The sequence below is a fragment of the Talpa europaea genome, assembly GCF_964194135.1.
Source record: "Talpa europaea genome assembly, chromosome: 2".
In the NCBI taxonomy this organism is placed as follows: domain Eukaryota; kingdom Metazoa; phylum Chordata; class Mammalia; order Eulipotyphla; family Talpidae; genus Talpa; species Talpa europaea.
The window spans coordinates 45810319-45954497 of NC_140068.1; the positions used below are offsets into that span (position 1 = coordinate 45810319).

The 144179-nt window shown below is 40.4% G+C and overlaps 1 protein-coding gene across 1 annotated transcript; it reads left to right on the plus strand.

Moving 5' to 3' along the window:
* Positions 1–4756: 4756 nt before the first annotated feature.
* PREP (prolyl endopeptidase) lies at positions 4757–103440 on the plus strand (the record flags this gene model as incomplete). Its single annotated transcript, XM_084228310.1, has 15 exons — positions 4757–4801; positions 10645–10719; positions 29238–29371; positions 30504–30634; positions 33121–33330; positions 35554–35675; positions 52141–52246; positions 63794–63985; positions 66347–66544; positions 72591–72694; positions 93213–93349; positions 95409–95503; positions 97941–98072; positions 100246–100402; positions 103146–103440. 15 exons carry the CDS (start codon positions 4757–4759, stop codon positions 103438–103440), a joined length of 2133 nt encoding a protein of 710 aa, XP_084084436.1.
* Positions 103441–144179: the final 40739 nt, after the last annotated feature.

Below are 144179 nucleotides of genomic sequence, written 5' to 3' on the forward strand. Positions count from 1 at the left end.
ATAAGGAACAGAACAGGCAGACTGACTGAAATACACTGCTGAGGGGAGCAGCAGGTGAGTCAGGAGAGGTCTGCTGTGCCATGTGGGTATCTCCCTGGTGGGGGATCGAATTTGTGCTGCAGTAGCTGCGAATAGCTTCATAGGTTGCCTCTTAAGCCCTTGCGCCACCAGGGAAGCCCCAAATTTCTAATATTCTTAAAGTCATAGATGAGCATTCCATGAGCACTCTCCGTGTCCAACTCTGATTTTCTGCATGGATTGTCATGTGTTGTCCATCTCCACACTTTGTGCATATCTTTGTCTTTCTTTCTTGAAAGAAAGAAATTAGCAAATCTGGGATGCTTTCTTTTCATCTTGCTTTCTCTCTCTCTCTTTCTCTCTCTCTCCCTCCCTCCCTCCCCCTTCCTAATCTCCTACCTCTCTAATTTCATGGCGGGTAATTTTGAACTGACACATTTTTCTATTACATTGTATTAAGTGAGACATTTTAAGTCCTCAGTTCTAAATTTAAAATGAATGGATAGATCATGTCATCTTTCTCTGCTAAATTAATCAAATTCCCTTTACATTAATGAGCCACACCTGATTTTTTTTTTCTCCTAATAGACTAGGAAAGAAGATTCCTCTCTCTGATCTAGAACTTCTAACTTGGGAACTTTAGAAATGGTACAAATAAATTCCATGAACTGAGCTAGAAAAATAATTCAGATTCAGTAGATTCTTGATCTACTTTCTCTGCCCACATTTTACAATCTGCATTGAATTCAGCCCTGTCCTTTCAGTATTTAATTCAGTCAGGCATCAAGTTGAAAAGGGGAGGAAGAGGTGAAGACCTAGATTTCACGGTTGTTATTCTAGATGCCTCATATATCCTTACCACCACATGCCTAAATGGAGAGAAGGGTATTAGCAAGAGCAGCTACACTTCTTGAAAAGGTCAGATCTGTGAATGTAGTCCTGGCAGCAGGCCCAGCAATGGTCTCTGATTCATCCCTTGTAGATGGTTTGAAAACCAGAAAAGCCCCACTTCCCCACTCTCAGACCGCCTTAAGACATGGACAGTACTCCCTCGGGGCTATTTCATTCTTAATTCCAGAGTTAGTTTTGAGGCTCCCACATCTCCATTTTTGTGCTCACCTAGAACCAAAGAATCTTAGAATTCCTTTAAACATCTGATTTCCAATTCTGTCATTGTAGATTAAAATACTGATGATGTAAGGACTTTCCAAGGCAGTGAAACAGGTAGCGGCAGGGCCAGGAAGACAATCTCTCATGTTATGTGTTATTTCATATTCCATGATGTCTTACAGAAATTAGATATATAGGATTATATAAGAATTGGATGGCATTTTTTTTTTGAAGATTGATTTATTTATACAAGAACTGGGGTACAGGCCAGAAGTGAGGGAGGGTGAGAGAATTCACCAGAGACAGAGTGGGGAGCAGAACAGGCAGACTGAGTAAAACACTACTGAAGGGAGCAGTGGGCGCGACAGGAGAGGTCTGCTGCACCATGTAGGTTTCTCCCTGGCTGGCTGGGAATAGAACTTGCGCTGCAGATAGCTTCACAGTGCTGCGCTCAACCTGTGTTCAACCAGGGAGGCCCAAGAATTGGATGTCTTAATCCTACTTTGGGTAGGGGTAAAAGTCACACTGCAAAAAGTCACACAAATCTTTGGGGGAAAATAGTTGGAAATTGTTGTGCTTCCCCAGTCAGGAGGTTACCAAGCTACCTGGAAACCAGAATCAAATTAAAGGATGGATAATCTGGAGCACCTGAGGCATCAATCATTAAGGGGTGCTAACAAGACATGAGTCTTGTGTGAATTAAAGAAATACATTTCCCCTGGGGAGATTCAACTCCTTGCCAATAGACCTTCGTGAGACTATGAAAACACCCCTTTCTCCAGGTGAATGCAGTCAGTGCCCATGTCTGTGTGGCAAGTGAAGAGTGACATGGGTTTCAGTCCATACTAACCGTCCTTATGTATTTACTAGGAGTCCTCTCCCTTGGAGAATAATATGTGTGGTTGGAAGGAATGCTTGGAGAAGAACCCAAAGTAGGGTAAAGTCAGCCAATGATCACTAACCTGCCTTCTTAGAATTGACTCTGAAATTGAGTGGGGCACAAAGTTTGAGATCAGACAATAGAGGGAAGGCTGCAGGCTGCCCTGGATGCCCTGTGTGTCTCTGCTAGCCCCCACCCCTAGGGCCTGGTGTTATGGAAACAGGTTCTAGGTTAGAGCATGAGTCCTAGCCATATTTCTATCATTCCCCTGGAAATACATACAGAGATCAAAGAGTACTTTAGTATTTATTCTGGAAATAGTACATTCATTTCTGAGATGAATTAGATACTTCCTTTCTTTTCATTTTCTATGGACAAAGTAGAGCATATACTTTGCAGTCAACCAATGAATTTGAATCTGGGCTCAGTCTTTGCTATGTGTTGATTTCAGACAAAAGCCTTTAAAGGTGTGAAGATTCCTTTTCCTGGTCGGTAAAAAGGGCTTTGTTGGAAAATTAAAGGAGACGGAGATAACACATATGTGCATGACAAATGTATGTGCCTCTCCACTCCACCTCACTCCAGTTGCAGACAATTTACTATTGGTAGATTTTCCTCAGCTATAAAACTGGAATTGAATTCTCATAAAGCTTAGGTAAGATAATTTCCTGGTTTATAAGCAGCACTCAATAAGCATTAACTAATTTTACTGTTTTATTATAAGGTGGTCTGCTGGGTCAAAGAGGCAGAAGCATAGGACAGTGCAAAGCAGGGGGAGGTAACTGGGTCAGCATTGCTGGGCTGCAGCCTGCTATGTCTTTGCATTTGTTTGCACTAAGATTGGCATCAACACTATGAGCTCTCCTAGAACTGAGAATTCTAGGGAACGCCCAACAAGGGAGTTCTGAGAACAAATGCAAAACATGATTATCAAATATCCCACTGTGAACAAAAAACACTGAACTATGGGTGAGGCATGGAATTGGGATGATAATACAAACAAAATAGCAAAATAATCACTGCTATGTACACTTGGAATTCAGGTTGTGAAGCACTTTTTCCTCACACCCAGGCCCTCCTCCTAGGACTTTTAAGAAGCCAAATACAAAATACATGGGTCACACACTGTAGCTCTGATAACTGGGGCTATAAAGACTTTTCCCAATGATCCAAAAAGAAGACCAGAACATGTATCATCACCAGCCTGAGGATGAAGAAATATATGTTACATTTTCATGGGTTTGAAGTCAAGCAGCCTAATACCTTCCTTCCCTGCACCACCACCCCCAGGAGTGATAATAGGTGCTCAATAAATAAACAGGTTGGCAGGCGAGGAATAAAGGAAGAGCAGAATGAATCAGAGACCCTAGATGATTTCCAGTGCTCCCATTTTGGTCTCTTCTCTACTGGTAAATCTCAAATGAAGAGTCTTCCGTTGTCCTAACAACCATCCATAGTCTCCCCATAATCGGATGCTGAAAAACTCAGTATCAGGCATGTTGGAGTGAAAAGAAATGAGTTTTCTTCATGGTCATCATGAGCCATTATTCTTTTCCTTCCAAGTTCAGGACACCAGGCAGTGGAAACCAGGCTACCTCAAGCCCTCTGCTTTCAAGGCAAGGGAGCGGCAAGGTCTTTCCATATTACAGGAAGTTGGGAGATTAAGGATCAGCCTCCGCCAAAATATCCCAAAAGGTTATTTCCAATACATGTCACCTGGGCAGAAGGAACTAAGGTCAATTGAAACCCTGCAGGTCTTAAGCAAAATGGTTACTTATTAGTTTAGAATACAGATTACCCAGTGGTAATTTAGGGTCTATCTCCAGAAATGACTTATTTTATGGTAGAAACCCATTTTAAAGTAGGGCAAACTTTGAGAAGCAGAGTTTTGTCATAGGAAGTCACCCTCTCCTCATGTAAGACACCCGCCCTTGACGCCCCAGACGTCCTATCCCATTCCTTAACTCGATATAGATATATGTATACGTATGTACACATACACACACACATATATATACACACATATATTCATATACCCTCAGTCTGTCCTATTTAATCTAGAATTTACAACCATGTAAATTCTCCACACATATGCAATTACATTTAGTCTTTTTATCCCACGAATATGTCTGATGTTAATTTGCTTGACCCATCGGAGAAGAAACCAGAGGGGTAAAGAAATTCCCACTGCCCCTACATAAGCAAATCCCGATAGTCATGCTCAGTAAGGGAGGCTCCAGGAGCTAGCAAGGCCACGGCGGGCGGCGAGAACAGCAGAGGGACTCAGGAGAGGGAGCAGGCGTGGTGGCTCCCCCAGGTTGCCCGGACCGGTGCGCCCCGGCCCGAGGCTGCAGGGCGCGCGGGACGGGGCTGGGGCGCGCGGGACGGGGCTGGGGCGCGCCGCCCGAGCGGTCCTCCAGACTTGCTGCGCCGCCGCGCTGCCAGAGAGGGGTGCTGTGCGGCTGGGTAGCCGCTCTCTGCGGCGAGGTAGCCGCTCTCTGCAGCCCAACAGCTCCCTCTTGGTGCCGCTGCGGCTGGACCCGCCTGTCTAGGAGGGGCTCCCGGCCTCGCGACAGCCGCTTCCTGCTTTGCCCTGCTCGCTCCGGCGCTGCCCGTGCGCTCGCGCCAGCCCTGGCGGAGAGCCCTGCGCCCGCTGCCGCCGCCCGCTCGGCCCCTGCCCGCGCCCCGGCCGCGCCCCGCCGTGCGCCCTGCCCGCTCGCGCCCGCCCCCGGAGCCCGCGCCCCCACCATGCTGTCCTCCCAGTACCCCGACGTGTTCCGCGACGAGACCGCCGTGAGTACCCCGCCCGCGCCCACGCGGCTCCCCGCGGCCCGTGCCGCGCCCGCGGCCGCCTGCGGCTCGGCGCCCCGAAGCCCCCTCCCCGGCAGCCCTCCCCTCCCCCGCGGCCTTTGTTTGCGAGAGACGGGCTGGGGGCGCGGGGCTCCTCCCCGGCTGCGGGGATCCCGGCGGCGGTCGCTGTCTGGCTGCTGGCGGCGGAGCCTGGGGCCGGTCCCGGCGGGGCCGCTTCTTGCCATCAGTGGGGTCAAGGGCAGACCCCGGGGGAGGCGTGGGTGTCTTAAGGGAGGGCGTGGGAAGACGGAACGTGCCGCTGCGTTTTGACTGGGGGGAGCGCGTGCTTAAATGTGGTGGGGGAGAGATCGAGATGATGGGGAATTTAAAAACAGAAGCAAAGTTTTTAAACTTCCAAATTGAAAGTCCTTGGAGCAGAAGTTCATTCATTCGATTCTAAAAGGAGGAGTGAGCGCCTGCCCTACCCCACCCAGATCTGATCTGGGTTTAGGCGCTGAGGATGCAGAGGCGAGGGAGGACTGGCAACTTACCCAAGTTTTCCTAAACAAGAAAAGGAGTTGATGGGGTTGAAAGGAGACCTAGAAGGGTGAGGTGATGACCTTTCCAGAATTTAACTTTTGCCTAGTGGAGGGATTAGCCACCATTTTCCTAAGCTTCCGAGGAACTCGGGGTAATCGTGCAGATCCAGTGGGGAGAAACCAGTGGGGAGATCCAGCGGCACCAGGAGGAGGCTGTTCGGCTGCAGAGAGGGGCTACCTAGCCGCACAGCACCGCGCTCTCTGTGCAGACACCTTTTTTTGTGTAAAAATTAATTTGGCATTTTAAGCACTGAAGGGAATCCAAATGTTGTGGGCAGGATTCTCCTAGCAATAGCCAAATTGCTCAGCTTGCTGAAAATAGAATCAAAGTATTTTTGTATAATGAAGCTCTAGTGTTTTTCTTTTTTCTTGCTTTGACCCAGAGTATGCCAGAAAGTGTGTACTTGAAAGCACACCTCACTTTTGGGTAAAGGATAGTGAGGTTTTATAGGATGTACTGTTTTAAAGTAAGACTTCCAAATGCACTGATGCATTCATGGTCTCTGACCAGTGGCCATCTGGGAACCATGTTTTCTCAATCTGTTCAGCTGCCTGCTTATTAAATTTGCTCTTAACAGCCTAAGAAGCTCTATTCCTTTGGTTCAAAGGATTGTTTCCTTTGAACAAAGTGATCCTGCCAGAATAGAAGGGAGACAGACTACCAAAGAAGACCATACCCAACTCGCCTCCACGCCTCTCAATATGAAATGTTAGGACTGGCTTGGCTAACCACAGGGCCTACTTCTGTGGTAACAATACAATCGTTCATTCATAGCTCTGCAGAGTCCCAGACTTTCATAGTAAAAGATGTAAATAGTTTTTGAAGATATTTGAGCTTTCAGGATGAAAATATAAGGAACTACCCATGATGTGGTTTGCTATGTGCAATTTAAAATTTTTCTTTCCTTTTTCCCTACTCTGGTACCAAAATCCTGTAGTTCATTTATTTTTGCTTAATAATAGTTCCTGAAAGGGTTAAGTGAGGATTTTATGAAGATATCAATTGTAAACAATTAATTTGAAAGGGTATACTGTAGATTTTAACGCTCCAATTCCTTCTCACCAAAGAACTGTAATAACCGTAAACCTCTTGGCCAAGGGCTGTAGCTCTGGTCCATCCTAGACCCTGCTCTGTGGATCTCACAGTGTATTATCACAGCTCTGACTGTCTACATAGGCTTTTTCCTGGGCCAGAGCCTTGATTAAGAAAGAAGTCGTGGTCTTGCTTTTTGCATTTGCTCTCATTGTAGCCTTGATTTCTAGAATGGACTTCTTTCTCTACACAGGTGCTGGAGATTGCTGTAGCTCTCTGTCTCTCTTGCTTGAGCATCTTTCAGCAATATACTGGACAGTCTCTGAACTGTGGGGTGGGAGCATGAAACCCATTTTGGTGGATTTCTGGCTTATTGAGCAGAAGTTTGGAAACCCTGACACTCCCTGTGTAATTGCTTGACCATCCCCCAAGAGTGCTGCTGTTAGGAAATTTAGTCCTGCTACAGGGGTTGGAAGAGTATGTAGGGTGAGGGGAGAACACAGGGAAGAATATAGGATTACCATCGGAGGAGATAGTATGTGAATTGAGCTTGGAAGTTGGCCAGTTGGATAAGGTTGAAAGGACATTCCTGGCTGTGTGACTAAAATAAAGTCACAGTTAGGCAGACCTGGATGGTTGTGGAATTGCATTTGTTTGCAAGATGTCAGGAAGGCCAATGTGATCAGAGCATTCATAGGTTGATGAGGGGGGGCAGGTTGGGGAGTGGGGAGCACTGGAAAATCAAAAAAGGGAGAGGGAAAAAGCAGGGCCAGGTTTGGTGGGCCCTGCCTGCTGTGTGTATGAGTGTGCACTTGATCTTTAGGGCAGCAGCGAGCTGTTGAACAGTACAAGTGAAATATTGAATAGTAACAGTACCTTATCAGAGCTCTATTTTTAAAGCTTCTTGGGAGAGATGAAGAATGGTTTGCAGGTTTAAATCAGATGGGAAAGTCAGGTACTATTAAGTTGAGTTCAGAAGATGTGGTTAGGAGGCTTTCGTGAAAGAAAAAATGTTGGGAGGGTTCTTGTCTCCTCAGATTGTGAGATTATCTTGAATCAGTGTCTTATCCTGCTTAAAAATGGTCAGTTATGGGCCTCCCCGGTGGCGCAGCGGTTGAGTGCTGGGTTGCAAAGCTACCCGCAGCCTCTGCAGCGCCGGTTCAATCCCCGGCTGTTCCCCGGCCACCGGAGGAGGGTCCCGCATGGCACGCAGACCTCTCCTGCCGCCCACTGCTCCCCTCAGCAGTGTACTTCGGTCCTTCTGCCTGCTCTGCTCCCCGCTCTGGCTCTGGTGAATTCTCTCACCCTCCCGCACTTCTGACTGTACCCAGTGCATGTATAAACAAACAAACAAATAAATAAAACATGCCTCTATATATTAAAAAAAAAATGGTCAGTTACTGATCTCCATGTGGTTCAGGTGGTCACTGTTGGTTCTAGGAAGATGGGGATGTTTCCTTGGTGTAAACACCTTCGGGAGGTAGCACATGGAGGACGCGCTGAGTCAGCGTCAGCTCTGCACCTGCCAATTTAAACCTGGCCCAGCTTAACCAAGAGGTAAAGTCCAAAGATCTTGTGGTTGGCTCAAAGTGGGTCATAGCCCTTCTGATTATTAACCATCAGACTTTTGTCAGTTGTTCTCTTCAACTTCAGTTTGCGCATCTGGAAAATGAGTTAGTAATAACCTAGAGAGGATCCGCTGAGTTGTCTGAAGTCTATGGCACTCTATCTACGGTGGTTTCTGAGTCAGTAGTAAACCTGTTTTCTTTCCCCTTACTAACCTCTCTGAATTGCATTCATGAAAGGTAAAATAGGAATTTCATTGACTCTCTTGTCTGTTTCTTTAAAACATCAAGCTTAACAATATTCAATGGGTCTTCATTGCTTTAGGTGTAGTACTTGGCAACACCTTCATTGCTTTAGGTGTAGTACTTGGCAACACCTTCACTTCATTAAACACATCCAGTGAATTGTTTCCATTTCCTTATAAAAAGTTAAGTCTCTGGGCATGTCTGAGATTTAGTAACTTTATAATCAGGGAACGTTTTAAAGTGTCTGGTCTGTCTCCTCCAGGGTATATTTGGGCAGTCTCTGATGGCAGATTGTCTTCAGTTCCAGCCTGGTTCTCAGCTAAGCGTAGCCCTGGGCTTGTTGCCATCTTGTGCCTGTATTGCTCCTAAAACTATTGGATTGGAAGATCCTTTACAACTGGATTTTTTTTTTTTGTTATTGTCAGGGGAAAATTGCTTATTTTAGGTATATTTTCTAACGCCCTAAAGGTGTGCAAGATGTAAAAGACTTGTGAGAAGAAAAGATAAAAGCTTTCCTTCATTGGGACAATCAGCTAAACTTTAGAGAAGCTTTAGGTAAAGATTGAACATTGGTTATTTTGTGTTGCCTCCTTAGGAGAGATTTCAGGCTGGTTTTATATCCCTGCGCTTGTTGGTTAGTGTTCCACCTGAGCTGCTCTTCTTCCAGGCATGCATTTCTGCTGGTGTCCTTTCCCCAGGGACACCGTGAGGACAGATGCAGACCCTTTGTGGAAAGCCTTATAATTTTAGGCACCGGGAAATCTTCTCTATTGGACAATAGCCACGCTGGAACTTTGACCAGCAATAAAAACAGCATTCAGGTTTTCCTTTTCCAAGAGAGTGTTTGCTTTCCTTGGGGAACGGCCCTTACCACCTGGTAGAGAGCAAGAAGGAGACAGTAAAAGTTTACTGGTGACGCAGTCCTCCCAACAGCCCTGTATGAGAAGCCTTACCCAGAATATTAGTGTTGTTCAGAAACTTGATTGGAAAGATGTGGTTTCAATTAATTAGATTAATCTTGATCATCTTGGGAGATCATCTCATACCCCTCTTGGTTCCTCTAGACTAGCAAATAATCAAGCATCATGGTAACTAATGAGAAAAAAGCCAAAAAAGAAATTGAATATAGAACATGTATACCTCCTGTTGCATGGGAGAGACCCAGCAAAGCTGAGTAACTTGCCACATAGCCTCAGATGCCATCTTAATAGCTCAGCTAGGACACAGGTGTTGGGGGGCAAGAAGGTGGGATCAGTTAAGGAGGCTACCACGGAAGAAGTATTTCTGCCTTTTCCATAGAAAGGAGATAGAAGATTAGGTTTTCACAGTACAGTGAGGGAGACATGCTTACAGAGAGCAGTTTACATATTAATGTCTTTTTCAAAGGCAGCTGCCACCCAGCTTTTAGATCCTTCCCATGCTATCAACTTTTTGCCAAAAAGCCATTTTGAGTGGCAGATTTTTGCTCCTCTGTAATAGTAGGAAATGGAGAGGTCTTGTAATAATGATCTTTAACGGATAATTTCTTCAGGCATAATCACCTGGGGAGCAGTGGCTTCCAGTTGCTCTTTTAGACTCAGTCTCAGAGCCCAGGCCCAGGCCCAGGCATTTATGCTACTCAGAAATTCCCAGGTGGTTCTGCTGATCAGCCCCCTTGGGAGCTCCAGAACAATTCTCCTCAGCCAGGCCCTGCTCACCCAGCAGTTTTATTCCTGCGAATTTCGGGATAGTGTGAGTGGGTGATGCCTTCGTACTACTGCATTTTAGAAACTGAAAGAAACTATTTCATGACAGTGCACCAAAGGGAAGAAGGCAGGCTTCAGTTTCAGAAATGAGCTTTCATTGTATTTAAGTCCACTTTTTCAACTGATAACAATTGGAATCATGTTACTACCTATTAACAACTTGCTTGTTGACAGTTTAAACTTAAGTGCAAAACAGATCCTCTTGTATATCTCAGGCAGATTTTCTACTCATGGGTAAGCTTAGCAAGAGCAAGAAAATAACCCTGTCAAGTGGTTCCTTCACAAACATGCCCTTTGAGCTCTAGCGCTTTGTGTGATTCTCTGCTTTGCCCCTGACAATACATTTTCAAGTTTCTTTAGCACAGCAGCAGGCCTTTGTTTTGTGTTGTACAGATTGCTTTCCTATTCTGACTTTCTTTCATCTTTCTTGTCTCTCCAGCTTAAACATTCTTTTCAGGAAGGGTGGCTTGACACCTTTGAGAACCTGCCAGCTTTGGTTCATGTGACAATTTGGGCAGACATGTTGCCAGTGAGCCAAATGGGGTATTTTTTTGTGTGACCCTTTCCTGTTTCTCCATCACATTCAGAAAATTATAATTTATTTGGGTTAGACAGTAATTATCTAATGGCACTTTCTGTCTTTTTTTTTTTCTTGCAGGTACAGGATTATCATGGGCATAAAATTTGCGACCCTTACGCTTGGCTTGAAGACCCAGACAGTGAGCAGACAAAGGTAATGAGGACTTAAGAACTGACGAGAAGGCAGCCCTAGGAGCTAGCCCCTAACTCTAGATGTCAGTAACTGACTTTTCCTTCTTGGTCTTGTCCTGTGTTTCTGCTGTGGGGTGTGAATATACCCATGGGTACTAACATTTTTTTTTGTCAAATGACTCATGAGAAAAAGATGAAAGCATTTTTTGTCCCACAGCATATCAAATAATTGCCTTCTTCATGGCTTAGTGACACTGGTGAACCCATTGTTTATAGTAAAAATACTAGAAAGAAACTGATTTTTACTAGAGAAAAATAATGTGAAGGGAAAAAATTGCCTGGTATATGTTTTGCAAAGGAAAGAAAATTGAACAAGTATAGGTTTGGAAAATTAAATGCTGGTCTTAGACTTCTTATTGATGTTAATGCAACAACTGTGAAACAAAAACTAGATTACAAATATGGTGACATTCTTATATTTTCTAGAAGTAGGGGAAAATTTTTAGCTCTTCTAAACACAGAAAGCTTTCCTAGTCTTTTGGAGAAACACATTGTATCTTAGCGGATATCTTATTTTGTTAGTGGAGCTGTTCCTAAAGGCTGTATTTCTTGGACAAATTCTACTTCCTTGGAGTGTCCAGGACTTGTCATATATATGTACTGTATGTGGTTAGCTAAGTTTGTGTGGATGAGCGGACAGTGTTTCTTCATTCCATCTTAATTTCTTTGACTCTTAGTTAGAACTTTATTTACATGTTATGGATAGTTTTCTGGTTCAGCCCCCCAAAACCTATGTAGATCTTAGCTCCTTCTGTGTCTTGTGGTCCCATATATATCAGAGTTCTCTGGAGAACTGAACTCAGATTTCCATGGCAGTGCAGATTTGCCAGAAAAGCATTCCCTCCTGATGTGAACCTGGCTGGTAGAGATGGAATTCTTGCTTTCCCATCTTGCCACCTATCTCCCCTCTTGATAGGGATGCAAATTCCACCATTTTCACATCCTTGAGAAAGATCCTGATAAGGAGTGGTGTGAGGTCAAGGGCATAGCTGGACATGATGATCTATGGAAGAGGAGAAACTAGAGGCAGGCAGAGGCTCCTGCTTGAATAAACTCCATGCCATCTTTCTTCGTCCTTACTTGCATTCATTGGCTCGTCTGCTTTCCTTTCTACCTCCCTCACCTGTTCTAGCTTTTCTCTCCCCTGCCCACTGAGAAGCTCTTACAACTTCTTGCATATCCTTTGAAGTGAGCATGCCATTATTTTGAGATTTTTCTGGTGGTTTTTCTCTTAGTTTCTCTCCATTTCCTAATTCCCTGCAAGAGCTACAAAGGTTTCACAGGTGGGTAAGGATGATCAGCATTTTGGGTTTTCACTTTTCAAGGAACTTTAGAGTATAGAGAGGTAGAGATTGTGAAGTGAGAATCAGTTGGGTATTTTAGGAACAGATAAAAACCGTGGATCTTCAGGTAAGGCTAGGAGGAGCAGGGAGCAGGTGTTGAATAGGTGCCTGAATAGGCAGGTGTGGGGCTGCCTCTGACCTCGATTCTGTCATGGATGACTTTGATCATCTAGAATTGGGCTGAGCTGTGGCAGGGAGGGACCCACAGACAGTTGTATAACCTGTAATAGATGAAAACACCAGGGGAGGGATTGAACTTCCTGTGCATCTCTTGGAAGACTGTCCCCAAGGACTATCTCTGCGATAATTACTTTGTGTGAGTTATTGGGTTCAAGCTGGATTTCTTCAGATGGGGATTGTCTGAGTGATTCAGCAATGTCAAGATGACCCAGTTTTTCTGTTAATGAATGTACTCTTTGCTGTCTCTTAATTGATGATGCCTGGGCCCAAGGATGATAGGTTACTTAGTAGATGAAACTTTGCTAATTAGTGATCTTGCAGTCAGCGTTTGATCATAGTTCATGGCATTGGAGGATACATTTATTACTGGAAAGCTTCTGTTGATTACTTAGCTCTGTGTTAGGCACTTTACTGGTAACTTTTCATACCCTGTGTTATTCTCAAATTCCGAAATAGATCTTTTTCATTTTTCCTATTTAACAGATCAAGAAATTGAGACCCTGAGTGATTAAGTAACATGTGTAAGGTCACTCAATTAGTATGTGTGGAGCCAGGAGTATAACCTAGGTAGCTCGGGTAGTTACCAACTTCACATTATAAAATAAAAAGTAGAAACTCTGGGTGTAATAGCTTTGGGAATGTAAGCTGAAGGAATACATTCATGTCTGTGCTTGCAGGGAGATTTTGTGGATCCCCATCCATGGATCCTAGACTGTCCCTCCACTCCCATGCTAACCTGTTTAGATGCTCAGGTGTCCCAAGAGGTTGTGCAACTTATGCCTCTCCTCTGCATCATCCGTGCACACCTTCTTTAATCCTCTCTAAACAAACTTACTACTGAAAAGGCTAGTCTGTCATCTGGCATCTGATAAGTTAAATTTTGGTCTCAGACCCAAAGGGTAGGGTATGTTTTTCTAATGAACAGAAGAGCAGCACAAACATTTTCTACTAAGCATATGCACAGGGTGTGTTAGCCATACTTTGGTGTAAAAAGGAGAATCTTAACATGTAGCCTTCAAAACAAAAGGCTGCTTGTTACATTTCCAGTAAAAATCAGTCAGGAAGTATGGGGCTTTTGTGACTCCTTTACACTAAGTCTGAAATGCTGTCAATAGTTGTTTGATTTAATATAGATTATCCATTTCTGATAGTATCTGGCATCTAAGGATTTAGCCTTCATTAAAGAATATCAGAGCAGACTTGTAACTTAGAGCTTGGGGGGACTTGAATCTGGGTGAATCCTTTTACGCTGTCAAGGCTCATGTCACTCTATTTGATAGTAGACGTTACAGAATGTATGAGATCCCATATAACTCAGTTGATGCTGAGATAAATCCAACCTTGATATGAACAAAGGTACTCAACAGAGATGCTTTGCACAGAGGAAACAGTACACACAAAATGCAAGCCACATAGGTGGATCCCATCTTTCTGGTAGCGATATTTAAGAAAGTAAAAAGAAACAGATGAAATTAATTGTAATAATAGCTTTAAGTGAGTATACTCAAAACACCAATATTGCAACATGTATTCAGTATCAAATATTGTTAAAATATTTTGCATTCTTGTTTTCAAACAAGTGTTTGAAACCCTATGTATATTTTACACTTATAGCTTGTAGCAGTTCAGGTCGGCAACATTTCAGGTGCTCAGTAGCCACAGGAAGATACAGACTAACCTTGTTTGTTAATATAGATAGATAGACTATAAATTCATCTTAGCAGATTTTTTTTCTTTTATAGAGGCATGTTTTATTTATTTATTTATTTATTTGTTCGTTTGTTTTGTTTATACATGCACTGGGTACAGTCAGAAGCGCGGGAGGGTGAGAGAATTCATCAGAGCCAGAGCGGGGAGCAGAGCAGGCAGAAGGACCGAAGTACACTGCTGAGGGGAGCAGCGGGCGGCAGAAGAGGTCTGCGTGCCATGTGGGACCCTCCTCTGGTGGCCGGGGAGCAGCCGGGAATCGAACCAGCACTACAGAGGCTGCGGGCAGCTTCGCAACCCAGCGCTCAACCGCTGCGCCACTGGGGAGGCCCCATCTTAGCAGATTTTTAAAATGCAGTTTGTCACAAGAATTCAAAAACAGTTTAATATTAGTACATGAACCAATTGAATAAAGCGATGTAATTATCCTAATTCATATTACAAAGAAATTAAAGAAAATCCAGAACTAAAAGTAGAAACTCTGCTTTAATAAGATGAGAAATATTATTCAAAACATCTTACAAGCTAGGCTAGACTGTCTCTGTCAACTATTTTTGTATATTGCAAAGCTTTGACCAGTACAATAAAACATGAACTAAAATTTGTACATAAATTTTAGTTTGAATTTGAAAATAAAATTATCGTTAATTTTAGATTATATGATTATCTGGAAAACCTAAGGGAACAAGCCAAAAACTTATTAGAATTAATGAGTTCAGTAAAGCTAGGTGGGATGTACAAAATAAATATAAAATCAGTATTATTCATATATACTGTCACTAATGAAAAATTAACTCATGTGATAGTTACAACAAAGAGCAAATACTTGAGCATGAGGAGGAGATTTCAAGCCTACAGGGAAAATAATGTCATTTCAGAAATATGGAGATCTAGCAAGGGGCCAGTTTGGTGCATTTATTTATAATAGTGCAAAATTGGAAACAATCTGCATTTCCAACAATAGAGCAGTGTTTAAGCCAGATGTGGTGAATCTGCTTGTTGAAGTAGTCTGTTAAAATATGGAACGCTAAAGACTGCTTACTAACATGAAAACATTTTAATGGTAGATATTAAGGATATTGAGGAGGTTATGAGAATGCAGCTCTCTATGTGGTTAGAACTTTAAAACTATGTTTGTAAAAGCCATTCCAGGAAGATCTCTATGGAAATGCAAACTAAAAAAAAAAATCAAAAAACAAGATAAAGGGCAAGCTCTGGGTTAAAAGCAATGTAGATGTCTCCTAAGTCCTAAGTAGGGTATGCTTGTGACATGTCTGAGCTGTGGTGAAATCTCACCTACATGTGCGAGTCACCGGGGCACCACGGGAGTTTTCAGCGTGAGTGCCAGAGAAGGAGTTTGCAGTCAGTAAAAATGATTTGAAGACTAGATAAGCAGGTCCCAACAGGCAGGTAGCTTTAACTTTCCATTCAGCAGGAATTTCCAGCTTTTCTTTTGTAGATGGGAGGAAGTTTATAGTAGTCTTGTTGCAACTCAATACTTTGATATTGAGGTCATTTGAAGCTATAGTCTGGCCCCGTTCACTGACACTACCGTGTATATGGTTGACTTCCAAGTTTTTAACTTCCTAAATTTCCCTCTAGTACTCACACCTGTATCCTATGACAAGTGAACCCCAGTCACTCACCTCTGCCTTTGCAACCTGCTGCTTCTCGGTTGATCTCCTGGTCTCTTCGCATGTGCTCTGTTCAGCTCTTACTTCAGATCTTACATTCCCCTCTTCTTTGCATACGGTGGACTTTGATGTACCTGGAACTCCCACTTCCTTTGTCACCGTATTTCCTGTTGCTATAAACCGTTCTCAGCAATTGCCAAATCCATTAACTTTAAAACGTCATGTGTCCTTGACTGGGGAGATGAACACATGTCTGGGAGGCTTGTAGAGACTGACAGGTACACCGGCCTGAAGCTGCTCTGCTCCTCAACCCCACATGGACTCTTAGGCCCTTGGAATTTGCTGACATTGCATTCATCCCAGAGGCACCCACCAGCCTGCTTTCAGGTCATTGTAAGAGTACAGAGTACCAGCTGAATCTTTTTCCTGATCTCTCTGTGGGCCTCACACCGCACTGTCAGCTCCCCTTCCTGATAGTGATAATTCTCTTTACGCCACTGGGCTTGGTCTCACACCCTCAAGGTCCAGATGGAAGCAAGTCCTTACAACTTCTTGAGGAGTCTTCCTATCGTACTCTAATTGTGGCTTCAGTCTCTTAGTTGACTATTCCAGAAGTCATTACTAAGGGAATGTACACTAAGAAAGGAAGAATTCACACCTTTCATGGAATGTCTTAATTGTACCTAATTGTCAAATCTGGCTTCCAAGGAAACTGTCCTAGGGCTTTGATACATCAGCTGCCTTTATCTGGTGACTGATTTTCTTTTTCCTTCCTGAATACTGTCCTGGACAAAATGAGAATAACAACAACTCCATTTCCTTTGGAAAATGGAAAAATGGAAATGGAGGTGTTCTGGATCAATGAGAAACAGCCAAAAGAATGGTTTTATGCTTGCTCCTTTTAAAAAAAAAAAAAAGTAAAGTTACCATTTGTTGCCGAGAAGATCAAAGGGATATGCGACATACCTCATCTATTCTAGGACATGATTTGTTTTGCTATTGTTCTCCCTTTGGCTGACGAGCTAGAGGTGCCCCATCACGCCTGCTGAAAGGGATTGTGAAAAGGAGAAAAGAGACAGAAGTCCTTCAGCACAGTGTAAGACATCTGGAAATGTCACCTTTCTTTTCCTGTCTCGGCTCTCGTTCCTTCCTTGGCAGGAAGATTTAAATCTTAAAATCTTATCTTCTCTAGGATATTTAAGTAGCCTCGGACTTCTCTATAGGTATTTTAATGTCACAGGGGTCAGCAGAGAGCAGAGTTTAGGGAGGGCCACACACCTGCTTTACCCAACCTCCTTCTTGTCTATCCCGACATTTGTTTTTCACGTTTGCTTTTGTTCTTTAATATTAACTCTAGAATTATGTACCTTGAGTTTTCTGCTCTGTCGGTCTGGGCTAGGTCTTTCCCCAGCAACGAACCATAGCCAACATGTGAAGCACCAGTGGGGAGCTGGGTGAGCAGGGAGGCATTTGTCCAGTTGCATTTCTGCATCTAGCCACAGAGCTAACAGTGGGAGCTTGTCCCAGTACTTCCAGTACCATGAGGGCCTGGTTCAGTGTCTCTAAGCCAAAAGAGAGCAGGTAAAGCTTACAGTGTCACTGGGGAATACTGGAAATTAGTGGAAGGCATAAAAGATTGGTTTTGGTTTTCTGATTCTTTGAAGATTTTCAGACCAACTATAAAGATCCTCATTGCAGATAACCTCCTTCATCCTGTGAGCTCGCAGGCATTTCTGATGTTGCTTCTGTTAGGAGATGATATAGAGGAACAGAGTATTTACCAGCTGGGACTAGAAGTCAGGACACATATTATAGCCCTTGGTCTTCCATTTCATTTCCAGTGATCATAGCAAAGTACCTAATCTGAGATTAATTTTTTTTTCAATCCAGAAAATGAATAGTCATCTTCAATTGATGTAGCCCTAAGGTTTTGATGATACCAAACTGAAAAATGCTTGTAAGAATTCATTTTCCAACACAACAAAGCTCTATACAAAGATGGTACAGCTTGGGCACTGCTGCTTAGATGTACCGTCATATACATTTTCTACATTAGTCCTCTAATTGCTTCTTTTATTTATTTACAATGTTGAGCTTTAAAGAGTGGGTTTTCATTTATAAAATAAACAGGATTTTCCTTTTGAATTCTAGTCTGTTAGTAAACGATAACTTACTCTCTGCACTTTTTCCCCCCCAGTGGGACCATGAGTGTGGTTTCATTGTTCTTAGTGTGAGGATTAAAGTAGGTCAAAGATTACCTTCCAGTTATTGGTAGCGTACCTTTTAATTTGGCCTGTGAAGTGACCCTCCACCCATTCATTAATGTTTCATGTGAGGAGCTGGATTGAGAATTACTACTGTGCCATCCCTTCTGTAGTGGAAACAGGCAATGATTTAGGTAACTACATTGCCACATACTATCTCAATTTCCAAGACTTCTAAAGTCTTAAATGTTTCACCACTTCCTATGGAAATGTTTAATCTTGTAGTTTGTAAACATACCATCTCTTAAATCCATAATATATATTTAGGCAGTAACTGTCTTTTGATCCATGGCTGGGTAATCATCAAAAGTCTGAGGGAGCTGCTGATACTGGGCCATCTTCTTTTCTTAAATATTTGTTTATTTATTTACCCTTCTACCATCCCTTGTCCCTTTCTTGCCCCCCCTCCTCAGGGTGTTTATTGATGACCACTGGTTTTTAGAAGTGTTTTATGTATTCACATTTTCTGCTGCTTTTGTCCAGTATTTTTCTTTTTAATTCTGATTGACTTTGCTGCACATAATTCTCCAAAATTCCCACCTTTTTTTTTTTTTTTTTTTGAAAAAAGGGCTGCATTTCATCCTTTCTTATAGCTATGTAATATTCCATGGTGGAGATATACCAACCACATGGTCTTGATCCTGTTATCCATTGGTAGACATTATTTTGAAACATTATTGGAACGTACAGGTTTTTTTTTTTTTCAATGAATGATAAAATCATAATCATTTATTAAATGAGGGTGTTATTCCTGTTTCTTTTTTTTTTATTTTATTTTTATATTTCCCATACAATTGCAACCCCCTTATTTGACCCCAATCCCTCCTTCCCACCACCCCCCCCCCCATAGTGTGTCGTCTCTGGTTCATAGTTGTTAGTTGATTTTGCTTTTTTCTTTGTTATATTCTTTTTCCTGGTCCCTTATTTAGGTTTTCTAGATTCCTGCTATGAGTGAGACCATCCGGTATTTTTCTTTTTCTTTCTGGCTTATTTCGCTGAGCATGATCCCTTCCAGCTCCATCCATGTTGCTGCAAATTGCATGGAACATACAGGTTTTTGTGTTGATGGTTTCATATTTTTTTCTGTATATTAGAGCATCTTTTCTAAGCACTACTCTTTCTTTTTCTTTCTCCCTTTTTCTTGCTTTGTGCAATAGGATGCTTGATAGCAGCAGTAGAAATTGATTCTGGCCAAGTTGTACAAGTAGGGACTTTATGGCAAGGATATGAGGCCAGCTCCTGAGATGAACTGAAGGACCTGCTTGGAGCAGGAAGGATCCATATAGTTCAAGAGTCCCAGCCAGGCATCTCCAGTTTTCATCAGCACTGCTAATTGCTTCAGCGATCGCCAGTCACCAACCCTTTATCACTCATTCAAGCAACTGTGTCCTAGCAGGGGTAGTTTTAATTGGCCAAGGTCCAGACGTGTGCTCACCTGTTACGTGTACTGTAGCAGTGAGAAAAAGGCTTCTAGGAATCCTGGGGACCCTCTTTGGCTTCTGGAGCATCAGGACAGCTATCTGGAGTGACTATTCACTAATAACAGAGGAAAGTGGGGAGGGACAGAGTTTGCTGCCTACCCCATTTGCCACAGGTCCACTGGTTCATTCTCACTTCCCTAAGTGCGCTCATTCACGCGAAGCATGTGCACATAAGGAGGTATGAAGTTGTACTACCAAAATGAGGTCGTTATATAAAGGATTGGCAAATCGATAAAATTTGAAGAAAATATGTGGTCATTCCCTTTCCTTTTCCCTGCCTTTCTTCCCCTGTCCTGAGTTTACCTGTGTGGCTAACCCTTGGCTACCTGACAGGTAGAAAGCACTTGAGGCTGGAAGAGGGTGGATATGTTGTTATAAGCAAGACAGACAGCTCATGCCATCAAAGAGCTACCTTCCAGTCCAGGAGGAGCAGAAATTAGAGATGGGCAAGCCACTTATGCATTGAGCTGCTAGAGCTCAGTGTCAAAAGGAGACTGAGCCACATCTTGGGTAGAGGCTCAGATTCTAGTCTCATTTGTTCCCCATCAAGGAACACTCCATTTTAGAAAAGCAGACCCCATACCATGGATGAAATATTTAAAGTGCTTGTATATTTTTAACAGGCTCTTTTCCCTGTGGGCAATTTCTTAGCTTTGATTTCTTCTGCATTTTCCATGACAAATGCTGATCTCTTTGAGAAAATAGTTTTAAAGAACTAACAACTAACTAAGGAACTAAGATAACTCTCATTTCTTCCAGCCTCTTTTCCCATTTCATACACGGTATTGAAATTCTGTTTACTACCCCATTCTGCCTTGTCTAGTCATACAAATCACCTGGCACTTATTAAAAATGCAAATACCCAAGCGCTGCTTTTGGAGCATCTGATTTCAGTAAAAACTGTTTCCCAAGCACCTCACCAGGTAATTCTTAAGATCCAAAAAGCTTGGGAAAACTGCCCTGGAGAATGCTCAGACATGATTAGGAAATAACACCTTTGGCTTATGTAGGGCTCCTATTGAAAGGAGCTGTGGTTCTAAATGGGTGCCCCACAGTTGTTACGGTGTCTTTGTAAATAGGAGGAATTGTTTGTGATTCTCATTTTTCCCATTGGGGTAACCAGAATATGCATCATGATATAAACTTCTGGACTCCTATATGTATTATTATATGGTGCTCTGACTGTTTGAATCAGCTTTCCATTTAATCAACCACTCGAGTCCCTAGAATTCCAGTTCTGCCTCCATAGAATCTCATACCTTTCTCCTTGTTTTTCTCTTGGCTGGCTTTGTTCTCATTTAGGCATATTTTGCTGCTGAGCTAGACATTTGGTAGTTTCCTCACTTGTTTCCCCTCTTCTAGATTTTTTTTTTTCCTTATCTGATACCCCCATGAGAACTCTTATTAGAGATCTTGGTTTCATGGGAAGGCAGTAGTGTATAATCATGTAATCAGCAGCTTTAGGTGCATGAAAAATCAGGTTTGCATCCTAAGTCCATAATCTTACCAGCTGTGTGACATCAGTCATGTTTTTAACCTCTCTAAGCTTCCGTTTTCTGATTTATAATTTGGAGAAACTACTATGAATGGTTGTGGTAAAAGTTAAGGGACAGGGCTTTTGAACTGCGTAGCAAAGTGGTAGAGACAAATAAGTGCTTAAGAACACTTGCCATTACTGAATAGTTTAGGTAGCATGGGACATTGTCTGATAATTTGAAAGCCTTCATGTTTAGAGCTGTCTGGGGCAAATTATTTTATTGCATTTAATTCTTGGGCTCTTCTCTTTTCATTCAGGTTATTGCTCTATTTAATTTTTTTAGCTTTTTTTTTAGCTTTTATTTTTAAACAATATTCATTGCTCTATTTAGATCTTTTTCTTTGGATCAAGTTTAGCCACTTGTGTTTTGTAGAAAATTGTCCAGATCATTGAGATTTTAAAATTCACTGGCATGAGGCCATGCATACCATTTCTTATAATCACTTTATTTTCCTTGTCTGTGTCAGTTTATCACTTCTAATTTTAAATATCTCTTATTGAAGCTTTTCTTCCCTTTCCTTAATTAGCTTAGCCAGACCTTTGGTTGAATGTGCCTTTTTTTTCTTGTTAAAAGTACCAGTTCTAGGACTTAGAAGAAACATATTCTTAATTTTCTAGTTCACTAATTTCATTTTCCTTACTTTAATACTTTTTTTTAATGTTTAATTTCACACTTTGCCATGTACTGATTAAACACCTTTAGTGTAAATACTTTTTCCAGCCTTCCCTGGCCAGCCATTGGCCAAGCTTCTGGTCTCTTCCTCCCTGTTACCTGCTGGTTCAACCAGCCACACCTTAGTATGCAAGTCTAAAGACTCTAAACCTGTATTAGGCAGGACTCAGTGGTGCCTGAAGCCCAATTCATACTAGTTCATTATAAAAAGGAGTCCAGTGGCTCTCATAATTGAGGACCAGGGCGTGTGCCTTGGGTACAGCCTGACCTGGGATTGCATGTGCTGTGTCTGGAGACCTGCCTTTCTTTGTCTCACAGGTTATCTGCTTTGATTTGTTTTCCAGCTGCCTCCCCATGCGGTAGGAAACGATGGGCTTTGCCTCTTTAGGTTTCACACAGCTTTTATAGCCCCAGATCTCCTAAGATGAGATGTTAGATCTTATGTCTTCCAGTATTCACCTCTGTCCCTGAAAAAGGATTTTGGGTGCTTTGCCTGAGTTCTCTTTATTGACTATTGCTGGTAGAAAAGAATTGATAAAGAGACTGCCTGTGAAAGTGGATGGGGTTACTTAGATGAAGAATGTAGAAAGAAGTTAGTTAGAATACTGACTAGGCGTCAGTGACATTAGCTATGACAGACAATTTTGTAAGCTCCTTGTGCCCAGAATCATAAAATGTGATAGAGGGAAAACCCCACCTTCCTGAAGACAGAACTGTCACTTTCCAAATACAGCCTTTTTACGAGGATACAGAGCACTGTGCCTGTATGTACTTCATCACAGGCAACCCTTGTCCTCTAGTACCGGGCACACCCAGGCAATGGTGCTGCCTCTGCACACGTTCCAGGAACACTCCTGAACTCGGTGCTGGGACTGGATCAACTCTGCCACCCCACATGTGTGGGTGTCGTGATGACAAGCCCTCAGACAGCATCACCCTGCCTGGATGTCCTACCTGGCCCCAAATCAGCGCCTGCACCCAAAAGAGGGGTGCTCTGATGGTCAGCAAAGGCCACACACTACTCCCCTACTCAGCCAGTGGGACGTCTCAAAATTACCAGAAAGAAACAGACGTCAGCTCCAAGTGTGTTTGTCACATGCCCTGAACTTTTCGTTTTTTAAAAGATTTATTTTATTTATGCACACAACTTTAATTCTTAATGATCTTATTAAATAATGCTTATTTTCCAAGTACGGATTCTCTTATCAATACAAGAATTATGAGAGAAAGAGAGGATGTGTGTGGATTAACTTCTTCATGAGCAGGTACTTAGTTAGGTTTGGATTTGAAGTGCACGTCTCCCTGTCCTCGCCAGGTTTCTAGCCAGTGGTGTATGTGCTGCAGAACTGAGCCAGAAGGGATTCAAGTTTCAGCTTTGAATGGGCTCCTCAGATTTGATAATATTGAAGAACAAGGTGGGAATGTAAAGTCAAAGTCCAGAGGAGTGTTTCTGCTTCCTTCCGCCTTGGTGGGTAGTTATTAGCCCAGCAGGAAGATGTTGATTTGTCCTTAAGGGAACAGGAAGAGAATGGAAAGAGACCTGGCTGGTTCTGGAAGGCCTGCCTGGTCTGTTTGTCGCACAGCTGGAAGCTGACTGGGAGCCTTCCATGCCTCAGAGTAGCTGGTGACAGGAGAAGAGACAGCGCACTCTATATTTTTTTTAAAGATTTATTTTTTATTTATACAAGAGCTGGGGTACAGGCCAGAGGTGTGGAAGGGTGAGAGGATTCACCAGAGACAGAGCTGGGAGCAGAACAGGCAGGCAGATGAAAACACTGCTGAGGGGAGCAGCAGGTGCAACAGGAGAGGTCTGCCTTACCATGTGGGTTGCTCCCTGGCCGGCCAGGATCAAACCCATGCTGCAGAGGCTGCGGACAGTTTCATAGCATTGCACTCAACCTACTGCACCACTGGGGAGATCCCACAATCTGTATATTTGAAGTTAAAAGATAAGCCCTGGGGATTTGGGCTGTTACTAACAGAATTCATCATTTCTCCTCCTTGAGTAGGCCTTTGTTGAGCAAGAAAGCACCTCACTCACTTGAGGTTAATGGCACCGTGGTCACAACTATGACCCACGCAAACTTTCTTCTAGAAATTTTAGGTTCCCTTCTCTGGCATATTGCTAATTTTTTGGTAAGTATTCAGTGAAAACTGGAAATTAAGAGGTACCATTTTGGGCATAGATTCTTCATTCTAGTGTTAATATAGTTCCATTCTTTCTTAGTCTCATTTTCTACATATGTTCCAGAAGTAGCCACATCTAATTTTCCAGGTGACACAGCCTGACTTAATAATATCCTGGAGAGTTTTGTGTGACCAGCCCATTTGACGTGGGGTCCTGCAGCCTCAGCCTGAGTTCCAGGCTTCTCTTGCCATCTCTTCCTTATTTTTGATACTTGTAGTGATTTTTAAATTCTGCTGCCCTCCTAGCAGTGAGAGGAGATTGTTATGTGCTTCCACCAATAAGCAGCACACACACACGCACGCACGCAGTGGGCTGTAGTTAGCACCATTTTCCTAGTTTTCTTGGCATTTGGGAAGAGTCAAGGTTGATGACTATGCCCAAGTTGGTCTCCAAGCCCTTCCTGGTCACCTTGATGGTCTGCATGCCCCACTGTTCCGGCCCACCCTGGCTGTTACCCCCACATGCACTGTAAGTAAGGGTGAAGAAATCTCTTACTCCCAAATTGAGCCGCCCTTTGCCAGATACCTTTGTTTTTTGTTGATTTTTAATTTAACAAGAGATTTGCCCTGCTAAAAGTTTTATGCTTGCATGATGTAGTGTTATTAACTATTGGTACAATGTATAGCAGGTCTCCAGAACTTAGTCATCTTCCATAACCAAGACATTGCTTTGCTTTCAAGCTGTCAAATAGCCCAAGCAAAATAAGATATGCATAGGATTTCTTAGTTTTGAGCAGCTGTGGTTCATAAGGAAAATGTGTTCAGTTTCCTCTATAGCTATACAATCTATACTATGGTCCTCTTTATTGCCTCAGCTGCGGGGTCGTTAATGGACTTGGAGTTTTCTAATGATATCCTTGAGTGACCAAGGATATTATCATCATGTGATTCCTCCAATTTTTTTTTAAAGATTTATTTATGCATACAAGAGTTGGGGTGTTGGCCAGAGGTGGGGGTGGGGGGTGAGAGGATTCACCAGAGACAGAGTGGGGAGCAGAAAAAGCAGATTGAGTGAAATACACTGCTGAGGGGAGCAGCAGGAGAGACAGGAGAGGTCTGCTGTTCCATGTGGGTCAGCTCCCTGGCTGGGGATCAAACTCGTGCTGCAGTGGCTGTTGATAGTTTCATAGTGCTGAGATTTAACCCCTTGCGCCACCAGGGAGACCCCACATTTTTTTTCTTTATCCTTAATTCTTTTTCTCTTTCCCCCAACTTTTTCTGACAAATCCAAAGTATTAAATTCATAAATGAACGAGAAGGTACTTCCCTGGTTAAAATGTCAGAAATATTACTGGCATCCCATGAAGCCCTAAATTTCACAAAGCCCTTTTATAGAATAGTTGCTATCACCTTCATGAAAACCATTTGCCCAAGTTATAATGCTGTGTGATCTGAAGGAACGTGAGACTTTTAGGAATTTGAACACTGTTTGGATTTGCATCTAGATGTTTGAGTTGGAAGCATGCAGTCTTTAAATATTACTGTACTTAAAGTAATTGACTAACATTTGTGGGTGGGAGGTGACAAAAATGGATGAAACAATCCTAGAATTATTTAGTTGTTTTTTTTTTTTTAAGATTTATTTATTTATTTATACAAGCACTGGGTACAGTCAGAAGCGCGGGAAGGTGAGAGAATTCACCAGAGCCAGAGGGGACAGCAGAGCAGGCAGACTGATGAAGTACACGGCGGCAGGCAGGAAAGGTCTGCGCGTCATGTGGGACCCTCGCCCTGCGGCCGGGGATAGAACCTGCGCTGCAGAGGCTGCAGGCAGCTTTGCAACTCAGCACTCATCCGCTGCGCCACCAGGGAGGCCCAGAGTTATTTAGTTATTTAAGAACATTATCATGCCTGGGGTTAACAGTTTTCTGACTATTTTAACGAGAAATGCCAGTATGTCCACTTCAGCATGACATATTCTGTCGCAGCAGTTGTGGTTATACGTGAGACCTCTAAAAGAAGCAAAGCAAATATAGAAACAATTGCAGCACACAGCCCCAACTTTTAGAGGAAAATGAGCTGAGCAGTCCAGGGCTCTATGCCACAATGACCCTGGAACCTGGCTAAGCCCCAAATATAGCCTCATATAATTTGTTTTTATAAACCAGAAGGATTAGGGGAATGAAGTTTGCAGGGCTACCTCTCCAGGTGACCCCCTCCCTTCTTGGAAGGGGAGGGGCCAGCCAGAACTCAGCCAGCTGGGGTCTCAGGGTGGGGCCTTCAGTAGCTACAATGTCCTAGGGAGGCCCTTCTACAGAAATAGCCATCAGAGCTACCCATTAATGGGCTCTGTGCCCATTTTCTTTGTTCCTACTCCAGTTTCCGGGCTTGTCCACTCCTTTTAGGAGCCATTCCTTTTATTTTATTATTTATTATTTTTTATTTTTTTAAAAGATTTATTTATTTATTTATACATGCACTGGGTACAGTCAGAAGCGCAGGAGGGTGAGAGAATTCACCAGAGCCAGAGCAGGGAGCAGAGCAGGCAGAAGGACCGAAGTACACTGCTGAGGGGAGCAGCGGGCGGCAGGAGAGGTCTGCGCGCCATGTGGGACCCTCCTCCTGTGGCCGGGGAGCAGCCGGGGATCGAACCGGTGCTGCAGAGGTTGCAGGCAGCTTCGCAACTCAGCGATTAACCACTGCGCGGGATGCCCGGAACCACTCCTTTTAGTCATCCACTTGGCTTTGTCTCTCTGGATCACTGCTGCGGCTCCCTAACTGGCTTCTCTGGACCCACTTTTGTCCTCCTATTGCTTATTGTTTACCTGAAGCCAGGGTAGTCTTTTTAAAAGACAAACCAGATAATATAACGCTCTCCTTCCCCAATCAATCATAGCTTGTTGCACTTAGGAAGAAGAATCAGCCTTTTTTCATCTGCCCACCTGGTGCCACATGGTCTCGCTCCTGACTAGATGTCTGCCCTTGGCTGGTGTTTCCTCTTCACTCATTCCCAGCCTCACTTGCCACCTCATTCTGCTTACACTGCTGAGCTCCCAACCCCCAAGGGCCCTCCGCTTGCCATTGCTATTCCCTGTCTTTGCATGGCTATTCCCTCTTGCCTGTTAGATTTTACCGCAAAACTCAGAAGGTGGTCCTCCCTGAAGTAGGGGTTCTCTGTGCTCATGCAGCCCAGGGTATGGTGAATCCTGTTTTTTCAATTTCCAAACCACTCTGCATTGATATTTTTGTAAAATGTAACAAAGACATCAAGCAATGTTGTATCATTTATAGCAGCCTCTCTGCAAGTCCTCATGTGATACTCTCCATGGGTTCTTTCTTGGAAATTGCCACTTTAAGCAAAAATGACATGACAAAGCTGGTCCTTGTTAAGTGTCAGCTGAATTTTTTTTTTTTTTTGTCATCAGCATTATCATGAAATGACATTGAATGAAATGACATTATTCAACATTATTCACTTTATACAGCTCATCATAGGCTGGTGGCAAACAATTCAGAACCAGCACGGGCTATGGATGTCACACAGGGTAGCATGTCCTTAAGACAGCTGCTTCCTGCAGCCCTCTGACTTGTGCTTTGTGCCCTGTTGAATGTTAGCTCCATGGTGGCAGGGTCGTAGTCTTAGACCTGTTACTAACCTTTATCCACAGTACACACTAGGTTCTTATTAAACTTTGTTGACACTCCAGTGCCCTGACATGCCTGCCCTGCCCAACCCACCCCAGAAAGCAGCAGGAGAAAATCATAGGAAGCACAGGCTGCTCCCCCTTCTCCATCTGAGTGGGTCTGCTTTGTTTCCACATCCAGCATCAGACATGGAGTCCACCTCAGTCCCCTGCCCCTGTGAGACTTTACAACTCTGCATGGATTTTGTCACTAAAAACAAAGCCATTTTTCATATTGACATTCTTTTTAGTGAGTTAGAGTGTGTTGAGCAAACTTTTTCCATAAAGGGCTATCTATATCTTAAATATCTTAGGTGGTGTGAGCTACATAGGTCTCTGCACCTCCTCTCCCCGTCTCCCCCAACTGTAAAAACAACTATTCTTACCACGAGTACCATCAGAAAGCAGGCCAGGGTGAAGTGTGCCAGTCCCTGGCAATCAGTTGGAATTGCATTTCAATGTAGTTTTATCTTCTGTTTGAATGAAATAAGCCATGTGACACATAAAAGTTGTGTTTCTTGATCCTTTTGCAAAAAAAAAAAATGTTGCTCACCATTATATTCATACTTACTCTCGTTTCCAAGTATATTATAATTATGAATAAAGTTTAGAGCAGCTTTCTCTCACACAGAATGGCAGTTGCCTAGAGCAGGGCTGGCGGTTTGTGTGCATAGAAGAGACCAGGAAAAGATCATTTGAGCTCAGATGTACCTGTGGACCTGGGTGCTGCATCCTGAGGTAGACTCTAGTAAGGACCCATTCAAAAATGTTCATATCTGAAAGTTTTCTCCTAAGTTTTTACTTGTTCCTGGAGAGCTGATACATTCTTGTTTCATTTCTTACCAATAGACAGTTTTGAATTATTATGAGGCCAAGTGTTTATAGTACTACAAATTTTGTAACTGTTTTGTTATAAATGGGATATACTTGGATACATCTGGCCCCTTGTAAAAGCCACCCCTTCCTTTGCCACCAGTCTCCAGAATTCCTGTAGGCCATCTGTTGCCAGTCTTGTAACCATTGTTGTTGATAGTCTATTTCAGTCACCCATTTTTTGTTCATGTATTCTTTAGTTTCACTTTTTAGTAAAGTTGTGTGAAATTAAGACTGCACATCTTTAAAAGTTAGTAACTTAGGGCCTCCCTGGTGGTGCAAGGGGTTAAGACACAACCTATGAAGCTATCCAACCTATGAAGCTATCTGCAGCCACTGCAGCATAAGTTTGATCCCAGTCAGGGAGATACCCACATGGCACAGCAGATCTCTCCTGACTGGCCCACTGCTCCCCTCAGCAATGTACTTTGGTCAATCTGCCTGTTCTGTTCCTCACTCTGTCTCTGGTGAGTCCTCTCACCCTCCACATCTCTGGCCTGTACCCCAGCTCTTGTATGCATAAATAAAAATAAACCTTTAAAAAATAAAATAAATAAAAGTTAGTAAGTTAAAAATAAAATTGATCAAATAGTGCCTCTGTTTCTCTGATCCCTGGCTGCTAAGAAGCCTGAAACCTTGACTCTGTGAATGTAGTCTGACAGTGTATGATCTGAGTGGCAGTATAGTTTCATGAAATTGGAACCAACTACACGTCTATGCTGTGTGATATTGGAACAACTTTTTAATTATTCTGAGCCTCAGTTTCTCCTTTTGTATAGTTGGGCTAATAAAAGAATCTTTTTCATAGAATTATGAGTACTAAATGAATTAATGTTTCCTTGGTAGATAGTGCCGTGTTAGCATTAGATATTATTTATTGAGGGAAAATATGCTTTTACTGATACATACTAATAAATAACTTTCCACATAGAAAATTTTATGTCTGACTTGCTTTACCCATTGAAATTTTCACTACAGGCTTTCGTGGAAGCCCAGAACAAGATTACTGTGCCATTTCTTGAACAGTGTCCTATCAGAGGTTTATACAAAGAAAGAATGACTGAGCTGTATGACTATCCCAAGTATAGTTGCCACTTCAAGAAGGGAAAACGGTATGTCAGGTTGCTTTCATTTAATTTTCCTTTTCCTTTTCTTATGGACTGCTTTCTTAAATGATAAAACACAAATTCTAAATAACCTAGAGGTTATGAAATTTCATTAGACTCAATTCTTTTCTTGCTTGAATATGAGGAATATTTTATTGTTTGTTTGGCTATTGTCCAAACTCTTTAAGACGGAGAAATTTACTTGGCATTATATCCTAGGAAGAAATCTAAATTGTAGGAGTTATTCTTGTCTTGAGGTGGCTAGTTCTCTTGGTGGCTAGTAATTTGTGAGTTAGGATTTATAGACAGCAATGGAGATTTATTTGCCTGTGAATTTATCATTGACTTACACTACTAGAAAACATGTTATTATATGCATTTCTTCTATCCAAGAAGGGAAATGGACCCAGAAGTGGCACCTAATAATTTACCTCTCTTGTTCCTTTGCCTTTCACACCCAGTTAAACTCTTTCTCTTGTTCCTTTTTTTTTTAAGTCTCTTTGGAGCCACCCATCACAAATTTATTTTAGAATTTCTTAGACACCTCCTCCTGCTGGAATCACCAAATTATGATCTGCAAGCTCAGCCCTGCATACCACTTGGTTTTATAAACAAAATTTTAGTGAGGAAAAAACCACGTCCATTTGTTTATGTGTTAACCATGGTTGCTTTTGTACAACTGCAGGGTTGAGTTGTAGCAGAGACCATATGGCCTCCAAAGCATAAAACATTTGCAATTTTGCCTGTCATAGAAAAGGTGACCCTGTCCCTAGCAGTCTGGCTAACAAAGGGAACCAGCATTTATTTAGAAAATCTAATTTCTTCTCCATTGAAAGAAAAGTCACTGCTTTTTTTTTTTTTTTTTTTGCTTTTTTTTTAATTTTAGCAAGGCTTTGTTTCTGTTTAGCTCAGATACCAAATTACAGTAAGTTACTTGAATATCTGAAGCAATTCAGGTAAAACTCAAGCTGTAGGAAGATGTTGGGACACTTCCTCCTTAATCCCAGTGTCCTGGATGTGACCTGTTTGCAGTTGTACTATTTATGTTATTGTTCTTTTTCTTTTTGGTTGTATGTGTTTGGTTTTGCTCCACAAACAGAAAATTATACAGCTAAATACAGATCATCTCTGTCCCCAGGTATTTCTATTTTTACAATACAGGTTTGCAGAACCAACGAGTATTATATGTACAGGATTCCTTAGAAGGTGAAGCCAGAGTGTTCCTTGACCCCAACATACTCTCTGATGATGGCACAGTGGCACTCCGAGGTGAGTGCTACCCAAGGGAGTCCAGAACCTTCGCTGCAGCTTGATTTTGCAGTCACCCATCCTTTGAAATACCAGACAGAATGTAGACCAGCTTGCAGAACAGATGCACACACAATGTCAGGAAAGCTAATTTTTGCACAGTATATTTAGAGCACACAAGTATCACATTCTTCTGGTGGCATGAAACAGCAATGTAGAATAATTCACACTACACTCAAATTAGCTTCTAGGGTTTCTGGGATCTTGAATATTATTATCCTTTCTCATAGCATCCCTGAGACCTATCTCTGATTGGCAAAAAATTAATCCTCTTATGAGGAATTTAAGCTATATGATAAATATTCCAACTTTAAATATAAATCATATGAAAGAATTTATGAGATCTTTTTCTTTGCAGGGCAGAGAAGTGATAAACATTTTAAAATTTAATTAGCCATTGGTATGTTAGAATTAGTAAGACACAAATCTTGTAGAAATTGGATGACTTGGTACCCTGTCCCCTGAAGATGCACATTGAAAAATCCAAATAGATATGTTTACCTGTAGTTGCTGTATATCTCCTTAGTAACTGTCTCCAAGATAACACCATCCACAAGTCATAAAGATGTTACCTCAGGTTTATGCCATAAGCACTACCTCTAGGGCAAGGACATTGGCTGTTCTGTCATTTCATAATTGTATACTCTGAGAATCATCTCTTGTTAGCATCCTTGATGTTTTTAGTGAAGTTAGCTCACCATTTTCTCTGTGACATCTCCTGTTTTATAGTAAAAGCATAGGTGGAGGAGGGGTTCAACCCTGCAGAACTGAGCAATTGGAATAGTGAAGCTTTGTAATTGATTAGGTGGGAATTCAAGAGCCCTGTTCCAACAGATCTGTGCAAAGACACTTTAATAAAGGTGTCATTTAATAAAGGTGTCATTTTAGTCATCTAGTAGTCCTCTTCTTCTTTCCCCAAATAAATTTTGTATGTAAAATGATGATCCTATATCAAAAATCATCAGTATTAAAAAGAAAATGTCAGCCAACTTACAAGTTATTCTTGCATGAATTTGAACAAAGTTGTAAATGAATTTAATTCACGGGTTCTGTGCAAAACTATACCCTGTAAAGGTATTCATGTAGTAATTAAGAATATTTTGCAACTCATCAAAAGACTTCATTGTACCAAAGTTCCATCTCCTGTTATGCTCATTCTAGAAACTCTAAAGGACTGCTCATCATGCACCGCCCTGATAGACGAAAAGGGAAATCAGCCAGGGGATCTGGTCTCAGCTTTGGTTTTCTGAGAATGACATTACTGGAAGTCACAGTGTTGATATTCAGATTCTTTTGATAGTATATTATTTTTCTTAACTATAAATTTCAAGTTAAAATATTGTAATTAATTTTTCCTGAAAATGTTCTAATTCTATCTAAATAATCCAAAGACTACAATATTATGTAGAGAAAAATGTATTTTTTCCCCTGTCACCTTCTAGATGCTTTTCTGCATTTACATATATGTGAACCTGGATACATTATAGGAATTAATTGTATTAATAAGTAGGTTTTGTGAAATTTTAAACTTATTTCCCATTAATAGAAACTCCATGTAAAATAGTAGAACGTTTCTGAAAATAGTTGGGTTTGTAAGGATAATTTTCAGCCCCCAGTGATGTTTATCAAGCATCATAAGAGGAAATCTCTGTTATCAGTGTCTGGTATCAAATGGTATATTTACTTCATAATGATAAAAGCCAATATAAACATGTAAGTATTTGTAAAGAAACATTCCATGGTGATTAAAACATTCTGTCTGTCCTGACTGTAGACTTGGACCTGGTGGAGCAGTCTGTAGATAGCACTGTTTTGCCTTTTTTTTTTTTTTTTGGTCATTTGTGGAATTTGTGCTGTGAGCCTTCCTTGCAAGCCCCCAGACTGTTTACCTTGGCTGGTATGGTCAGAGGGTGTGCATGTTAATCCTCGAGTGCCAGCAATGCTCAGAAAATGAGGTTGTGACGAATGATTTCAAATAGTTTGGAATCCATTCCAAAAATTACCTAATGGCTCCAATTTAGTTGTGTTACATAGTATGTGACATAATTTCATTACTCTAAAAGTAGCCTCTTTACTCCTTTTCCCCCTCCTTGTCTTGGAGTATAAATAAAATATGTCAAAAGTCCCAGGTAAGCTCTGCTTTTAAATGAACTGCCTGTTGAATTATAGAAATTTTAACATGGAGATATCTTAGATACCATCCAATGTTTCATTTTACAGATGAAGAAGCTAAGACCTGGATTGGTTAGGAAACTTGTCCAGTGTCATAAAGGTCCTAAAGCTTAGCCTTCAGCATTCCTCAGCTGTCAGTTTCCTATTCCTTCTTTCACCATGATCTGCTTCCAAGTATAACAGAGAGCTTTGTCACATAGCAGCAAGGGTAGTGAGCAAGGCTAGGGGCTGTGTCCTCACATTCACCATTTGGGAATTTCTCCTCTGTCCCATAGGCTATGCATTCAGTGAAGATGGTGAATATTTTGCCTATGGTCTAAGTGCCAGTGGTTCCGACTGGGTGACGATCAAGTTCATGAAAGTCGATGGTGCCAAAGAGCTTCCAGATGTGCTCGAAAGAGTCAAGTTCAGCTGTATGGCCTGGACCCATGATGGGAAGGGAATGTTCTACAATTCATATCCCCAACAAGATGGAAAAAGTGATGGTAAGCTAAGTCTCAGATGAAGTATCTTTTTCATAAAATAGAAATTATGGTTTCACATGATTTTAAGAAGAAACTAAACCCCGTATAGAGATTGTTTGGTCTAGAACCAGGTTTCCTCAAAGTGCTCTGAGTTAACAGTGATGTGTGACAGATCACCCCAAAACCTAATGACTTATATTAATGACCATTTGTCTTTGCTTGTGCATCTGTGGGTTGGCCAGGCAGTTCTGGGTTTAGCTGAGTTTTATGTCTCACTATCTGTAGGTTAGTGATTGGACTTAGCTTGGTTCTTTCACATCTGGGGCCTTGGCTCTGCTCCATGTGCTCTTTCATCCCCTTGCAGACTAGCCTGGGTTTGTTAATGGTAGCTCAGCGGGATTAAGGGAGGGGGAGCTGAAAGGCACAGCTTCTTGGAGGCCTAGACTTGGCTATTGGCACAATGTCACTTCACTGCATTCTGTGAACCAAAGCAAGTCATGGGATTAGTCTCTTTTCAAGAGGTGGGCAAATAGGGAGTTGTAAAATGTTGGGACCATTTCTATAATCAGTCCTTCACAAATGTATTGTCTCTTATAAGGGGATCATGGACGTGTTTTATTTTGACAATGCCAACATATTTAGTGATGTTGAATAATGAGAAAGTTTCCCTATGGCATCTCTTCCTAAAATCAGAAGTTTCAGGTCATCTAGTTCCACTGGTTCCATTTGTCTTGACACTTTTCTTCTTGTTAACTTCCTGGACACACCTTTGTTCTTCTATTACACAAAGATTCTATTGTGTTCAAGTGTTCCCTCTTTCTTTATATCTCTTTTTTTATTTATTTATTTATTTTTTTGCATGTGAGTGTCCAGTAGTTCTAGCACCATTTGTTTTGTTGAAAAGACTATATTTTCGGGCCTCCCCTGTGGTGCAGTGGTTGAGCACTGGGTTGTGAAGCTGCCCGCGGCCTCTGCGGCGCCGGTTCGATCCCCGGCTGCTCCCCGGCCACCGGAGGAGGGTCCCACATGGCGCAGACCTCTCCTGCCGCCTGCTGCTCCCCTCAGCAGTGTACTTCGGTCCTTCTGCCTGCTCTGCTCCCCGCTCTGGCTCTGGTGAATTCTCTCACCCTCCCGCGCTTCTGACTGTACCCAGTGCATGTATAAACAAAACAAACAAACAAACAAATAAATAAATAAAACATGCCTCTAGAAAAATTAAAAAAAAAAAAAGACTATATTTTCTCCATGGTATTGCCTGTGCTTTTTTTTTTTTAATTAAAAATCAGTTGAATATAATATACACATATCTGATACACTCTTACTTTGGGCTCTCTATTCTGTTCCATTGATCTATTTGTCTGTTTATTTGCTATCACACTGTCTTGATTACTTATTTAAGTCTTGAGGCCAGGTAATGTTAGTCCTCCAGCTTTTTTACTCCCTTCAATATTTTGTTGTTTATTCTGAGTGTTTTTTTTTTTTTTTTTTTGCCTCTCTACATGAACTTTGGAATCCATGAATTAATTTTTCGCTAGGCACAAATGATTTGCTGGGATTTTGATTGGAATTATGTTGACTCTTAGATCTAGTTGAGAAGAACTGACATGTTGCATATTCCTATCCATAAACATGGAGCATCTCTATTTGATTTCTTCCATCAGAGTTTTGTAGTTTTGCTCATATTGGTCTTAACACGTTATTTTTTTTTTTTTTCCAAGATTTATTTATTTATTTATACATACAAGCACTGGGTACAGTCAGAAGCACGGGAGGGTGAGAGAATTCATCAGAGCCAGAGCGGGGAGCAGAGCAGGCAGAAGGACCGAAGTACACTGCTGAGGGGAGCAGCAGGCGGCAGGAGAGGTCTGCGCGCCATGTGGGACCCTCCTCCGGTGGCTGGGGAGCAGCCAGGGATCGAACCAGTGCTGCAAAGGCTGCGGGCAGCTTGGCAACCCAACGCTCAACCGCTGCGCCACCAGGGAGGCCCCTTAACACATTTTTTGCTAGATTTATATCTAAGTAGTTTATTGTGGGGAGGTTTGTCAATGGTACTGGTGTTGTATTTTAATTTCAAATTCCTCTTGTATGTTGCTGGCATAGAGGAAAGTGGTTAACTTTTGTATATGAACCTTGTATTCTACAACATGGTACTTTTTAAATGTTTCTAGCATTATACAATGTGAATAGAATAGACGTTCTTAAAATCACCAACTGCATTTCAGTGTACATTTTTACCCCCTTCAGGCACAGAGACATCCACTAATCTCCACCAAAAGCTCTGCTACCACGTCCTGGGGACTGATCAGTCAGAAGATGTTTTGTGTGCTGAGTTTCCTGATGAACCCAAATGGATGGGTGGAGTTGAGGTAGGTTACTGCTGTCAACCTTTACATGCAAAGATGGTCTCTCATGGGTTGTGTGTATAAAGACTCCTCATTTGATTCTCTTTTGGGAGGGTAAAAGTCTTTTTGAGTGGGTAGACTTAAAAACTTTGGTGTTCAAATTGACTCAGTGAAGGCAGTGTTTTTCAATTGCAAGCTCAACACATTTATCTTAATACCAAAACTATTGCATGCTTACTCTAAGAAATGTAAAACAGTATAGAATAATGTTGCGGATAAAGTAAAATATGAACATTTTGAAACTTGGAATCTTGCATCTCAGAGGTGAAAAGAGTTATCCTTCCAAATTTTTCCCTTATATACAAGAGAGAATATCAGGAGAGAGAGAGAGAGAAAAAAAAAGATTTTCTTTTTTTCACAACTGCGCTCTTCATGTGAAGTGTTCACTTGATTTTACATTTACACATGTATCTTCTAGACATTTTCCCATCTAATAATAGCTGGTTTGTACATTCCTTGGGAGTCTCAGCAACAACCAGCCTCTATTGAAGTGATGCATCTTTGAGGCTGCTTATCCAGATTTTATTCACATAATCAACTGGGAAGCAACTTAGAAGTACTTAGAATAAAAACTTGACTTTTGATAGCTCTTTTCTGAATCCTAAGAAATTTTTTATTGAAGAAAAAAAAAGCCATTCTGGGTGTTTTAAAATAGGTAGGCTGTCCCATTTTTAGAGGAAATTAGGAATCCACCAGAAGCATTTTAGTTCATTGAGATACAGAACTTTGACAACAAAGGAACATTTTAAATTTCAAATTCTGGTTATGGGTCTGGTTCTTGGGGGTTAGAATAGGAATCTGCCTATTCTATCATAGGTCCATGTGCATTGATATACTTTATTCCAAATTGTCCTTTATTTTGCTTCTTTATAGACCAGGGCTGCCAAACTACTGCCCTGAAGTCAAATCTGGCCCACTTCCAGATTTTGAAAATAAAGCTTTATTGGCACACAGCCATACCACCCTTGTTTATATTTTGTCTGTGGCTGGTTCTAAGCTATAACATTTCCAGCTGAAAATACTTATTCTGGCTTTTTACAGAAAAAAAAATTGTCAGATTTTAATGCAATGTGTTAAAATGAAGTTGTAGGATGTATATTTCATTACCCGAAACTCTGCCCTTCTCATGTTTTTTCTTTTCCACCTATTTCTTTCCCACCTAACACCATACAAGCTCTTCTTCTGTGGTTACTTTTTGTTGTGTTTTTCATATATACTTGTAATGACTTTTTTAACTCTAAATTGTTTCTACTGAGTTTTTCTTTTTCTCCTCATACCTAAAGCTTCTGCTTACTATGGATGATGGATATTTATTTATAAAATAATACACATTTTTACCTTCATCTAAGTGAAATAATTTGGGAGATAAATATACTGTAAAGTTTTGTTTTTTTTTTTAATATTAGATCATGTGTTTCTTTTTAGTTTTTTTGGAAGGGGCGTATTCATGGGAGAACCTAAAATAATATATTTTTGATAATAAAATTTTATTCCCTCCGGAGTCTTCATGAAATCATAGTCATGCTTCCCCAGAGAAACTTTTATGCTTCAAAACAAATAATTTCACATAGTAGACCTATTTTAATCAAGGTAGAATTATTTCACTGATACAGTAACATACTCAGAAGAAATGCCAGAATGTCAGTATATCTCAGCATATCAGTCTAAGAAAACAAGCTTCACCATAGAGTGCACATCTGGCTCCAGATCTCTTCATTGGCATTTTGTTGAAATAACTTGTTTTTCCCTTTTTTTTTTCACTTTTTAAAAAATCATAAAACACATATAAGATTTACCACTCAATCGTTTTTATGTGGAGCAAGCAATAATGTCAAATGCACTCCCAGTCCTGTTATTATGTAAGTGTTGCTGTCATCCTTCCCCAGAATGTTTTTCATCTTGCAAAACTGAAACTCTCTAAATTAAATATTAACTCCACTCTCCCCCCTTCCCTGCTAACTGCCATTTTACTTTTTGTCTCTCTGTATTTAACCAGCTAGGTACTTAACATAAACTTCAGCACGTGGCACTTACCCTTTTGTGCTTGGTTGTTTCACACAGCACTGCATCCTCAGGATTTTTGTCCATGTTGTAGCATATATCAGAATGTCCTTCCTTTTTAAAGCTGAATATATATTGTGTGTATATGTCACATTTTGTTTATCCTTTCATCTGTCAACAGACACTTGGGGTCAGTATTGTTGTGAATAATACCTCTATGCACAGCCAGCTTCTTAAAATACAGTGGAGACATATATGCATTTAACATATGCATGCCTGCTGGGTAGGCAATAAAAAAAAAAGGTAGATTTAAGTAGCTCAGGTGATCCTTCTACCATTCCTTGGGTAGCTACTTCACATAACTTGTCTACTATAATCTTTACCACAACCTTGAGAATGAATGCATCATTCCATTGCATCAACAAAATGAAATACCTGTTAGGGTAATTAACATGCAAGTTCATGGCTCAGACTCCCCCCTGGGTATGTTACTTCATACCCATTAACTCCATCGCCTGTAACTTCTTAAATATCATGTGTTCTACTGCCCTGGCCAGAAGGAAAGCGGTCATACATTAGCAGCAGCAATGGCTGTTTAAACAGTGGCAGTAAATGAAGGGGTACAGATGTCCTGCACAGAAGTAGTAAATGAAGTGGAAGGAAGAAAAAAAAAAAACTGAAGGGACATAAAAGTGAGTTCTATGGAAATTTATATTGGACCAGGGCCCTACTGAGTGCAACGTGTGGAGGGAGTCTTTAAGAAAGCCAGTGGGCTCAGTACACACAAACTGGTGGAGATTTCTAGCAACTATATTCCAACCGCTTGGGTCATCGTGTTAGATAGAGGTCACCCCTCCAGTTGCCAGGGCTGGCTGTCCCCTTCCTTTCTCAGCCTATTCCGAGTGATCTTTCTGTCCAAGTGGGCTTGCTGCAGAGGGGGACACTCTTTGTCACCTAAACATGAGTACACTAGTTTTGCAGTATGACAACTTCAGAAGCCTCAAGCCTGAATTTATGGTTCAGTCCCAGGTCATAAAAATCTAGATCATGAAAAAGAAATCTTGATGTGGGAGTTTCTTGTGCCTGTCAGCAAAGTATGATAAAACCCAAGGGAGTCCAAGAAGCTGGTGTGCCTTTGAGTGGCTGTTCCAGAAGCACCCATGACCTGTATGTACAGGTGAGCTCGCAAGGCTTCGCTGAGAATGAAGCCAGCACTGTCCACTGAGAATGAAACCTCCTGTGTGTCAGTGGCCTGCACCTTAGAGAAAGGCAGCAGCAGTCCTTCAGCCTGAGCTCCAAATGCAAGTGCCCTGGCTGGTTGTTGGCTTTTATTTTTCAAGGACTTGCTAATAGGATCCATCTTATGAACCTAGTATTCTGTTAATACATTTAACAGGGTCTCTGAGTGGGGCCAGGGGTGTAGGGATGGGAAGTAGGGTGTACTATAGCAGAAATCAGGACATTTTTATCCTTATCCTATCTCTGGTCTTGGGCAATGTCACTTGGTCTCTCCAAGCTAGTGTCCTTCATGTCCCCCATTGCATCTTCAGCTCTCAAAGTCTATGAGATGGGATGCTCTCACAAACCCCAGAGGCAGGTTTCCCAGGTGAGAACGCAGCTGCTGGATGTGAGGCAAGTGGGACGTGGAGTGTGGGCAGGGTGGGTGTGTCCAGAGGCATACTCAGGCTGGGGGTAGGCTGCGTGTGTGGATGTGTGTGGGTGTCTCTGGCCAGCTGCCTTCCCCCTTGGCTTTGACTGCTGTAGTGCAGGTTCACTCAGGACTGACTTCTCTTTATGTGCTAGATGCGTCTTCTCATGACTGCTTCCTTCTCAGATAGCTCCTCTGCCTCCCTTCACGGGCAGGACTTCCTTGCCTTCCACAGTCTGTAAGTTACTGTCAGGAAGTGCCTTTGGTTTTCCCACAGTTATCCGTGTCCGTCATCCTCCGCAGAAGAACTTCCTTCTACCCAGCAGAACCCGTGACTTTCTGGATACTTTTGGGTATTAGAACTATTACTAAGGGTCCAAGGCTGTCCACAACCAAATGTCAGTTTTTCCAATTTACAGGCTTTTCCCCTTTCCTCCAGCCCAAGTTTGGTGAGCACATGGGGACTAGCAAGTGTGTATTTCTTTTTTTCTGGATTGTTTCTTTTTTCTCTTACCGAGACCTGGATATGAATAGTCCTTGCAGCTTTCTTCATGGTAGCCCCAAGCTGACAAATAATCCATTAACATGTACATGAACGAACAAATTGTGGTGCCGTCCTATGATGGAATAATGCTCAGCAGTAAAAAGGAATGAGCTGTTAATATACCAAACAACAGTGATGCCTCTCAAAATAACTATGCTCAGTGAAAGACAGAAGGGAGTACATAGTGTTTGGTTCCATTTATATCACACAGTCCAGAAAATGCAAACTAGCCTATAAAGCAGACTGGTCTAAATCAGTCAGTGGTTGTTTGGGGATGAGAGGGAGGGTCTGTGAAGGGGCAGGAGGAAACTCGGGGATGATCACACGGAACATTGGGACTAACCTTCTACCGGTGCCTCCCTTCTGAGCAATAACAAAGATCTCCTGTTACTTCCCTTTGGTTATTCATGGTGGGTTAGTTCCTCTAGTGACCATGCAGAGAGGAGAAGCTGGAGAAGGAGAATAGGATTTGTGCTCATCCAGAGGTGTTTATTGATCCCTTTGGGCTGATAATAGTCAGGGCATGTCAGGACATAGCTCCCTTTTGGCATCTCTTGTCGTGAGATCCCCTCAATTCTGGGAACCTCTGTACTTCATTGTTCCCTGATGCGGGTCATAAACACTCTGGCTGACCTTTAGCATTGTTCCCGGAAGCTTCTGCTCCCATCAGGATTCCCTTGAGATTCTGGCTTCTCTGCTACTCTGCCTCCATCCCTGCTGTAAATAGATGCACCTTTCAGGTTGACTTGAGGCCAGCTACCTTCTGGAGCCTATAGGCCCAGGGGAATCCACACCTTGTTCTCTCCATCCTGGACATGCAATGCAGTGTGCACCACTGCCCCTCTCCCCAGCCAGCCTCCTGCCCTCAGTTCCCCAAGCTGCCGGGATCATAGGAACCACACAACTGCCACTGGCGGGTAACATGAAATAGCTGACATTTGGCTTGAAAGGGCAGTGAGACAGCCATAGTGAGTCACCTGCTATTTAATATAGACTGTGAGGCTTTAGTTGAAGGGCAAGATTGTGGGAGGTTAGAAGGTGTCAGGTATTAGAAGGTTGTACTGTATATCTAAAAAAAAATTTTTAAGTGGTTTGTAGAGCATTAAAATAACACACACAAAGAAAGCAAGCATTTTGAAATACTTTTCCCAGCAGAGGGTGCTATAGCATGTAGATTCTGAAAATATATCAAGTTTCTTTAGAAAGTGTTGGAAAAATGCCCAGTCTCTGATTATCTAAATACTTCCTACATTGAGAACCTAATTTTATAATACTTAATTCTTGGGGGAAAGTTTTTTCTTAAATACAGGTAATCCTAATATTTTTATCTATTATCTCCAGTTGCCATTCTTGCATACTTGCTTGTAATTACTAGTAATCAAGATATTTGTATACACTTTTATATATCTTACACATACATGAACATGTAGACTCTTGCCTGATGCCGACTCACCGAGGGTTTTCGGTGAATGTTAATGTCCTTACTCTGCCCCTGACAAATAATCCATTAGCAAGTGCACGAATGAACAAATTGCAGTGCATCCCTATGGTGGAATACTGCCATACCCCAGAAGACCCTTCTGGGCTCGCCTTATAGAACATACATTGGATGTTTTTGACTTGAGCAGTAATTGTCCAGCACCCTCTTCCTGAGCAGCACAGGTCATGCATTTATTCCTCCAATACTTAGTAAGCCCTTCCCTTCGCTCCCCACTGTTGAGTGCCAGGCAGACTCAGAGCTGAGATAGGCAGACTCAGACCCTTATGGAAGGTGTTTGTCATAGTAACCTATTCTGTGTTAGTATTTGTAAGTAATAAAAAGAAGTTCAGATGGTCTCACTCATAGCAGGAATCTAGAAAACTTAAATAAGGGACCAGGAAAATGAATATAAGAAAGTGAAAATCAAAATCAACAAAAAACTATGAACCAGAGACACTTTTTGGGGGGTGGGGGGCGGGAGGGGAAGGATTGGGGTCAGAATGGGGCGTTTGCAATTGTATGGGGGAATATAAAAATAAAATTTATTATTTAAAAAAAATAAAACAGGAAAAGATGCTGGCAATAGAAATGTAGACAACCATCACATTTGTTATTGTATGCTTATTTTTTATAATTTAGTCATCAATTAAATGCAGGTTGTGAAAAAAACAATGCCAATAGGAGAAATTAATAGAATTTGAATGAAATCTTAAATTTGACACCGGATTTCTAAACCAGAATGCTTCAAATCAGTGATTTCTCCTGCTGAAAACCAAAGATAAGTATCCTTTAAGAGTTCATGTGATTAGGTTAGAGCCAATAAAAAAAAAAAAAAGAAGAAGTTCAGGGTCTCAGGACAATCTCTGCGATGTTTGGTGTGTTTCTCACTTTGAAGATACCTTTGTCAACTTTAACTTCAGTGATTGAGCCTGAGGCTGAGCATGTATTCTTGGTGACTCCTCATGCCTTGGGCTGTGTTGGGGAGCCCTCACTTCCCACTAGCTCCTGGACACTGATCCCTTCTCTTCATGACAGGAATGACCAATGGTTGTCCTTGTTTCTGTCCCAGGTGGATTCCTAAGTGGACTGTGTGTGCTCGAGACTCACAGCGTCCTCTTTCCTCAGCATGGCATGAAGTGCTAGTGTCCTTCATGCTGATAGGTAGTGCACACAAAGTCCTAGCTGCGTGCTGCAGAAGGCAGAAATGTAGGAAGCCAAACTAAAGATTGAATGTGAGTAAATCTGGAAGCTCAGCTGTTTTGTGCACATAAAATAGCTCCTGACTGGACAGAGACGGGTGTTGTGGTGTTGCATTTGCTCATCCATCACTTTTTCTCACCTGATCTCTCTTAACGCTCAGTAAGGGAGCAAAGAAAACAAATGGTAGATTCTTGCCCGAGAAACAACTGGGTTGATAAGAAACATCAGTGGCTTTATCATGTCAAGACCTACATTATACGTTTTATTTTGAATAGTTTTTCTTTTCCTAGAATTTCCCATTTTACCTGTTTCTGGCAGACTGCAACATCAGGTAGTAGTGTTCAGGTTGATTTCCTGTTTTTCCCCTTTACTGTAACATCTCCCTGTATTAGGAAAGCTGGGTAATCCTACTCCCTGTTGAAAATGTTGATATTAATGCACGCCACTTGTGCATTCCATACAGTCTGTTACTGATGCAGTCTCATGTTTCATTCCAAATCCATAGTGAGTCCCATAAATGAAAAGCTATCATTAGAGGTGTTTGGTGTGACATTTAAAGTTTTCCTAGGTTAAGTTTTATTTATTTTTTATTGTTTTATTTTTAAAGATTTATTTATTTATTTATACAAGCACTGGGTACAGTCAGAAGCATGGAAGGGTAAGAGAATTCACCAGAGCAGGGAACAGAACAGGCAGACTGATGAAGTACACTGCTGAGGAGAGCAGTAGGCGCAGCAGGAGAGGTCTGTGCGCCATGTGGGACCCTCGCCAGTGGCCGGGGATCAAACCAGCGCTGCAGAGGCTGTGGATAGCCTCGCAACCCAGCACCCAACCGCTGTGCCACTGGGAAGGCCCCTTAGGTTAAGTTTTAGAAACGTATTTAACATTATTATGAAAAAGGAACTATTGTGAAAGAAATTCGAGTCTCTGAAATAAAATTGATAGTTTCCTGCTCTGAGAAGAACCTGATTAACTCACAAAGCTGTTAAAATCCACTTTCATTCGTTTTGTTAATTTCTCAGACTGTTTTAAATCTCACTGCTTTTTAGTATACTTTTTTATACACACAACCCTTTTGTCATCATGCGTAACAAAAGTTACTTTGGAAAAGTACATGTGTATTCACATTATGAAAAAAACTCTACCTTCTCGTTGGATACTATGTGGAAAAAATAATAGATATTAAATTTCATGTCTACAAGAAGACTTGGTCGTTAACACAAGACCATGTAACTATGGAGTTCAATGTCTCGCATAAAATATCATGAGAGTTTTTCTTTGAAAAGATATATTTTGTGAAAGTCCATAGTCTGTCCATATCTTTGTAAATATCAGTTATTTTGTATGCCATCATTTTGAAAGGCAACTTTGTAGACAGTTAAATGAGAGTTTGAAACATTAGTAAGTGATCTTCTGTTAACATGAGATGCATGGAGAAAAACTGCTTTGTTCAGATCAGTAGGAAGGCCCAGCTGTTCTTATTATATAGCTCTGATATTTAAAATAGCCAAGCTCATCAACTTAAAAAGTTTTACAATGCCAATAATAATAAAATAGGTTTATTGTTTAAGATAAAATGCAAAGATTCCATTCTCAGAAACTGCTGTTTTTGAATGCTAGTTCTACTTCACACTTCTTAATATAGATTCTTAGTTTTTTTAAAGCCTCAGATGACCCACTGGTTGAGCTGGTGACCTCTGTGAACAGGGGGCAGCCTGATACAGTCCCTGTCTGAATGCATCACTCTTTTAGATCCATGAGACAGTCACTGAAGATAATTCATAAAAACATACTAATTGGGCAAGAGTCCCATGACGTGTGCTCTCGTTGCTGGTTCTGTCTCGGAATTCTGTCATGTGATGTCTCTTGGGCTTGTCGAGGCCTTTCCCTGAATATACTAAATTGTATGGATTATGCGTTGATTGAACCCGCATATGTGAACCTGATAGAATCCAGGTAGTAGAAAAAGTACTCCATCTTTCAAGGGTTTCCTTGATGACATTACTATCGCAGTGTAGCTTAACACTACCATTTGCACAATTAAAATTTCTTAGTGAATTAACGTCTTAAGTGGAAGCATGAAGTCCATACTTTTGGTAATTGAATATGGAAGCCTTTATCAGGTCCCCCAATCAAAAGAGGAAAACAACACTTAACAGGTCCTCCTGTTAGCAGAAACTGTGCCAGGATGAGAGAGCACACTGATTAGAAGGGAATACTTCTTTTCCCATTTTCTGACTCCCTCAGGGATTTTTGGAGACTAGACATAAGGGAGGTTGGGGGTTTCGCTGGCTGGTTCGTAGCCCTAACCTGACTTTCTAAGTGAGTACCTTACACACAGATAGGTCATCTGGTTCTCCATCAAGTGACAGTTGTTTCAGGTCTAGTGGGTACAGAATCTGAGCAGGGAGAGGTACACTGTTCCCCAGGCCGCTCAGGAGACAGAGTGGAAGAATCCAGTCACCATGGGCTGCGCTAGTCTACACGCTTTGTATTTAGGGGTGTTTTGAGGCCTTGTATGCTGTGATAGGTCAGGTTCGCTGGGAAGCAAGCAGTGGACATTTGGTGCTGGGGAGGAAAGGCAGCAGGGGGAGAAGTAAATTGTGATGAAGTCACAGAGGCCTCTGCCAGTCTTCTGGGAGCACTCTAGCTGGGTTAGTGCTTTAGCAGTTTCCTAACTGGAGGATGTGAGAACTGGGCCTTTTATACCCACATTAATCAGTCATTGCATGTGGGATGAACTGATGTGTGGCCTTATGGGAGGTGACCCTCTTCATCTTGAGGATCAGGCCAGGAAGCTGTCTGTTCCCAACACCCAGCACCCGAGAGGCTGAGTGCTGCAGCAGATGACAGCATCCACTCCACTGCTGTCCAGCGCGAAGAACACTTAAGAATAAATATATTTAGCCCAAGTATATGTTAGACATAGCTCTCTGAACCAGCTGTCTATACCAGCATAGCAGTTACAAGAACAGAAAAAAAAAAAAATTCAAGCAACAATTTTACTTCTTTTTCAAGAGTCAGGAAAAAAACAACCTTCTCAGATCTCAGTCTTCACAGATCTTCTCCATGTTATAGATGTTCAGCTCTGCACTTCTAGTATACTTGGTGCTGTTAACATTCTACAGTATTGTTTGATCTGCATGGTTGTCTTGTCTCTCCCACCTGCACATGAGCCCTTGAGTCCCTGTCCTGTTGATTGTGTGTTCCAGAACCTAGTTCAAACAGTCTCTCAGTAAATGCTGGTTGAGTTGGTAGCCTCACCTCTGACTCCCTCAAATAATGGACAGCTGTGTTTGATGGCATATGTCTAATATTGTCTTTGGCTAAGGAGGTAAAAATTGTCACTTTGAATCTTCTGTTAAAACCACTCACTTTAGGCTTTGTTTTTTTTTAATCTATTAAGGTTCATCTGGTTACGGATGATGAAAAGCTAAGTACCAGTAGATGACAAAATGTTATCCAGCCCATCTGTAGAATTCCACAACCTCTGTACATCTTTATTTTTCCTTTTTCCAAGTACTTTTATCAGTATATTGTCTTCTGCCTTAATTAACATTTTCTAACAATATTTAATTAGTACTCTAAATGCACTTCAACAAATGACTTCACAGAATGAGCTTGCCAAAGTCACTTGTATCTAATGGAAAACACTTAAAAAGAAAACCTACCAGAGAGTAGTAAGAACAGTGAAGAGTTTTGGCTTTCACCTCTGTATAGGGTGGAATACAGTTTGATTTAATATCAGCATATGTATTCTTTCATTTATAGTAATTCTTAGAATTTTGTTCTTGCTAATATTTATGAAGGTGTATTTCTTATTTATATATTTGGGGGCAACAATCACTTAGCAGTGTTTTTGAAATTTGTGACCTTGAGCATTTGAAAATTCAGAATTGTTTCCAGCTTAGCAAATTTGTTTAGTGACTATGGAAAATCTCTGGTTGTGATAAATAGAGTTATAGTGAAAAAGATGAGTTTAATTGGCATCCCAACAGCCGTGCATCTTGGGACTTCCTGCCTTAGATTATATATAAACTGCTACAACTGTTTGCTTCAGCCAGAAAGGCTGAGAAAAACTCGTTAGATGTGCTTGAAACAGTTGCCATCGACGGTTTACTGTGATTCTTACAGTGAATTTTACTGCCCTATCTTTCTGTTGGCTGAATCACTACAACTGAATTAACCATCATTTATGATTGATGTAGCATGGCTTTAAGCACTAAGCTATAAAGATGCTGTACACAAAGGACAAGAGAGGAAAATAAGAAATAGTATTAATGACACTGTTTCTGTTACATTTAATGAAATTATAATTGTGAGGTTGCTGATGATATTCTTGTAGAGGACAGCTAGAAAATAGGTGAAATTAAATTCTAGACATTGCTTTATTAACTATACATGTAATAAGCTTAAGGGAAATGTATAAAAGGATATAAATAGAATTATATTAATATAGAAGAGGACAGAAGGAAAAAAGCAAGGTGAACCAAATATTCAAAATTAAGAATATAGAAGCCAGTGTATCAGCAATAACAGTGAATGAAAATAGTATACAGATTCTTAAATTGCATTTTTAAAACTAAATCAAATCATGTTCACTTGCAAGATCCCCTTTAAACATAATGGACAAATCATTTGGAAATACATTGAATATGAAAATGGACAAAAGAACTAATGTAAGTCAGAAATTAATATGAGGTTTCTCCAAAACTGACAAACTTTGAAGAGACTAGTAAGGAACTAGAGAAAGATGAAGCAAATGTATCGGATTCATTGGCTGTTATGTGTAGTTTGCAACAAAAAAGCAAAATGTACTGCTTTAATACTCAAAAGTGTCACCAAGAAAGAGCAGCCAAATTAAACAGAACTTTATAGAATCTTTTCTGAAACTATTCCTTACTTGGATTCCTACTTCTATTTTGCAAGTGCAAATTACCTCTGTGCTTCACAATAATCTTTTTTTCTGAGAAAGAGATGCTTAACTTACTATAACATCCATTATGCTGCCAATTGTTTAAAAATGCTGGATGTTTTAGCCATGCGTAGCTGGCCTCCTGAAACAAAACTGTGCTAAAAAGTGGATGGGCATTTGTAGTGAGCTGGAATCTTATTTCTCTGAATCTGAAAGGTTGCTGCTGCTAATAATAAGTACAACCCTGAAAATTCCATGCTCTAACACTTGTTTAAATGACCTGCAGCCAAACATCACCTTGCCCTGATACCAGTGTCAGCATGTGTGGACTTGATAAGAACAGTGCAACACATCACAGTGCACATTAAGTTTGACAGTTTTACCTCTACATCAAAGAAAAGCAGCTCGGGCAATTCATTGAAGTACTATTGGATAGGAAGCAAAAGCAATAAAAATATCCTGGTGTATAATGAGACAAATGGAAGTATATCAAAATTTTATTCATCATAGGCATTATCTTTTTAATTAGTTCTATTTTGATTACATGTTTTAAGCATATGCAATATATACCCTGTAAAATGTAAATATTCTATAAGTAATCTAAAACAGGTTTAAAAAAGTGAAAGCATAATGACAGATTTTTACTGACCTGACTCTTCTGTGATAACCAGCTAGGAAAGCACATGAGAAAAGGCAGCTGTGTGCAGATACTGGTCCATAGGCATCATAGGACGGCACTCTGAGAGCGGTGTGCAAGGACTTCCCCAGCTTTCTGCTTAGAGGTATTACCTGACACAGAGAAGAAGAGTTCACAGGGTATTACTATCTGTCTGAAACTACAGATCCAAAAATTAGAACTCAGGAAAACTGCAGTCATTGAAATTTGTAGGCAGAATACCAAAAGGGGGAAACTACTCACTGAAGTTCTCAGAAATCTGCCTCGGTATCCCCTTGGGTCTTTGGCTATTAAGCAGTGTGTGTGTGCGGTGGATGAGATGCTGATTCAAGCTAAGAACAACTGCCAGGCAGCTATAAGCAGAAAACGACCAAAGTCTGGGGTATATATCCATGTTTTAACTAGTCAAAATGGAACAATCTTGTGTGGACACCCAGGATATTTAGCAGAAAGCCCCAGAGAGGCCATGCCTTAGTACTAGGCTGTAGACTTTACACAGCAAAGCTTGAAAACAAGCCTTGAATGAATCAAGGTAATGCAGCAACAAATTAACTGCGTCAAAGCTTTTTTTTTTTTTTTTTTTTTTGCATAAAAGACATGGGGTGTAAGCTAGTGGTATGGGGGATGAGAGGGTTTACCAGAGACAGAGTGGGGAGCAGAACAGGCAGATCTACTGAAATACACTGCTGAGGGGAGCAACACTACCTCGAAACTTTTTAAAGGAAGATTCCCCCCCCCACAAAAAAAAATCCAGATAACTCAAAATGATCAGAATCCAATAAAAAAAAATTAGCTATAAAGAAGATATTAGCACATTTGAAGACAAGACGGTTGAAACTAAACCACAAGGAGGAAAAAATCTGAAACAAAAATGAGCACTCTTATTGACCCGTGGGACAATACATGATCTAACATTATCTATTCAAAGTTCTACGGAAGGGTTGGGCCTCCCCGGTGGCGCAGCGGTTGAGCGCTGGGTTGCGAAGCTGCCCGCGGCCTCTGCGGCGCCGGTTCGATCCCCGGCTGCTCCCCGGCCACCGGAGGAGGGTCCCACATGGCGCGCAGACCTCTCCTGCCGCCCGCTGCTCCCCTCAGCAGTGTACTTCGGTCCTTCTGCCTGCTCTGCTCCCCGCTCTGGCTCTGGTGAATTCTCTCACCCTCCCGTGCTTCTGACTGTACCCAGTGCATGTATAAACAAACAAACAAATAAATAAATAAAACATGCCTCTATTAAAAAAAAAAAGATCTTAAAAAAAAAAAAAAACAAAGTTCTACGGAAGGGAGAGGAGAAACAAAACTATGAGGAGAAAATAGCCATAATGTTATGAATTTGATAAAACAGACAAACTCATATATCCAAGCTTAACTAATCTCAAGCATATTACTACAGCAAAGCCCATTATAATTAATTCACAGAAACCAAAATAATTAGAACATCTCAGAAGCAGATAAGGAAACATATTACTTATATATAGAAAAAGACTTTCATCTTCTCATCTGAAACAATGCATCAGAAGACAATGGGAATACTCCTCCTTAACTGAGGTCTACCTTGATTGACATATGTGAAACTGCAGGCCTTCCCCACATACCTTGTCTCCATTACCCAGACCTTTGTGTGTTCTCCCCAGTATTTGTCATTTTATACTATTCAATCATAATGGGGATATGTTCAGCGATTTTACCATTGTGAAATGTGATGTAGTATAATTGCACAAACCTACTACAGCCACCTGCACCTTAGGTTGTATGGTCCAGCCTGTTGGGACCAAGGTTATATACGTGATCTATTGTTGACTGCAACACCTGGTTGTACTACATAATGTGTGTGTCGTCCCCTAGAATGTAGTGTTTCCCTGATTCATTCACTGATTTATCTTTAACACCTAGTAAAATGTCCTGCACATAATAGCCTTTAGCAAATATTTATCAAATGAACAAATGGAAGAAAAACAGTTGTTGGTAAGTGTATTAATCAGGGTTCTCCAGAAAAACAGAGTCAGAAAGATCTATGTATCTATATGTTCTTATCTTTATCTGTCTGTCTATCTGTCTAGATTTATTTTAAGGACTTGGCTAAAATGATTGTAGAGACTTGATAAATCCTGATTCTGCAGAGTAGGGGTAGCAGGTTGAGACCAAAGGTTGTCTGCTGGCAGAATTCCTACTTGCTTGGGGAAGCTGGTCTTTTTCTTAAATTTTCTTTTCCATTAAGACTTTCAAGTTGCTTGGATGAGGTTCACTCCATTACAGAGGCTAATCAGCATTACTCAAAGTACACCGTTTAAGTGTTAATCTCATACATCCAGAATGTTTGACTAAATACCTGGGTACATAATAGTCTACCATGTTGACACACAAAATTAACCATCAAAGTGGGGTATGGGGAAAGTCTCCTTTCCTATACTGCTAATAGATAAGAGTATAAGTCGGTGTAACCACTTTGAAAAATAATTTGGCATTATATAATAAAGTTGAATACATACATATCCTACCCTGACAAATACATAAAATCACAAATAAGCATGTTTGAGAATTCTTCTAAAGTGTTAGTTGAAATAGTAAGAAAATAAAATTAATCTAAATGTTTATTGGTAGGAAAATAGGCCAAGTAACTGTGGTATATGCCTAGATTAGAATACTATATAGCAATTAAAACAAAGTACAATTACATAATCAGTATGGTTTAAAACATATAGTGTTGTAACCCAGTTACCTCAATTAAAAAAAATACAATTTTTAGGGCCTCCCCGGTGGCGCAGCGGTTGAGATCTGGGTTGCGAAGCTGCCCGTGGCCTCTGCGGTGCTGGTTCGATCCCCGGCTGCTCCCCGGCCACCGGAGGAGGGTCCCACATGGCGTGCAGACCTCTCCTGCCGCCCGCTGCTCCCCTCAGCAGTGTGCTTCGGTCCTTCTGCCTGCTCTGCTCCCCGCTCTGGCTCTGGTGAATTCTCTCACCCTCCCGCGCTTCTGACTGTACCCAGTGCATGTATAAACAAACAAACAAATAAATGAATAAAATACATGCCTCTTAAAAAAAAAAATACAATTTTTAAAAATAACAGTGAATGAAAAAAATTAGTTGCAAAATGACATAAATTTTGACAACTCAGAACCATAATTTGTTTGCTTCAGTAGTTTTTTATCAACACTGGTTTTGCTAAGATTTTCCTGTTTAGTACTATAAAAGAAATGCACATAAGCACAGGCCTTTTTTTCTGACATACTGGGATAGAGATGACTAAAAGATAGACTTACAGGGCCTCCCTGGTGGCACAAGGGGTTAAGACACAACCTATGAAACTGTCCACAGCCACTGCATCATGAGTTCAGTCCCCGGCCAGGGAGATACCCATACGGCACAGCAGACCTCTCCTGACTCGCTCGCTGCTCCCCTCAGCAGTGATTTCAGTCAGTCCACCTGTTCTGTACCCTACTCTGTCTCTGGTGAATCCTCTCAGCCCCCACTTCTGGCCTGTACCCCATTTCTTGTATGCATAAATAAATCTTTAAAAAAAAAGATAGGCTTATGAAAAACTTATTATTGTGACTAAAGTAAACTAAAAATGAACTTGTTTGTCCCCATGCCCATTTAACTAATTTTTCGTCATTTAGAACAACTACATTTAAACTATGTAACCCAGGAAGAAACTTCAAGTTAGGAATATTAATATTCAAAATGACAGATTGCATATATTTTCAGTTAGTGAATAGGCTTTACATTAAAATCACATTGAATCATAACATTCCATTATGTATACTGATATTTTCTGCTTAAAAATTACGCTGTTAAAATATGATTAAGAGTAAATAAGTTATTATTGATGTTCCATCCTTTTTTCCTATCCAGCTACAAATTTGGGGTAAAGATAGTGAATTTAAGGTTCTCCTTCATTTCTTAATAACTGTGCTCTTATAAACAATATATTCTGATGAGCCCTCTGCACTGCTTTTGTTTCCTTCACAGTTGTCAGATGATGGTCGTTATGTCTTATTATCCATAAGGGAGGGATGTGATCCAGTGAACCGACTCTGGTACTGTGACCTACAGCAGGAACCCAATGGCATCACTGGTAAGTTTTCCCAAACATGGACAGTTGTTCCAGGAAGCACCATTACAAAGAAGTCATTTTAGTCTTCTAATTGTCTTCCTAAGACACTTTCTTCCAATTAACTGCATCATCTTAGTTCATAAAATTGTTTTGTTCTTGGCAGTATTCTATAATATGGAAAAAAAGTCCAATAAAGTTATTTGTTGCCTTTAGCATTTTCTATGTAGACTAATGTTAACTCTTATTTTTTTTTTACTATGAATATGAAAATATCCTGTGAGTACTGCAGATAGAGTGTTAAGGAGAAGCTTTGTAAAGCATGATGTGTGTCCAGATGTGATGGTGCAAACTGTCATTGGCTAGAGAGATTACACCAGTGAGAATTTACCAAGTGTATAGGTAACAGCCCAATTTTGCTTCTTGAAGCTTCTATATCATGATAGGAAACATAGAACCAGTCAGCAACAGATTCTGGAGATGATTCACTTTAAAGGTTGATTTCTTCCAGTGTCTATATCATACCAGCATCATCATAATTAAAGTTTTTCAGCTGATGAATATTCACAGGCAAAACAACTATCAGAGACAAGCTGGCACCCAGAAAAGGGGCACTGGACTAACTAGACCAGACTAACTAGACCATGTTCTGGTTAATGTGAAATAAAAACATCTTAGAGATGTTTTCCAAAATATACAATTTTAACTGCATTTCTAATTATGAATCAGATTCTCTCATTATTGATATCTATAGTAGAATATGACAAGTAAATATATTGTAGTGTTAAATAGCCACTTAATAAAGCAGCTTTGTTTTTGTTTAAAAAAGAGGATATACCCATTTTGATCTTAAAAAAAATTGCATCAACCACATTGATTTTCACAAACCTCTGACAGGAATAAACCACCACCCACAAATTGTTCACTGGAGTTTCAAGTCTAGGTCTACATAAAACTAAGCAAATTACTTAAGATCAAATATGAAAGAAACAGTAATGGCAGTGGCAATGTTCTTCCTCCAGAGAATGCTGCTTTCACGCACTACTTACCTTTTCATTGTATCTTTATTTCTTTTTTTTTTTTTTTAAAGATTTATTTATTTATTTGTACAAGCACTGGGTACAGTCAGAAGCGCGGGAGGGTGAGAGAATTCACCAAAGCCAGAATGGGGAACAGAACAGGCAGAAGGACCGAGGTACACTGCTGCGGGGAGCAGTGGGCGCAACAGGAGAGGTCTGTCACGCCATGTGGGACCCTCACTGGCAGCCAGGGATCGAACCAGCACTGCAGAGGCTGCGGGCAGCTTCGCAGCCCAGCACTCAACCGCTGCGCCACCAGGGGAGGCCCTTCATTGTATCTTTAAATACTAGGTGGGCTTATCATTTAAAGATAAAAGTTTACAATTTAAAAAACTACAAATTGCTCGATTTGCTCTACATGCAGAGAAGAAAATTGCATACACAGAACTGCTGTTGCTGTGTCCGCTTTCACAATAAATGGTAGTGCTTTGAATGAAACTTCTAAGTGCCTGAAGATGTTGGGGAAACCCTGTTTTCTTCCTGATCTTTTTTTCCCACCTTCTATACTTTTTATACACCCCTCCCTCCAATTTACCATTGTAGCATTAATGAGGAGTTAGAGAAAGGGATGTGATACCCAGAGGTTAGGATTTCAAAAGGAAAACAATGCAGAGGCTCACTAGACCCTTGAAAAGCAAAATTCTAGACAGTACAAACCATGAATGAACTTAAGAACAAAAAAGGGAATAGTTTAAGAAACCCTAAATGGAATGATGCATTCCAATTGGAAGAAGCTATTTGCAAAATAAGCCACATCCTGGCCTCCTCTCCCAACTTGATCTTTCCTTGAGTCACTTGGCCCTTATCTTCCCTCCTCATGCTGGTTTTGCACATCTAAGTGAAGAGATCAGTGCAGAGCAAGTATGCAGTAAATACTGTAATTAGTTTTCCAAATTCCAGTCTCTTTATGTTTCTTCCAGAGGCTCTTTAAGATTATGTTGTTGTGATCTGAACAGTTCCATCTGTGTGTTTGATTAGGACTATGCATAAAACTAAATTTATTTGAGACTCGGTCAGGAATGTATTTTGGGTTTGGGAGATAGGGATGGTTTGTGACTGTAACTGTTATGTTTTACACAGAGAAGCAGAGCCAATAGGAGATATATGTTAAGAGATTTATTGTAAGGAATTGGCTTACCGGGTGGGGAGGCTGGCTAGGTAAATCTGAAATCAGTGGGGCAGAGGGATGCTGCTGTCCACAGATGGAATTTCTTATTCAAGGAAGCCTCAGTTCCACTACCACGGCTTTTCTGCTGATGGAATCAGGCCCACCTAGATTCTTCAGTCCTCTTTACTAAGTCAACTTATGGTCTTTATACTCAATGCAAAGTACCTTCACAGTAACACCTAGGGTAGTGTTTAATAGATTAACTAGGGACATTAACCTAACCAAACTGACATGTCAAAAAAGATCCTCACAGTGAGCTCATGGAAAACCACATTGAGAGGAAAAAACAAGTCTCATGATTCTAACCTAATTTCACTTTTTAGAAATGTTACCTAACTGAACAGTAGTTGGGATTCATTGAGACATTTTAGAATAGTATGTAACATCCTGGTGGGGGGGGCGGGGGGGGGGAAGCAGAATTTGACGTGAATAATGGAATAGCTGCATTTGAAGCTGTTGAGATGCGTATTGATGGGTTGGGATCAGCCCCTAGTGTCACAGTTCCCTACTAATAGCTGCTAGATTCTGGCTACAGCACTGGGCCTGACATCATTTTAAATTATTGCTTTATTAGCATTAAATGTGTGGCTATGTAAATCCCAGAGTACTTACTCTTGAGTGGCAGGCAGGCCCAGGGCTCTGAAAGCTTGTGAGGGTTGCAGTGATTGGCTAGTCTAAGAGGGTGAAGAGGCTGTCAGTTTCCACAATTGGTTTCCAAAGTCAGTTGTGTAGGTCAAGATTAGCAAGATCTCAGGTTTTTTTGTATTTTTATTTTTCAAATCATATTTTAATCTCAGCCCTACCACTAAGTGACTCTTGGAAAATTATTTTCTCTTAATATTTCATGACTGCATTAGGGATATAGTATCTACTGCACAAGGAATTGTGAAGAATAATGAAAATACCTAGAAAAGACTTAACAGGGTTCCCGGCATCTAACACCATCTCAGGTGTTCCTTTGTTTCTTGACTGGAAAGAGAAATATTCGGAATCTCCTTGCTTGGGTTTTAGGTTGCATAGTAAAGGTGATTGTGGATGCCCAAAGAAAAAATTTCTCTTCAGTTGCAAAGCTACTCCAAAAACACATCTTGGTATTGATTTGTATTCCTTAAAACCAGATTCTTAATCAGAAAAGAGTCCTTTCTTTTTTTTTTTTTTCAATAGCAGGAAAAATATAATTGAAATATGGGCAGTGGATCTGAATAGACATTTTCCCAAAGAAGACATACAGATGGTCCACAGGTACATGAAAATATGCTCCACATCAGGAAAATGCAAATCACAGGCACAGAGAAGAGAGTCCTTTCATTGAAGAAAACATGTAAATAGCGGTGCCTCTTGTGGAAGACTGACGGGAATTGTCTAATTTCTCAGGTTGATAATTGATATTGCGTGATATATATGCCTAGGATCCTTTTCTTGCTTTTTTCTTATTGTTACCCCACTTTTGTTTTCCTGCATCAACTAAGAAAACAATTAACATTTAAGTTGAATGCTGTATGTGCTAGTTAACTTAAATGATGAGTTAGACCTGAATGGCTAGTCACTGAAAACTAAATCCAATGTTATGAAATCTGTATATTACTGAAATGTATACCCCTTTTGATAATCTAAAGCCTTTCTGCTTGATTTTAGTCTTCTTTTACCTTGAAGCAAGGGAATTAGGATTTTTCATATAAATTAATTCTTTATTATGGCACCACTGAATTACCGGTCTCGAAAACTAAATGATTTCACTTAGACTTTTATTTTTAAAATTTCTGTCATCTTTGTCTCCCACAAACACCTTTTTGCCCCTGTGCACTTTGAAGTGAGAAACACAAAAAGTGGCCCATGGTAATGTAATATCATAGGAAAAGACAACACAGAGCAAACAAAACTATATAAATATGGGATGGTCCAGAAGGCATCTCCCAAGAATGCCTTAGTCATGTACATTTGTCATGTAAATCATAATTTATTTTGCCTCTCTATAAAGAATTATTTTCTGCCACGTTCATTTTTAGTCTTTTCACTTACGAATAATACGAACGTGATGTTACACACTGAGCCAGATGTACCCGTTCCCCCTTTCCTCAGGAGGTGCAGTTGGGCCCATGGCTGCTGCTGCTTTCCTTGCCTTTCTGAGCTGTTACTTCCCGACTCACCTCGTTCACCTTTGTGAAAATGGCACTGGGCCTATCATCTGGGCCACAGACGTTTGTATAACATTCCACATGTTCAAAACAAGCAAGCAAGTCCTCTCCAAAGAATATTGCAGCTCCTTCTGCAGAGACATGTCCCTAGTCTCTCTCTCCTTACTTTTTAGAGAGAAGAAATCTCTGCCCCAGATTTAATCTTGCTTCCTTGTGTTTTGGCTGAAATCTTCCCTCCACAGTTGGCCCTTCTGTGCCTTCCCCCACTTCTGGTGGTTTTTTCTCCCTATAACATGAACAATGTGTGAGGACTTGGTTGTTGCACAGTATCAGGGCCTTTCCATCTTGCTCCTTGGGGGGTCCCCAGCACCTTGAACAGTGCCTGACTGATAACAGGACTCTCGTTGACAGAACTTTAATCAACTCCCCTGCGCCCTCTTTCTCAACTAGATGTCAGCCTTGGTACTCTGCCGCCACGCCTACACTGGGCCTGTGTAGCCAAGTTATAGCGAGCATCCCCGCTCCTGATATTTTACCCCCTTACTTGATCACATCCCCACCCACCAGGTAATATCTGACTACCTGTCTGTCTTCACCCAAAATTCTATTAGGTCAGTTTAGCACCACGCCCTGATGTCTCCTAGTCATTTTCCATCCATTCCAGAATGAGATTCCCCTCATTCTGCCCCTGGGCTATAGATCCCAGCTCTTTTTACTGTATTTGGAGTTCAGTCAATCTCCCCCTTACCAAGATGGTTTTGACAACTACTGTTATAGTCTTTAATCCAGCCTCATTTACCTTTTTAACAAATGTTGGAAGAATTTTTTCTTTAGCACAGCCTTGCAGCTTCTCTTGAGTGACTTCACCTGCCCTTTTATACTCAGATGACCTTCCTTGATACGTCATCCTCCATCTGTAACTGATCATTTACTTGTGAGCATTTTTGATCTGTACCCCTTTGACTTCCTGACTCTATTATAATCACAGTTTTGTCCTTTATTAAATCCTGACAGTGATGAATAGGCACATCATTTTTCTGGTCCTGTATGTTGTACAAGCAGATTTCTTCTTTTTTTTTCCTGTCCCCTATTGAAATTGAATATGAAGAGGTATCAAGGTATCACAAAGCATAGTAGGCTGGCATGACATTTTATTAGTTCTGCAATAGAGAAGACAGCTGAGTCTTAACACATGTGATTTTAATGTGATTCACGCCAGCAGATTAGTGGAAATTAATCATCCTGAACCGCGCAAGAAAATGATTTGTATCTGGGGTTTCATAGTTATATTTTCTGTACATTTCTTAAGTGGCTTTTTCTTTTGAATTATATTGGGAAACTTTGCTTCCTAAGTTTGTTGTAAATAATCCTATTATGAATATATATAAAGTGGCTTCAGAAAGACTAAATTTAAAATAAACTTTCACATATTTTCCAAATTACAGTTAAATATCAGACCTTTGTCTCTCAAATATATAGACTTAAAAATTTGGTGAAAAAATATACCACAAAAATACAAGTGATAGTTTTCAACATACTTTCTTACAAATTTTACTTAATGTGATGCATTTACTTAATGTGATGCATTTACTTAATGCATATTTACTTAATGTGATGCATTTATAAATATTTTCATTTGGAGAGTGGTAGAGACTACTTTTTTATAATTCATATTTGGCTACTTTTATCTCAGTATTATTAACAAACATGTGAGGGTTGTACTAGTTAAGATGACAGCCCACCATGCCTGCCCTCCACTGCGCCTGGACAGCAGCCATGGCTGCCAGCATGGCCCCATCAGCTTCGGGGGTGCCGTGGCCCATACTGGCCTCGGCTCAGACTTAGGACATTTCTGCAGTTTGAAAACTCAAGTTCCCCAGCACTCCTCCCTCTTTCCTTTTTATTCTTTGTTCTCTTTTCTCCTTGGTTCTTTTACTTTCTGTAGAAGGTCAAAGGCTTTATTTCCTATTTCATAGGGTAATCAACAGCAAAAGGGGCACAGATGGCCTATTCCAATAAAATGAATATATTTTCAGTTACATCTGAGATTTTTAAATGTGATCCATTAGAAGCAGCTTTTAGGTGAAGAGAACTATAAATATCTAAAATGCTTGTCATTTGTGACTTCACACCCTTCTGCTTCACTGTAGCCATCCTTAAAGCAGGTCTAAAGGGGTCTTTGCTCATGTCACAGCATTTATAAGGATTTTGGGGAAAGATGGAGGATGCTGACATTATTGATTTTGGTAAGAAAATTATCAGCCTATTCTGTATCTCACCTAGATTTCCACTAACCTGTCTCTCTGCTTTTCCTTTCTTGGTGAAAGTTTGATCATTTTAGATTGATGACATTTTTAAGGCTCAGCATGTCTTCGTTTTAATGCTTTCATGTCATTAAAGAAAAGTGACTTTATCCTACATGAGAAATCAGTCTACAGTACATGTTAACATTAATGATAAAAAGAAACTTACTATTCATCAGACAAATACATTGTTCATCCTGCCATCCCTGATTAATGTATGGCAGGTCACCTCTAGTTTCTAGGTGGCTGAGAGTTTGACTCCCTACTGGACTGGACATCATTGAGGGTAGAGTGGAAGGGGAGATAAATATTCAGGAAGCTTTAGTGAATTATCCAAAGTTTAGCAAAGTCATCCAAAAGTCAGAAACCAGATCCACAAGGGAGGAGTGCTTCTGTGAGAGGCAGGGAGTAATTAAAAGCATGTGTTGAAGAACGGGGATACAAAACTCTCAAAACAATTGGAGCCCCAAAAGACAGTGTAAGAATAAAAAACAAAACCTGGATGTTTAGGCAAAATAAGAAATACTAGTAATAAAATTGGTGATTTTATTAATTTTAAAAATAGTGTATATAAAGACTTTTTCTGGAAAAGTACTGCTGGGAAAGGTGGGAATTAGATTTTAAAAGTTGACTCTTAGCAAATTGTGCTGCTCAGAATCCATATTTAATATATTTTTGGCATTGAAGAATGCTGGGGTTATTTGAAATTATAGTATGTATTGTTTATTTAGTATTTCTTACATACCCTTTTCTATACTCATATACTCAGTGTAGATATGGATGGTTCACAGCTTACTGTTTCCAGCTTTGTGATGGTGCAGAAGCATTCAATACAAAGCATATTTGAAATTTTGATCTTTTCTCTGGCAAGTAATGATCAGTGTGGCATCCCCTCTCAATGCTGCATAGCGGCTGCAAAACAGTTCCCGTCAGCACCATGACCACCAGGGTAAACTACCAATTTCCTAGAGGCTGTTCCTCACTTTTCGTACAGAGGTCAATAAATTACATGAACTATTTGGCACATAAATAGGCTTTATGGTAGATGACTTTGCCCAACCATAGGCTAATGGAAATGTTCTGGGCTTGTTTAAGGTAGGCTAGGCTAAGCTATGATACTCAGTAGGTTAGGTGTGTGAAATTCACTTTCGACTTAGCACAATTTTCAACTCAGGATGGGTTTATCGGCACATAAATCAAGGGAGATCAGTATTTCATTCAGTCTTCTCAGCAATGTCTCAAGAACACATGTTGTTATCCCCAGGAGACTGAGGCCGGTGAGACCAGTTAGCTTTCCTAAAGCCATGTAAAGATTCAGACCCAGGTCAGTTGAATCCCAAGCCCCCATTCTAACCATCAGTGTGTGGCTGAGGCAGAAGAAAGGTGTCTGGCAGAGAGAACACCCTGCACCTCAAGAGCATGACCCTGCGTATTATCATGGGGCATGCCAGGCTCTCAGTATTTTGTAAAGCATGAAAGCACTTTTTAGCTCCTATTTGTAGAGAACTTAAACATTTCAGTGAAAACGTTAATACCATTGATTTTCCAAAAAAGCAGTAAGAGTACTGACTTTGTTCTTAGGAATGCATATAAGATAACTTATTTTGAGCTAATCTTCACTCAGTAAACAAGTCGTTCCCCCACCAAGAAGCAAGTTTATGTAATGTTAGCATCAATATGGAGATGCTTGAGAATTGAACTCCTTTGTCTTGAGACGGAGTTATGTCCCTGCCAGACTAAAGGACCCCAGAAAATGTGGGCCAAGGGAAGGTGGTTAGGGAGTTGAGCCAGGTCTGTCTGCAAAGTACTTTTTCTGTTTTCCATGTAAATCAATAATGTTGTATTTCCTGAATAGCAAAACTAAATGAGCCCCGTTCTTCAATGGAAATACCATTTTTCCTGATTTATTTTGTGGCAAAGCCTTTGAGGAGCAAAGGTTTCAGAAAACAAAAGGTTGACATGAGCTATTTAAAAGTACTGCACTGTGAGAATATATACTTTCAGTTGTTTGGCAAAATTTGCAGCCGAATTTGTAGAAATCTGGCTACATTCTTAAATTAGAATGAATTTGATTTGTAGCAGGTATTTGTGACTAAGTTTAATGCTTGCAGAATTTGGTAACAGATAATGACCTAAACCTTGTTGTTTTGGTGTTCACTGAAGCCTGCTTATTTATTTTCATGCGTCAGTTGTTTACATGTATATGCACACAGAAGTGCTGAGAAAAGTTGTACTGTGTTTTGCCTCTGGTAGCTACTTCAGTGACTTTTTTGCACGGTGAATGATTATAATAAATACCACTGCAATGACTGCAAGACCTTTTCAAGCAGAAACCAAAAGATGGTTATTCTGAGAAATAAAGGTTTCACATCAGGAAATGTTTTATTGTCAGGAGAACATTTAAGGATCCTGACATTTTGCTGAACCAGGCTTCTGTATCTACAAATATCATATTCCAGAAAATTATGTTTCATCCTTATTATAAACTAATGTGCCTTTCTGATTTCTGCAAATTTTGCATTGCCAACTAATTTTTGACTTACATTCTTATTCTTCAAAGAAAAGTTGTGTTTTTTTCTTTTGAAGTGTTACTTTTTTGTAAACTAAGATGCAGTTACCATTGAATGGATTATCTCTTTTTGAGGTTAGCTGTAAATCACTGTAAAAAAAAAATGTAACTCGGATGCAGAGCTTAATCTTTTTTTAAAAACGTCATGACTTTTCGCACAACCTGCTACCTTCAGGAGGGAGAGGATCATATTCAGAGTGTTACAGTAACAGGGGTTTATTCTTATTCTGTTATCAAAAATGTATTGATGTTTTTAGGTCCTAATTCTCCCAGATGAGCTTTAAAAAGACATCAAATTCATCAAAGTTATCTCATTTGGATTTCTATTAGAATTGTGTTAAATTTGCACATTAGCTCTGGAGTTATTTGCACCTTTGAAATACTAAGTCTTCCCATCTAGGGATTTGGTATGTATCTCCTGTTATTTGAGTTGGGACGGTGGTGGTGGTTTTAGTTTCTTTTTCATATAGATTCCACATTTTGTGTTAGGTGCTTTCATAAATATTTATTTAGCTCCTGTTATAAACGTGGCTCCCTCTACCCCATTTTTTTAACTTACTAACAATTTTTATTCCAGTTTTTTATTTTAAAAGTTTTTGTAGTATATTAGTAGTCACTTTAAAATAATTTTCACATTTACCTATTCCTAGTTTACAATTGAGAAAATGAGGCTAAGCAGGGGATCAGGAGATTATTCAAGGTCACACAACTAGAGAGTGGTGGAGCTGGAGTTTTAATCTAGTTATGTTTGACCAGAAAAACACTTTCTCCCAGGGGATTATATTTTTGCTGATAAATTTAATTCAACAGCAAATTATGTAATAATTCAGGAACAAATTATGCTGTAGAGATGAATGAGATAATGAATGTAAAATTGCCCGACAAGATTCTAGGAATACAAATGAACTATCCAAATGAATGCAGCAATTTCACTGTGAAATTAAAAGTGAGCGATCATTGGAGAGTGGCTTAAATCTGGCACTGATTGCCTTTCTTTTTTTTTAATTCTAAAGTTTGTTTCCTTTATTATTTATTTATTTATTTTTGTGGGACCCTCGCCGGTGGCCGGGGATCAAACTGGCGCTGCAGAGGCTGCGGGCAGCCTTGCAACCCAGCGCTCAACCGCTACGCCACCAGGGGAGGCCCACTGATTGCCTTTCAGTGGTTTAGAACTTGTTTGTTTATAAAGCTTTGAGAATGTTCTCTGAACATCTATATCTGATACATTGTGAAGCACGTGTCTTCTGTTGGTTTTTGCTTTCTTATATATATATTAAAAGTGGTGTTCAGTGAGTCATTTCAAGGATGATGGGAGACTGTGAGGATTTTTTTAGTGATGACCATTTCACACTAGTTCTTAGGGGTAACGGACTGGAAAACGTCTTCCTTGCATTGAATAACAGTTTTATTTTGTACCCGTGAAGTACCTGCTATGCTGTTTAGGTGCTGAGTATTAAGGAATGCGTTTAAAAAGGTGAATAATAAATGAAAGGCAGACTGTGAAGCTGGGTGCTGACTAGATGTGGTGAGCCAGTTAGATTGAGAATGGGCCAGGCAGAGGAGACAGCCTGTGACAGGGCCCTGAAGTGTGTCTGTAGGAACCTGCCACCAGCTGGTGTCGCTGGAGGGCGGGATGAGTGAATGTTGGGGCAAGCTGAGGCTGGATAACTGAGAGAGAACTGTGACATGTAGGACCCTGGCAGCCATGAAAAGGAATTTGGATTTTATTAAAGTGTAATGGGGGTGTTTCTAAGAAAGCTGCCAGCATGGACCAATTTAGAACATAAAGACTTTGTGGTGGCCACTGTACTGTGGGGTGACCAGACAGGAAGCCAAGGCTATAGACCTCACTTCTGGGCCACAGAACGCCGACATTTCAGGCTGCCTCAGTCTTTGTTGTAATGCAGCCTCTTCTCACCTTCCAAATGTCTGCAGGTACTCATTTCCAAGTCATGGCCAGGGGTAAAGTTTTCTCAGGTGAAGGTCATTCCCACAGACCAGGAAGGCATGCGGGAGACTTGGAATGTGATGACCATCAGGGTGTAGAGAGAGGTGGTCAACCGCTCAGGTAGAAGAGGACTTGCAAGGTAGTGTGGGGTTGAGAGGAAAGGTCCTTCATGCTCCTGTTTTTCCAGGTATTTCCAGAAAAACAGTTCCTTCCCATATCTTAAAAACCTTAAAATTCACCCACACTTGTCCTTGCTTGCTTTCTTGCCTTAGACCTTGCAAATACAGAAAAGGCCGACTCCCCTCCCTACACACACACCACACCACCTTAAACACCGAGAGGTGACAGGGGTGCTTGCTCTCTCACCAGGTATCCTGAAGTGGGTAAAACTGATAGACAACTTTGAGGGAGAGTACGACTACGTGACCAACGAGGGGACGGTGTTCACGTTCAAGACAAATCGCCACTCGCCCAACTACCGCCTGATCAACATCGACTTCACAGAGCCTGCAGAGAGCAAGTGGAAAGTGCTTGTTCCCGAGCACGAGAAGGATGTTTTAGGTAAGACTGCGTGGGCTTGAAAGCCAAGCTTCTGTGTCTGGTGAGAAAGGCACCTGTTGATACATCTGTCACTCACTGGGAATCCAGCCCCTAGTCATGGAGAATGAAGTGATGGAACAGCCCAACTGACTGTTGTGCCGTCATGGCCTCTTCATGACTTAGGAGGAGATCAATGTCCTCGTAAAAAATCATGAAGGTGTACCTAGACTTTCAGAGGTATTTACTGAATTTTCTTTTTTTAATCAGTTGTTTTTGTCATAAAAATTATTAGATTTACTTTTTAAACCATTTAGGTGCAGGATTCTTAGCTTTTAGCTTTTGAATAACCTTTGACTGTTTGCATTATACCTGGTGTAGATTTTAGAATGAATTCGCAGTCCTTATTAGCAAAGAGAATAGACTATTGTCAGAGTTAATTGAAATCCACTGCCATTGCTCCTGTGTGCAGTGAGCTACATTGACCTCTTAAGAACCTCACTTCCTTCCATCTCTGTTGTGCTTCAGAGAACCTTTATACTCCCTTTTCTTCATTTTCTCTGAGCGTTTCCAAAAATGGCATTCTATTTTACAAATCATTTATTGTCTGAAAGCTGGATTTGATTAGACTAAGACTCACTGATGTTGCTGCAGTTCTTACATGAAAGAAGATTTTAGTACCTTCAACAAAAAGTTTCCTTGTTGGACGTGAACTTCTGCTGATGGGCTGAAAGGGCATAAAACACATAAGATATATAATTAGGAAAATAATTCCTTTCGAGACTTGCAAAGTGGCCCTGTCTCAGCTGAAGCAGTCCTTATGTGTATGTTTAAGCAAATTAAAGTACAGGTGCCAGGGGCAGACAACTCCCAAGTTCACATCCGGAACATGTAGGGCCTCTTTCTCCCCTGGCACATTCACCTGGTCTTGCCCATGATGAGTGGGCGGGGACGGCTGATTCCAGCTCACTCTCGGGGACTGTTCCTAGTGGCACTGCTGCCTACCCTTGTTTCTGCATGCCCCCGAGCCTGGAGAAAGTACCACTCTGAGTATTTACTTGAGATTCTCCTCCGCCCCTGGACACCTGCACTGCTTACCCAACTTCTCTGCCCTTGTAGGCAATGTTTTGGACGGGACCCAAGACCGCATGTCTCTTTTTTTCCTGCAAAACCCACATCTGCAGCCTTGGTACAGCAGTGCATCCTGGGCTCTTCCCCTGAAGTCCTAGGCAGCCCTTCTCCTGACTTGTAGGTGTTCATTCACTGTCCCCTGAGCTTCTTGGGTTTGGAGTAGATACCTGTGCTCAGGCTGGTGGATTTTACAGGATGACAGGCTCTTTCCAAGGAAATCTCTTCACCTGTTCACTCAAAATCTTCCATTCATCCTGATCCTCATTTGTGTTTGAGTGAGAGACCCACAAGTCATGGAACAGGTTTTTGGCCATTTCCTTTAATGTCTCTGTGCAAGGAATCTGATTCTCAGGGACTTGGTAGCCTGATGGTTTCTCTCCAAACTGAGGCAGGACTAGCCCGCACTCCCTCGCACCCCCTGAGAGTGGTAATAGCTAGTGAGTCCTCCCTACATGCCCCTGAATTGAGCTTATATTTCTTGGATCCAAAAGAGACTTGGGTCCAAATCTTCATGTAGGGTGTCCTGGGTGTCTTCGAGGTCCCAGGCAGGTTATGCAAGGACTCACATAGGGAGCCATCAAAGATGTAAATATTTCCCAAGGCATTTAAAAGTCATTTCTGCCTTTTAAAAGTCAAAGTGTTTTACCATCTGATCTCACTTGTAGAGCTAATGAAATGCAAATCAACGCTCAGAGTTGAGAGGTGATATATTTTTATAACCTTCCTTCTGAAAGATTATAAGTTCTTTAGACCGCAGAAGGGAAACCTTCACTATTCGGCGGAACTCATCAATTCAAAAAGAAGCACAGAGTTGAATTCGCTATATATCATTAGCACAGAATGCTCTATTGAGAATAATAACTACAGATGAATCATAAAGTACAGCTACGAAGTCAGAGCTTTTATTAACAGCAGTCTACAAATCACCTTGTCCTTTTCTTACTCACTTCTGTTTTATAATTCTGATGTACTCGTCGTTAACATAGATTGATTATTCTTTGACAGAAGTAATTTACTTTCGTCTTTCCCCATACTTTCTTGAAATCATTAAGGCCGTATGAGCTGTATTGCTTAACTGAGGCACTTTTTAAAAAAATTATTTTGGGAAGATTGAGCAAATGACTTTAGATGTAAGAGGTTTCTTTTTTTTAATCCTCACTTGAAGAACTTCACTAATCAGTATTAGTGAAATAATTAGTTTTTCACTACTTTTCAAATCTTCATGGGTTTTTTTCCTCTCCTTACTTTTTACAGAATGGGTAGCCTGCGTCAGGTCTAACTTTCTAGTGTTATGCTACCTCCATGACGTGAAGAACACGCTGCAACTACATGATTTGGCCACCGGTGCTCTCCTCAAGTCCTTCCCGCTCGATGTTGGCAGTGTCGTGGGCTACAGCGGTCAGAAGAAGGATACCGAAATCTTCTATCAGTTTACATCCTTTTTATCTCCAGGTGAGTCTTTGCACTATTATTGTTCAACTTCAAAATCAGGCAAATGTTTGGGTTTCTTTTGTAGAAATAGTGGTTTGTCATTGAAGGTCACATGTGCCCTATTACAGCCAACATTACTTAATGAGAATGAAATAAGTAAGATGTATGCTAAAATGGAAGGAAATGTTAACACCTAGAACTGTATTCTGTAATCTTACATTCCACATCTGTTCTGGGGACAGAGGCAACTCTTGTTTAGGTTGGTTACAAAATTAGTATGAACAAGTATAGCTTTAAGATTCAATTTTTGGTCTGTACAAACCGAGACATACACGGTGCATATACCCAAAAGGATGCAATAAAAATCTGTAGTCACAACTGACATTAAAAAAACTTTTCTGGAACAAACAATTCATTCTGCTGTTGTTAAACTAAATTAAAGTATAATTGGAAAAGTATATCCTTACGTCATAGAGTAAAACCTTGTTAGTTGGTTCTAGTGAAAAACCCTTATGAATAGTGATTTTACATTTCATGGTATGGGTTCATTTTCCCCAAAGTAAACATAGTTCCCTTTTTAATTTCTTTTAAGTTGGTCACGCTCATTTTGCTTTGCTTTGTTTTTTCCCTGCTTCTCCACTCAACTGCACTGTTTTTGTGATAGCCGAAACCATACACATACTCTGATTTGTCCCAGGGGCCTGGTTCAGTTGGCAGTTTGCAGCTGACTGGGCAGACCCTATCCTAAAAGCAATCTGGATGGAAAACATTTTTGCACTTCACTTGTTTATTGTTCAAGCTCCTCCAAAGACCTTTTTTGTCCTGCTGATCTTACTGCAATAGTTTGGTCCCTAGCAAATAGAGCAGACATTGAGGCAAGGTAGGCAGGCACTGAACTGACTCCATCCCCTGCCTGGGATGCCCCATCCACTCTTATTTTGCATCTGCAAGTCACAGAGCAAGCAATCTAAGGAATCTATCATTGTGACAGGTTGTTATCAGGGTTATTCAAATCAAAAGAGTGATGTCTGTAAGTAGGCCTGATGGTAGACCTGGCACCCAGAAAGCTTTACTTCCCACGTGCCTTTCAGAGATCTAGGGGCCTACACGAAGGGCCCAAGTTTGTGGAAACCATGCCTGAGGCCTGGGGTCAGAAGCAGATGGTCGAGAGCCCCATGTCAGGGTGCCTTGCACCTCCTTCCCCAGGGCTTGGGGCACAGTAGCAGCCAGTGGACAGGAACCAAGAAAAATCAGCCAAATAGCCATTCATAACCCACTGTGTGCTGTGAGCTCCAGTTTATTTTCTCCACTTCCACTAGTTTCAACAGTTTTACTTTGGAAAACCTCAGTGCTTAAATATTTTAAATGGACAAAGGGCAATGAGAACAGAGTAGGGGTGACTCACCTGCTTTTAATAAAAGCCAGAGTCCCCAGAGGCCTGTAAACCTCCTTCAATGACCCCATGTGGCCATTTATTTCAGGAACAAGCTCCTCATTACCTGGGAAGAAAGGGCTTATTGTCTTAGTGTGAAACTGTGAATTCTATGCCAAGCAATGAAATATAATCCGTGACTTTGGCTATAAAGTTTGGAAAGAGAAGTGTGTACTTAGTCCTGAAATCGGTGAGCTTCTGAACAAGCTCTAGTTTGTTACTATATTTTTTTTTTTTTTTTTTTTTATAGAGGCATGCTTTATTTATTTGTTTGCTGGTTTGTTTGTTTGTTTTGTTTATACATGCACTGGGTACAGTCAGAAGCGCGGGAGGGTGAGAGAATTCACCAGAGCCAGAGCGGGGAGCAGAGCAGGCAGAAGGACCGAAGTACACTGCTGAGGGGAGCAGCGGGCGGCAGGAGAGGTCTGCACGCCATGTGGGACCCTCCTCTGGTGGCCGGGGAGCAGCCGGGGATCGAACCGGCGCCGCAGAGGCCGCGCGCAGTTTCGCAACCCAGCGCTCAACTGCTGCGCCACCGGGGAGGCCCTAGTTTGTTACTATAACACTTGGCTCATCTTTGTCTTTTCTTATTCATTTTGTCTCCATCTTTTCCTTTCCTCTTCCTTAGTGTAATTTGATATCTAAAGCCAGAGGATGGGGCTTCCAGACTCAGGCCTTCTGGTCCAAATGTAATGACGGCCATCAGATAATTAACCTAGATCTCTTGGAAGCAAGAATTGTCAGAATGTATATATACACATCCACTTCTACTCAGAGACTGTCTTGCACTCGTCTCTGGGATTTAGCTGTCCACACTGGCAGTCAACAACAGCAACACTAAATTGTAAGTAAAGCTTCAGGGCCAAGAAAAGCTATAGCTCCAGCTGCTCTGGGCATATGTTGCATCTGGCAGGTGCACATCAGCTGACCTGCTTCCTGTGGAGGTACAAAGACAAGACACATCTTGAGCCTGTGCTATTTAAGACTTTTGTGTCTTGAGTCACACTTGGGAGAAAAAACACAGCTGGGACAATCTGGAGCAAGATGCACTTACTCCCTGTGGCTCAAACCACTTAGTGGTTGAGCCAGTGAGTTCTGTACTTACAGAACAACAGATGGTTTTCTAAGGTTAAACTCCAGATAGACTTACATGTTGTAATAGTGCAGTAAGGAAGTCCTAGGTGCGTGGCTCGGGAAAACAGGGATGAGAAATCCAAGAATCCTTTCCCAGACTCTTTGGAAAAGGCAAAATAAATTTTTTAAGATCCTGTTTTTTTAGAGCAATTTTAAGTTCACAGCAAAATTGAGGGGAAGATACAGACATTTCCCATATATCACTCCCCTCCCCCCACACGTGCATAGCTCCCCCATTTTTAATATCTCACACCAGAGTGGTCCATTTGTTATAATCAGTCAAACTATATGGACACATTATAATCACTCAAAGGCCACAGTTTACCTTAGCATTCCTTTTTTAGTCTACTTCCTATGGGTTTATATTGAATGATGTGCATCCACCATTATAGATATCTACTGGATATATTTACTTCCCTAAAAACCTTCTGTGTCTTTTCATCTGTCCCCTTTCCCCCAACCCTTAGCATCCTCTGATCTAGCTGCATAGTTTTGATTTTCTACAATGTCAAATAGAGTTAGGCAGTAAGCAGACTTCAGACTGGCTCCTTGCACTTTGTAATGTGCATTAAAGTTTCTCCATGGTCTTTTCATGGCTTGACAGTGTATTTCTTTCAGTACTGAAAAGACAATGCATTGTCTGGATGTATGTATGTACCTTTCTTTATCCATTCATCTACCAAAGTTCACCTTTTTTGCTCCCAAGTTTAGGCAGTCGTGAATACAGACAGTGTAATCCACATGCAGGATTTTATATAGACATGAGTGAGTTTTTGACTCCTTTGGGTAAAGATCAAGGAGCACAAAAATGTTATAAGAGATTTATTTTAGTTTTTCATTTTTTTTCCTTCATTAACATTAGAATCAATCTCTAAAGACAAAACCATATCTACATGGATCATCTTTTACAGAGTACTTTTGCTGTCTCTTTACACATCAAAATTTTTAGGTCCTGGGCCTCCCCTGGTGGCGCAGCTGTTGAGAGCTGCGAAGCCGCCAGCAGCCTCTGCAGCGCCCTTTCGATCCCCAGCTGATGGCGAGGGTCCCACATGGCGCGACAGACCTCTCCTGCCGCGCCTGCTGCTCCTCACAGCAGAGTATTTCAATACATCTGCCTGTTCTGTTCCCTGCTCTGGCTCTGGTGAAGGTTCTCTCACCCTCCACGCTTCTGACTGTACCCAGTGCTTGTGTAAATAAATGAATAAATCTTTAAAAAAGAAAATTTAGATCCCTATGATTCTTTCACAGTTTCTCCTGGACTTATCCTCCTAATTCCCTTTTCTTTTTCTTTTTTTTTAAATAGAGGCATGTTTTATTTATTTATTTGTTTGTTGGTTGGTTGGTTTGTTTGTTTATACAAGCACTGGGTACAATCAGAAGCGCGGGAGGGTGAGAGAATTCACCAGAGCCAGAGTGGGGAGCAGAACAGGCAGAAGGACCGAAGCACACTGCTGAGGGGAGCAGCGGGCGGCAGGAGAGGTCTGCGCGTCATGTGGGACCCTCACCCGGTGGCCGGGGATCGAACCTGCACCGCAGAGGCTGCGGGCAGCTTCGCAACCCAGCGCTCAACCGCTGCGCCACCGGGGAGGCCCCCTAATCCCCTTTTTCTTCCTTCCATTCATCTCAGATTATAGCAAGGCTGTGGGGCTAACTGTGCCTGCCTCCTTCCTGTGGATAGAATAGCCAGTATTTCAGTCATGTTACACATCTCTGCATCAACGTTAACCATACTCCCTATTGTAGTACCTTAAAATAGTTGTGAGTTGTGAGGATTAAATAGGGATTGGCAGTCCTGCTAATAATGAACCCACATATATTACTCATTGCCAGGGGGTGGAGGGGAGAGCAGAGTACTGTTTTTTTTTTTAACTTACACAGTTGAAACACATTACAGAGAAGTTGGGAAGAAAGCAAACCACATTTTAATACACGATCACTCAATTTGAATGTGCCCTGTGGGAACACCATTTGGTTTCTGGTTTTCCAACAAGTATTGGGATCACTAAATTGATTTTTCATACACTTGACAGTGTATGTTTAAAGTATTATGTGGGTGGGCTGTTTCCATACCAGCCACTGTGGATGACTCATTCTGTTTCACAAACTACAGCAGTGTCGTTGCTTTCTAACAGTGGTGACTCCCATCTTTTTTCTGACTTCGTTCTTAAATGTTAGAAGAGAGTAGCATTAAATTCAGGAAATGGAACTTTAACTCGTGAAATAACTGTAATTCTGGGTGTAATTCTTCATCAATTTTTGTTGTGTGCGATTGCATGTTTCCCCACTCCAAAAGCCGAGCATTCCTGTAAAACTTCAACCGAAATGGCACAAGGCAAAAAGTGCTTTCATGTTACTTTACATGGAAACATTTTTGAGCATTATCACACCCCAAAAAATAACCACCCAATTGTATCAAATAACACCTAAAATCTAAGATAGAGCAACATACAGTCACAGCAGGAAGTCAGGACAGATCCACAGCCTGGTCCACGCCGTCCCAGCCAGGCCTGGGCCAGGCTCTTCCTGCTCGGGTGCACCTGCCTCTAGAACAGATGCTATTTATGCCTTTTTTTTTTTCTCTTTTAGTAAAAGTGAAAATTCTCTTTGGTTTCTTTCAATTAGCAAAAATAGGTAATAATCTAGTTCTCTCATAAAAGTAAAATGGCATAAAGCAAACTTTTGAAAAGTGGGAGATATCTGTACCAATTCTGTAGCTATATTCCCAGGTCTTGAGAATTCTTGATACACTAGATCTATACCAATTCTAAAATGGCTACTTGATCACCTCTGATCCCCGCTGGCTGTCCACTTGTGTGACCACATCTGGATGGTGTCAGGTAGCAGGAGCCCCACAGCACCCCTGACTGGCTCTTGATTTTGGGCAATTTGCTTGAATTTGCCAGTTAATCACCTCTGAGGTGAAACAGCCCTATGTGATACTTCCCTGCCTCTTTGACCTGCACTCTTTTTTTTCCTAAGTACAGTTGATATCTGACATAATGGTTTCAAGTGTATAACTATAGCAATTTGATGATTGTGTATTTGGTGAAATGATTACAGTAAGTCTAGTTACTGTCCGTCACCATGTATGGTTATTTCCATGTGTGTGACAAGAACTTTTAAGATCTATTGTCTGAGCATCTATGCAATATGCAATACAGTATTATTACGCAGAATTAGGACCTGTAATCTCAGAATTAAGAGTTTCCACAATTAGGTTTTTTAACCTCCTCTCATACTCCATAATGCATTAAAATCTCGTCAGATGTATCCGTAGCATCCACCTGTGAAAAGGGAGGCCACATGTGATGGTGAAGAGTGAACACTTCGTAGCACACCAGCACCCAGCTGTTGTACGGGCTTTTCCCACAGTGCGGTGTACACAGCCGTGGTGTCACCTGGGTCCCTGACCGAGCCTCCTCCTTGCTATTCACATGAGTCGTGCCCCTTGCATAGCTAATGAATCTTATGGACTAAACTAAAGCTTCCATCCCTTTCCAGGTATCATTTATCACTGTGATCTTACCAAAGAGGAACTGGAGCCAAGAGTCTTCCGAGAGGTGACTGTGAAAGGAATTGATGCTTCTGATTACCAGACAGTCCAGGTAAGGAGCACTGAACTTGACAACGTAGAAACCCTGACTTTCAGACCGGGCCTCTCATACCCCGGCTTAGCAGAAGCTATGAAGGTAACCCATAACCTTCATGTAACCCAGATGACAGATGTTTTGAGAGCTCCTGGTCTTTCTGGCCCTGGGCCAAGCACAGTCCCTGCCCGCCCGCCTGGAGCTTGCTGGTTCTGCGCCTGTAGCTGCTGCCCCTGACAAAGCCAGAGTCCTTGTGTGGGGTTCTGTCTACAGTGACTGTTAGAGCAGCACAGCTGGTGCATGCCATGTGCGGGCCTGAAAGTGGGTTGTGTTCTTGCTCAGATCCTGTGGTGTCATCCATAGCAACATAGGTTTGTTCTACACAAAGTATTTACTCAAGTGCTGTGAATCAGGCTTTTCTATCTAAAGTCCATATGTATTTCTGCCTGGCACAGAGTGAGAATGCCATAAAATGTTAGGGTGAATGAACCAATTGCCTGTCCTGGCACTAGGGGCTCAGTCTCTGTTCACCATCCTTTCATGTTGAGTCTCTGGTTTTGGTTTTTTGCTCCCCAAAGGTCTCCCAGAAACAGAAGCACTTATTGATTGATGACGCAGAATGTCTGTCTGTCCTTTTGAGATAAGAGGTCACCTAGCAGATAAGCACCTCTAGTGTTTATTGGGGCCCTCCCACCTGGCGGACTGAACTACAGTTGGCAGATTAGGAATCAGTGTTTGTGAAGGAAACTTGGAGCAAAGAGCACTGGATGCTCTCAAGAATGTGTCTGTAAAATTAGGGCATTATTTTAGCTTGCTCTGTTACCCTTCATCTGTCTAGAAATAGTCTAGAGGATAGGCTAGATGTAGATCTATTTATTTAGATCATAAAGAAATCCTTTGTCTATGAAAAACAGTGAGGGTCTGGATTGGGCCTAGGGCTGCAGTTTCCTAACCTCTGTTCTAGATCGAGTTGGCAAACCTGTCTCTCATCTTGCTGCTTGTTTTATTTTCAAGGTGAGCCAGTGCCTGGAGAGATGCCTGGTGGGGGGCGGGCCTGTGTCTGGTGCTTCCATGGTTCATTCGTTCATTCTAATCCTGACCTAAAATTTGACTTTCAAAGGCATTTTTAGGCTATTCATTTCTTTGCTGTTTTCCTTTTCCTCCATGTATAAAAAAAAATGTGTCCTTGGCAGCTCTAACATTTTACCTTCTCGGTGCCTACTTCTGGTCCTTCCCTGGGATTTCAGGGCTAGAGGGGGGTGGGGAGTTGTTCATCCTTCTGCCTGTGCTGTCTGTCATGCCAAGGATGCCCTGGAAGCGCACCAGGGACCATCCCCTCTTCTGTTGTCAAGAGTGCAGCCTTGGCTGGTCTAGACCCCCTGTTTTTTCCTCATTTCTGCTAGGCAGGCGTCTGAGCACTGTATTTAAAAAAAAAAAAAAAAAGCTCCAAACCTTGTCCTGTCTCTCCCACTTTCCAAAGACAATCCATGCCCAAGTGTACAGTTACCTTTGGAGTCTGGATGAGGGAGGGGTACTACAAGTGATACACAAACTAGTTACCACTTAGTATGAGCTGTTTTCACTTATAAATGAAAAGATAAAACCAGACAGCTGAGCAAGAGCTCGTATGGATAGAAGTCTTAGCAGCAGCTGGAAATTTCCAGATTAAACTGGAGAGGAGATGTGCTTAGGTGATGCTGGTTGCTGCGTCCCTGGCAAACTCACTGAACTCCATGCCTGGCTCTCCACTTCACAAAGTTACCTTCTCTGTTGTTGAGCTACTCAAAGAGTGATAACCTTTTATTTGTACTTCTGCACTGGGGGGCTTCTGAGGGTAAGAGGGAGTAACTGGCAGAGCACATTGGTTTCCAGATCTTAATGCTCTGCTCCTCATTTCCGTGTGTTAGAAAATGGAGCTGTGCCTATAGGCATTGGCTCCACACCGTAGCCTGAAGCTCTGTGTTGGGATGATGCCAATGGAAGATCTTCTATCTGCTGGTTATCTGCTTATACATATCACGCTGACTTATTAAAGCTGATTTCTCTCATCATGCAAAGGTGCCTTTGAAATGCACTACCATGTCACACCACCGCAGGATTGTGTCACTTACGACCCATTCTGCAGTGGTGTAGATTCAAGTTGTGTAGCAGAGCTTTGACAGGCAATGTGGGCATGACAGATGTTCTCACATTTTGAATAGATCCTCAGCAGTGTTGCCAACGATGACCTGCCATTGTAAAAGCAGGCCCTAGAGAGGGATTTGTGCATGGGTGGAAAATATCCTGACAGTGTGTAACAGAAATCACAGCATTCTGGAAGAAAGATTTTCTATTTCTGTTTTCAGTTATGTACTATAGGGTAATGCCACTTGTGATTCCACTTGACCCTGGTGTTTCTATTTATTCCATATGTGATTTAAAAAGACTTTCCCTCTGGGCTATTTGTCAGTCTTTCTCTCATTCCGTGAGGCATGTTATTGTTTTGAAGCAAATACCATGGTGCAGCTTAGGTGTTTGGTCAACATAGTTAGTGGTGCTCACAGCCAGTCACACCCACCAGGTGTACAGTTGCTGAGATAGACCAAGCCAGGGGGAGACAAAGAGGCGGTTCAATGAAACACGGACTAAATAAGCCACAGAGGCTGCTCTTTGTGTGGTCTGGATTCTCTCAGGGCCAAGCTCGTCTCCAGTGGACAAGGTGAGGGATATGGTGTCATGTTTTGCTGACAGACACGGTGCAGGCTGCTGTACAGCCATTATCCATTCCTGATGACAACGGGGGGTAGGAAATTGATCTATATCAACAGAATGAGGTAACCGGGAGATGGCAGTTGAAATTAGTCTGTCAACAATATTTATGACGTAACACGCGATACCAGGTACTCTTTGAATACAGAGAAATTTCAGACATAGGCACTGCTGAATTTGTCGTCAGACTGGGGCGTTGAGACACACGCGTCTGGAAGATCAGCCCACCAAGGATGTTATCACCATGATCTGGGGAATGGTGCGGGTTTTAGGCAACGCTGAGGTGCAGTGTTTTGAAGGATGGGTGTTTCATAATTCTCAGTTCCCCTCTGAAACCCTGAAAGATTTTACTACTCCTCATTGAGAGAAAGCCTCTGACTCTTCATGGCAATGTAATTTCATAATTAGTAAATTCAAGAAGAATCATACCCACGTATTGCATGCAATGGGGAGCCTTTCATGTGGATGGAATAGTGTTTGCGCTGTGGTTAAATATGAAATGACAAAGGAGTGGAGTGTAGCAAAAATGTACTTTTTGGAGTCTCAGCATCTCATTTTTGTTCAGCCATCTGAGAGATTGACTTTTCTCTTCCTACAATGAAAGACAAACCTATAGACCTGAAAAGAGCAATGGGCCGAGTTACTGTGAATAAACTCCACTGACAGGTTTCCACATTTTATAAAAGACAGTAAATTGGAAGGAGGACCCAATTTTATGGAATGAAAGCCACTTAATATAGTAAGAATTATGAGTGGAATATATTTTATTCTCTTGATTCCTCTTCCCTTGTACTTAATAGGAATTTTAGTTTTCTGAGATGTACCCACAGTAATGCATGTGAAACATCAGATATGAAAATTTAATAATTCTTTGGGTTTACCAAGACGTCTTAGGGTGGGAGGAATGGGAATTTTTTTTAGATTTTTCTAACCTTGTTGACAACTAATTTGTGGTTGCTAGCAGACAGGCTTTGTCATTCCGAGAACATGTTGTTAGAACTTTAATTAGTGTTTTAATACTCATTAACTTCTGTGCCGAGCTCCTGGCGTATAGTTTTTGAGTATTGACTCATTCACATGCTTGGTGAGCAGACTACTGAACTAGTGTTTTTCTATAGCACTGTGTACTCAGTTGGGAACAGGTCCAAAATGCTCAGCGCACATTAGTGAAGAATGAACCGGGGAAATGTTCTCAAAAATAACCTTTGGAGAGGTCACTGTGTTTGCATATGATTAGGAAACGGATTTCAGTTGAATCAGTTCTTGACCATTTATTGCCTGAGTGTTCGTGATTTTTTTTTTAATATGCTTCACGGTGACATATTCTTGCACAAACACATTCCTGCCCTTTAGAATTCTCTTTGTCATGCAGACACTCCAGATTGAGAGCATAATATTTATATTCTGAGGGTAGGTACTTGATTGTGTCTCTTTCCCCTCTTGATATCAGCTCTGTTAAAATAATTTGATAGTAAGAGATGATAACAGTCCTTATTTTCTTGTTATCTCATAGAGAAATAGGCCTCTAGTCTTCATACTGCTCTAAATAAATTATCTTCCTTGTTTTGAAAAGAACACTTTGGGGCCTCCCCAGTAACACAGCGGGTTGAGTGCCGCGCTTTGAAGCTGTCCACAGCCTCTGCAGTGCAGGTTCGATTCCCGGCCGGCCAGGGAGATTCCCACATGGTGCGGCAGACCTCTCATGTCTCGCCCGCTGCTCCCCTCAGCAGTGTATTTCGGTCCGTCTGCCTGTTCTGCTTCCCGCTCTGTCTCTGGTGAATCCTCTCACCCTCCCGCGCCTCTGACTTATACCTCAGTTCTTGTATAAATAAATAAATCTTTTAAAAAAAATAGATTTTTAGGGGCCTCCCTGGTGGCGCAGCAGTTGAGTGCTGGGTTGCGAAACCGCGCGGCCTTTGCGGCGCCGGTTCGATCCCCAGCTGCTCCCCGGCCACCGGAGGAGGGTCCCACATGGCGTGCAGACCTCTCCTGCCGCCCGCTGCTCCCCTCAGCAGTGTACTTCGGTCCTTCTGCCTGCTCTGCTCCCCGCTCTGGCTCTGGTGAATTCTCTCACCCTCCCGCACTTCTGACTGTACCCAGTGCATGTATAAACAAAACAAACAAACAAAACCAGCAAACAAATAAATAAAGCATGCCTCTATTAAAAAAAAAAAATTTAAAAAAAATAGATTTTTAAAAAATAAAAACACGTTGCAGCAACCACTTTCAGTAAATAAATAAATAAAACACAAGTTGACCTTGGGAATTGAGCCACCTCCCCTGCAATGGTAAACCTGGGGGCACATCTTGAGCCTCTTGTGGAACCTCCTCAAACAAGGTGCAGGCTCAGGGTGACTTGGGACCATGCTGACCTTTCTCTGTGTGTCTCTGAACTTTGCTCTGAGGAAATGAGGAAAGCAGCTGACCCTAGGCTAGTCACAACACAGAAGGCAGCCAAGAGAGACGCCCCAGTGAGGGCTGCGCCAGGGCACATGGCAGTGATGGGGCCTCACAGGGATATGCTCAACTTGCTTTGCCAACATGTTAATGAGTCTCAGGTATTGATTTTATTCAAATGGCTTAGATGCCCTTCTAGGAGGCTAAGTTTATTGCTCCTTAATCATGATCCATTAGAGGCTCTAATTGCCAGAGATCAGTCTATACATAAATTCATTACTGTACATGATGTCTGTACTTCAGTATTTTGGATAGCTACGGATAATGTTGAGTTTATAGAAGTTTAAATTTTGTTTACGTTGTTCAAAGCAGTCATGGCTTTTGAGATCCATAAAAGTTGCGGTTTGCTCAGCTTTGCTGATACTGACATGGGTAGATTTCAGCTTATCTACATAAAACAACTAGTTTCAGCTGTGGCTAGAAAACTTTCTTGGGAAAAGAAGGTTGTGTTTCATTATTCTATGAAAACAAAGTAGAAAGTCACTTCTTGTTAGAACAGAATAGGGTAGTGTCATCTATGGGTAGTGTGTATGTTGATCATACTGAGCTCAGTATGCTCATAAGAGGGCGTACATGTTATTCAAACATGGGAGGTGTGCCCTCCCCTCTGCTGGGGGGGAGGAAATGCTGTGCCTTCAGGCTTGCTTCTTACTTTCCTCTGTGAGGCCTGGTAGGTCCTTAGTTCTCTATCTTCTTCCCAATCTTTTTTCAAAACAAAATTTGAGTTTTCAACTACAAATTAAAACGAAATTTTGAAAATACGTAGTTTCTTATGTCCTCACTTTTAGGAATAGAAAAGTTCTCAAACATTAGGCATTCAAATTTTAGGCTTCTTAGCAATGAGTTCCTTCCAACTGCTCTTTTGTCGGCAGAGGCAAGGCCACTGCAGTACCAAGTGCCTCCAAAATCTCAGGGACTTAAAGTTACAGCAGTTGACACCGGGCTCCCGAGGCTGTCCCTTGGACCTGAGTCTGGGTCCCACTCCCCCAGGGCCTGCCTAGGGAGCCTGCCACTCAACCATGGCCTGTCCCTGTGGGGCAGAGAACGTGCATGCAACATTTCATGGTGGCCCACAGCCCGCCCCCCACCTGCCCGGGCCACGTATCGTTTCCCAGTGCCACGTCCAGAGACTGACCAGTGCGGGCAGATGGCCGTGGCCAACCTCCAAGTCCTCCAAGGGCTGAAAGCAGGATGGCCAGGTGGGACTTGCCTCCCAAGCACGAAGGCAGCACGGGCCTTGTTGGAGTTGGGAGCTCCTTTGCATGCAGCTTCCATGCTTTCACCTCAGCACCTAAAATTCAGTCCATAGAAATCTATTCTATCATTTTAAACTTTCATTTCCCAAGTATTTTCTTTAAAAATACACACAGCTTCAGAACATGTTGTCATTTGTCACCGTTTTCTTCCAAGAACCCTGTTTTCTCAGGCAAACTGAAAACCATAGCACACAATTTTTTTTTAAGCAGTGTTTATTTGCTTCCTTTACTTCATAGCGAACAAGGAGAACCGCCCGCCACAGCCTCTCAGCCGGAGTTGAGTTGCGGTAACTGCAGGCTCATCTGGAGCCTCCCCTCAAGCTCTGCTTCCCATGGGCTTTTCGGAGTTCCACCCGTAGCTCTCAGGCTCCTACTACTCTCTGGACCCATTTGGATCTAAGAGCCTTGGGTGCTCCCCTCCACCCCCTTGTGGCTCAGATGCTGAGGGTCTGAGTTGAGGGCAGGGTGATGCTGAAGGCAGAGAAGCAGCACTGGGGGCTTGCCAGCCTCAGCTGTGCCGCCTTCGCCGTACCCCCAGGATGGAGAGTGTGTGGTAATGTTAGTTGGGGCAATGTTTTTGTTCCTCTTAGTACATCACTGGGCAGACTCTGGCTGGGGTCAGTGTTCTCAGGTCTGAGATCAAGAGGTCCAAGATGGCAACTGATTGCTGTTGCTTCATAGGACGATGTGACTCCTCAATGAATAGATCCCTTATGATTGGGTCTGCTAGTTTGCCCAGGCTTGAGTGATGCCCACAGACCCCTGGCAGTCTACCCTCTCCCCCCCTCCAGTCCACTGCAGTCAAACTGCCTCCTCGCTTTGCTTGCAGGCTTGCACGCCCAGGTCTGATTCCCCCTGAGCTCCCCGCTTTCTTTCCATGACTGCCCGCACCCCCAGCCCACCCCGCCAGGGCTTTCTCTGCAGTGATGGGAGACGTCTCGCCTTCCCTCTGGTCCTGGGTGAGACAGCCGCCTTTCCCAGAACGAGCTTTATTGTTTCCCATCACACTTATCACCAGCTGACATTATCTTTTCATTTGTTTATGTGTTCGTCTGTCTTCCCTTCAGAGAGCGGTGCTGTGTCCCCAGAGCCCAGAGCAGACGCACACAGATACTTGAGTGAAGGAGAGAGGTCATCGCAGACAGTGCACTCTAAAATTAGCGCGTTATCGCTACCAGGAACTGATGGAAACGGAACATTTCTTTTCCATAAAATGCCTGTGCTGAGCCATGCCCCGCTCCTCTCCTTCAGTCATCGGGCCTGTCCACTCAGAGTGGACAAGGATTGTCAGAAAAAGAATGCTCACCACCTTTTCTGCTTCTTTGGGTTTTTTGTTGTTACTTTGCTTTTGTAGGATCTAGCCTTTAAGAATAGGTTGGATCATAGCCTAGAGCTAAAGCGGACATCAGTGCTGCCTCTCCCTTTCTGTAGAGCACGCGCTGCATTGCTGTTGCCCGATCTGCTCCGTATCTTTTAAACAAGTTGAGAGAGAGGAGAACACTTCCATTAACATTAAGTTCAGTTGGCTGATTTCCTGTTTTGTTTTATGAGTTTGATCATTATTTTGAGTTACTTTTTTTTAAATCACTTTTCTGACTTTGAAAGCTTAACTTGTTTCCTTTTTCAAGTGGCTTTTGGCTTCTCTTAACATGCTTTCTAAAGCAGCCGCCTTCATTTATCAATAGGCAAAATTTACAAGGGGAAATGGGAATGTAATCAAACATTTTTAGTAATCTGATGGGAGTGATAGTAAAGTTGCTCACATGTGGAAGCCCAGAGAGAAGGAGCTTTCAGGACTGCTCCTGGAATAAAGCTTCTTGGAAAGGAGCTTTTGGGGCAGACAGTGGAAGGGTGCTGGAGGGTGGAGACTTCTCAGCTGGAACTCAGTTAGCAGGAGTCAGGCCCAATCCCCAAGGCCTGATCGGTACCCAAATGGAGTGAGATTTTTCTATCCCGTACAGATTTCCTCCACTATCTAAAAGGAGGACATTGCTGTTTGGTATGATTTGGGAGGTTATTTTGGGATCTGGGAATGCTCAAAGTATTTTCCATATGAATTAATGGACTCAAAAATAACCCAGTCTCAAAAAATAACCTGCCATGTAGAAATCTTCTCCTTTCGCATAGTAGAGGAAACCCTTCAAGGGGCCTGTACTGGATGCAGATTGGGTGTCTACCAGGTGCTCAGAATTAAGAGGTGGGACAGTCATGATGGCTGACAGTGAGGGTGGTGGATGAACCCTTAGGCACAGCTTGAGAGCCCCAATGGCATACATAAGAGGAGAAAGGACCATAGTCTAAAGGGAACACTTACATGTAAGGGGGATGGAAGGAGCCAAAGAAAACTGGAAACTGGTATTGCAGAGAAATCACCAGGGATACAGGATGGGCAGAATTGGCTTGACCTTGAGCATTTGCTGGTGAAATCAGCAGGCAAAAAAGTCAGGCAGCTGTGGACTGAAGAGGCTGTGAGTGGAGGCAGCGAGCCCAGCTGCTTCTACCAGTGAGGAGCTCCTTACAGCCCGGGACTTTGAGTGTTCATTATGTAGCTGGTAGAGAAATTATGCGAAATTCCCAAAGTGAAAGTTTTTGGAGTCGGTGTGACTCAGCGCCTGAGCCAGCTTTTCTTCACACACCCTTGCTGCTTCATAATCGGCAAATGTTCCCCGTCCGCCATCCTGGGCACCATCTATCATCAGTTCAGCTCAGTGTTCTTTTCTAGATCGTCCATGAATATGATTCAGTGATTCATCTTAAGCTTTACTTTTTCTTAGACATTGTTTTTTTCACTCCCTTAATGTCCCTTGATCACTGGTGATAACAGCTAAGTGCATATTATGTGTACCTATAATTAAAAGTAAATTATTTCTGCATTTTAAAACATTTTTAAAATGACTAGATGAGGGCCTCCCCGGTGGCGCAGCGGTTGAGCACTGGGTTGCGAAGCTTCCCGCAGCCTCTGCTGCGCCAGTTCGATCCCCGGCTGCTCCCTGGCCACCGGAGGAAGGTCCCACATGGCGCGCAGACCTCTCCTGCCACCCGCTGCTCCCCTCAGCAGTGTACTTCGGTCCTTCTGCCTGCTCTGCTCCCCGCTCTGGCTCTGGTGAATTCTCTCACCCTCCCGCGCTTCTGACAGTACCCAGTGCTTGTATAAAATAAATAAATTTTAAAAAAAAATGACTAGATGAGACCTTTCGATCTCATGACAGTATAGAGATGAAACAAGGTGGCGGGAGGCATTTCATAGCCACCCAAAAAAAATACGATTTTTGCTGTTACTGTACTGCACAAATAGAAAACGTTTTACGTAGCCAAGTTTAGAGTTTAAGTCAAAAAAGAATTTGTGCCTGTACCTTCCCAGGAGGGATTTCTCAACTTTGATTTGCCTTGGCTTCCCTCCCTTCTTTTTCTCCTCTGTGCCTCCCTCCCCTCTCTGCTAATGGACCACCTCTTTGCAGCTGGCTTTTCCCAGCAGGAGTCCCCTTCCTGCCCCATGTTTCCTGCAGGGGTAGTGAAGCGCCCTGTGGTGCTCACATCAGGGCTTCCTAACGATTGTTCTATCAGTGACTTGAAATCACCAGGATGGGCTTCTTCTTACCTCTTAACCCACCTAAAGGGGTTATATATTTGCATTTCTGTTGTCTGAAAAACTCAAGCGGATCAGAATGTAATAGCAGTATTAGATGTGTCCAACAGAAACACATATAAATCTCTTTGAGTGTAGAGAATTTTACTTCCAAATTCACCTTGTCAGTGTCCAATCATACATTTTTCTGCAATCAGAGTTATCTCATATGCATTTGGGCCTCCAATATTTTGCTCTATCTCAGTTTCTCCCTTGAATGTGCAAATGAAAAATAATCGGACAGTTGTGCCAGCTTGCTAGTTCTAAGGCCTTTGTCAGTGCTTTCCTTAATTCAGTTCTGATTTATCCTACACACAGCTGTGAATGGATTGATCCCCCAAACACTGCTCTCCCTTTGCCTCACTCACATATGTCTCTCTTTAATAGTTCATCCTTTTATGTGAATAACTACCAGCCACAAAATTTTAAAACTGTACAGTTCTGTACTATCAGTGAACATTTCAACATTTTGGTTATTTTATTTTCCTAATGCAATAAAATAAATAAGTAGTCTGCTGTAGTTTTGAGCTAATGAGGATTTTAAATGAATTTGAAGGGTTCTCATTGGGTTTTTATGATGCAGGTGCAATCCCATGCAGTAAATTACCATAACTAAACAGTTGAAGAGCCATAAAGCCCATCAGCCGTGGCATTGCTAAATTAATAGGCTAACAGCTACACAAAAGGAAATGTCAGGTGTTAAATATTTTTCATTATTAATAACTTAGAAATTTGTGACCTTATACATGTTTAAACAGCCTCTCAAGTGCTTCAACAAGAATTAATTTGTATTTTATTACTTTTCAACTCATGAGCATTTTGATTTCAGATGCTGGACTGTTCTATTTTTATGGATTTTTTTTTTAGTGAACTGCCACTCAAAATACTTTTTCTTACATTGTTTGATTGAAGCTTAGGGTCCAGTCCGAGTGTTCATTTTATCCAGTGTTTGTTTTCTAGAGCCTACTACCTTCCAGCCACCATCTCCATGGGTAAATAGAAGCACAGACCCAAAAGGGAGACACATGAGGGCACAGTAGCAGCGCATGGAGGATTCAGGGAGCCCTGGAAGAAAGGCCAGGGGATTTGCTGAACTCTTGTTTGTTTACAATGACTGAGAACATGGAGTCTAGAGCAAGGAGGGCTGGGTTCAAATCCTGACTCCCCCATTCAGTTCCCCCTATTTAGGTATGGTCAGATGATTAATTTCCCTGGGTCAGAAAACTCTCTAAAATATGGGGTATTCATAATGTAGACTTCATATGTTTGTTAAAATGAGGGGCATATATTTACAGAGCCCTTAGAATAGTGCTTGGTATATGGCAAGAACTATGTGTTTTAAACAAAGTAAAATAAGTAACAAGTATTTGGACAAAAGGAAGGACTAAGGAAAACCCTATTGTGAAAATTTAAAAAAACTGATTTGTAGGCATTTTAATATTTGTTTTTAAATGTGGGGAAACTGTAAATGATGGTTTATATGGGAACTTAGTACCACTAGGTTCTGTCTCCAGAGCTGTGGCTAAACTTTTGTTTCCTAATGTTTTTGTTTCTGAGTTGCCATTTGTGTTGTTGTAAATTTCTTATTACAAGGTACAGTCAAGCAAAGGCTGAGTCTGCCCACGATGTAGCTTTGTGGTCCCTGCATTGGGCAGGAATAGAGGGGGGTCAAACAAGTGAACTCCTCAGAATGAATGCATTTTTAAATCATATTTCAGTTTATAAAGGCATGCAACTTTGAAAGTGGGGGTCTAGCGATGTGAATGGCATTTTCAGTGGAGAGGACAGTTGAAGTTTGGAAGAATTCACACAGGTTGAAGCCAGATTATGATCTAAAATGTGGCTTCATTTGATAGCAATTAGATGACGCCATGATTCCAGTAGGAGCGTGGCCTGGCTTAAAAGAAGTTCTCAGAATTATCTGGTAACAGGTGCCTGTCCTGGGGTCCTCCTGGAAGCAAGGCCACTGTGTAGACAGGAAAGGATAGGGTGGTGTAGAAGATGGTGTTCAGGAGGCATCCAAGATGCTGGTGTAGGTATTTGGGAATCAAAGGAAAGTGTATACAATTTCCACTCGTGTTCATTAGCAATTGTTTATTGAAAGCAAACAGTGCAGAGGCCAAAATCTTCTAATGACGGCTTCATCATGCTGTTTTCATGCAGCGCTAAGCACACACATGCTCTCCCTGTGTATCCTGAGCCCCACCATAGCGAGCCTTATTCCAGGGTGTTTTATGCATCCTGCAAGAGTATCCTGAGAAACAATGACTGTCACAAAAACAGAAGCTGCTTTCTCTGGATCTCTGCATATACTAGGGCCTCCACTTTAATGAAAATGTCTGATTATGTGTTTGCATTGATCACAGAGAGATCAGAGCTGGTGAAATGGGGGTGGCTTTTATATTCTGCAGTCAAGTCTTATTTACTCACTGTAGTCCTATATGCCTTTTCTACTCAGAATACCTGCATACCTCTAAGTCCAAGGAATTCCACTGTACCACTGCACAAGATCCATTTGTGTCTGTCGCACAGTCCTTCTGTCCTGTGTTCAGAACCTTCCACTCTCCATTTTGTTTCTGGCTCCCCAGTTCGAGACAGGGAATGGGTATGTTCCCTTGAATTCTGGTGCATATCTGCAAAGACTTACCAGGGTAGCAGTTTCATTGTTGGTGCTTAAGAAACATACCAACAATTAAAATAGTTTTTTTACACAGACTGGCTGCTATTAATGAGGTGCCCCACAGGAATCTGTAAATCAGTGCTACCAAAATCCAGCCATCCTTTAAAAAACAAACCATAGTGTTCTGGAACAGAGATGTCCCTTTTTATTTGCTGCCCAGTGGTGACTCTTAAAGTCTTCTGCACACCTCCAAAATGAAATGCCTAGAAAATAGATAGGATTACAACCTTCTAATGCCAGCGAGTATTTTTAACCTAAGCACAGTACGGAAATGTGCAGTGCCTCCCTTGAAGTCCTAGGACGTTCTTCTTACACTTGTTAACAAGGCAGCAGGGTTGCAAAGGTTGCCTCTGCCCTTGTCTTTGGGTGATGTAATGTCTTGTTCCTTGCTAACCATGGGATTTCAGAGCAGCTCTGTTCCTTGTCAGATGTGTTTACCACACTTAGCACAGGCCACACAAGTGGCCTCTGTCAGCTCTGGGGGGAAAAAAAAGTACCAGCAGCTCAGTACCCTTTTATGAAAACTCTCCTTGAAACCTGTCAGGCTCTAAATTTAGGCAGGAGTTGCTTTCACCTGACATCCTCCTCTGCGAAGGGCTTGCCCTTGGCCATTTACCTTCATCTCTCCTGTGTGAGCACATCCCATTATTGATAACAAGATCCTGGTGTTTGCCTCAGATAGCACCAAATCTGAATGAGATCAATCTTGCGGTTGAAGATTGTTTTCAGGAGTCATTTAACGCTGTACATGTTTGAATGTCTTAGTAAAAATGATTGTATTGCTTAAATGCAAGCATCTCAAGAAAAGCAGTCATTTCAGAGATAGCTGATCTTTTCATAACCAATATCATTCTCTTGAAGAATGGGTATGTTCCCTTGATTTATAATCTTTACTTGTTCCTTTTTCCTTCAAAGAAAAATGATTTTATTTCATCTATTTGCAAAATCCTATGCACACATTAGCTAGAGTGTATTCAGGCCTGCCCAAAACATACTGGAGCATAAAGCTGCTTTGTACTTGGTGATGCCTCAGTCAGTGTGGAACATTCCTGATATTTTGAGTAAATGTAAAACTTTCTCACTTTCCTCAATAGTTTAAGTTAAAGGGCTCACCTCAAGGGTCCCTGAGCTCTTATCTGTTAAACAACCATTCATTAGAATATGGCCTTACGTGTACAAAATTAAATTGCTGCTTTAAATTTGACTGATGACTTAGAAAGTTGGGATTGCTTTCTTTATGATTCTCTCAACCAGTTTTGGTTCCATTTGTGAAATGAATTGTATCTGTTATGTCTCTTAAATATACTCTTGAAATTAAGGGTTTTTGGTTTTGTTTTGTTTTTTTAAGTAGAATGGCATGGCAGGCTGTAGTGGGATTTTATTATTTTAATAATCATTCTTCAAACTGTTAATACCAAAATACCAACACTGGTGTGGAGAAGGATCATCTCTCAAAGTACTCTCAGTTTACTTAGAAAATAATCATCCGTGTTGCTGGAAACTGGCTTTTAACATGCTTGAATTAGTCAGAAAAGCAAATAAAGCATAGTATCTCTGTAGAGTATTTGTCCCCTGGACTCACCAAAAACTGGTGGTCATTGCCATGGATAATTACATGCAAAGATATTTGTAAGGAAGAGATAGCTTGAATTGAATTACTTTGTGATTTAGTAAGTAAAAACTCCGAACTGGGCACTTGGGAGACCTTGATGGCGACTTTCCATGAGCTGACAATGTCCACCTTGGCAGGTTCTGTCTTCATGGATCTTAGGACCATCATGAGTAAAATAAGAGAGGGTGACTAACTGGACTTGTCCCCAAGTAACAAGCTATTTCTGTGTCTAAAATAGTTTAAATCACCAGAATTCAGAACTGACGCCAGTTTGCTTTACATGGCCTATTGCTCTGGTTGTCAAGAAACAGCATGGGCTTCGCAGAAGTTCCTGTTGTACTTAATGTTCTTGGTTTAAGATATGTTTAGACTCTTCTGTGAGAGTCTCCAAAGAGAATAAGTTTTAAAGGGGAGGAAAATGAACGTGAAGACGGTAACATTCTTAATTCAGTGTCTGATCAGCTTCTGGCTGCCTCACCCATGTTGGAAACAGGTTTTCACTTGCTGTCAGGGTGTTTGTTTTTTATTCTTACTGAAGCACACAAAGGTTGTGCTCATGGGTGCCTCCAGGGACTGATAGTGTGGATTCTCTGGAGGTTCTTGGAGTCTCTTAAGGTTCAGGGGACTCCAGGGAACACACCCTGTTACTGATGTTGGTGTCACAGGCTCCTTGTTGAACCAGATCTGTCTCATGACCCATTTTGCTCTGCTGCTGACAAGAAGGGAAGACAGGCTCTTCACGTGACGAGCCATTAGCCTAAATGACGGATAGACTTTCTCTACTGCTCAAGTGCGTGCCTGTTCGATCCCCTGTGAGCACTTTGTTTTCCTGTCCATTAAGGTGCCCATAAAAGCTTCGGCATCCCATTAAAGGATTGTGGACACTGACAGTGAATGGATAGGTACTATCAGCTTGCTCTCTTAATTGGTTCCAAGGATGAGGGGGTCAAAGTTAGATTTTCTTGCTTTTTAATTTGGTGGTAGCTAGTGAAGAAAAGGTGAAGACCTCATGGGTTTAAGCTTTGGCAACTGTCTACTCATAAGGCACTTCTGGCTTTTGTGTAATATACATAAACTACATTATAATTTTGCATTGTTTTACAAATAATAGAGGTTTTACTCTTCATACCACAACTCTACTTTAGCAAATGAGGGGAAGTAGGCAGGCCATTTGGTTCTGAGGTTTGCAAAATCCTGTGGAGTAGAGAATCCTGAGCAGGTTTGCCAGAGCAGATGGACAGGGAGAGGCCTGGTCCTGAGTACTAAAGTGACCCAGTGAGTGCCCGGTGTAGGGGTCCTTGGCAAAAGATAGGACCTGAGGCCGGGCGATCCATGGCTGAGGAGAGTGCTGCGAGAGGGGAGCGTGCACAGGCGTGTCAGGGGCATGTTGACGTGGAAATATACATGGGCCCCTCACCAAGAGCCCATGCAACCCGAGGCTCTTTCCAGCCAGCCCTTCACATGGGCCCATGATACAGCGGTGACGCGTGCCACGATGGCAAATGGGGGATCCGAAAGAAAAGAGAAAGCCAAGTACAAAGCATTACAAAACAGCAGCACTTGGCAGGAGGAAAACAGTCAGTAGTGGATCCATTAGGAAAGTTGAAAAAGAATTAGAGGACTAAAAAGGAACCAGAGATATACTTTTCCCAAAAGCCAAAGAAGCAGTTACTACTTAGGGATTGAGAGAAATGAAGCCTGGGGAGAAACCAGAATAAAATGGCATTTCTGAACAGTGAGGGGAAAAAAAGTAATGCTTACAGAAATGGTGTCTCGGTGGCTATTTGGGAAGCAAAGTGGTAATATCCTAGACCACATGTAAAAATGAAAGCAAACTCCATCTGGATTAAAAGTTTAAATGTAAAAATGAAAATATGGACAGCTATTTTTATAACTTGGAGTAAAGGGATCCTATTTTGTGACTGGGAGGAAATAAAAGCAAAACATAAGACAGAAAATGGTTAATGGTTAATATCCTTAATGTAAAAAGATTTCCGTTAATCATCGAAGTAATAAAAGGGTAGGCATATTTTGTTCACTGAGGAAAGATATAAAATGACTCATAATTAGATTAAAATGTTTGCTAATTTGAAAACTGATTTTTTTATCATTATAAAAACTTTATAATAATTGGCTATAATGATTTTTATATATCTACTCTTATCCACATTATTTTAGCAGAAAACACACTTTAATGCTTTTAACAAGAGACTATTTTTTTAAATAAATTTTATTTTTATATTCCCCATACAATTGCAACCCCCTTATTTTGACCCCAATCCCTCCCCTCCCCGCCCCCCACTCCCCATAGAGTGTCTCTGGTTCATAGTTGTTTGTTGATTTTGATTTCACTTTCTTATAGTTATTCATTTTCCTGGTCCCTTATTTAAGTTCTCTAGATTCCTGCTATGAGTGAGACCATCCGGTATTTTTCTTTTTGGCTTATTTCGCTGAGCATGATCCCTTCCAGCACCATCCATGTGGCTGCAAATTGCATGTGTTTATCTTTTTTGAATGCTGAGTCATATTCCATGGTATATATGTACCACATCTTCTTGATCCAGTCATCTATTTTTGGGCTTTTGGGTTGTTTCCAAAGCTTAGCTATTGTAAACAGTGCTGCTATAAACATAGGGGTGCAGGTGCTCTTTGGAATTGATGTTTCTGTGTCCTTTGGGTAAATACCTAGGAGTGGAATTGCTGGATCATATGGAAGCTCTATGTTTAGTAGGTCCAGAAATCTCCACACAGCTCTCCATAGTGGTTGGACCAGTTTGCACTCCCACCAACAGTGCAGAAGAGTTCCTTTTTCTCCACATCCTCACCAACATTTGCTGTTGCTAGTTTTTTTAATATGTGCCATTCTCACTGGTGTAAGATGGTATCTCATGGTAGTTTTGATTTGCATTTCCCTGATAAGTGATGTTGAACATTTTTTCATATGCCTGTTGGCCATTTGCATTTCCTCTTCAGAGAAGTTTCTTTTTAGCTCTTCTGCCCATTTTTTGACTGGATTATTTTCTTTGTTGTTGAGTCTCATCAGCTCTTTGCAGATTTTTGTGATCAGTCCTTTATCATTAGTGTTGGGTGCAAAAATGTTCTCCCAGTCGGTGGGGTTTCTCTTTGTTTTTGTTATTTTCTCTTTTGCTGTGCAGAAGCTCTTTAATTTGATGTAGTTCCAGCTGTTTATCTTTGCCTTCACTATCACTGCTTTGGGTGATGTGTCTGTAAAGATGTCTTTGATGTGCATATCACGTAGTGTCTCGTCTATATTTCCTTCTATGTATTTTATGGTTTCAGGTCTTATGTCTAGTTCTTTAATCCATTTTGAGTTGATTTTTGTGTATGGTGTGAGGTAGTGGTCAAGCTTCATTCTTTTGCATGTAGCGACCAGTTGAAAACTGATTTTTAAAGCAATAATGAGACGGGACTGTTTGCCTATTAAACTAGCAAAAATTAAAACCTTTTTTAATATCCACTATCAAAGAAAAATAGACAGGTAGTCATTCTCACTAGGAGTTTAAGTTGATATACCGTTTTAAAAGAATTATTTGTCAGACTCTGTTGACATTTTAGATGTACATATATTATGATCTAGCAATCTAATGTCTAAGGAAATATAGACATCATATGAATGAATATGAAAGATTTATCTAAGAGGGATTTATTCTGTCATTGTTGATAACAGAAATAACCATTGGGGAGCAAGTGGTTTAAAAAATTGTATTTATCCATACAGTGAAATATTAGGCAAATCTGGGTGTTTTAATTCTTTTAAGAATTCTGTGTCTTGCTATGTGAGGAGTAAGATATAACCCAGTATTAGTCTGATTCCATGTACTGCACTATAATAACTTGTATGTGTGCATATATCTGTAGCTATACTTATGAAAAAGTTGGGAAGGATATACAACTCTGGAATAGAAGTAGGGATGGAAGGGCAGGAGGGAGACAAGTGTTCATTGATGCCCTTTGAAAGAGTGTCGACGGAGAAAGAGGGGTGATGAAGACGTAGCAAAGGATAAGCCATGGGCCTGAGTTACTGTGTATATGTGTGATCAAGAAGAAAGGAGGAGGTGGCAGTTTAACTTAAGGGGTAGAGAGGATTACACAGAAGTTTTGGGGTCTTGTTACAGAGAAGAAATGTGAGTTTATTTGACAGAGAGAAAGTACCTGAGGTGTTCATTAGAAGAGTGAAGTAGTGGTGGGGCTGTAAGAAATGTAGTCCAGGCTGAGTGATCCCTCTCTAGCTGGGGTTGTGGAGGATGCTGGGCTAGGGGTCATGGGAAAATATCTGGTTTCAATGGATAGAATGGATGAGGACAGAGGCAATGTGACAGAAGCAAATGGCATGACTTGATTTTTCGTCTTACCTCACCGGTATCAGAATAGCTAGGGGACATACTAAATAGCAGGTTTGGGGGCTCCACCCCAGACTTGTGGAAATCCTACAAGTGTAGCAAGAAAAGTGGTACCAGAAAAGGAAGCCAGATTGTTAACAGCAGAGATGGAGCACCTGTGGGCAGGAGGGCCCAGAGTCAGCACAGTGGGGACCGGAGGCACCTGCTCTAGCGACCCGGTGGAGATGTGGAAGGAGGCTTTGTCCTCCAGAGAGCTGCGCTAAATCAGAGGGACTAGCCGCCAGGGCAAGATTTGAGGATGGGTGGGAAATTGGGGCTAGCTGCAGTGCAGGAACAGTATTTTTTTAGCAGATGATTCAGTTAAGGTAGAAGCACGTGCAACAGTTTGCTCCTTCAAGGCTCTTGTCTCCGTGGTTATAGAGCTCCAGATTCTCCGGAGTGGGAGGCTCTGTGTTTTCGCTCATTGTCCCCAGCTGATGGCTTGACACGTGCTCCTTGTACTCTGCATTTACTTGCATCACCCACACAGTTACAGCCCATTAGTGGCTGCTCATTGGCACTAAAGGACTTTAAATAAATCTGTGTCCTCTCTGATGGTTCTGAATTCTGCATGCAAAGTATTCTGTTATTCCTAAACCACCAAATTTATGTATCTCTCAGTATTTCTCCCAAATCAGAAGTGCTTTTCATAATATCTCTTAGCAAGTTTCAAAAAACTACCATACTTGCAGGCATTTTTTGTGGCCCTGGAGCGCCTTTCTCAAATCTGCATCACCGGCCTCTCCCCGCCAGCCTCCCTGTCCCTGCTGTTTAGTTGCTGTAGCAACTTTCTATAATAAAACTGCTACCTTGACAAGCTTTGGCTGGAATATGGCTCCAAGTCATTGTGTAACTGTAACATGGAAGGTGAACAAGACCTTTCTGAGTTGGGGCTCTTTCCAGGGGTGTCAGCAGCGTAAAGACCACATTTGCCCAAGAGAAAGCTATTGACAAGTTTTCAGTCTGGAAGAAGCCATCATTAGCCTTGCAGGCAAATCACTTACTCTGTGCCTTATCACTCGAATAGTATTTAATATTCTCTTTCTCACCCTTTATCTCTTATACTTTTTCCCCCAAAAAGTAATGAATATAGAAATTTTTACTGAACTTGCCTAATGTCACCCATATTCAGGAAAGTTTAATGAGTCTTGATTATCACTACTGGAGAAAATATGTTTGTTTAACTTGGGATAAAAGGATTTCTATGTCATTCTTCATCCACTCTCTAAGATAATTGCTAACATTTATCAAATAGTTGAACATGGAGAAATGCAGATGAGCCAAGTGTCTTAACATTTAGAGAGGAAGTTTTAATTTGTTTTCTAGAAAAGAAATATCTCTAGATTGAATTGTTTGACAGGATGGCCAAATCTTATGCTTTCCAATGTTGCAAATTTGTCTTCTGTGTGTGCCTTGTGAAGGTATAAGAAGTAGGCCTGATGGCCTCATCTGGGGGTGAAAAACTGAAGGGAGAGAGGATAAGCCGCTTGCCCAAGGTAACCTAACGAGGTTGTTGCAGAAAAAGAACTCCAATTCCAGCCTCCTGTGTTCAGGCCCATGTACTTTTCACTACTTACAGCTCCCTCCATAAAAACTGGAAGCTGCTTCATCATCAGATACCTTTAGTGGTACTAGATTTTCATCCTGCTGCTCTCCATCTTGAAGAGAGTATTTACTATCTCTATATTTTCCCTATTTAAAAGCATGCAAATGTTCACTAAATAATGCTAACTTTAATTACCCCCCCTTTTGTTCCAGATTTTCTATCCTAGCAAGGATGGTACAAAAATTCCAATGTTCATTGTGCATAAAAAGGGCATAAAGCTGGACGGCTCTCACCCTGCTTTCTTATACGGCTATGGTGGCTTCAATATATCCATCACCCCCAACTATAGGTAAGTGGTGAACATTCCTGGAACTTCTGTATAGAGTTGGTGGCAAGAAACTGGAAAAATGATCACTAAATCGAGTTTTTCTAATACAGTTCTTGTTTTTATGGAAGGGCAGGATTATGTGTTAATTGTGTGCAGTTCTGGTGAGACATTTCATCCCAAGCTATTTTTTGTCTTCAGAAGTCTCTTCAGAGGGAATGTTTTAGGCAGTGATTCTATTTTTCTGCATCACAGTCTTAGACTATCTTAGATTTTAGCCATCAATATATTTTCATTATACACTATTCATGCATTTTAAACTGTTTCTGTGATTATTTGTCACATCACTTATAATCACAGAAATGTGTAGTCATAGTATAAAACTGAATTTGTCCTGAGCATATTTAATGAAAAAGAGTTCCCCCATCAGCTTTCGAGCCAACACCTCGTATGAGATCTGACTCACAAATTCATCCAGGATCTTTCCTATTGGGAAGAGATTTGTGACCTGGTGGCTAGTAGGACATATCTTGAGAGGAGACTGAGCCAGCTGTCCCAAATTTAAATACAAGGAAACTGTCGGTTTGCGCATTTGCTATTAGCAGAGAGCTCTGTTGATCATTTAGGATTTAATAAAGTATGAAACACGGTTCCGGCCCCTGAGTGGTTTATAGCCAAATTGGGAACTTGCCTTAAGAGTGATTATATCTTTTGTTATTCAGAAACTGTAAGCTTGTATTATGTAGAGCAATGTTTTCAGAAGCTCTGTAAGGTGTTATGAGTACTTTAAAACTAGTTGGCAGAGGGCCTCCCCCGGTGGCACAGCGGTTGAGCGCTGGGTTGCGAGGCTGCCTGCAGCCTCTGCAGCGCTGGTTCGATCCCCAGCTGCTCCCCGGCCACTGGAGGAGGGTCCCAGCTCAGCGGCTGAGCGCTGGGTTGCGAAGCTGCCCACAGCCTCTGTGGCGCCGGTTTGATCCCCGGCTACCAGAGGAGGGTCCCACATGGCGCGCAGACCTCTCCTGACGCCCGCTGCTCCCCTCAGCAGTGTCCTTCGGTCCTTCTGCCTGCTCTGCTCCCCGCTCTGGCTCTGGTGAATTCTCTCACCCTCCCGCACTTCTGACTGTACCCAGTGCATGTATAAACAAACAAACAAATAAAACATGCCTCTATAAAAAAGAAAAAAATAGAGGAACTTTCCTTAAAAAAAAAAGTGAACAAATGACGGAATACCCATTTGGCCAGCAAGATATGGCTGTGTGGTCTGGTATACCCACCCCAACTGTCCTATCCTCTTGTCCCTCAGTATTCAGGAAATTGACACTCAGACCAGCTTAGAGCCTCAGGTTGCAGAGGCCCACAGTTTCTCCAATAAAAAGAATGATAAAGTTCTCAGAAATAATCCCCAAAGCAAAATTAATTTTAACAAATATCAATAGAAAAATTTAAATGTCACTCAACACTTTTAGGGTAGAATAGAGGAAAAGAAAAACAAAATCCAAATTTCACAAAGGACTTAATTTTTTCCTATAAGTTTGTGCTATAGTTATTCCTGGAGAACATTGCCCAGAGCACCCCATTCTTATTTTCTGGTCTTTGTCATTTATCTGCTTCCTTACCTCTCTCTCACTCTATGTAGTTTAGCATCTAATTTTCTGGAAAACCCGTTTAAAATCCATGTTCCAGAAAAAGCCTTTTTCCCAACTGCTGTAATTTGGGGTCATTGTTGTGTGTTTGTCCAAGCCCAGTACCCTGGGGCCTGTCCCATGGTTGGCAGTATTTCGTGAAGATAGTTATTTAGCTGGCACTGTGATTTGTGTGTTCCTGCTTTGCATAGAGCAATATTCACCAATATGGAAAAATGAGATATAAATTTTCATGAGCTTTCAGTATATGAGTCCTGCCATTAAATATTAATCAGAAGTTACATATTTTTCGCTTTAATCAAGTAACAAAAATTGAGCTCTTGTTTACATATTATATACGTGGAGTCTTACGCAGGACACTTTGTTGTTGTTTGAGATGGAGATAACGTAGTACTTACTAAGCAGTGAAAGGAAGGTTAATCATTTTTACTGTTTCTCAGTGTCTCCAGACTTATTTTTGTGAGACACCTGGGCGGGGTGCTTGCAGTGGCCAATATCAGAGGCGGCGGCGAATATGGAGAGATGTGGCATAAAGGTAAGGTCTTCGCTCACTGCAGAAACACACAGCAGTCAGGGCTGTGTGTAAATGAGCTGAGAGGGATAGAAACAGAAGGGCATTTGGTGAAATGAAATATAAGCATCTTTTCCATCTTTGTCACTATCATGACGGAGTCTCAGGGCACTGTCTCCTGCTAGCCTGGCTTCTGTTTAATTGGCTAGCTGGAAATGAACTTCAAAACAAGTCCTTTTCTCTTAAAAGAGTGATCTAAAATAGAGCTTTCCTTATGTTTCTCATTTTCCCAGCACTGCTAAGAAGTCGCACCCTCCCAGTCTTGCTGCCTGACTTTCCCACAGGCAGGTTTTATACGCAAGAATTTGGTCCTTTTCTGGTTTTAATGATAGTTTCCATGCTCTGGCCTCCTGACGCATGTCTTCTGGTTGATTGAGGATAGTGTTCTGTAATCAGCATCATTCCTAAGAGTCTCACAATATTTTTAAAGAATAATAATCTGAACTCCATCTTTTTTTTTCTTTATATATGGAGCTCACCCCCTCTCCCCAGGCTTCTGTGTCTCTGGAATTCACAGGCTAACCTATAGTGAAAAGAAGGCGCCCTTCACTTGCCTTATTCCTGGGGAAGGAGAGTATAGGAACGGGCCTCACTCCCCCCAGCTCTAAGCTGCTACCTCTTGCATCATCAGCAACTTTTAAGGGAAGGCTGTGGGGGTCAGTCAGCTGCACAGAAGAGGGGTCTTCTCCCACAGTAAGAACAGGAGACCCCTCTTCAGATCTGGGATTTAATTTGTGCTTCTCCATCTTCCCCAGCCTGAGATCAAAGGTTGTGGTTTTCTGTATCACACGAAATCATGAAGATGAGGCTAACTCTGTAAAGAAATTCATAAATACCCCTATGTCAGGATACAGGAAAAGCCCAGATGTGGGCTTGAGCATGCACCCCAAGGATTTAAGCTATTCAAGCATCTTAGCAAGAGTGAGTATTCCTAACCAATTCATAGGCCGCCATCCTAACTGCCACCATCAGGTGAACTGCTGCCAGGTGTCAACCTGAGGACTGTGTCATCGTCTCTGTATTTGAAGTGGCACAGAATTCATTAGCTTATTTTGCATTAAAATCATACTATGATACTATATTGGATATTGATGTTAAAAGATGACTGATAGGATAAAACGTCTCCATATAAGGTATTTACACCCCTTGACTCACCTGGCTTCCTAGTGTTGTGGTGTCCTCACTTACTCCTCCCTCACAGACGCCTGATCTGTGATCCTCTGAGAACCTTGGCTCTTTCCTTGAAACCGCCTCAGTCATCAGTGGCTCACTATGCTCTGATAGGAAAGAGTCCCTAGTCCTAGTTGACCCTCCTTTTCTCATCTCTCAATTAGAACCATTTGTCCAAAAATCTTAGGGACAGTGCAGATTGGAGCTTGACTCAGGCTAGTGTTGACTCTGTTTAGACTGAGAAATAAACTTTCTCCAAATTTAGACAGTTTAAGGACCCAAGGTGGACCTTGAGCCTCACATGTACATCACTGATAAATCTAAATTCCATTTTGTTAATTGAGTATAAAATGTAATCCTCTTAAAAATACAGTCATGTACCCAAAAGGATATTATTGCTGGGAACTAAGTAATCCTAGCTGTTCTAATTCACTGGTAATTTCTTAATAACATTTGTTTTGATATGAAAAATCCTTTAGTCACACTGCTTCATCTTTAATTGAATTTCTGCAAAAGTGGCTAATCTCAACTGTCTAATTAGGCCCATGTCTGCTTTTAGTTCATTTCATAGGCAGTTATCTCAGGCATCAGTGCCTTTGAAGACATGCCTTTGACTTTTGGCCTTTATTTCTAGACATTCTTAGACCCTGCATTGTCCCTCTCTAATTTGATTTTATACATCGGAATGGCTTCCAGATGAGTCTCTAAAGAGATGTTCTTCATTCAAGATTAGAGAAACCTTAACAGGCTTCTCCCAAGCAGCACCACCTCCCCATCTAATTCCTACTCACATTCGTAAATAACTAACTTAGGACAAAATTAGACTTACTTCCTGTCATCACTTAGCCATTTCAGGCTCCCACAAAGAGAAGGATGCACAGGCAGCCCCCGTTGCTGTGTGTGAAGCTCAGGACTGAACACTGCACCATGCCTTTCTGCATTTCTAAGTTCAGCTTCTCCAAAATATTCTGATAACCTGTGCTTTCATTCTCGTGCTTCTGTTACGTAACAGATCACGTCTTTCTTTGGGGTCCTATACCTTTTAAATTCTAGGAATTTTTAGAAAAATACACACCTACCACATAGATTGGCTATCATGGTATTGACTATGGATTTCCATACTATGTAAAGAAATTTAAATTGAGTCCTTTTTTTGTAATGGTGACTAGGTTAAACTTACTTTTTCAGTGTTTTGTGTTATTAACTTACCTTTCACCTTGGCACCTTATAGGTGGGATCTTGGCCAACAAACAAAATTGCTTTGATGATTTTCAGCGTGCTGCTGAGTATCTTATCAAGGAAGGTTACACGTCTCCCAAGAGGCTGACTATTAACGGAGGTTCAAATGGAGGCCTTTTAGTGGGTAAGAACTGGATTTTAGTTATTGTACTCACTAGTTAACGCTTTTGGGGTATTCAGATACACTGTCTACAGACAGATTTACTTTGGGCTCATGGACGGAAGCAGTGGTACAAAGAAAGCCCATTTGTATTCCGGCATCTGAAAAAATGACAAAATATAGGGAAATTTTTCCAATGGAGATAAAATATTTGTCCAAAATAAATTTATTTAAACTTAGGGTTTTGAGGTTGATAAAAATTCTTAAATTCCAAATACTAATATATACCAAATTTGATCCATTTGTCCAACAAATAGCAACAAAAAGGGCCTGGCACTTTTCCAGGTACTGGGCCTATCCCAAAGAACCTGCCTTCTCAGAGTTTTTGTTCTAGTCAGAGGTGGCAGATGATAAAACCATAGACCCTCAGTGTGGACTGTTTTGATTTTGAGCCAACTGAATATGAAATGGAAGAACAAGTTTGGGCTTTAATAGGAACAGACATTTGAAAACATCATCTGATTTTAATATCAGAAGAATTATATTGTAATTTACTGATTCCTCTGAGAACTCCATTTTATATTCAGAGCTTTAAATTCAAGAATTGGTTTATGCCTGTTGACAAACTAGGTCCCTTAAGGAATCTGCTAAGGTGTCTTAGTACAGATGCCTGCTCTCCCATTTATGAAAGAATTGGGATCACCTCGAGTAGGGCACAGGATTCAGTATTAGGAGTAAGCACTAAAATAATTGGAGTTGGAACTTTTTGCCAGAAGCAAAAAAGTCCACATCCCTGGACTGTCCCCTAATCATACCAGCTTTGTGGTCCCTTCCTCCCAGAGCCCCCCCAGCTGTCTTAACCAGGTCAGGTATCTGACCTATCTCACTGTACTGACATCACCACACTGTATTTTAATAGTTTGTTCAGTTCTTCCTCTTCCCCACTAAAATATCCATTGGCTCGTCCTTAGGCCCAAAGTCAGGCACCAGTTATCCAAAAAAAAAAATTATGCCAAGAAGAGAAATTTCAAAATACAGCGTTGCTAATATTGGTTAAATTGCTGAACTAGGCTTTAGGTCCTGTTCTAGCTTCGGCTATATGAACTTTTTCTACTAGAAACAATTCTGACACCAAAGGAATAGAGATTTTTTTTATCCACATCATCCAACTTTCCATACTCCAAACACCAACTGGGTGTCCTACAATTCAGTTCACTTCTTACACTACCTGAGTTTGTGCAGACGTCACAGGGCAAGGGCTGTCCCTACTTCAGACTCCAGGGCACGTCCCAGGGTTCCTGCATGTATAAACTGGAGGCTTCCAGGTCCCCCTCCTTAGGTCTGATAATTTGTTAGAACTCAGGAACACTTCTGCACTAACCTGTTTTTCATAAAAGATACAACTGGGGAACAGTCAGCTGGGAGAGACGCATGGTTGAGGTACGGGGTGGGAGGGTGCTTACAGAACTCCCGCTCTAACTGGACACAGTGCCTTGCTGTGTCTCCAGACCCCACTGTTTAGAGGGTGTTATGGACGTTATATCATGCAGTTAATCAGTTTAGCAGTAGATACTAATGATTCCCTTTCCAGCCCCTCTCCCCTCCCTAGAAGTTAGGGATGGGTCTGAAATTCCCACCCCTCTAATCATATGGTGGTTTCCTCTGGCAACAAACCCCCAGTGAAGCTCTCTAGAGGACCACCAAGCAACACATTAATAGAATGAACAGATATGGTTGAAAGGGGATGGTTGTGAAAGACAATGCTCTTACCCTTATTACTTAGGAACTTCCGAGGGCTTTCGGAGATCCGTGCCAGGAACCAGTGACAAAACCCAAAATATTCTAGATGTTTACGAGTGTTACTCAGGATATTTCCGTCACAGTCCTGAACAAGTTCCTTACCTCCTATCCTTAAACCAGTGGGGATGGGACTAGGCGGACACACCAGCCCCTGAGCTTTTCTACTAACGCCCTCCATCGATATTCCTTTGGAGAGTAAATCTCTATTACTAATGAGACAATCCCCCCGCTCAGATATATCAGAAGGAAGGAAAAAGGCTTATGGACAATTGAGTTGGTGAGTTGATGGCTTCTTCCTCTGCTCTAAGAAAGAAAGGCAGCCAGGGTTTGGAAAGAACTTAAATACTGTATTGATGTTTAATGAAGGACTTGATCTTTTCTTTTCGCGGTTTCTTAGCTGCTTGTGCAAATCAGCGCCCTGACCTCTTTGGTTGTGTGATTGCCCAAGTTGGAGTAATGGACATGCTGAAGTTCCATAAATACACTATCGGTCATGCCTGGACCACCGATTATGGGTGCTCAGACAGCAAACAGCACTTTGACTGGCTTATTAAGTAAGTTTTTGATTCATGTTGATGTATATATGTTAATGATTTGAAATAACATGAATACAGTCAAAAGGATGACTGTTTCCTTCAGTGTTTCGTATCTGCATGTACAGTGGACCCTTGAACAACATGGGTTTGATCTGCAAGGGCTCACTTATATGCAGATTTCTTTTCAATACACACAAATTTGGCCATGATGTTATTAATAACATTTTCTAGCCTCTAACATAAACTGTAGAGTAACACTGCATACTTTGTAATCAACTATTATCGGTAAGGCTTCCCAGTCAACAGCAACCTGTGAGTAATTGTGGGAAGTCAGCACCCCTAGACTCTCACCCCTGCATTGTTCAAGGGTCAACTCAAATTTGCTGCAAAGGTAGGAAAAAGAGCTGGAAATACCTGTCTTTCTTGTTTTAATCTGTTCTTTAACAACAAACTACACCTATATGGTAGGTCCCCAAAGTCCTTGTCCCCTTGTTATTCAAATAGTAATTTAGACACTGCTATGTACAGGGACTTTACAAAGGAAATGCAAGTTACTAATCTTTAAAATAAGGACGTCACCCTGGATTCTCCCAGTGCATCCAATCTTATGACCCCAACGTGAGCTCTTCAAGGCAGAGCACTTTCTCTGGTGGTGGAGGAAGAGGGCCTCTAGAACCTTAAGAATAAACTCCAGCCAAAGAAATGGGGACCTTAGCCCTACAGCTCCTACAACATATGAAACTTACCAGAATTTCTCAAAAGCCCAGCCAGCTGAGCCAACCCAGACTTGTGACTACAGAACTGTGAGTTAGAAGTTTGTTTTAAGCTGCCAGATTTGTAGTATATTTCTTACTGCACCAATCAAAAACTAACATAGGTACAGTGACACCTGTTTATATCAGTATACATGGGACTTCTTTTTCTAAATAAGGAAACAAATACTAAAGCATAATTGAAAATGAAACTTATTTTGTACTCAGTATAGCAAATATATTTGAAACTATAAATGCAATATTGTACAACTTTCCTTTAAATCCGCAATACCACCTTTGGTGATAACTGAGACGTGGCAAGCATTTAGGTTCTCAAAACTTCAAGTTTCATTCTTGGTTGTTCACTCTCTTTACTTTCATCATTAGGGATTTTTAGATTCTATGTGCAGTATTTAGGAATGGCTTCTTGGGAAACCACGGAAGTCTGTTTCCCCTATCCTAGTCTTTTCAGCCAACTTTCATTTCTAGCTCTCCCCTTAAAAATTAAGTGAAAGTTCATAGACTGTACTTTTTAATTGAATACTTTTCAAATAAGAAATTTAGTTTGGGGAGATTTATTTTGAAAGCTATACTTTTAAATATACAAATATCCTCATTGATACTACTAATAAAAGCTGTTAACACAAGGGAAAAATACACTTGGGGATAAACCCCATTTAAATTCATTTGGAAACAATGGAGTTCATTGAGAGCAACAAAATATGGAGCTCAGTATTTCTAAAATTCATTTGAAAGAAAAGTAAAATTCTATTTTTTTTTTTTCAAAATGTGATATTCCTACTTCAAACCCGCACTCACAGGCCTGTATTTTCCTCTCACCTGCAGCTGCTAAATGAGCAGAGGTCAGGCTTGCCCAGGCCTTACAGGTTGCTGCTCAAACCTGTGTGCCCCCAAAAGAGCAGGACTTCTAGGTTTGAGAATTGCTGAGACAAAGCATAACAGAAGCTTGTTTAATATTAACCCTTCTCTCTAGGCAAGAGTCCTTCCAAAAATACTCTAAAATGAGAAAACAGATCCATAGCTACCCCCATCTTATATATTAGGAGACCAGGCTACAGAATGTGTTAGCTTTTTTTTTTTGGGGGGGGGGGACCTCTCGCCAGTGGCCGGGGATTGAACTGGCGCTGCTGCAGAGGCTGCAGGCAGCCTCGCAACCCAGCGCTCAACCGCTGCACCACCAGGGGAGGCCCAGAATGTGTTAGCTTTGACTTGTTACCTAAGCAGAATCTTTACTGTTTATAAAAAGTTAACCATATCCATTAATACTGAACACTTTGAAAAACCTGATACCTTATATTGGATAAAATACCATTACTTCTGATACTTGACTGTCATCAACACTATTTAATTCGACTATACTTCAGTTCCTAAAACCCTTTTTGTTAACATTCCTGGAAGCTTACCTTGTACCTCAGAAGGTGCCTCCACTGACTCACTCTCCATTGGCCAAGGGCAGTTTCTTTCTACAGGAGGTCAGCAGCCCATGCCATCTTCCCTGGTTCAGGCGAAGGAACACATGTCCTCTCTGGGCCTAGTCTCCTAGGAATACAAAGCTGAGCCTGGGGGGAAAAAAAAAGTTTTATGTATATTAAAGGGACACTGTGGATCCCAAGTTCTTCAACAACTGCAAACTTATACCTATGATACCCACAACCCCTGGTTTTAAAAGACAGTCAGTTCACTTGGCAGAGTGAAAAAAAAAATGACTATAAAAACATGGACATTTCTACTTAAGAGAGTAAGTTTGTATGGAGTTGGGCTCATTCCAACCTGGATTTCCTTCTTGCACATTCTTCCAAAGCAGGTGCCAAGTAAATGACACAGCTCCCAGAACCCGAGACTATTCAATGCAGTTGTGGTCACTGGAGGCCTAGTTAACAGCAGTCCTCATGACATCAGCTGGTAAACAGCATGGGTCACTGCACCCACCAGCCCTCCTTGATCATCCGAGTGCTTTCTAGTGTCACAAAAGCATTTCTGCCTTTCAGATACTCTCCATTGCATAACGTGAAGTTGCCAGAGGCAGATGACATCCAGTACCCATCCATGCTACTCCTCACCGCTGACCACGATGACCGCGTGGTCCCACTTCACTCCCTGAAGTTCATTGCCACCCTCCAGTACATTGTGGGTCGCAGCCGGAAGCAGAGCAACCCCCTGCTCATCCATGTGGACACCAAGGCAGGCCACGGGGCTGGGAAGCCAACAGCCAAAGTGATAGAAGAAGTCTCGGATATGTTTGCGTTCATAGCGAGGTGCCTGAACATCGACTGGATTCCGTAAATGGAATTTCCCACTCCCTCCTGACAGCCGCAGAAGACGTCAAGGGCTTTCACACCATTAAAACCGAGAAACCACTGGGCATAACGCTTCCCCACATGAACACTATTCCTGCCCTTACAGACTGCAGTTAAACAGAACTGCCGCAGGGATTTTATCTTTTTTAGGCTTCTCCTTTTTAGCAAGCCCTTGGTGTTTTTTCCATCCTATGCGGGCACATGAAACAGGCATGTTTGGGTAAATAGCTAAATGGCAGCCAACACATTGTGAATATTAGATTGCTGAATTAAGAGTCGTAGTCGGGCATATTCATATATAGCACTTTGGTGAAATTTGCTTCTATAACCACAGTCAATATATCTTTAAATAAACCTGAGACCTGTTCTCATGATAAAGACTTCTTTGCAACAATAATAAATATTATTTAAGAATGGGAGGCTTCATTTCTGGTTCCTTTATGTTAAGGGGCCACTCCAGAAGTGCAGGTGTTCTGGAGCTCGTCACTTTTCTCCGGGAATAAGCAGGTCACCTTGCCACTCAACTTGGGTCCTAAGCAGAGAATGTCAGCCTAGACAGAAGCCCAATGGAGCCTCTCCCGCACCTTTGTCTACAGTGATGAAGCTATTAGAGCTCACTGTCACACCTATGAACCACCCAGTCAAGTGATTCTGACCTCTGCTCTTTTTGTTTGATGCCTCCTTGTAAAAATCAGAAATTTCAGATAATTCACCTATTGTCTCATTTTTTTACTTCCAAACTTATCTAACAATCAGCTGTTTTCCCCCATAGACCACTTTCCTGGAAATAAAAGGTCATACTCTAAAAAGAAAAAATAGTTTGGGTTCTGGTCACCCCCCGCCTTGAGTCATTGTGCATATCATTCCTAGAACATCTGTCCATAAAATACTTTTTCCACAAAAAAATTTTAAGGCATTTGTTTTAACATCTCATGACATACAGTCCCTTTGGGCACCAGTTTGGAAAATGCTGATTTGAACAGAAAAGTTTCTTCTTTGCCTTACTTCATACAACATTTTCATATCTGTTAAAGCATCTTAAAAAATTATTTCATTATTCCAACAGTTTGTGCCTTTCCAAGTGATCTGTTTTCCAGATCACACCCACTGGTGCTTTTTGTTAATACTCTCGCTCAACTGCAAATTGTGACCCAACGTTAGACACACTATTTTCTACCAGTATACCAACTTGCCAAGTGCAGCTGAAAGGTGACTACGTGGTTTGGCTTTTCTCTCTATAATTGTGTTTTCTATAATTGTGTTTTCCATTAGCATTTGTTTAACTAGGCAGCTGTCCTTGAGCCTGAGATTCATTATAAACCCCTAAAGGAAAAATGTGCCACCAGCTAGCAGTACAGGGACTGACCCCATCACCGTCTATCCAGAGAGATATTAACACTAACTGCTGCATAACTGCTCACCAGCACGGCAGGGGAAAAAAATGCATTTGCACAGATAAACCACAGGCTGTCTTTTTCTAGACTAGCTGGATCATTGTACCCACTCAATTTAGAGCATTTTCAAGTAGAACCTAGCCATACTTTCCCATGAGGTTGTCTGCTTAACAGCAGAAAGTAAAACTGTAGAGTGCAGGGTCTCAACTTCAGGAAAAATCAGTCAGGCCTGGATTTAAATCACAACTCTTCATCTAGTAATTAGTGACTATGAGGAATACATTAATACATTTACAAGTACCCAGATTGTAAGTGGCCTCCAACTGTGAGTTCTCTTTCCCAAGCTAATTTTCATATCTAGATTTGAGCCTGATAACTAACCCCACAAACTAAAGATAGCTTTTTAAACCTTTAACATTGGAAGACTAGAGGTTAGTTTCCTCCCCAGAGCTCAGCAGTGTTCCCTGCAATATGCAACTCTCCTAAGTGTCTTGTACTCTGCCCCTCTGTTCTGTCTTACATTGTTGGTCTATGGTGTTTCTTTTAGGAACCCTGCATATGTTGCACAAATGGTTTCACTACCTCATCATGGGGCCTTTTACAACACAGCATTTGCTTGCTTAGTAAGATAAAGTCACACTTATGAATTTTAATGAATGCACACCTGGAAAATTGTAAAACTTTGCAATTAGTCATGTTTCCTAACATTCCCACTAAAGCCTAGGCAATTATTCAGTAACGGTGCTACTAATTTGAAAAGTTAATTTTCAAATAAGTGTTGCCACTCTCCAGCTTCCAGAGCAGCCACACAGCTAATGCCCAGAAGGATTACAAAAACACAAAAAATGAGTTATGGACAGGCTGGAAAGCTGTGAGAAGGGCTGAGAAGACAAAAGCAGAAGTCGGACTGTGCGGCGGTGGTCAGCTGAATGGCACAGGGCTGAGTACAGTGAATCAAGAGCATTCAGCCATACTCTGCATTCCTGCACAGGGCATGTGGCGGTGGGGGGGGGGAGTTCTGCCCTTATGAAGTTGATACCCCAGGGGGGAGGAGACAGATGAAGTTATGGCGCTGAGTCTTTATCATGTGCCAGTGTTCTGCACACAGGAGTAATGAACACATTTGTCCTCCAGTAACATAAGCCATTTATTTGCTACCCTTAAGCCCTACTTGGCAAATGTCCAAGGCTTCCCAGCCAGAAAGTGGGCAGGTAGGGCAGTAACCCTCACAGCTGAATTCCTGGAGACTGCACTATTACCCACTAATCTTGTAACACAATACAGGGTTCTGTTTCAAAATGGTTAAAGGGTTCTGAACTCCTCATCCCACAGACATACCAAATCTAGTTACATACAGAACAATATCCTCAAACAAACCCAAAACCCGCTGAGTGACTCAAACACATGAACTAGAAAAAAGCCCACATTGAAATGGGTAGGAGAGGCTGAGATAATTTCACCATGAACCCCATTTTCAGCACAACCACTCACAATAAGAACCACAAAGCAAAAAACCTATAGCAGACTTGAGAGAAAAAAATAGAAAGGAATGTAAGCATACCATTACAAATCAGAGGAAGACAAAAAAAGGAACAAAGCAATTACAAAGCCACTAGAAAACAATTAAAATGGTAATAAGGACATACCTACTACTTTAAATGCACAAAAAGTATCCAATCAAAAGACACAGTAACTAAATGGACAAAAAAAAAAAAAAAAGACCCATCTATGTGTGCCTGTGGTGAATGTTAGCTGGACTTACTGTGATCATTTCACAATATATACAAATATCAAATCATGTATATTTGAAACTAATGTTATATAATTATATCTCAATGTTTTAATGTTTAAAAAACACCCACTTCTATGCTACAAAAGACTCAAAACAAGTGTGAAGATACAGAGTGAAAGGATGGATAATCGTGCAAATAGAAATCAAGCAAAAGCTGGTTTATCAGCTATATCAGACAGAAGTAACTAAGACAGACAAAAAGTCATTTTAAAAAAGAATCCAAAGAGAGGATATGACTTTTATAAATATTTATACATCTAATAATGAAGCATGCACACGGCAAATATTAATAGACTTAAGGGGAGACATAGTAACAAATAATATATCAGGGGGCTTTAATACCCCACTTTCATCAATGGATAGATCATTCAGATAGAAAATCAATAAGAAAATATTCATCTTTAATGACATATTATGCCAGATGGACCTAATAGATACAAACAAAACATTCCATCCAAAATCAATAGAATATAAATTCTTCTAAAGTGCATATGAGATATTCTCCAGGATACATCATGTTAGGCCACAAATCTACATTTTGCAAAAATAAACTAGAAATAACAAAATATGTGAAGATTAAATAACATGTTACAAAATAACAAATGGGCTAAAAAAATTAAAAATTGGAAATATCTTCAGACAAATGACAATGCAACAAACAAAACATATGAGATAACACACAAGTGGTTCTAACAGTGACAGTGTACTAAGGAAATGAGTAATCTCAACCTAATTTTGCATTTCAGGGAAATATAAGAATAGATGAAGGCCAGACTTAGGAGAAGGAAGAAAACACACATTAGCACAGAAATAAATGAAAAAGACTATAAAAAGACAACAGAAAAGATGAAACAAACAATTGATTCTTTGTTTGACAAACCTTTTAGTAAACTCATCAAGAAAAAAATGAGAAGACTCATAAATAAAATCAGAAATGAAAGGACAGATATTGCAACTGATACCATTTATATACAAAGGATCATCAGGGACTATTAAGAATAATTATACACCAACAAATTGGATGATGTAGAGGAGGTGATAAATTCCTAGAAACATAAAACCTACAAAAGCTGAATCATAAAGAAATAGAGTCTCTGATCAGACGACTAATAGACTAAATCAAACATATAACAACAAATCAAAGTCAGGGCCAGACAGCTTCACTGGTGAATTCAATCAAATACTTAAGACAGAATTAAGAGAACTCTTTCTTAAATCTTCAAAACATTACAAGAGGTCAGAACAATTCCAGATGCATTTGATGAGACCAGTATTACCTTAATGTCAAAACCACACAAGGACACAAGAAAAAAAAAATAGCAATATCCCTTAGAAATATAGATGCAAAAATTCTCAACAAAATATGAGCAAACTGAATTTAATAATACATGAAAAAAGTCATACACCTTGGTCAAGTGGGACTCACTCCAGAGTTGCAAGAATGATTCAATGGCCACAGTTCAATGTGATATATTACATTAACAATGGAAGATAAAATCCATGATCATCTCCTATATTGTGTATAGAAACCCCAAAGATTTCATCAAAAAAAGCTCTCAAAATAATCAGTAAAATTGCAAGATACAAAATCAATATAAAATTTGTCTGTATCTAATATAAATAACAAACCACCAGAAAGAGAAATTGAGAAAATAATCCTATTTACAATTGTACTTAAAAAAAAAAAAAAAAACTTAGGAATAAATTTAACCAAGAATGTGAAAGACCTGTACACTGAAAACTAAAAGACCTTGATGAAAGAAATTGAAGACACAAATAGAGATATTTCATGAGCATGGATTACAGAATTAATATATCTAAAAGTCTATACTACACAATGCAACCTATACATTCAATGCATCCCTACAAAAATGCAGTGTTTACAGAAGTACAACAAAAAAAGTTCCAAAATTAATATGGAACCACAAAGACCCCAAATAACCAAAGCAATCTTGAGAAGAAAAAATCAAAAATAGAGTGAGGCATTATATCCCCTGATTTCAAACTCTATTACAAAGTTATACTAATCAAAACAGTACTGTACTGGCAAACAGAGCAATGGAAGAGACTAGAGACCCCCCCATACCCCCAACAAATATAGATGCAATTTGGTCATATGTGGTCAATTAACTAATGACAAAGGAATCAAAAATATACAATGGGGAAAAGACAGTCTCTTCAGTAAATGATGTTGGGCCAAATACTACCAAGATGCTCATAGACATGTTTCATGCCTCACTCCCAAGACTAACAACAAACAATTACCCAGAAGAAGAACACTATTGAGAAAATTCTACAACTCATTGTGAGGTTGAAGCAATCCCTGCACCTCAGAGACCAACACAGACTACACTGAAGGGATATCAATGAGATTCATGCAATAATGTGACAGAATATGGGTGGAGAGAAATGTGCAGAGGTGTCGGTGGAGTGTGAGGGGGGTGGTATGGAGGATAATAATAGCATGGTTACCAGCCCAGACAGGGGTCAAGAAGGGTAGAATAGGGACACTGTGGAGGACCAAGTTATTGATCCAGGTGAAGTCCAAAATGGTAGAACTGGGATTCTCCACATGGGCCAGGACCCTTGGAAGGAAGACTGCAGGGAATGTGCTCTGGCTTATATTCCCACTCCCCACCCCATGGGATCTATACTGACAATGAATAGACTCGCAAGTCACAGATCTGGGACCCCAGAGAGGAAGGTTAACAATGGTGCCACAAACATGAACCAGGATACCCCCAACATGTTCATGAAGGTGGCTGGCATATTATATGCCCCTCACCCACCCTTGCTGACCTAGCAGCTGCTAACACAGGTCTAAATATCATGGAAGTCAGGTAAAACTCAAAAGAAAAAATAAAGCCATAGCACCACCTGTTGGAACAGGTAACAATTAGCAGCTCAGATCTAAGTTGCTAATTCAGATTTTTTTTTAAGTCAGGGAAATTTAAAGTAGCAGGATTGGTAGACAAAATATATATATCACATATATGAAAACAATATGGAAAAATGAAACCTCAAGGCAATATGATATCACAAGAAAAGAACAACATCTCTCCAGAAACCTATTGCAAAGATATAGAAGATTACATCTCCCTACTGGATAGAGCACTCATATTCAGCTGTCAGTAATGGGTATCCCAGAAGGTGTAGAGAGATAAGGCAACAGAAAGCTTAAAGAAATAGAGGAACACTTCCCAAACCTAGGGTAGGAACTAAACATACAAGTCTGTGAAGCTAAAAACACCAAGATATCTAAATGCAAAGAGACCTATATCAAGACATATCATAATGAAACTATCCAGAGTTTAAGACAAAGAAGTAATATTAAAATTCTTAGGAGAAAAAGGTTCGTGTCTTATCAAAGTATTCCTATCAGGCTTACCTCAAACTTCTCAACAGAAGCCATGCAAGCAGAGAGAGACTAGAATATCTTTAAAATACTCAAAAAAAAAAAAACACCTTCTAAACATTATATCCTGCAAGATTCTTTCAGATATGGAGATTTAAAGGCATTTCTAGTAAAAGAGAAGCTGAAGGAGTTCATAAACACTAGCTCTCCCCTACAAGAAATGTTGAAAGTTTTCCCATTGTAAATTGAAAAGAAAGTAAATACACACACACACACAACACACAAATGGAACAAGAAAATAAACAGAACCAGAAAACTAAAGACAAAATGGTAGTAGCAAACCCTTACATCAATCACATTAAATGTAAATGGATTGAACTCACCAATCAAAATACACAGAGTGATTGCTTGGGTCAGAAAACAAATTGACTTTCTCTTGTCTCAAGGAGACCCATCAGAGCTTTAAAAATAAATCTAGGGCCTCCCTGGTGGTGCCGCAGGCGGTTGAGCGCCACGCTGTGAAACTGTCCACAGCATCCGCAGCACCGATTCATTCCCTGCCGGCCTCAGAGCAACCCACATGGCAAGCAGACCTCTCCTGTCTCGCCTACTGCTCCCCTCAGCAGTGTATTTCGTCAGTCTGCCTGTTCTATTCCCCGATCTGTCTCTGGTGAATCCTCTCATCCTCCCTCACCTCTGGCCAGTACCCCAATTCTTTTATAAATACATAAATCTTAAAAAAAAAAAATCTAAAAACAGACAATTGGCAGCAACATAATAGTGTTGCTTTTCATCAATGAACAGATAAACCAGATGAAAATCAAACAAGGAAATAGCCTTAGATGAGAATTAGAACCGATGGGCATAACAGACATTTATAGGGCACTGTTCCCCATAAAAGTCAAGTACAAATTCTTCTCAAATACACATGGAACATCTTAAGGTCAGACCACATTTTGGATCGCAAAACAAGTGTCAATAAGTTCATTAAGACTGAAATTATGCCAGATATCTTCTTGGATAACAATGGCATCAAACTAGAAAACGAACACATAAAGAAAGAAGGATAAACCTGTAATCTGTGGAGACTGAAAAACATACTATTCAATGACTATGGGTTTAATGAGGGAATCAAAGGAGAATTTTAAAAAAAGAACTAGAAGCCTGGAGAGAAAAGGAAATGAAAAACATAAGTAAATAGAATCTATGGGATATAACAAAAGCACTACTTAGAGGTAAGTATATAGCAATACAGGTCTACATCAAGAAACAAGAAAGTTCTCGATCTAACAGTACACATTAAGGAATAAAACCAAAAATCTGGTTCTTTGAAACAATAAAAATAGATAAGTTCTGGCAAGACTCACTGAGAAGAAAAGGGAGATAATAAACAGAATCAGAAACACAAGAGGAAATGTTACCATAGAAATCTCAGAAATACAGAGGATCATAATAGACTACCATGAATATCTTTATGCCAACAATTTGGATAACCTAGAAGAAATGGACAAATTCTTTGAAGCCTATGAGGCTAAATAAAAAAAAAAAAAAAAAAAAAAAAACATGGGCCTTCCCCGGCAGCACAGCGGGTTGAGCGCAGTGCTGTGAAGCTGTCTGCAGTCTCTGCAGTGAGGGTTCGATCCCAGTCGGCGGGTAAGAATCCCACATGGTGCGCAGACCTCTCCTGTCTCGCCCGCTGCTCCCCTCAGCAGTGTATTTCGGTCTTCTGCCTATTCTGCTCTCCGCTCTGTCTCTAGTGAATCCTCTCACCCTCCTGCACCTCTGGCCTGTCCCCCAGCTCTTGTATAAAAATAAATAAATCTTTTAAAAAAAATAGAAAACATAACCATGCCAATAATAAGAAAGAAATCAAAACAATAAAAATTGTCAAAAAACAAAAGCCCAGGACAGGACAGTTCTACCAAAGATTCAAAGACTAACATTTCTCCAAAACTTTGAATGATGGAATGCTTCCAAACACATTTTATGAGCCACCAGCATTACTCTGATAGCAAAGCTGACAAGGAGAGTGCACGTGCATGTGCGCGCACGCGCGCACACACACGCGCACACACACACACGCCCACATGGATATTTCTGATGAATTTAAAAGCAAAAATCTTCAGTAAAATCTTAGCAACCTGAATTTCACAATTAAAAGAATCATAAATCACAACCAGGTTAGATATATTCTAAGGATGCAATAATGGTTCAATGTCCACAAATCAATATCATTCAGGACATCAACAAAAGGAAGGATGAAAATCATATGATCAACTCATTTGATATGGAGAAAGCATTTGACAAGATTTAACATCCATTAATGACATTTAAAAAACTCCAAAAAAATGGGGAAAGAACACACCTCAACAAAATAAAAGTCATATATGATAAACGCATAGCTAACTTCACACATAATAGTAAAAAGCTGAAGGGCTTTCCTCTACTGCTATTCAACAAAGTACTGGAAGCTCTACCTCAAACATATAGAAAAATCCAAACCAGGAAAAAAGTAAAACTACTATTTGCAGATGACATACTTGGAAAACCTTAAAGACTCCACTAAAAAACTATCAAAAACAGGGCCTCCCATAGTGGCGCAGCGGTTGAGCGCTGGGCTGCGAGGCTGCCAGCAGCCTCTGCAGCACCGGTTCATTCCCCAGCCGCCAGCGAGGGTCCCACAAAAAAAAAAAATAAAATAAAATAAAATAAAAACAATAATCAAAGTGAAGCAGTGGGCTACAAAATCAATACACCAAAATTGGTTGCGTGTAAACAACATACTAGAAGAGAAAGAAAGAAAACAATCCAATTTACATCAAAAGGACTCAAATACCTAGGAATAAATTTAATAAAGGAAGTGAAAGATCTGTACAACAAAAAACTGTAACACAATGTTAAAAAAAATAGATGACTTCAGAGAGGGGGTGGCAGCACTAAGATGGCGACCTGGGTCATTCTTGACTTTGTGCCTCCTCACAAGAAAAAAAAGAGCTATCTATTCAAGAGTGAAACATTACTAAGAGACTCCTAGAACCGAGGAGAGTCTGACAGCCCCTCCACCTCAGGGACCAAAATAGACCATATAAGAGTGGGTCCCAGGAAAGCTCAGGCCTGCCTGCAAGGCTGTTGGAAGCCAGAGACCCTGTACCACCTTCTGTAACTGGTAAAGGCAGAGGGAGGGCTCTGCAAACAAAGAGAATTTGGAATCACCATGATTAAAAAACATAAAGAAGACAAAAAGGACAAGAATGATATAAGAAATATAATTAATGAACTGAAAAATGTAATTGAGTAAGAAGGAAATGCAGGATACGAAAAGATTAATGGAGGAGCTAAAGAACTCTGGGAGAAGTAACGGAAACAGAATTGATGAAATGGAAGAACGAATCAGTACTCTCATAAATATAAAAAGAACCAAAAAAAAGAAAGAAAGAAATACAAAGGATAATAAACATTTCAAGACCTATCTGACACCATTAGGAAAGGAAATATGAGTTTTAGGAAGCCCAGAAGGTGAGGAGAGAGACAAAGGAACCAAAAAACTATTCAAGGAGATAATTAAAACAAACTTCCCAAGCATGATGAAGGAGATGAAAATAGACATACAGGAAGCTAGAAGAACACCAAATTACCACAATGAAAAGAAAACAGCAAGACACATAATAGTAAAGCTTCCAAGAGTCCAAGACAAGGAAAATATAATGAAGCTGACAAGGGGGAAGAAAGAGAACATACAAAGGATAACCAATCAGGTTGACATCAGACTTCTCCAAAGAAACAGTCAGGCAAGAAGAGAATGAAATGACATATTTAACAAACTCCAAGTCAATAAATGCCAACCAGGAATACTTTACCCAGCAAAGTTCTCCTTCCTCTATGAAGGAAAAATAAGGACCTTCTCAGATAAACAGAATCTCCAGAAATTCATTACTACTAAACCCCCACTCCAAAAAAAAATATTACAAGGAGCCCTAAAGTTAAAACCAACAGAAGACTGAATAGAAAGAACAAAATAAGGTAAGGAACAGAATCACCAAAAGACAAACAAAATGGCAATATAGATGTCAATGTATTGATATTAACCTCACAAGTAAATGGGCTAAACACATCAAGAAAAAGACACAGAGTAGCAGGCTGGATTGAAAAACAAAATCCAACCTTCTGCTGTCTCCAGGAAACACATTTAACCACAAAAAATAATCATATACTGAAAGTAAAGGTTGGAAACAATCCTACAAGCAAAAGGACCAAAAAAGGCAGGAACAGCTATACTTACATCAGATAAAATAGTCTTCCAACTAAAAAAGGTAAAAAGAGATATAGATGGTCATTACATTATGATTAAGGGGACAATATAGCAGGAAGATATAACACTCATCAACATACACTCACCAAATGAAGTTGTACCAAAAATATCAGGCAATTATTATTATCTCTGAAAACAGACATTAGAGAAAATACATCCATAGTAGGAGACTTCAACACCCCACTCACCAACGGACAGATCAAGGAGACAAAAAATAAACAAGGACACTAAAGCCCTAAATAAAGACCTAGACCTCATGGGCTTAATAGACATCTATAGGACACTGCACCCAAAAAAATCTGAGTACACATTTTTCTCAAGTGCTCATGGATCATTCTCCAGGATTGATCATGTATTGGGCCACAAGAAAAACATCAACAAATACATTAAGATCAAAATCATACCAACTATCTTCTCTGATCATAAAGATATCAAACTAGAAATAAACCAGGAACAGAAAGCAAGGAACGCTACTACTTCATGGAAATTGAAATCCACATTACTGGAAGACAATTGGATTAACGAGATCAAAGAAGAAATTTAAAAATACTGTGAGATGAACAACACTGAGGACACAACTTTCCACAATGTATAGGACACAGCAAAAACCCATGAGATCTAGATCTATATTTAGGGCTCTAGTGTCCTTGTTTATTTTTTGTCTCATTGATCTGTCCATTGGTGCAAAAGCAGCGATAACAGGAAAGTATATAGCAATTACAGGCTCGCAGCAAGAAACAAGAAAGAAATCAAAGAAACAACCTAATTTTCCCATCTCAAGGAACTAGAAAAAGAATAACAAAAAAAAAAAAACCTCAAAAGCCAGTAGAAGAAAGGAAATAAAAATCAAAGCAGAAATAAATGAAATAGAAATTAAAAAAAATACAAAGTTCAACAAAACCAAAAGTTGGCTCTCAGAAAAAATAAAATAGACAAACCCCTATCTAGGCTGACAAAGAAAAATGGGAAAAAACACAAATAGGATCATAAATGAAAGGAGAAATTACAACAGACTCAGCAGAAATCAAAAGAATAATCAGATTACTATGAACATTTATATACAAACAAGTGCAACAATCTAGAAGAGATGGACAAATTCCTAGAATGATATAATCATTCAAAGCTAGATAAAGAAGAAATAGAATACCTAAACAGACCAATTACAAGCAGTGAAATTGAAACAGTAGCCAAAACCCTACCCCAAAACAAAAGCCCAGGACCAGAAGGCTTCACAAATGAATTCTACCAAATGTTCAGTAATGAACTAGTGCTTATCCTACACAAACTCTTTCAAAAAAATTGAGAAAAAAGGAACACTGCCAAATATGTTTTATGAAGCCAACATTACACTAATACCCAAACTAAACAAAGACAACACACAAAAAAGAAAACTATAGGCCAATCTCCCTAATGAACATAGATGTAAAATCCTCAATAAAATCCTAGCCAACAGTGGGATTTATTCCAGGGGCACCAGGATGGTTCAACATCCATAAATCAATTACTGTAATCCAACACATCAACAAAAAGAAAAATAAAAACCATATGATCATATCAATAGATGCTGAGAAAGCATTTGACAAAGTTCTATATATGATGAAGGCCCTCAAAATTCTCAGGATAGAAGGAACATACCTTAAGATAATAATAGTCATATACAACAAACCTAGAGCCAATATTATTCTCAATGGAAAGGATAAATTACATATACATGCTGTCACAAGTAGCAAGATTTCATATTTTTTAGGACCTTCTGGTCCTGGGCTTTTGTTTTGGGGTAGGGTTTTGGCTACTGTTTCAATTTCACTGATTGTAATTGGTCTGTTTAGGTATTCTATTTCTTCTTTATCTAGCTTTGAATGATTATATCATTCTAGGAATTTGTAATAAGTAGTAATCCATTATGTGTGCATATGTATATTCAATTGTAGATTCAATATAATCTTTTCAATCCACTTAACTGTCTTTGGGCACTTAAGTTGGCTTAGGCTGGGCACTTGGCCATAGTAGACAGTGCTGCAGTAAATACAGGAGTATACATATCCTTTGGAAATAGATTGATATAATCATTTTCCTGATCTTAAAAGAAAGGCTTTCAGCTTTTCAGCTTTTAGAATGATATAATCATTCAAAGCTAGATAAAGAAGAAATAGAACACCTAAGCAGACCAATTACAAGCAGTGAAATTGAAACAGTAACCAAAACCCTGCCCCAAAACAAAAGCCTTGGACCAGAAGGCTTCACAAATGAATGAAAGCTGAAAGCCTTTCTTTTAAGATCAGGTACAAGACAAGGATGTCCACTCTGGCCACTGCTTTTCAATATAATACTGGAAGTCCTAGTCAGAGCAATAAGAGAAAAACATACAAGGAATCCAAATAAGAAAGAAGTAAAGCTATCACTGTTTGCAGATGATGTGATAATATACATAGGCAACCCTAAAAACGCCACAGAAAAACTGAAATAAACCATTTTGGTAAAATAGCAGAATGCAAAATCAACACACAAAAAAACAGTAGCCTCCTATATGCAAACAATCTGAAGAAGAAATTAAACTACCCCATTTATAATTGAAATCAAATACCTGGGAATAAATATAACAAAGGAGGTGAATGACCTATACAAAGAAAATTATAAAACATTGTTAAAAAAAAAATAGAAGACACTAAGAAATGAAAAGATATCCCTTGCTAATAGGATTACATCATACTAAAAAGCTTCTGCACAACAAAAAACCTACCAATAAGACAAAAAGATGTCTTACTGGGAGAAAAATACTGGGTATCATATATCTGACAAGAGGCTAATATTCAAGACCTAAAAGAATTCAGACTACTCAACAAAAAGAAAAATAAACCAATTAAAAAATGGGCACAAGAGCTAAATAGATACTTCTCCAAAGAAAGTATACAGATGACCAACAGGCATCTGAAAATGTGTTCATCATCACTTGTCATCAGGGAAATGAAAATCAAAACCACAATGAGATACTACCTAACACCTGTGAGACTAGCCCACATCAAAAAGACCAGAAACAGTAAGTGTTGGCAAGGATGTGGAGAAAAGGGAACTCTTGGACACTGGTGGTAGGCATTTAGACTGGTTCAGTCTCTTATAAAAAACAAAAGAGATTTTTCAAAATATTAAAAACATATCCAGCAATCCCACTCATAGGTATCTACTCAAAGAATGTAAAATCTAATTCCAAAGGATATGTGCACTCCTATGTTTACTGCAGCACTATCTACTATGGCCAAGTGCCCAACCTAAGCCAATTTAAGTGCCCAAAGACAGTTAAATGGATTGAAAAGATGATATATTTATATTTACATATATATATCTACAATTGAATATACATATACGCACACGTAATGGATTACTACTTAGCTATTAAAACATATGAAATAAAAAAAAAAACATGAAATCTTGCCACTTGTGACAGCATGTATAGAACTGGAGTTTATTCAACTAAGTGAAGTACAAAGGAGAAAGACAAATACTGAATGATTTCACTAATGTATGAAATGCAGAGAAACAAAACAAAGGAACAGACAAACCCAAGAAATTTGTTTGTAGAACTGAGGACACCAGAGTGAGAGGGTGGAGTCATGGGCCCAACGGAGGAAGGTGCATAATAAGACTAGAGAATTATGGGTGCTTCAGTTGTAGGTGTGATATGGTAACATCTGAAGAGCCGTGAATCTGTGCACCTTTGAATCATATAGAGTTGTAAAACAACATTATCTCAATAAATACATAAATAATATTAAAAAAAGCCCAATTACATTCTACTTGCAAGAGTCTCACTGAAGTTATGAAGACAAATATAGACTTAAAGTGAGGGGATGGACTCCCAAAAGCAATACACAGATTCAATGTTATTCCAATAAAAATCACAATGACAGTCTTCAAAGAAATAGAACAAATACTGATGAAATTCATATGGAATCACAAAAAAACACGAATAGCCAAAGCCCTACTGATGAAAACAAACGAGAAAGGAGGTATCACACTTTCAAACTTCAAGCTATACTACAAAGCCATAATAATTAAAACAGTTTGGTACTGGAACAAAAACAGACACTCAGACCAATGGAACCAAATAGAAAGCCCAGAAATAAAGCCATACTTATGAACAACTAATCTTTGACAAAGGAGCAAAGAATATGCAATGGAACACAGACAGTTTGTTCAGTAAATGGTGCTGGGAAAACTGGACCTGCACATGCAAAAAAAATGAAACTAGATCACCACCTCTCACTGTGCACAAAAATCAACTCAAAATGGATAAAAGAACTGGACATAAGACCTGAAACCATAAAATATATAGAAGAAAATACAGGTAAAACACTACAAGACATACATCTCAGAAACAATTTAAAGACTCATCACCCAAAGCAGTGATAGTGAAGGCAAAGATAAACACCTGGGATTACATCAAACTGAAAAGCTTCTGTACAGCCAAAGAGACATTAACCAAAACAGAAAGACACCCTACTAATTGGGAAAAATTCTTTGCACTCCATTCAACTGATAATGGACTGATCACAAAGATGCACAAAGAACTCACACGGCTCAACAAAAACAAAATAAACAACCCAGTCAAGAAATGGACAGAACTCAAAAGTCATTTCTCCAGAGAGGAAATGCAAATGGCCAATAGGCATATGAAAAAATATTCAACATCCCTTATAATCAGGGAAATGAAAATCAAAACCACATTGAGATACCACCTTACACCAGTAAGAATGGCACATATCAAAAAAAACAAGCAACAATAAATGTTGGCAAGCATGTGGTGAAAAAGGAACATTGCTGGTGGGAGTGCAAACTGGTCAACCACTATGGAAAGCTGTCTGGAGGTTCCTCAGTCTACTAAAAATGGAGCTACCAAACGATCCGGCAATTCCACTCCTAGGGATCTACCCAAAGGATACAAAAACAGTGATTCAAAAGAGCACCTGTACACCTATGTTTTTTGCAGCACTATTTACAATAGGTAAAACCTGGAAACAACCCAAATGCACAAAAATAGATGACTGGATCAAGAAGACGTGGTATATATACACAATGGAATATTATTCATCAATGAAAAAAGATAAACTCATGCCATTCACAGCAACGTGGATGGAGCCAGAAGGAATTATGCTCAGTGAAATAAGCCAGAAGGAGAAAGAAAAACATCGGATGGATTCACTTATAGCAGGAATCTAGGGGAGCCAAATAAGACATCAGTGTAAAAAAAAAAAAAGTAACAGTACAAAACACAACAAAGCAAAAACAGACAATTATAAACCAGAGACATACTGCAGGGAAAGGAGAGGGAGAGGGGTGGGAGGGAGGGAGGGAGGAACAAGGGGACTGTGGTGATGGTGCACGGGTGCCTTGGGGAAGGAAATTCTATGGGGACTCAATCTGAGATGATGGGGGAAGGCAAAAATAAAAAATAGGAAAAAAAAAGTGAAGGGATGGAAAATGGTTCTCCAAAACAATGGTAAATTTTAAAAGGAATCAATCACTATATTTATACCAGATTTAGATTAGAAATCTAAATTTAGATTGGAAAATAGATTTCAATCCAAAAAAAGGGAATAAGTGACAAAATAGGCATTATATAATAAGGAATAAATATAAAAGGCCAACATAACAGTTACTGATATACATGCACCCATTGTAGGAGCACCAAATATATAAAGCAAATATTAAAAGGCGCAAAGGGATATATTGACAGCAACACAATAGTAGCAGAGGACTCTGACACCCCACTTATGGGGATGGACAAATCATCCAGCAGAAAATCAACAGTGAAATAATACTCTTAAATGACATATTAAATGAGACAAATTTAGACATTTACAGTGTTCCAGCCCAAAACAATCTACATATTCCTTTCTAGCACTCATCGAACAGCCTCAAGGTTAGATTTCAGACTTGTGTCATATGTATGTTGGGACACAAATCTCAATGATTTCATGTATATTGAAATCATTTTATGCTTTCTTTTAGATGATAATACTATGAAACTGGAAATCAACCAAAAGAGAAAAACCACAAACTTGTGGAAAATAAACAACATGCCACTGAACAACTTTTCAATCAACAAGATTATCGAAAGTGAGATAAAAAAATACCTGAAGACAAAAAATAAAAATATAACTCATATCCTACAGGAGACTTCAAATGCAGAAGAGGGAAGTTTATAGCAATACAGGGCTACCTCAGGAAACAAGAATCACTAAATATCTAAATTTACACTTAGAAGAAGTATAAAAAGAAAAAAAAAGCCTAAAACTCAATAGAAGGAAGGAAATAATAAAAAAAGGGTAATAATATAAACTAGAGCAGAAATAAGTGAAATAGAGGTCAAAAAGAATTCAAAAGATTGATAAAACAAAAAGCTGGCTCTTTGAAAAGACAAACTTTTAGCCACACTCACAAAGAAGAGAACAAATAAAATCAGAACAAAAAGGAATGTTAAAACAGACATACAGAAATACAATGACTCATAGGAGAATATATTAACAAATTGGACAATCTAGAAGATTCTTAGAAACATAAAACATCCCAATATTGAATCAGGATGAAATAAAAAAAATAATCAAACTGATGAGTAAGGAAATTGAAAGAGTAATCAAAAACCTCACAAAAAAAGCAAAATGCAGGATCACATGGCTTCACCAATGAATTTCCACAAAACTTTCAATGAAGAGTTATTTATCCTTCTCAAACTCTTCCAAAAAAGAGAAAAATTGCAAGGGAAGGAAAGCTTCCCAACACATTCTAAGAAACCAACATTACCCTGGTTCTGAAACCAGACAAGGACATCATCCAAAAAAAGAAAACTATAGACCAATATCTAATGAAGCCTGATGCAAAAGTTCTCAACAAAATACTAGCAAACTGAACACCATATTATTGGAATCATACACCATAGTCAAGTAGCTGGAAGGATGATTCAACAAATGCAAGACAATAAACATCATACACCATATCAATACATGGAAGGACAAAAAAATCACATAATCATCTCAGTGGATGCAAAAAGAGCACTTTACAAAATTTAACATTCCTTTATGATAAAACCCTATAGAAAATGGGACCAGAAGGAACATACCTCAACATAATAAAGGCCACATAGGACAAAGCCTAGGCAACATCACATTAAATGGTGAAAAATTAAACATTTTCCCTCTACAATCAGTAACAAGGATGTCCACTATTATCACTATTATTCACTATATTGTTACAAGTCTTTGCAAGTGGATTAGACAAAAGATAAAGGGTACTCAAATTAAAAACAAAAAAAGAAAATTATAACTTTTTGCAAATGATATGATACATAGAAAATCCCAAAGGAAGACCCCAATAGTTATTAGAAATAATACAGGAAAGCAGTTTATGAAATTAATATACAAACATCTTTGCATTTCTATGTGCAATTAATGAACTAGCAGAAAGAGAAATCACGAAAATAATCTCATTTATAATCACATCGAGAGAATTAAATAACTTAGAATTTAACCAAAGAATTGAAAACCTAAAGACTGAAAACAATACATTGTTTAAAGAAATTGAAGAAGATACAAAGAAATGGAAAGATACTTGATGTTCATATATTGGAAGAATTTACATAGTAAAAAATGACCATATTACCTATGACCCTGTTTATATTCAATGCAATCCCTATCAAAATCCCAATGGCATTCTTCATTGAAATAGAACAAAAAAAATTTAATCTTTTAGAACTACGAAAAGACCCTGAACAGCAAAACAATCCTAAGCAAAAAATAAAAACAGAGGAATCAATATATATTAACTAGATAAAAATAAGCTTTTAGCCTATAAGGGAAGAGGGTTGGGTAACTCCAGTAAAAGGGGTAAGTTTTACGTGAGGCATAGAGCTGGACATTTAATGATGACCCAAATAGTAAATACAAAATGAGATGCAATTGAAACTTACATGATGTTATAATGCAATGTTACTTCAATAAAAAAATAAATAAATGTTTTGTTCTTCCTGTGCAAATTTTGTAGCACATCCAACAGTCTACGTTCTGATATTTAAGAAAGTGATTGACAGTAACATGAACAATAAATTCTTTTTTTTAATATTCTTTTTTTTTAAGATGTATTTATTTATTTATACAAGCACTGGGTACAGTCAGAAGGCACAAGAGGGCGAGAGAATTCACCGGAGCCAGAGCGGGGAACAGAACAGGCAGAAGGACCGAAGTACACGGCTGAGGGGAGCAGCGGGCGGCAGGAGAGGCCTGCGTGTCATGTGGGACCCTCACCAGGTGGGCAGGGTTCGAACCGGCACTGACAGAGGCTGCCGGCAGGTTCGCAGCCCAGCGCTCAACCGCTGCGCCACCAGGGGAGGCCCAATAAATTGTTTCTTAAATAATGTTTGTAAACAATTGAATGAAGGGTGGCCTTTCTAAAATATACCTCCTGAGAAATAGAAAAGGGGTGGGAGAGACTTGGATAGACACATGCAAAAGGAAACTGGACCACTTTCTTACAAAAAATTCATTCAAAATGGTTAAAGAACTGGAACATAAAACTTGGAATCACAAAGCCAGAAAAAGCAGGCAGTAAGCGCTTTGACATTGTGGTGATTTTGCTTTGGATTTGACACCAAAATCAAAGGCAGCAAGAGCAAAAATAAACAAGCACAAACTAGATCAAACTAAAGTTTCTTCATTTCAAAGGAAAAATCATCAACCAAAAAAAAAAAAGGTAATATTTGGAGTAGGAAAAAATATTTGCAATTTGTACTGATAAGTGGTTTATACAAAATACACTGAAAACTCATAACTCAGTATCAAAAAATAAGCAATTAAAAATAGGCAGAGGATCTGAGTACTCATTTTTCCCAAATTAAACATACAGATAGCCAACACTTTTCAAGAAAAGGTGCTTGTCACCACTAATCATCAGGGAAATGCAAATCAAAACCACAAAACCACAATGAGAGCATTTCACAAAAAGTAAAACTACTATTCCAGAAATGAAAGCAGAATCTTGAAGAAATAGCTGCATTCTCATCTTCACGTCAGCTTTATTCATAATAGCCAAGATAGGAAAAAAACTTAAGTATTCCTCAACAGGTGAATGGATAAAGATGGGGTGTGTGTGTGTGTGTGTGTGTGTATAAGCATTTATAAAGGGATATATATTATATACACTATCTTATACATTACTTTATAGATATTATTCAACCATAAAGAGAAGGAATCTTGTGATTTGCCAACATTATGGGTGGATCTTGAAGGTATTTTGCTAAGTGAAAAAAGTCAGAGAAAAAAAAATACTATATAGTCTCTCTGACATGTGGAATCTAAAAACTAACACCAAATTGAATTCACAGATACAGAGAACCAATTAGTGGTTTCTAGAGGCAGGGGGTGGGGGTGTGAAATAGGTGAAGGGGATCAAAATGTACAAACTTCTGGCTATAAATCCTGGGAATGTAATGTACAGCATGGTGACTAGAGTTAGTTTAATGATGCTGTATCATATATTTGAAAGTTGCTAAGAGTAGATCTTAAAATTTCTAACCACACATACAAAAAATTTGTAAGTTATATATGGTGACTGATTTAGCTAAACTTACTGAGGTGATTATTTTACAATGTATTTATTGAATCATTATTTTGCACACTTGAAAGTAACAGGTTACATACCAATTACAGCTCAACTTTTTTTTTAAATAACAAAAAAAAAATAATTTCAGGATTTTCAAATTGTGGAGAAATATAAACCAGTGTTATTTTAATCAAGGAGGTCAGGGAAAACCTCTTCAAGAAAGAAACACTTAAAGACCTCAACATGTGAGACAGGTGTGGTGGGGAAATGGCCAGGTGAGGCCATCATAGGTGTAGAGCAGGTAAATAACAGGTTTGGATCTGGCTGGTAGAAAACTGTAGGAGAATATGAAAAGCAGGAGGACCATTTAAAGACCAGGTGGTCCAAAGAAGCATATTTAAGGAATTTTGGGGTTCAGAGGAGGAGAAACCCACTATCTCAAAAATAATTATGATGTGCTACTTCATGAATGCATCTCAGAAACATACTAGAGAAAAAAATAGACCCAAAGGACCATGCGTTGTGTGATATCCATATATATAAAAGGTCCAGAAAGGGCAATTCTATAAAGATGAAATATAGATAAGAGTGTGCCTGGAGTTGAGGATAAAAATGGGACTTAACTCATTGGGCATAAAGAACCTTACTAGGGTGATGAAATGTTCTAAAACTGGATTATGGTAATAGTTGCACAAGCCAGTAAATTTACCAAAAAACCAATAAGCTAAATTTAAAATGGGAGAGTTTTATGGTATGTAAATTATACTTCAATAAAGCTAAAATCAAGAAAGAGGAGCAAATAAATTACTGAATGAGCATCATCCAGAAATAGCAAACTGGAAAATTGCGATGTCAAGTATGAAAGGCAGGTGACAGGGAGCAACTGATATTAAAGCTTGCACATCACCATCAGACCAGAAGGATGAGGTTTATTTGCAATAGTGATCCTTTCATCAGAGTCCATCACCTGTCAGGACACAATTGTCCCTTTCCCTTCTCCTGAGACTGCTCGAGTAAATCAGACCCTATTCTGCTGATACCATATCCTACAAATAACACCCCGAATCCCCTCCTCAGCTTCACTCTGCTCAGGAGGGAAGGGCTCCCTACAGACACATCACCGCAGCAGCTGAAGGCCAGCAGGCAGAGAGATGCAGAGGCCAGCCGGCTCCCTTTATACTGGGCAAACAACTAAGAAAGTTATTATTGTCTCTACTTTTCAAGAAAAAAAATGGCTCACTGGCCATTTATGGAAGCTATTAATGTCAAATAACCTTAGAAATCATAAACTCTTTTAATGGTAATACATGGTTTAGAACTTGATTTATATTTAGCTGCCAGTGAAAATATGATTGTTTCCAAAGTATGCCAAGCTTTGGTAAGTATCAAAGGACAGAGCTTCCAGCCATTTTGAAGGAGTCAAACTGAAGTTAATCTGAAAACAAGGTCAGCAGAAAACATACAAACCCTAAATTCTGGAGGAAATGACAAATTTAACACAGGAACGCTGTGTTACAAACTCTCCCCAAACATTTAAGCACTGGCTCTGCAATTGGCACTTTTCCAAAGGGCCGGTACCCCCACATCCTCAATCTCCAGAATTTGCACATACCTGATGATTCCAGAAACTCCCCAACTCTCACTGCTTTTGGCTTGCCGCGGAGTGTAAAATTCCTTTTGGTTCCTCCAAGAAAGTTGTAAAATGCCAGCATCTTCTGAGAAGGAGGATAACTAGGAGGGGCTTCACCAGTTTATCCTCAACTTCATAGTAGATTTTGCTGCCTCCTGCTGAATAGCAGGACTGTGCAGGATGATTTGTGGGTAAAGTGGCCTAAGGTTTACTGGGCCAAGGAGAGAACGGTTAGAGTAGGCACAAAGGTTCTGGAAGGGGATGATTCCAAAAGGGAAATGGGAGAGCAGATACTGCCGCAGAGCTTGTCCACCTCCCACACCCTCGTGCCCTTTTGGCGTCTCAGCCTGAAAGGCATTTAGTGGCCACACCTGTCAGGCAGGGGCCCACCCCCACCCCCAGCAATTCCACACAATGTGGAGAGCCCCAGCTGTGTGCTGTGGGCAAGGTGGTAGAGACAGAGGTTTTGCAGCCTGAACTAGTCCAAACTGGTGATAAAGGAAAAGTATCAGAAACAAAGAAACCAGAACTAATTTACATAGGTATTAGCCATCTTACATACACTGTTTCAAGCAGTTTTTTATCCTGTTTTAGGGGAAAAAAAGTGTCTTGCACTAATATTTTAAAATTGTTACAAAATATTGCTTATAATTTTCTTAACTTTGTAATTTACATGGGCAGAAAACTTGCCAAAATAGCAGAGGAAAGCCCTATCCTCTTCAGAGTCCCTAATGTTGACATCTTCCATAATCACAGCACAATTCTCAAAACCTGGAAACTATCACAGACCTAGTACTATTAATTATACACCTGATTGAAATGTCAGTTTTACCCCTAAATGTTGTTTTCTCTACTCCAGCTCCCACATTTTGGTTAGCTGTCATTTCTCATTAGTTTCCTTCAGTCGGTGACAGTGGCTTTGTTCTTTGTCTTTCGATGACCTAGACACCTTTGAAGAGGACTGGCCAGTTATTTTATAGAATGCCCCTTCTTTTGAGTTTGCTGATGTTTTCTCCCAGCTAGCATGAGGCTATGTGTTTCTGGCAAAAATACCCCAGATGTGAAGCTGTGCCCTCCTGATGCATCCTACATCCTAGCAGGGGGATGTGGCTAGACATGTGTCTCAGTTCTGGGGAACAGACCAGGATCACAGAATCACTTGGTGAAGGTGATGTCTTCCTGGTTTCTCCAGTGTAAAATTACTACTTTTCCCTCATGAAGATTACCTTATAATTTAATTAAGCCTGGAAAATATTTTTGGCTGTTAAAGTGCCATTATTTTATATCCTGCTAGTGTTTCGACAGTGTAGGTTCCCCACCCCTACCTCAGGTATAGTCACCTTAGCACTCCCATAGTCCACCACTGGAGTCAATTGTGCTCACCTCACCTTCTAACCTGTCTCCCTCCCACTCTGAAAGCCACAGACCTATGATCAGCTTTCAAAGATTGGTTTTAAAGTTTCTTTGTGACACTTTGTTTTTTCTAAATTCTACCTGTAAGTGACACCACCCTATATTTCTCTTTTTCCTTCTGACTTATTTTACTTAGTACAATCCCTGGAAGATATTTTTGACATTTCCTTCTTTAAGCCAGTCGACGCCAGGTCCCACCAATTCCCCCTTCTAAGTAGGCTTTAGCTGTGTCCACTTCTCTCCATCCTCACCATGTTTCACTATTTGTCTTCAAATCTTGCTCCCTTCAAACTTGATCTGTTCACCAACTCTAGAGTGAGCTTCAAAAGACAAATAAAATCAGGTCATCTCCTGTGCTGAGCTTTAGTGGCTCCCCACTGCCCTTAAAAGCAGACATGTTCAATGTAGCAAATCCCCTGGGTGGATAAACAAGTTAATCTCTCCACTGCAAATCAGAATCACCTAGGGAGCTTGTTAAAAATATAAACCCATGGGACCCTACCCACAGAGATGCTGGCTTAGGAAGGAAGCTGGGAACCTGCTGTCAGTTCTATTACAAACTTCCCAGGTGATTCCGATGTAGGGGGTCAGCTTAGGAATCTAAACTGACAGGGTTGAAAAGTTCTCCTAAGAGGAATAGCTTAAACTGGGAGCTTGGGAAAAACAGAAAAAGGGATAGCTGGTGATAAAGCAAGCCAAGTGGCTCTCTTTGCTTTACCACATCAATTCCTGCTTTTTGGTCAAGTGTATATCCTAAAACAACTAGATTGAAACATACAGTCTCATCCTTTAAATACTATTTTAACAGACAATGCTATAAGACTTCCAAACAGATTCTCAAAATGCTCAAACCTGCTGGAAGTTCTTTTGTTACCTAATGGTTCATCACCACCTCTTAAAGATGCTGCACATTCTCAATGAAAATTTTATGAAATATTTTGTGAAAGTCCTTACACAGATATTTTATTGAACTCCTAGGGTATTGTGCCACAGGCAATGCAGAGACGAATAACTTGGGATCTCTAAATGCCAGGTATTTTTTACAATCTAGTAAGGGAGTAGAAAGGCCAAACCACAAAAGAAATAGAGGAATGGGATTTTGTTGAAGATGTAAGCATAGGAGCTGGGTATGTGAGAATTATTACCACATACTTTAAATAGAAAGAATACGGAGAAAATCTGTGACATAAAAATTAAATAAAAAGAATAAAATCTAAATGGATATGAACCAAAGAAAGCAGGGCCTCCCCAGTGGCGCAGTGGTTGAGCTCTGGGTTGCAGAGCTGCTGGCGACCTCTGCGGCGCCGGTTCGATACCCGGCTGCTCCCCGGCCACCTGAGGAGGGTCCCACATGGCGCGCAGACCTCTCCTGCCGCCCGCTGCTCCCCTCGGCAGTGTATTTCGGTTCTTCTGCCTGTTCTGCTCCCTGCTCTGGCTCTGGTGAGTTCTCTTACCCTCCCGCGCTTCTGACTGTGCCCAGTGCATGTATAAACAAATAAATAAATGAATAAAACATGCCTCTATTAAAAAAAAAAGTCTTAAAAAAAAAAAGAAAGCAGGAAAAAAATTAAAATAAGCAGTTTCTTTTGTTTTAGCTTTCTTTGTGTTGGTTATATGTGGCTCATAGGAACAACCTGTAGGGATGTGTTGGGTAGAAACTTTGTAACTAATCCTATGAATAAGGATTCAGGAAATATTACTTGACTTTACCATCAGAGGAAATGAAGCATTATTTATAGATAATTCCTTCACAGTTTAATACATTAGTTTAAGACTGAATATGACAAGATTTGGATGTCAAGATCAACCTACACACACACACTACCATCCCCACTACACAAAGTGATGGAGCTGGAGAAACACCGTGGAGGGGAGCTAGATATAAACAACCCAGAAAGACATACCCTGGAAGAGGTCATGACAAGTGGATCAAAGGGGAACATCATAAAAGCCAGGGTTGGAGGACAAATAGGAAAATCTTATCTTGTGGGATAGAAAATGAGAAAATTGAGAAGGACTTGAACTATTCCCAGGGCAGTGCATGTCACCTGTCTATGCCTCAGTCCCACAGCTATAAAATAAGGAAGTTAAATTAAATCACCTCTGGGGTCAGATTTAGCTTGAAAATTCCATTACTAAATGATACTTAAGAATCAACGAAAAACAGAAGAATTAAGTTGAAACAGTTATCTCATGAAAAGTCTTATATCACAAAATAAATTAAAACCAATAAAAAGTCCTTGCCCCCATGTAGAGTTTAAAATATAGATTTTTTAAAATTGATTCTATAGGATCATGTGGAGCAGGCTACAATGCAAGAAAAAACTGATGGAAGAGAGAAAAAGTAAAGGGAGATCAAAATTATTTGAGATATCATATTTTTAAATGCACACATACTTTATATCATCTATGTTTCTATAACCATTTGGGTGGAAGAAATAAATGCAATGAAAAGTTGTTTCTAATAAATTAGAAATAAGCTGTGAGCATAATTTTAAAGCACTTTACAAATATATAGTAGCTCCTATTTTGGTTCTCTTAACTAGTTCAGTGGGCACACAGGTTCTTTGACTTCCCAGCATTTACTTGGGAATGTTAGAATATATGCTGTAAAAGTAGCAGTTGATAACAAATAAATCATAAATGGGCTCTTAAAACAATTAACATGACAAAATCTTAAATAATGATGGTAGGAATTAAGGAAGGTAAAAGCTCCACTTGCAAAAGAACAAATTGAATGTTAAGAGCTTAAATTTTTAGTGTCTTTAGATCATCCTTAGCATGAATATATGTGCAAATTTATGAGTGGTTTTAGCTAAGCTCTTGAAAATCTCTTATGCTTTCATCAAGACTACAGTGTAAGAGAGAACGCACTTCCAAACTGAAATAAATGGTAATAGTGCTATCATCAAACATCCCGCATATTTGATGACTTCAACACTTGTTTCTTGAGAATGTGCCAATTTTCTGGGAACTACAGTATTTAGTTATCACCCTGATGCATCTGTCCCCCCACCCCCGCCCTGGTCATCTTTGCCAAAGATCATCAACAAGAATATTAGACGTTTTCCAGCCTTGGAAATGAAGTCTGTGAGGCTGAGCTCTACCTGCAATCCCCACATTGGGCAGCTGCATCAAGCCAAGCAGGAGACTAAATGTTTAATGAAGCAGGAAAGCCACTCTTCAGTTGTAATGCAGATCCTCTAGACAGTCTGAAAAGATCACCCCTGTTTGTTTTAAAGTAGGAATAGATTACTGAATATTTCATAAGGACCATAGCATTTAGCTCTGTGAGGGGCCAAACCAGGGCCAGGTTATGGCTTCCTGCTGCTCCCTCGATTCCAGATTCCCTCAGCTTTATTAAGATGGCAGAGAGCAAGGTCAAACCAGCTCAGTTTTCAGCAGCACCCTTTGTAGGACTGTGAACATGCAAAGAAAAACAGAGGGTCGCATGCCTATGCTGGTGGAGCAATGCTAAGAATCGGGAGCTATCTTTCAGGAAAATGAAAAGCTGACCTAGCATGGATTGCCCTTATTCACAAGAACAATGATGTTACAAAAGAGAAGCAATCAATAATTCTTGTTATGATTATGCTGGAATAGAGATCTTCTACTCAGTTGATTCCATTATTTATTTGTGCTCTCAAGTACCCTCTGCTATCTAAATAATCCTAGTGCAAGAAAAAAAACTTGTGAATGATAACCTCATATGCAGGTTCAACCCTTAAATGATCTGGAATCTGTTGCAGTAATTTGGGTGAGTTAATAATGGCTTGAACAAAGAGAGTAGCCTTGGAAGTAAAAGTGTAACCAAGAGGCATTTGCTGACTGATTGGATGTAGAATAAAAAAAAATTTTTTTAGATTTTATTTATTTATTTATACAAGCACTGGGTACAGTCAGAAGCACAGGAGGGTGAGAGAATTCATCAGAGCCAGAGCGGAGAGCAGAACAGACAGACTGACGAAATGCACTGCTGAGGGGAGCAGCGGGCGGCAGGAGAGGTCTGAGCGCCATGTGGGACCCTCGCCCTGCGGCCGGGGATTGAACCGGCGCTGCAGAGGCTGCGGGCAGCTTCGCAGCCCAGAGCTCAACTGCTGTGCCACCGGGGAGCCGCTAGAATAAAAAATTTTTAAGGCATCAAGAATGACTAGGATGACTCTAGATTTTTGCCAGACCATTTACTGAGATGGAAAACAAATGAGCAAAGCAGTTTTGAGAGGAAAACAGAGTATAGTTTTATACATGATAAATTTAAAATGTTCTTTAGGCCACCAAACCTAGATGTCTACTAGAAGTTTGTATATACGGAGCTGTGATTCTGAGTCCAGACATTTGGGATTCATCATTGCAGTGATGAGATTTAACTAAATAAAATCACCTGAGGAACATAGCTATTGCTAGATTTCTGTAGACTGATCCCTGAGGCACTCCAACATTTAGGGATCAGGAAGTTGAAAGGAGCCCTCAAAAGAGAGGGAAGAGGATCCCCGGTAATAATTTTGTCAAATGCTCCTGATGGGTTAAAAAGTTGGGGTGCTGGAGGAAATTAAGAATAATTTGGGAAACAGATTCAGAGAGAGGAAGTGACTTGTCCAAGGTAAAGCAGTTAAGACTGAGAGATAACCAGTATTCACAGGTCTGGATGCCCAATCTAGACTTCATTTTAACAAAAACCAGCCAGCACTTCATCTATTGTTCTTAGAGTGACCACACATGATTTCATTTCTTCTATAGTTAAATAACCTCTCTCTCTCTCTCTCTCTCTCTCTCTCTCTCTCTCTCTCTCTCTCTCTCTCTCTCTCTCTCTTTCGCTCTCTCTCACACACACACACACACACACACACACAGACCAACCTCCAGTTCTTTCAATGGCACTTGCCTCCCCATGTTGGCACTCATTCACCTCCATAATTAAAAGGCCTGAGGGTCCAACGGAGACAAAGGATCAGTCAAAACCATCACTGGTGTCCACACATTCGGAAGGGGAGTGAGAGTAGTGCAAAGGGCCATTTATCAACTGTCCTAGCTAAACAGAATCCCAAACCATGCTGTGCAGGAAAGAGTTAATAACATAGTGGATCTGATGCTATCTTTTGAAGAGGTCTGCTTACAAAGCTGGTCCTTGTTGGTGTCTGGGAATGTGCATTTAGTAGGGTTCCCACCATTTATTGATAAGAGTGACTCACTGGGTCTAAGCTCTTTGAATTAACAATGTGGTTGATGATGAACATATGCTTTCCTTCTGGAGGTCTGGAATTTAGGTATATGCCCAAATTATTGGGGTAGATGGTGCACCCAATAAAGACTGTGGACTGTAAGTCTCTAATGAGCTTCCTTGTTTGCAACATTTTACATGAGTTTTCACAACTCATTGTTGGGAGAATTAAGTGCATCCTATGTGGCTCTACTGGAAACGGATGCTGGAAACATGCCCTGCATCTCCCTGGACTTTGCCCTTGCTCACTGCCTCTGTAGGACATCACAGGCATGAGTTCAATTATGACTTGTGCCCTGTGAGTCATGACAGCCATTCTTCCCAGTCAGATGCTATAATTTTTCCTTACTTTTTTACCAAAACAATTTGGTCCACATCCATCATTCCCCAAGGCTGATATGGCTGTACGCTCATTATTTTTTGAGGTGTCTTGCTCTCCCTAGAATTATGGGAGAGCCCTGCATAAAGCTCTCAATCTGTGGCTGCTATTTCACTTGCTTCTTTCTCTGTGGCCCAGGTACTGTTCAGTGGGGTCCCCCTGAAAGTCAGTATTTCCTACTGCCCACAAGCTGACTCTCCACCTCTCCCACCCCCTTTACCAAAGTCCAGAAAACTCCAGGATAATTTAAGGGGAGCTTAAAGGGGACTGTAAGCCAGTCCCTTCTTTTTCTTGAAGAGTCCACCTTCCCTTTCCATTTCAAACAATTAGCTGAAGTCTGCTCCTTAGAGTTCGGTACCCACTCCTCAATAACTGCTAATTCTTTCCAGTGGCTATGGATCCCAGAGCTCAAGAACAAAGATTTAATACCTGACATACCAGTGTAAGGATGTGTGTGTGTGTGAGTGTGTGTGTGTGTGTAGGTGTAGCTGTAAAGAAGCAAAGGGAAAAGAAAGGGGTAAAAGAAAAGTTTTTTCTCTACTCACAATACTTTTTAATTCTATTCTGACACTACTTGATGATAGCATTGGGTTAAGGAGTCAGTCCCACAGGAGTGCTCCCTACTTCAGATGCAAATCACAACTTTCTAGTCTCTGGTACTTCTGACTGTCTTGCCTATACATCATGGATTCCCGCAACCTACTCCTAGAATCTATAATTTGCTATGATGGCTAACAGAACTCAGGGAAATAGTTTGTTTACTATCACCAGTTTATTATAACAAAAATGCAGATGAGTACTACTGGGCCAAATAAGAGAAACACAGAGTGAGAACTGGAAGAAACCTGAGCAAAACAGCATCTGTCCCTGTGGAGTTGGGGTATGTTAACCTCGTGTTGCATGGGTGCATTCACTGACCTGGAAGCTCGCCAAAACTCATCATTCAGGGATTTTATGGAGGTTTCATACATACGCAAGACTGATTAAATCATTCGTCATGGGTGATTGAGTGCATTTCCAGCCCCTCCATCCTTCCCAGAGGTCAGGGTGTGGGACTGACCTCTCTAACCTTCTAACCCCAAGGGTGATTCCCCTGGTAACCAGACTCTTCCTTACAGGAGCTCCTTCATTAACAAAAACTCAGGTATGGTTAAAAGGGGCCTATTGTGAATTTTAAAAGGCACTCTTGTCACTCTCTTACTCTCAGGAAATTCCAAGGGTTTTAGGATATCTGTGCCAGTAACTGAGGGGGAAAAGCAAATGTGCTTATCATATCACAATATCAGGGGAGGGGGGAATTATCTTTTATTCTTTGAATCTTTCACAACAGTAAGAATACAAAGCATAAAAATAGTATACAATAGATTATTCTGCTATAAAAATACTAAGCTTAACTCTTTTTAAGGTACATTCTGACCAAAGTAATTTACTTACTCATACCAGTCAGCAATTTTTCTTCAATATTATCTCTGCTACTGACAATTCACTATTACTTGACCTTTCTCTAATACATAATCTCCACAGGACATCTCCAGTCTATTCTTTGTTTCTAACATCCACACAGAACAACTTCCAACAACAATTTAGGACTTAAGCATCCCAACTCCTGTTGAGAGACCAGGTGAAAGAATTCATATTTTTCTCCATCAATTCTAAAAGACCAAGACACAAGACCGCTGGCCTCACCCCGACATGATACACCACCTCTGGACCCATGCTCTGAAGCCCCTTATAGGGTTATTTTGTACTACTGTATTTTAAGCTTCAGTTTGGACCCAAGGTGGATCCATTTTGTATGAAGGTTTTTTTTTCTACAGAGAATACTGCTAAAGCTACCAGAGTAGTATTAAATATAAACTATGGTCCTCCAGTACAAGAAATCAGGGTTTCTTGAGTAAGTGGTTGTCTTATGAAAACAGAAGACAAGCGGGAGCATCTTTTAATGCCAGAAAATTTACTCAAAAAAGAAATAAATAAAAATTCAAAAGATGGGAAAATAAAAAGGACTCAACAGTGCACCAGATTGTGCTCCCAATGGACAAAGAACAAGCTGAATGATGAAATGAGTAGTAGAGCACTGGATTATAACCCAAAATATAGCATAAGTGTCCACGCTGATATAAATAAATGGTGGAAGAAATAAATGCAGGAGGAAAAACAAACCTTATAAAGAATTTCAAATAATTTATGCAGATACTCTACCCTTGAATAGGTGGAGCTTAATTCTCTTCCCCTCTTGATTTAATGACTTGCTTCCCAAGGACAGACTATGGTAAGAGGAAGTGACTTTACAGTGAAGCAACCTAACAAACATTACTTTAACAAGATAATCAAGGTAAATATCACCAGTGAAGTCAAGTTCATCAGATGTACTCCCTGATATGATACTATAAGAATGGCTCTTTGCCTCTGCAGTACTGGTTCTCTAAACACCTAACCCAGGAGTAAACATCAGACAAACCAAAAATCAGGGGACAATCTACAAAATACCTGACCAGTACTCTTCAAAACTGTCAAGGTCATGAAAAACAAGAAACTGTTGCAAGAAACAAGAAAAACTAAGAAACTGTTACAGACCGAAGGATATTAGCAGAGTCTTGGATAAGGTCCTGAACCAAATGGGAGGTGGGGAGGGGAGAGGAAATAAAGTGAAAGTTGAATAAAGTCTGAAGGTGTTTATGGCCTTCTAATATTAATTTTTTAGTTTGACAAATACATCATGATTATATAAGATGTTAGCATTAGGGAAAGCTCATGAAGAATATGCAGAAATTGTGTTCTGTATTTGCAATTTTTTGTACATTTAAAATTTTTCTAAAATAAAAGCTTCCAATTATAAATAGCATGTACTGGGCACTGACTCAACCAAATAAAGGTGTCCTCTCATCCTGGCATTTCTATTTCATTTATTCTGACTCTGCCTGGAAGTTGAAAGCTGATTCCTTAAAATCAACTAGTTAATGCATCTGGATAGTCTCCTCTCAAACAAAATGAGTATTACAGAAACGCTTGCAATCACATAGGCAGAATGTGTGATGCCCTGGGACAGCATCTGCCAAAGATGAGCAGATGATTTATGGGTCAGCACTATGACTTTATCTCAGCCTTTGTAATTATCAGTTTGCTCAGTACCATAATTCAGCATAAAGGAAACCACAAAGGAAGCAGCAGCAATCCTTGCCATCAATGATTTTGTTATCTGCAGCTATTAATACTTTGAGTTGTGAACTTTGGTAATTACTTCAATACTCCAACACTAGCTTCATTTTTACTCAAACTCCTTCTAAAAACTCTATTATAATACAGTGTATACAGATTAATTTTACCCATAAAACTTGTTTAAAAAACATTTGTGTCATTTCCTCAACTAATATCTATTTGAACAAAATAAAACCCCATCTGTCACATGATTAAACACATTAATGATATCTAATTTTATACATTTGCAACACACTTTTATGCACCTACATTCACCCTTACAATAACCTTTCCAGATAGGAAGAACAGGCACTTTTAGGGTAAAAGGTTAGTTGGCTCAAGTCACACTAGGATCTCAGCAATAGACAGGTAGGAAATAGCAAAAACAACAACAACAAAAACTAGAGAAGGAAGGATTGGAGTTAGAACTCGTAGTGTTGTCAGGTAAATGCCCCAGAAGGAGAGTCGGAGGTGCACATTACAGAGAAGGGATGAGCTGGGGCTGGCATGGGGCAGAAAACGTCTTATCTGGGGATGGTGAGGACAAAAAGAGCATCAGGGAGCATGTAGAAGCCCAGCTGATGCCTAAGGTGCCCAGAGTATCCTGGCCATGTCTGATCTAGGTAGAAAAATAATCCAAACTAGGTGGAACATCTAGCCTAGTGTGCTTCTGACTCTGTCCCAGATTGCTGCAGGGACCACAGTCGATCTTTTTTCTGAAGACTTCAGGACACCAGTTCAGAAGCCTTTTGAGTTGTGAACTTTGCAACAATCATTCCTAATTTTTCAGAGCTAAGTTGAGCAATTTAGCAAGGTGGCCCATGCAGCTAGATGACCTGGCTTTGGCTAAAATGTGGTAACAAATAGACTCTCAAAGGTATAATATTTCAGATTGAGTAGAAGTTTGTTTTCACCTATAGGATGTTCCAAAGAAGATGTTCTGTTCGATGGGAGTGATTCAGGGTCCCAGGTTCATTTCACCTTTGGCTCTGCCACCTTCTAGCACCTCATGATGGTCTTTATGAGCCCATAGAAGATGAAAGATCATGGCAGGGGCACCCCTGCTTGTAAAAGGCTTTTGTCTAGAAATGGCGCATACATCCCATAAGTCTCCTACATCCCATAATGTCTCCTACATCCCATAAGTTGGTACTTAGTCCAGTAGCCACTTACTGCATAAGATGATGAGAAAAGTCAGCTGGCTGTGTGCCTGGAAAAAAAGAAACAGGTCGGGGGACTGGTGCCTGATATAAACTGTAGGACCTGAGAAGAATTACTTAAATCTCTGTGCCTCATTTTTTTCCTCCATATCAAGTGGACATTATAATATTACCTGCCTCTAGGAGTTTCTGCGAGGGTTAAATGAGTAAACACATGGAAAACATTTGGACAGCGCTACCTTCCAGTAAGGACCCATAGATGCTGGCTATTGGCATTGTCTTTACCATCATCTTCATCATCATTATTTTTACCATTAATCATGAATGCTTGAAATCTGACTGGGGTCTAAATCTAATCTTTTGATTCAGAATCCAGGGAGAATTCTTCCTTCTTTTCTAGGCTGCTGCTACAGTCTTGAATATCTACATAAAATATGCATTTCTGTTTTCCTCCTGAAATAGAAATATTTCTCTAAAAAGCACAAATAATAAAATCTGATCATAATAACTGGAAGCAACTCTTTAGGCTATTGGAAGAACATGGTAGCCTTATTTCATTTCAAAAGTACTATTTCTGGGCTTTTTTCTTGGGAATTTTTCATTACAATGAACAAAAGCATAGAAATGCCAAACTGGGGAGAAAATCCAACTAAAGGCTCATTGCTCCTTAGTCCTGTAGTTTGAAGGGAAAATATACATACTTAATTTTTTTTCAGAGAGCAGCTTAGTATCTCTCCTCACATATTCATTTATTAAGAACATATTAAAGCAGCCATAGTGTGCTTTCTCAATTATTCTTTGTCCTTCTAGCCTTTTGGCTAAAGCAGATTATATCATTCCATTTTCCATTAATTCTGTTTCATTTGCTTGTCTATTGAGAAGAGCATCGGGAAATGAAAATTTCCCTAGTGAATAAGCAGAATGCTTTTCAGTCAGGTAAACAAAAGGGCAAATATCATCACTCATGAACAATATATTTTTCATTCAACATCCTCAAGTATTTGACCATGTAATATTGCTGTCTGTCTGCATATAAACTAAGCATTTATTGTAAATGTACTGTGGTTATAATTCAACTCTCAGTCTGCCTATGCATCATGCTAACAGCCTGTACTCATGTATCACCTTCTCTCACCCATTGCCTGAGAACCTGTTGCAGAGTTGCGACAGCCCAGCAAGGCTGCCTTTGCTGGGTTCATGGCATACTGGATGGAAGCATCAATTTATCTTCACTCAAAACAGGAAGCAGGCCTCCCTGGTGGCGCAAGGGGTTAAGCATAGCACTACAAAACTATCTGCAGCCTCTGCAGTGCGAGTTCAATCCCCAGCCAGCCAGGGAACTACCCACATGGCGCAGCAGACCTCTCCTGTCTTCTGTCTCGCCTGCTGCTCCCCTCAGCAGTGTATTTCAGTCAGTCTGCCTGTTCTGCTCCCAACTCTCTCTGGTGAATCCTCTCACCCTCCCCCGCACCTCTGGCCTATACCCAGGCCTTGTATACAAAAATAAATAAATCTTTAAAAAAAACAAAACAGGAAGCATTAAACAAGCAGAATCTAAAAGAGTTATAATCTAACTATCTTGTTCACTTCCACGGTCATAAAGATAGAAAAAGAAAATTTATTCATCCGTTCTTTCCTAAATAGGCTACTGTGTACTCAGGAAATTCTAGGAGTGGAATTTCTCACAAATATGCTAGAGGAAAGAATGCTGTGAAGTACAGGTCTGGAAAGCATCCTGGACACTTGTCTGAGTACCCCTTGCCTTATAAGGTGAGGTTTCTGTGAGGTCCATGAGGGGACTTTAGATAGAGTAATGTGGCAAGGACTGCGAGTTGTCTGCCAACATCTGCTCCCTGTTCTTCCACATAATAGAATTGTGGCTGTGAACATGGCTGCCCTGCAAGATTACACTTCCCAGATATACTTCCAGTTAGGTGTAGCTATGTAACAAAGATTTTGTCCAAAGAACATGAGCCAAAGTGATCTGTGCCACATCCAAGTCTGGGATTTAAGATATCAAAGTGATCTCCTCCAAAGGGATAACCTTGCCTTTGCTGCAGATTAGACCTAAATGTGGCAGTGATTCAGGTTTGACAATGCAAACAGTGACAATGCCTGTAGGTCTGCTATTCCGGTGTGGTCAGGGAGCAGCAGTATTGTATCATCTGGAAGTAAGAGTCACCACTGTGATGAGAAAAGGTGAATAAAGGAGATTTATTTTCAGAGTCAGGGATGAGGACTAACCTGGAGAAGCAGTACCAGGGAGAAAGTTCTGGTCATCTGTGCCACCCATCCTTAAGTAGATTATAGTTTATATACCTTGTGAAAGGTGGGTTGAGTAAATAGAAAAAAACACATTAATGTGACAAAGTATTTGTTTTAGAAGCAGCAATCTCCAGGTCTCCAAAATCTGGCAATCTCCTAACCTCTGCATGTAGTACATTGTTCATATATAGGGGATCATTACCTCTGTGACAAGATGCAATCCATGTATGAGAAATGCAATAACCAGGTGACAAAATCTTTATCTCAAAGGATGTCTCATTGTGTATGTGTAGGTCTGGTCAAAATTTCACTGTTGTTTGTTCTGATGGTGGCAGCATGGAAACATTGAATAATGGTGAGCAAAATCACAGGGCATCTTCATAGCCAACTTGCTTTACTTTGTTTTATGACTGACTTAAAAGCCTCTGCAGGCTCTTTCTGTGTTCAAATGCAGAATCTCAGTTCCTACTCCAGGCCTACTAAAACAATCTGCATTTTAACTAGATTGCTAGGAGATTCATGTGCACATTAAGTTTGAGATACACTGGGGAGGAGATGTTAGAGTCATAAATTTAATGAAACTGGGCCCTCAGGTGAGGGTCCAGTGACCTGCAGCACTCATTTCAAAACTACTATGTGAAAAAGAAAAACTTTTAACATAATCATGGTTCTTATCATCATTAGTAAAGTCACATTTAGAATGTCCTTTTCACTGAAGCTTAGATTTATCCTAATATAAGTAATGTGACACTGTCTACAGTGTCTCACTTGTAAGATCTTATCTTAAGCTTCCCATGAAAATCCCTATACCAACAGATCAATCATAAAACTTATCTACAAGCCTTCACACATCAACTTAAGACCTACTAGGTGAGACTTCAGTACCAAAGGTACACAGATCACTGGCTGGCTGCAAGCTTCCATTCTTGTGACCCATGTGTACTTTTGAAAACTTAATAAGCACTCAGAGGGCCTAACATAATTTCTAGAAAAATGTTGATCAACTGAATAAAAAAGGGTTCTTTAAGAAGTCTTTACATAGGTGTCTGAGAAGTCATAAATGTAAATATTATAATTTTTCACTAAGTTTGAATATCTACTTATCTCCATTATGTGTTTTTCTCAAAATCTTGGTTTTCTTGTTGAAAAATAAATTTTCCTATCTTTAAAAATCTTTTTATTTAACAAATTTTCTGAGCACTTAGATTTACCTTCAGTATTCTGCTACTTCTCCCACAGCACCCAAATTGTGTCTCTGAATATAATCCCCACCAGAACTAGGGCTTTCTGAGAAATGACTCATTCCATGTCTGAGGTAGGAAATGTACAAGATACCATTGCATCAGAAAGCAAACAAGCAACTTGAAGAAGTTCTCACTGGCCAAAAGGAAAAATGGTGTGAAAGGGAAATAGTCAAGCATTTACCATGTCTTCTTTAATCTGACACATATAAAACTGAATTTATGTATCCCCCTATATTTGCACAGCTCCACCTGCCTACAAGGCTTGGGCACTTCTTCAAGGGACGCCACCACCACCATCATCATTGCCTGTTTTCTCTAACACTGCCAACTGCCTCAGCCTCTCCTGAGGTCAGCGTTGGTCTCTGAACATGACAGCTCTCCAACTTGATGCTATAGGGCGGCAGCAGCTCTGCTGCTAAGGTTTAACCTGAGGGGGTAAGCACAAAAATGCCAGCCCCTACAACTACTCTGGGCCCAGATAAAATGTTTAGCATTTGTGCATGGGATCTGATTTCCCCAAAAGCTGCCCCAGGAATCTTGACAGCTCAGTCTGGGAGGTTAGTGGAGTTAACACCTCCTGAAGTGAACTTTGACAAATGAAAGAAAGGCTATAGGGAGTTATCAGCAGATAGATTTGCTTCCATTCTGCCCCAGTGGACTTTTGCAAGATGCAATGCTTCACATCAGTCCTCCAGCAGATATCCTTTGCACCAAATAACCAGTTGTGTGTTTTTGTGAGGCTGTGCTAGCTCAGTTATACTCTACTTTGCATTTATTTTTCCTCCTTCACTATCTTACTTCCTTTTTCCTTCACCCAGGCTGTCATTAAATTGCATCTCCCAATAACACTTTAGGTTGCAAACTTTGCCTCAATCTTTGGTTTCTTGGGGAATTTAGTTAATTCATAAGGTAATCAAATGGGTGAGGAAGCAAAACTCTGGCATTATTCAAGTTAATACATGAAGAAACAATTATAGAATTAGAATATCTCCATTTTGTAATTGCTTATAAACTAATAGGTCCATATTTTTACCTATCACTTCCTGATAATACCACCAGAGCAATAAGTAGATAATTGCATAACCCCTAATGAAGCAGACAGACAAAAGGTCTGCAGTCAGAGTTCTGTGATGGGATAAAGGGTCTTTCTTCAAAGACTCATATCATAGGAACATTCTATCATCCAGACCCTTGACATCTAAGGATCTATGGATCCTGGCTGCCCATCTATTAGCCTGACATGACACACTGCCACAATTCAGCCAAACAGTCTGCCTACTCGAAAAATATGACTTGTATTATTCAACACCACACACTTTGTTATATCCATCCTTTGGCCTTCTCTAAAAGGATACAAACTGCTATCTTGAAATGTGTGCAGAAATCCTGGGAAGGGAGAAGCATTGCACAGATCAAGGATACATGTGCACGGATGGCTCAAATCTATGCCAGAGATGCCACAATTGAAAATAATATTTCCTCCACCAAGCTTGCCTTGATTATCTTCAGTCAGAAGTAATTATTTTTCTCCCATGAGTTTCTAAAGCACATGGTTTGTACTTTTTGCAAGTCAATTACCACTTCCATGCTTTTCAAACTCAAGTATTTATATCCATATTGGCAATGGATTTAGGCAAAGTGACAGAATAAACATGGGGCCTTTCCTAAATTGTCAATTTTACTTGAATATTTGAGAGATTAAACAAATTTTTAAAGAGTATTTCAAAATTAAATGGAGATATATAGGAACCAAAGCACATTTTTACATAATTTCTTCAGATAAAACATGCAGCGGATAGCTTTACATTTTGATCCTAAACTTTATATTCTCTGTTTGGGGAAGTTGGAGAGAACATAAATGGACAGATTTAATATGTCTGGTTTAGTAAGGGATCTGGTGAGTCATGTAACACGTACCTCTATTGCTGTTACTACATAGAGCTTGATGTTTTTGAAAAGACGTGGTTATTTCTATAGGGAGTAAGAAGCCTTCTAGAGGAAAAGATTGAGATGACAATCCTATTTTCCTGAGTAGGATGGCCCAAGAAGATAGAGGTGGGCCAGGGTGACTTGTACCCCAGGAGACAGAGGACCCTCCATAGGACATCAATTTGGTCCTCAGACCCTGACTGATAAGGGATCATATAATAAAACAAATGAGTACACTAAAATATATTTTTTAAATTATCCTAATGTCAGTTCCAGGCTTCGAGCTCCCTAAAATTAAAATAAACAGGTTAGTGGGGAATACTGAAGATCAAAATGAGTCTGTTGGCTTTTCATATAAATTTCTTCTATACTTTTGCTGTAAGAGGTATCATGACTATTCAAAGTCTAATACATCTGCAAACTAAGAATTTTACTTTGAAGAGGAAGAAGTAGAGAACTACAAATAGTACTAGCAGATATATATTTTTTAATTACATTAATAATATTTTTGAACCCACTTACTTTCCCTTTACACCATTCCTAGTTAATCTTTTCATTTAGTAGCAGAAAATACTGGATGGGTGGTAGGTGGGTGGATGGATGGATGGATGGATGGATGGGTGCATGGATAGATAAGAAGTGTGTGCATATATAATCACACACATGTTCTCATATGCTTCTCATTTAATACTTATTAAAAATTGCACTTTCTGGGGCAAAAACACCTCCTCCAGTATATCATCTCCTAATCTTTAAGAGCTCATAAAACAGGCTACCATGTATTGTAGGTGGACACACCAGGAAAGTTATTAACTAACTGAAGTTACTGCAGCAAAAGTCATTATTTGCTTTACTCTTCCAGGAAGGATTTGGTTTTTATGAATACCAATAAAAAGCTGCTTATCTGGGTTTCATAACAATATTTTCTTCACTAAAACATTTACATTCTCAAAACATAATTCTCCAGATTTAATGATAAGAAACCAATGGTAAAAGATTTAAGATATTACATCTTATTGCATAAAATAATTCTCTAAGCAGAATTTAAAATTGCTCTGAGAACTAGAAAGGATCTCAATCTCTATCAACATACATATGTACAAGAGTCAGTGTTTTTTGTGTTGACACAGGCATTATCAGAATTCAAGGCATGCCTTAATTTCTTTGAAGTACAAAGGAAGCAGGAAAAGCGAACTAGATGCATCCTGTTGGAGAAAAAATAATCACATACAAGTGTATGTGACATTGGGCTTTTCAAGGAAAATTGTTGACTAAGTGGCATGGTCTCTCATTGCAGAGCAAACTCACTTTAGTATGTGTTCACAGAATCACATGCTTGTGCCAAAACATTTTGTTTTATGAAGTACTTTGGATTTTTGTCATAATGAGGATCTCTGAATCTTAGAAGGTCAGTAAAGGTTATCAATAAAGACCCAGAGTTTATAAATCAATCTTGGCCAACTGAATTTATATGATAACTATAATAAGAGCAACCAACATCAGCAGAATTACAACCAATAAAGAAAAATAATGACTTTCTCAATCTGACTGGAAAAAGTGACTGGTTGTTAATAGGCAGCAACAGCAACAGCTAAGATGGACTGTGATTCTCAAGACTTCTCAGAAAACCAAGTTTGTTTTACTCTATTTTTTATCATAGAACTCAGAATAGAAATGTTTATTTGGGCTTTGTCTACTTTTTCCTCATTAATGTCATTTGCCTTTGTAATGTATTTTGTTAATGTAATTCCAATTTCTAGCTGTAGTAAGAAAAAAATGATGTTCAACAACAGTATTTATAATAATAACTACCAAAACACAAATGGGAATAAGTATTCACCAATCTGCCTT